The sequence below is a fragment of the Asterias rubens genome, chromosome 6, assembly GCF_902459465.1.
Source record: "Asterias rubens chromosome 6, eAstRub1.3, whole genome shotgun sequence".
Lineage (NCBI taxonomy): Eukaryota > Metazoa > Echinodermata > Asteroidea > Forcipulatida > Asteriidae > Asterias > Asterias rubens.
The window spans coordinates 14,902,127-15,026,336 of record NC_047067.1 but is presented as its reverse complement, the minus strand read 5'-3'; the positions used below and the strand labels follow the sequence as shown (position 1 = coordinate 15,026,336).

General features: G+C 36.8%; 1 protein-coding gene across 2 annotated transcripts; it reads left to right on the top strand.

Annotated features, from left to right (window-relative positions):
* Positions 1-5,320: 5,320 nt before the first annotated feature.
* On the top strand, positions 5,321-105,689 carry LOC117291215. Of its 2 annotated transcripts, XM_033772815.1 has the most exons (14): positions 5,321-5,473; positions 21,809-22,483; positions 30,464-30,634; positions 32,023-32,149; positions 33,172-33,306; positions 44,340-44,527; positions 57,639-58,450; positions 61,941-62,010; positions 81,055-82,871; positions 84,870-85,115; positions 90,040-90,099; positions 90,556-90,834; positions 97,177-97,251; positions 100,663-105,689. In XM_033772815.1, exons 2-14 carry the CDS (start codon positions 22,069-22,071, stop codon positions 100,729-100,731), a joined length of 4,464 nt encoding a protein of 1,487 aa, XP_033628706.1. In that variant the 5' UTR covers positions 5,321-5,473; positions 21,809-22,068; the 3' UTR covers positions 100,732-105,689. The 2 variants fall into 2 exon arrangements, with proteins under 2 accessions (XP_033628706.1, XP_033628707.1); XM_033772816.1 differs by lacking the exon at positions 97,177-97,251.
* Positions 105,690-124,210: the final 18,521 nt, after the last annotated feature.

Genomic DNA, 124,210 nt, shown 5'->3' with positions numbered 1-124,210 from the left:
AAGTGAGAATACCGGTCTTTTACATTTACCAAAGGTGTCTAGTGCCTTTAATAGAAACCTTTTACTCTTTCTTTGAGACGTAAATTTGCCACCTTCATTTCTCATGAAGTTGTGGAATGATTTATCTGAAAGTTTATCTGAAAGTTTGATTTATTTATTCATTATAATGCTTTACATGATTCATTACCCAGAGCCAGAGGCAATTGTGTCCAGGTTGGGTTTATCAAAGCTATGAGGCAACTTACAGACAACATGTTAAAAGACAATCTCCAACAAAAACAGACATTTGTATTTGGTTTCTTGGGGATAGTGTCTTTTATGCTGTCATAGTGTTCCATTTGCATTCAATGCAACCTGTTGCCTTGTATTAGTTGCCTGTAAGAACATGTTATGTGTGACAAGGCCCTGAAAGGGAATTAATGTACAAATATTAGATGCATAATTTGAGTACAGTACGGCTAAATATAATCATGAAAGAGAACCAGGGCCCAATTTCATAGAGCTGCTAAGCACACAAATTTGCTTAGCATAAAATTTCTTCCTTGATAAAAACAGGATTATCAACCAAATTTGGTAATCCTGTTTTATCAAGGCAAAAATTCTGTGCTAAGCAAATTTTTTTGCTTAGCAGCTCTATGAAATTTGGCCCTGGACTGCTCCATTTCATGGTGCAGCTGAGTGAAATGGAACAAATCAGATTTCAAAGAGTGATTATCTCTGCTATATTTTGTTAATTAAATGCATCCTACATTTGTTGTGTACACCTCACACATAGATCCCTGTAATTTTACATTTTTCATTTAAATTATAAATTATATTTAAAAAAACAAAAAATGTATGAACAACTTATTATTTACTTCAACAACAAGGTGTTAAACTGTGAAAATAAAGAAATAGACCGGTTGGCTAAAGTGCATTCAGCATTCGTAGCCATATGAGTGTTGGCACACAATCAATACATCCAAGCAGTAATCAATGTCAAATTTTGATATGTGCAAAGCCAAAGCGTAGCGTCTTGAACATCCTATATTTATTAATATATGACTCCTACAGGGAACGATTTCATCCAGCAGTTTTGCATAGCTGAACATTATTTTGTACACAGTGAATGGTATCAATAAATCAATACAGAACTCGTATATTTATCAATATATCAATATAAGATTCCTATATTTATCAATATAGGACTCGATGTCAGAACAGTATAAATGGCTAAATATAGCTTGACACTTGATGTGTGTTCACAGTGTTCCACCAATCAAATGACATCTAGTATATAATCAATCTTGTTTGAATTGATTGGGAATCGATGCTCAGTCTAAAATGAAGTCGGCTTCAGTAATGTGCATTTCAATCCTAACAAATAAGCATATTTATTATAAAACACTTACAAAGAAAAAAGGACCAGCCATGTTAAATCTTATTTTTGTTTTTGCTCCACACCAATAACAGATATAAAGCCTTGTATACTTGGAGATTTTCAGGAAATGCCAAAGAAAATAATGAATGTTTTAGTTCGGAATCAAACTCACTATACCAGCTGCATTAACAGTTCCTGGCCATGGCACTTACTGTAAAAAGATGTACCCATGCTCGTACTTAACACCCAATATTTTCAAGAATTTCCGATCCAAAATTACTTCTTTTGTGAAAATCCTACAACAAATACTGAGAATCCAGCCAAACTCGGCTAAATCTAGCTAAAATCTCTCTTTTTAGCCTTTGAAAACAAGGAACTCTGCTAGGATAGAAACGTCAGGCCATCAACTATTTTTTGCTTTTATACCATAGGTCATTTTGGATGGTAAGCAGTTTGCAACAGCCAATTCTATTTTCTCTCGAACATCTGGAGAAAAAATATTTGTGGTTTCATGTTGGGCATTCTGTGAAGCCTCTTTGACTGCACTTTGCGAAATAAGCATGCAATTTAGTAGATCTAGTTTTCATTTTGTTGAACTAAACAAATTGTAAATATTATTGAATAAAACTTAATTATTGAAGTCTTAAAATATTGAAGTCTGTAACTTTGTTTCCTCTGGACCTTTTAAAGCCAAACAATAAAATACAACTGACATGTTAAGTATTTAAGTAGGATTTTTGTAACCTATTTTGCAAAGTTTTTGTTTGTTTGGTGGGTGATTTAAAAAGAAACTTACATCTTTTTGGGGTTAATTTTGTGTGGCTAATAATGGGCATGCGCATTTTAGCTGATTTTGTTCGATATGATAGAAACAAAATGCCATTGCAACACAGTGACATAGGGGGGTGTGTGCGGGTTCAAATCCACCCCAACAAAAAATTGAGATCTTTGTTAGAAAAGGTGAATCTGAGAACATGTGGGGAAGGGCCTCATGATGAACTGAACCATATATTTGTGCTTTTTGTGAAAGGGAGGATTGCTCACGACCCCTGCCCCTTATAGATAAGCTAGCTTACTTTGTTGACAACATGTTTATGGTTGGTGGTATAAAACAATGTGAGAAACAGCTCCCTCTGAAGCGCCATAGTTTTGGAGAAAGCAGTAATTTTCCACGAATTTGATTTCGAGACCTCCAGTTAACAACTGGAGGTCTCGAAATCAACCATCTAAACGCACACAACTTCGTGTGACAAGGGTGTTTTCTTCTTTCATTATTATCTTGCAACTTTGATGACCGATTGAGCTCAAATTTTCACAGGTTTGTTATTTTATGCATATGTTGAGATACACCAGCTGTGAAGGCTAGTCTTTGACAATTACCAATAGTGTCCACTGCCTTTAAGACAGAATAGAGAAAAATACATCTGACAATGGTAATTATCAAAGACCAGTGTATCCCAACATGCATGGAATTACTTTTTTATTTTATTTTTTATTTTTTTTAATTTGACTCAATTGGTCATCGAAGTTGCAAGAGAATAATAACAAAAACACGATTTTTATTTGAGTGAGAAACTACCTCTTTCCAAAGACTACGACTTTTACGTTACTCCAGAGGCAGGCCGCTTATCACATTGCTTCAAACAATAATTATATCGGCTCTCCATAACTCGTTCCCAAGTAGGTTTTTATGCTAACAATTATTTTGAGTAATTACCAACAAGTGCCTTTAAAGGCAGTGGACACTATCGGTAATTACTCAAAATAACCTTACTTGGTAACGAGTGATGGGTAGAAGTTGGTAGTATAACATTGTGGGAAACGGCTCCCTCTGAAGTAAAGTAGTTGTCGAGAAAGAAGTAATTTTCCACGAATTTGATTTCGAGACCTCAGGTTTAGAATTTGAGGTCTCGAAATCAATCATCTGAAAGCACACAACTTCGTGTGACAAGGGTGTTTTTTCTTTTATTATTATCTCGCAACTTCGATGACCGATTGAGCTCAAATTTTCACAGTTTTCTTATTGTATGCATATGTTGAGATACAGCAAGTGAGAAGACTGGTCTTTGACAATTACCAATAGTGTCCAGTGTCTTTAAGTGAAAGTTGTGTGTCATGAAAAAGCTTCGTAGTGCAAAACTTAGTTGAAACACATAATTGTTGTAACAATTTATTTCGGCAAAAATCGGGCCATGCACTTAAACAAAGTTTAGGACCTATTTTTCTGACTCTAAAATAAATTCAAAAAATAGTTAATGGCCTGACGTTTCGACCCTAGCAGAGTCTTTCTCGAAGGCTAAATGACAACACAACAAACATGAACAGGTAACTAAGTGAAACATAAGCAGTGAAGTGGAAATACATGAATGGGGTTAGAAAGCATACATAAAAAAGCAGGGGGTAAACAATGAATAGGGGGACAAACAAGGGGGGGTGAAGGGAAGGGGCTGGCTTGACCACAAGCAAGAATATGGAAACACAAAGGACAAAGGAAAATAAATTGTTACGAGTGTATAGTTTGATCAACGCGTGCTGTTTGATTTTGCATGAACGTCGCGAGAATACGAAAATTGTCACATGAATGTTTTGATGTTTAGTAACACTCACTGAAATATTTCAATCTTGCAGAGAAAACTGCAGAGGAAAATGTTAAATCTCACGGTGTTTTAGTGTATCCAACGGGTAATCATTCCTAAACTCAATGGCAAAAAGGTACAACAGCCTTCGATATTTGAAAATCATTTCCGAATGTAGTTGTGGAATGAAAAAGTTGTTTTTCAAAAAATTTGAATTTGAGAAACTTACTCGTCAAAAACGTTTCTCATATTGCTTTTTACAAATTACGACCTACTCCGGCACAAAACGCTACAAACTTGTTTATATTATTTTTATATTGTATATTGTACAAAAAGGATTAAAACAAACGGTTCCAAAAGCAACGACATCTTTCAAGTTAATAGTGAAAACAATTATTCTGTCTGCTGCGTGTAGGTAAATGAAAAAAAGGTTAAATACGAGAATTTAAAACGATGGAAATGAACAATCCAAAAGTGACTTTTCATATGGGGGGGGGGCATGGGCATCAATTGCAGGGCGAACACAAATGACGGTAATTGTTATTAGCCCGTTGTAAACAACGCAACAATTTGCGTTGGGTTGCACCACAGTGCCATGTAAAAAAAAAACCTGGAATTTATGACAAATTCTTGAATCGAGTTTGACTGATACATCTACTTCACAATGTGTGCTGGGGAGCTTACAGCTGAAAACGATATTATGAATATTTCGCCCGAACGGCAATGAAGGAATTATATATTTGTTTTTTCCACCTAAGTTGCCACGACACAGACGCACTACACGCACCCTTGTGTGCGGTGGTCCGTGGAAAATTCACTGATGCGGTTGATTGTCCACAAATTGTTTCCACATCATAAATTCATTAATATTTATATCAAATACATGTACGGAATTATTAAATACTGGTAGTAGTATATTTAGCCCAAAAAATTCTTTCAGAAGATAAATCCCGCAAATTTCTCAAAATTCGGACTCTTTTTTTTAGAGAAACATTGTCTCCACATCACACACACACAAAATTACTGTATAAAACAATATACAGTAGGAACACTACCCATTTTTCCTTTTTAATCCTTTCTTTCCTTGACAAGCATTGGGTGTCAGATACAGAAGTGTCTAAAAAACAAAAAAATTGAATACTTTTATTAAGTCTTTTAATAACTGCTTCGCAAAAAAACGCAAAGTTGCAACGCACTTGGACTGCCCTATGCACAGCCATGGGGCCCACTGAAAGTTGTTGAAGTCAAGGTCACATGACTAAACACTTCCAGTGGTTTTACTCCCGACTCGGAGTGTCAATGCAAATACAGGAGTTGGGGCACAGACTACTTTGTACACGCCACACACTGCACATAGTTTGAGTGCTTTTACGTTTCACGAACGCTGTGCAGACGATACTCAACACAAACAGTAACAGGTGTTAAAATCTTGAAACGTGGAGTAAAGACTTCTTCAGAAACCTGAATATCTTCAGGACAGTTTGTGGATATTTATGGTTGTGTACGGTCCTCATATGTGATGACTGCGGTTATTAAGGTGAGTGTTTTGTTAAAGCATTGACTTATTGAAGTTGTCCTTTGCCTGCTGCAGTCGGTCGGCGGACGTCGTGCTACCGTGGTATTGAATACACACCACGAATAATGGTTTCATCCGTGTGTCGTGTATATTTTACGAGTGTGACCACAGGATTATGCCACATAGGCCTACAGTGCACATAATATCCGGGTATGTGACCATGTTGACATGTGTAAACCATGGAGGAATGAGTGTAAACCATGGTTGTTTTCTTGCACATTAATTATAAAGGATGTCTAAATCATTATGTATGATGATAAAAGTTTATAAAACTTGCTCAACTCAAACAAGGACTGACCGAAGGACAACCTCAAGTTCCACATTAATCATCATGCTGCTAAAAAACTGGATAACTTTCCGTATGGCGCCACCACTTTTTCACTCATTTTTAGAAAAAGGGATATCTCATTGAGGTAAATTAGATACTATATTATTTCATATCAAATGAAAAAGTGGTGGCGCCATACGGAAACTTTTCCAAAAAACTACCCAACTGTTATTGACCAACGAATCAATGACCAAGCAGATCAACTGTTATTGATATTGAACCTATGTACAGCTAGCAGCTGCATACATTAACCATGTTATTATTTACTTTGATTGATAATTAGTTTTTTTTATTGCAATTATCTATTGTTAAATAATGATTTTTGTTCAGGATTGATTTTAGTTGCTGACAGGAGGGGGGTTACATGTGTATGTTATTGCAACTAGTTTAGTAGTTGACAGCCACATGACCAAGTTATGATAAAGTTTGATTAATTGGTTGGCTTTTAATTAAAGGCATTGTATTTGTATCTTTGTTTTTTTTAGGACTGTTGGATTTTTAAAATATTGTAGGGGTTTATTTTATAGAATTTTTACTTTAATACAATAAAACTTATCTGTTTGACAGTGTGAGAATTTCAATTCATAAGGTGGTAGCATTTTCAGATATCACCAACAATCAGAGAGAGGTTGATGTCCATGTACGACAATCCTTGTAACTGGAATACAATCTTAGGATACTTTCATGTAGTTTATATCTCAGATTGAAGTGTTCTTAAATCCTTCTCTGTATATCCACTTTCTTTCGAATGGAATTGCTTCTCAAAATATAATACATTATCACTATCACTTATCAGTGCTTCTTCCAGAGTAAGGGCTTCAGTGCTTCTTTTTAATGACCAGGTTTTTTTAGTCATTTAATTTAGGAAGTAATCACCAAATAAGTACCTCTCCCTTTAAAAATTTGAGGCTCTTTTTTTGTTCTTGAAGTTAGTCAAATTTTGTAAAGCGAGACTTAAATCTTCTGATTGTAGTTTTAATACTGTGAATCGTAGAGAAAAGACCATTCTCTATGAGTTTAAAAATAATTCCACAGAACAATGTGTGACCTTGAGTTCATGGTACCATTTATGCTCCATGTTTATACGAAGTAGAATGGGGCATGGAGTAGCTACAGGAATGGGGGTATTGCAATTTGTCTAATGAAAACTGGAAGGTGAAATGTTTCCAATTGTTTAGCCAGTCTGCACTCCTGCAGGGCCAATCACTGTGCATGGTTGACTACAACCATTCTCTGCTTCATTGGCTGGATGAGTCCAATGATGCCAGAAGTTCACAACATTCATTTGCAATTGATAGTCCCTAGCTGCCCTTGTATACTGGTTGTAAACACAACCATCATGGCCATAGAGGAAGTAAACAAACAAACTGTGGACAGTTTTGGCTTTGATAACAATTTGATAAAAATTATGGAGGGTGGGATTGGGAGGGGAAAAGGTGATTAGAATTGGTGTTTGGACTTTGAATCTTTGACCACAGTCCTATTTATTGTAACATTTGACCTTGAGGATACATTTTTATTAGGTTGTTTGTAAGAATTGGTTCTTATCTTATCTTTTGCATGCACTATATAATTTTAATAATGTTTAGCCTTGATGTCATGAATTTGTCCCAGTTGAACTGTGGCTAATCTAAGCAAGTATTTTGCACCTATTCATCGTTTTGGATTCGTTCTAAAGCACTCATAAATAAGAACAACATTCTAAGTTTGTTTAGTTGTTCATCGCCCAAATCCTGAATGTCGTTCCGAACCGAACAATAAACAGACTGAGCAGCTCGCACGGAGTTTAAAATACACTTTTTACAAATCTTTTACTTTGGTTGTAATGTAATGTGCATGTTGGCCCTAACTCTTTTAAATTCAGGTGATGAAAACATTGTAAGTATTCATCATGAAATCATTCAAAGTATAGTTATTACAAATTTTTAATATTTCCTGAATCCTAGTGACATTTAACTTCAAGGAAATATGTGATGGTCCACACCCAGTAATTGCATCTAGTTGCAGGGACAAACCCAACAAACAATATCGATGATAACAAATACCCAAGGGCCATCGACACTAGCCCTAATCAGTCAGCTTAACGGGCGTGTTAAAATGTTTTGTGTATTTTGTTCTTCTGCGTTACCATGGCTTGAAGCAGATGTGCTGGGATACCTATTGTTAGCGCAGTCCCATACCAGACTACATTTATTTACCTATGGGTGCATTATTCAGCATTAAATAGTTCCACCCCAGTTAAGATTACACAACATGCAAGAAGGACAAATGGTCACAAGTTTCGGTTAAAGTATTTCCGTAAAAAATCTAAATGCTAAGTGCGAGAGCAAACAATATGCTGCACCCAGTACCAATAAGTGCCTGGTACGCACATTTATGCATGAATTCATTTCAAGGTAAACTTTGTGAATGTGTACAGCACTGTATTATAAGCATAGAGCAAGGACTTTAAGTAACATTCTAACTGTGTAACCAACACTCTCAACCACTGCATCAAACAAATAATTTTGTTTTTTAAAGATATCATGTAAAAGGTTGATTAAAAGAATATGTATATACATGTAGATGCAGGATTTTTGTTAATGCAGTCATCACAGCTTGTGTTAAACACAGTCAGCGTAAATTTAAACTTTTACATTTCAAGCAGGATGTTGGAGGTCAAGCAGTATCTCTTCATTCTCTCATAAATTTCCAGATTTTATTTTAAATGTAGTCATTCCACCTATATAGGCCTCATTTTGGGCCAGATTTGAGGGGATTTAAAAAGTGATGTGACATTAAATAAAAATCTTAAGTCAGATAAAAAACATAATAATATGATGATTGCCTATAAGATCAGCCCCCGATTTCACGAAACTCATCGCAAGTAGCGACGCATCGTAGGGTTTGCGATGCGTCGCAGACCTAAGACATGTCGCGGCTGCGACGAGTTCCACAGTCCATTTCACCAAACACGTCGTAAGCGCGACGAGTCGCAATACAAACTATTTTCACTCTTAATAAAAACAACCCTTTGGACGAGGATGAACTGCTAAAGTTCTGCGGCTGTTTTATGTTGTGTACAACTTGGTCATGAAACAGTCATGTATTATAGTTCATTCAAGATGGCAGACACTCAACCGTTTCGGACTAGTTGTTTAGGTTTTTGGTTTATAATTATTTATTTGTTTAGTTGTTTTAGTTTGTGTGTGTTCGTTTGTTATGCGTGTGTTTGTTTTCTTTTCTTTTACCCGTCCTTTTTTTTTTTTTTTGGGGGGGGGGTAAATTTCCATTTGTTGTCTAGTGTCTTCCCGATTGGTTCACGGAAGTTACGTGTGGTAATTGTTATGTCCTTTCATGCATTTTGTGCGTAAACAAATGAAACATAGCATTCTTACGACGACCCTATGGGTAGTCGTAACTTACGACGTGTTCTTCCTCGTTGTCAAGGAACTTGCGACGTATCCGACGCATCGTAACTTTGATGAAATCGATTTATACGCATCGCAACTTACGACGTGTAACCGGTCGCAACTTGCACTTGCGACGCGTCGCAGCGCTTCGTGAAATCGGGGGCAGGTCTATCAAGTAAATATCAAGTAAATAAAACTTTGGAGGCTTCTACATGATGTATTCATGAAATGGTTGATAGAATACCTGTACAATAAGGCAATAAAAGGGTAGCGACGAGTTTTTTAACGGCCATTTAAAACCAGCAGGGTTGTTGCCGTGTGACTCGAACGGCAACGACCCTGCAAGGTTTTGTAACTCTTATGGCACAAGCCATACTGAACACGGATTATGACCAAAATTTACCTTACCAATGTACACAGTAGGCTCTACTCTTGCTCTAACTGAAAGGTATTTTGAATGCTTGGTAATTGAGTCTTAACATTTTGTAAGTTTGAATATGTTGAAAGGAGCTTTAGGTTTTTATAGGCCTATTTAACCACTTTTTATGATAACAAAATAAGACAAGGTTAGACGGACAATAGTAATAATGTGTACAGTTTACATGTTTAAGTACAATGTAGGCCAATTGCAAAGGGTTAATTTCAGACGATGGCCATTTTTCTACCAGCACAAATTTCACTCGTACATGTAGGTTTTCAAGATAAACTATGCAGCACTCGCACTAATAAAGCACATTGTGACTGCTCTACTCTGTGTATGAATTCTATATGGTTTCATTCCATTTAATAAAGACAATGCTTTCCTGAACTTTGAAGGGCTGAGTGGATGACATTGATCGATCAGGCCATTGCTAAACATAGGATCTTCTGCATGGTCAAGGTTGATAACTTACTGCTTATGCTAGCTTTATCTGTTAAGTGTGAGCAAACAGGTGTTTGTTGATGAGTAATTATACTATTTTTTCCTTTTCAAAGATAATGTACGTAGTTTCCAAATGTCTGCACTCAGCACTTGTAAGTTGGACTTGGATATTAAAGGCACCGGACTCTATTGATACATGTAATAATTACTCAAAAATAATTGTTAGCATAAAAACTTACTTGGTAAATGAGCAAAGAAGAGCTGTTGATAGTATGAAACATTGTGAGGAACGGCTCCCTCTGAAGTAAAGTAGTTTTTGAGAAAGAGGTAATTTAGCACTCAAATTTTAAAAGACTTTAGGCCTGATTTTAGGCATCTGAAAGCACACAAACTTACAAGTGCAGCAAGGGTGTATTTTCTTTCATTCTTCTTCGCAACTTGGATGACCAATTGAGTCCAATGCATGTTTGGATACACCAAGTGAGAATACTGGTCTTTGAAAATTACCAAAGGTGTCCAGTGCCTTTAAATCATAAGAGTCTTCTGTTCATATTAGGCAAGCAACTTTTACAGGCAACTTGGAGGCTGAGGCAACCAACTGCAGTGCATGCTCCAGGACCACTTTGGTACACTGTTTGTAGCACACACATGTAGCCTACAATGAGTCATTTTTCAAATATTGTCTTACAATCCTTAAGAAAATTATGTGAACATTGAACAGTGAATGGCTTTCCTTCTTGCAGATTGCCTGGAACTTGTTGCGTGTAAATTGCCTCATGCGACATGGCCCTTAAAGCTGGACAGTTTGAACATGATACAAAGACAATGCTTTAAAAGTAGAATTTGTTGGCTTAGAAACTTGGGATTAACACTACCCTACAGCTTCCTGCTGCATTTGATTTTTTTTCATGAGCAGATATTGAAGGAAGGAACTCTCTAACTTCACCAGGGTGCAAACCGGAAGGTATACCCTGGTAAAAGTTACTTGCCTTTGTGTCAACGCTCAAAACTTTCAGATGATGCTAAGTTCCTGAAGTAGTGATTATGTTTGGCATGGCAATAACTCTTTCTGGAATCACAATAAAGGAGGCTGTATCTCTAATCAAGAGTTATTAACTTAAATACAACATGTCTCTTTTGCATGTGTAGGAAGATTCCATGGCTGCTTACCACTGAATTCTGTGCTTACAATTCACCATTCTTTGCTTATACATGTACATGGCAATTTCTGCACTACATAGCTGTGTAAGCGAAGAAAGTTCTCTAAAATTTCCCGCCAACCTGTGAAATATGTTTGCCATAAGCGCAGAATTTTCTGCTTAGCTGTAAACGCTGATTCTTTGCTTACTGTTAGCAGAGCCATGAAATTGGGCCCAGATCAGCTTTAGAGTGGTGGAGGTTGTGTGATCGATCCAACGTGATTGGTGGCTATTCATTTTTTTTACTACAATTTTCTAACCCTGATGCAATTTTTTATCACAAAAATTGTTTCTAAGTTAATTGTGTGTACTTAGACACTTGGTCTGAATGTTTTTGTGAAACTGAAAGAGCCATGAAATTGGGCCCAGATCAGCTTTAGAGTGGTGGAGGTTGTGTGATCGAATCCCACGCACGTGATTGGTGCCTATTCATTTTTTTTCAAATAGGACCCTTGAAAGCATCAAAGAAGTACGTGTAATAGGCCTAGGTGTAGAATAAATTTCAACCAAACTACAATTCTCTAACCCTGATGCAATTTTTTATCACACAAATTATTTCTAAGTTAATTAGGTTAGACACTTGGTCTGAATGTTTTTGTGAAACTGAAAGAACCAGACCAGGTACATTGCACACCTCGTAACAAGTGTGTGTAAGGTACCGTGTGTGTAATGTATGACTCAATGCATGCTGAAAACTTTGACAGGCCTGGATGTAATAAATGTACACCAAGGCCACATTGGCCATGGCTTATAGCCATGGCCAATGTGGCCCCTGGTCTTGGCCTCAGGTACTCCTGCAAAAGCTTTCCATAGACTTTAAGATTTTGCGTGTGCTTTTTGCAAAAGGAAAATGGCCTTGCCCTCTCAAAGGTGAAATTCCAGGCCTGCTTTGACTTGTTTGAAAACACTTTTAACAGAGTATTCTTAATAAACATTCCTGGTGGGAATTTGAGAAATAAGAGTGCAATATTAGTGATTTTGTTGTAAATTTGGTAATTTACATCTTGGTGTTGTTCATACTGAGATTGAAACTACAACATTGTTGTGGAAAATGTACAATAAGTAAATTTCTACAGTATGTGCATGCATTGTGAATTTCTACAGTGTGTGCATGCATTGTTTGATACACGTACTTTCCTTGTTCCACACACATATTTTTGTCACACAAAACACATCCGGATATTTCCATTGGACCATCTGCTCACACTTGGAGAGAAGTTGTGTGTCTCAGAGAACAGGAAATTATCATCATGATTATGGTTAATAGTGAGGATTGTGTCTTGGCCTTTGATATGAGGTCTTTGATGAGGAAAAATTGTGTTGACAACGGCAGGAAGGTGGGTGAACCTCCTTGTTTGGGGAAATTGTTGACCACAACCTTGAGAACTTGTGATACTGATGATGCATTCATGGGAAAATCAAAGAAATTGTGTAAATAATTGACATCAAAAAAGAAAAGGCCTTGGCATTCAATTTTTAATGGCAGTGTACCATTTCACATATTACTGAGATTACAGGTTACTTCATGTACAATGTATATGGAGAAAAATTTATTTTTTGAAATTCCATATTGTTGCCTGATAATTTGCAAAGTGCAGGACCTCATGTACACTTTAGTTCTTCTAGCAGCATGGAGGCATTTGCCACCCTGTGTTTTGAGTTAAATTCATAGAAATCTGCACCAGTCCCAGTTTGCATGGGCACTTCCAATAGTCTATTGCAAACTTTTGAAAGGGCACCAAGGCCAAGACAAGTGGCCTCTGTGACCTCAGTGTAACTCAGAATGTTTCTTAGTTTTTTACTCGGTTTAGTCATGGATTCATTTTGACAACAGTATTCTCAACACTGAAAATTAGTTTTTGAGTCCCGGTCGGGAGTTTATTATTAATAACTTTTAAAATCATGTATATTACACGTGTACATGAATGCATTTAGTCAGTCAAACAATAAGTGTATAAAAATACATAGAAAAGAAAACATGTGTAAGACAACTTATTTTGTTGTGTGCCAGCAAGGCTCTTGCATTCCCATAACCTCCAACATTTTTCAACTTGCCCCTAGGGAAGAAAAATTAATCAAGGAATATAACATTTGATTCAGGCGAATACTCAATATTATAATCAATGATTTGAAGGTTGTTTCTAATGTAGATGGCACAGAGTAGACACAAGAAAACTAATTGCAATGAGGACTGGTAGAAAGTGGCCTAAGGGCAGAAGTTTTAATGCATATAAACAGGATCCATTTATTTATTTGGTTTGCAACTGGAATGAAATGCCAATCTCTGGACCAAAGTGTCACATCAAACATTAAAATGACAGTAATCTGCAATAAACAGATTTCTAGTGTTATTATTGAAGGGTTCTAAAATGATCTAAAATGAACAATTTTGCTATTGTACAGAACAAGTTATTTGGTCTGCATTCCTATCAAAACAATGTACGGTACAAAGCTTATTTTAATTCAATTTCTTCAACCTGTTCTGACAAGGTTAACACATTGAAATAAATGGAATTTCTCTCAAATGGCTATTTACTTTGATATTTCATGTTTTTGGTGTGTTGGGTTGTTATGATTTCAGTAGTTCCTGGCCTCAAAGAGTACAAAAGGAGAAACCCCCACACCATGTGTACATTACTAGATGTAGAATGCCTCTCTAACCAATTTTCTTTACCTTGTTTTTTATTCATTTTGTTCTCCAAGTTTGAAAAGAGTAAAAAATACACATTCTCCATAGGTTAGGGTCTCACGTTCAATGTTTAAATTGGTAAAATTAAATCAGTTTCTGTGCCGTAAACATTTTTATTTACAGTAACTTGCTTCAGGTAGGCTTTGGAGCACGATTTTTACGGTAATTTTGTTACATGTAGTTTACTCTTTCCTGTTACATTCCGATGATCAGCGCTATTCGAGAAAAGTCATGAAAGGTAATAACATTTTAAACAAATGACCTGTTTCTTGCAGTTTTCAGTTTGTGAAGATTAGATTGCCCAAGGCATGGAAACATGGGTCCAAACAGGTAAGATGAGTTTATTGTGTGGTTGTATCATCCACTGTGAGTGTGAACACACACCAGGCTGCTCCTGCTGCTGTCTGGCTGGATCTTTCTTCATTCTATCACCCTTCTCATCACGATGAGTTTAACATCTAGTCCTTTCATTCCTTCAACATTTTCTCTGATGATTGGCGTGTGCATAGAAAACTAGAAATCACATTCATTCATTGTAGTGATTTTCATTGCAGTAGATGAGTCATATATTTTACATTTACAGAGTATATACATGTCATTAAAAATCCTTGCTGTCTGGATTTGCTGTCCATTTTCTTATTGGATTATTTAATAGTAACAATCTAAATTCTTTTGAATAATCTCTTTGTAATGTGTGAAACAATTGATGCCCATTTTTATGTTTTCCTTGCAAATGTCTTGGTCAATGACTGCATGTGTAGTCTACAGTGTATATTCATGTATGTACTTTAATCCTGTACATTTAACTTCTTAGTTCACTTACAAGTTTTCCTTTACCTTTTTGGTATTGTATTGTTGACTTTTCGTGTAATGTATGGTTCCTCTAACTTCTTGGTATGAAGTCATTGACTGTGTAATGTAACATTTGTTTCTCTAGCTTTTTGGTTTGGAATAATTTTACTGACTGTATGTGTAATGGCTTGGGACTAAACATTGGGAATTCAAGTAAAGTAAGCAACCATTTTACAAGCTTTTATCATAGAAAACTGGTTCAGCCTATGATTAATATTATATCAGGTTCGACTGATTCCCTGCCTAGCAGTGCATACATTGTACATGTACATTATGTACATGTAGCATTAGTAGATGTGCACATATTTTTACATAGGAAAAACTTTCAATGAACCATCGTGAGGGTGCAGGAGTGTTGTGGCTGATTAGTCGAGTGCACTGAAACTTCTGGTGGTCCGGTCATCAGAGTGTGGGTTCGAGTCCCGGTTATTTATGATACTTTGTCCTTGAGCAAGACACATCGCTTTTTGTTACCCAGGAGTAAATGCATACTTCTACCATTATGAGGGTAGAGTGTTGCGAGTGATAAGCAACCTGTGCACCCATTTGTTACTGGTGCTGCATACTCCTAAGGAGTTAAGATGGCCTCAAGAATGCTTAGTAAGTTTAAAGGTGTAAAGAACAGGAGTATAAATGTGGCGAGGCGCCTTGAGGGGCCTACTTGGCTTGAAATTTAGATCCCGCATTTAATATTATTCTAATAAAAATTATGACATACCCTGTAAAAACACCTATCACATCTTCAATACAATCATAGTGCAAGAGTTCTGCTTTATGCCATAAACTGAATACACACTGATCATATAGAGACAATGTTCTTTTGAAGAGGTCTTGGTTAATAACAGAACAATTCATTTTAAAGCCATTGGACACTTTCGGTATTGTCCAAGGCCCACACTTCATGTATCACAACTTGAATATAAAAAAATAAAAAAAACTGTAAAATTTAGGCTCAATCAGTCATCGGAGTCGGGAGAAAATAACGGGAAAACCCACCCTTGTTTCCGCATGTTTCTCCGTGTCATGACATACTGTATGTGTTTAAAATAGATCCGTAGTTCTCGATATAGAGAATTGATATTGTTTTATTGTTTTCTCAAAAAGCAAAGCATTTCATGGAATAATATTTCAAGAGAAGTCTTTCACCATTACCTTCTGTAAACCCTGTAAATTATTTGTAAATCTGTGAACTTTAAAAAGAATTTCTGTATCGAAAGTGTCCAATGGCTTTAAAGGCACTGGACACTATTGGTAATTACTCAAAATAATTGTAAGCATAAAAACTTACTTGGTAACAAGCGATGGTGCTGTTGATAGTATAAATTATTGTGAGAAACAGCTCCCTCTGAAGTAGCGTAGTTTTCAAGAAAGAAGTAGTTTTCCACTAAAATATTTTAATTTGATTTCGAGACCTCAGAATTAGATTTTGAAGTCCCGAAATCAAGTATCTGAAAGCACACAACTTAATGTGAAAATGGTGTTTTTCTTCCATTAATATCTTGCTACTTCGACGACCAATTGAGTTCAAATTTTCACAGGTTTGTTATTTTGTGCATATTATGTTGAGACACACCAAGTGAGGAGACTGGTCTTTGACAATAACCAATAGTGTCCAGTGTCTTTAAGTGGGTTGAGTTGAGAGGTTTTTCATACATTAAGATCATATGGCTGATTGCACTATGAATACCAGACTTGTTTGTACTCATGCATTGTCATGTGGCTTTATCTCATGTGGCTTAATGTGAGCGTTCATGTGAGCGTTCATTCAGCCATTCAGTAATAAAACAGATCAAAACAAATTATTCTTCACTTGGGGAAATTTGCGTCATTATGGTAGTGAATGAATCTGTATGAATGAATGATTTGTGCTCTATACCCACTGTACACGTAGGCAAGTTTCCTGGAAAACCTGGTGGAACTTTTCTGTCGGCCTTGAACACTGAAAAGCATTGCTTGTTTTTTATTCATGTGTAGTGTGTGTTAAACAAAACTGATCAGTATACATCACATTTATAAGATATTGTGGTTATGGTTGCCAACACACACATGCACGAAGATAGGCCTACCAGTACTCTGTATTGCATTCGTTGGTTGGATCCAAGGCTATCTAAAGTGTTGTTCACACAACAGCAATCTAACAGTGGTTCCTTGCTTTTAAAATTTTAGCATGGTTGTGAAATATAGGAATTGTTTGACAAGATTTTACAAGAGACCTTTGACAGAAGAACAATTTTCCTTTCACACAGGGCACATTTGATACAGTTTTACAACCATGTTACAATTTAGCAACCCCTTGCTAAATTGCCCCTGGGGAATTTACTCCTTATTTCCCTCTCACCAACTATGATGGGCACCCAGATGACTTTGCAACCAGGGCCAAATTTCGTAAAGCTGTTTTTAAAGCATAACAAACTGCGTAGCAAATTTTTTGTTAGAATAAAATGAGTGGGGCACCCGTTGCAACAATGTTAACTTTTTGGAATTTTGTCTGGTAAGCAGCTTCTGGTTAAGCAAGATTTGTTTTGTGGTTAGCACTAGCAAGTTAACATGCTTATCTTGAATCATGTGTGTACCATTTTAGCCCATCAGCAAAAAAGATCCACAACTACTATGTACTTATCCACAACCCATGCACTTTTAAATCCACAACCCATGCTTTGCAGTCCTTTGATACTCACTTCAGCTTCTACATGTCCCACTACTCCCTCACCTTTATGCCATGCAAGAACTCTGCGCTCTTCATCTACATACTTTGCACTTAAAATTCTACATTTTAGAGTTTGAATTGCAGGATGCGTTTACGACACTGTGTACTCAACTGATGTAGATTGACATGTGAAAAGTTGGGTAATAAAGTTGCGCCCAAGTTGTTGCAATTCACATAAACATGGCAGAACAATTAAATAAGCCATTTGCTATTTAGAATTGATGATAGGGGTGTCATGTATTATGACTTGCTTAGTCACAAACTATCGCTTTTAAATTTTGATCATCAGGCTATAGAGATGTTTGCTACAATACATGTACATTGTCAAATGGCTCGGGATAAGCTTTTGTGTAGCATTCCTCCAGATGAACCAACCCAGGTACTATTGTGCTATACACATTTAGAGGTCTCTTACCAAACTACTCATCATTTTTAGGGGTGAAGAGTTTATCATAAATGATTCACACAGCCATGAAAAGACATTATATTCTACACACTCTATTATTACCAAGTGACTTAACATGTATTAATGAAAAGCACAAGATACTTCATCATGACTTCTGTAGTATGCTACTTCACAAGGCCATTATTCATTGCACGTGTAGTTCCTCTTAGTAGTGAAGTGCTTGGACCATGGACCTAGAGCGTTTCCACAAGCAGGAAGTGCCTTCTCTGATGACTCAGTCTTATTTTTTCCAACTTCATACTGGGTATTCCTAGATATCAGTCTGTTGAAGATTACAATCTGTGCTGAGATACACATTGTAATTACTCTTTGCGGTTTTCTTCCTACACAATGTATCATCTGTGAGGTAGACTACTTCCTTCATCAGAAAAAAAAAGAAAGGGAAAAAAGCTTGAATACAGAGTGTGTGGTTTTTCTTTGGGTTTTTAACGTTTATGTAGTTTGTACAGGTGCTAACCACTAAAATAAACCTTTTCATTGCACAGTTTAAAGGGTTTGTGTATGTTTGGTATTGACTCTGAAAATTAATGGTAATAAAAAACTTACTTGGTAAGAAGTACTGCACCTTGGGATAGGAAAAAGTTAGTTTAATAAAGCATTATGAGAAACTTTTCGCTTTATAGTACTGCGGTAATGAACAAAATATCACTTTTTAATTTTATCCACCCAAATTTGAGTCTGAAAATTAGGCGTTACTGACAGTAAAATTTCTCAGATTGTGTATTCCAATTGCAGATTATTCTTCCTGTGTGGACATAACCGCTCCAGATTTTTGGCAATATCTCAAAAACGCTACCACCTTTTGAAATTGAAATTTTCACAGGATGGTTTTAAGGTGTACGTGGACATGTACATGTATCTACAACTACATGTATAGGACTGAAACAAACAGGTTCAACTTACCAAACGTTTACACATACAATCCTTTTAAACCAGTGGATGTTTTAATGTGGGAGTTTCTTAATGGTTTGAAAACAACATCCCTATTATTCACTTTTATGTGTTCCTTGTCTACAATGATCAACTACATTTCAGGTGTTGAAGAAACTGATAGGTGCAATTTGTGCCAATCATGACAATGCATAAAAGTGACACACACACATTATATAAAAATATTAACACTCCAGTGCATAAAGCTTGAACGCCCATCTTACTTTTTCAAATTATTCAAACTCGAAATATTTTTGTGTACAGGGAAAAAAGTGCATTTCAGGTATATTGACTAATTTGTTTGAAATTTGGTGTTGACTTATTTTACTCAAATGTTTGACTAACTTGTCAATTTCAAGTATTTAACCAAGGGAAACAGAATGAGTAAATTTTAAATAATTTTGGTTTGAACAAAGACAAATTTGAACCATTGACCACCTGCATTAATGAAGCACTTTTCCTAATTAATTCTAACTAAATTTTCCCAAAACTGTGACTAACGAAATTGCTCTGACGTGACAAAATTGCCCTTTTTGTATGGAGGCCTTTTATTTACCTGACATTATACAAACAAAAAGTACAAATAAGGGTACACAAATACAAACAAGCTTTTATGTGAAGGGCTTCTAAAGTGCCCGTTTGAATAATGTGGGTTACATGTATGTGCATAGTTATTCTGATCCACATTTAAAGGTACATTGTATATGGTACATGTATATCAGGATCATCGATTGTTTTTTGTCAATATTGGTTTTTGTCAATATATTGAATACTTAGGCAAAACTAAAAGCAAACAAACACACTAAAAGTTTATGTAAAGTTTCAGCTGAATACAGTGTCTACTTACTGAGAACACAGAATAAAACAAATTTTCTTGCAAGAACGTCAAATTCATCCATGCCGATTAGTAACTGTAACTCTGGTCGCAACTTTCACTAATGGGAGATACATGTAACCCTCACAAACCTGACAAACGTTTCATGCATGAATTGTTTTGGGCGAAAACTGGTATTGTCTTCAAAAATAACATGTCCAAGGGAATACTTTCTCAAAACAGTTGATACTACTTGTTTAAACAGCTGCAGTGCTTCTCAGCAAGTAAGTTTTTATGGTCATTAATATTTAACACATATTAAAGACTGCTGTGTTTGCATTTGAAGTCAAGGCCTCCCGCAGGAATATATCTATAAATATATCTATACAATTTGTTGTCTTAGATGTAGTGGAAAATCTAACTAAAACAACTTCTGTTGGCATGTTTGAGTTTAGTGAAAATTTAGCCATAATGTACAAGGGGAAATGTAGCAGGTAAATGTACAGTTTACATGGACTACCTTGTACTTGGTAAATACTCAATGCGCATGCGTTAGCTGTGGAATGAGCAGGCATGTGGTATGCTTCGGTTTTAGAAAAGTCAAGGGCACCAAGGCATTTTCTCCTTGGTAAAGGGCACCCTATGAGAAAAATGTAAGTTTCTTGTGGAGCATTTCAAGGGCAACTAGAAAATTGACCAGGGGGCATGGAGGCAATTGCCTTCATTGCCTCCGTGAAGTATCAGGCCTGGATGAGGTGCATGCTGGTCCAGCTGTATGTACATGTATGTGGTTACAAATTTGTCAGTAAATATTGTAGACCAGCATGCACATCATTCCACAGCCAGCGCGCACTTACAGACAAGACAGAGTATTTGCGAGGTACCGTGTAGTCTATGGATACAATGATTTAATGTGCAATGTACTTAAAAGCAAAAACAAACAATCCGGGTTTCACTATTTTTGCTCTTTACCAGCAAGTATTTGATAAATGTGACTGATTGCTCCTAGGGTTACTGTTCAGCGTTATCAGCCCCCAGCTGAATAATATACAAATTTGTAGTAACCTTTAACCTGTGAACCCATTTTCTTGTTACCGAGATACAAACATACAACATTGTTAATACCTCATTGGGTATTTCAAAGTGTTTTAAAGCAAGGCAGCTTTCATAGCTTTTATAAAATGAAATGTTACAAGTAATGAAAAAAACGACCCAGATTAATGGTAAATTTAATTTCTCAAAAAATATTAAATTGTAGACACACAAACTTATAAAAACAAACAAATACACAAGACAATTTACAAACCATTAAATCCTCACAAAACAAACTAACATCCCAAGTACATAATCTTTGCCCATTGAAAAAAATAAAAATAAAAATTAAACAGATCCAGTTTAACCCTTCTCTCCCTACTGACCTTTCTAAGTGTATACATTACCAGATGCGTTTACAAACTTTCTGTGGCTCAATTAAACCATTTGTTCATCTTCAATGCAGATTCAATATTGGACAAATTCTGGTAATGAACGGCAATTTAATAAATTGATCAATTCAAGAACTTTATTAACTTTTTAAACCTTTTATACAATGTAATTACGGTAGAGGTAGTTTCCAATTATCGATTGGCAATCCGGTGCATCATAAAATATGTGTTGTCGTTATGAACAGTACATGTAAATGTACTATACAATGAACAATGAATAATGAATGTTTTTACATGACTCTACCAAAAAGTTGTCTTATTTCATCATTTTAGACATCACTTTTTATGTAGAAGTTTCATCTAGAAAAAAAACATTCACAGCAGGACAATGTGTATAATTAGCGCAAGTATTTACAACACAATATCTTGATATTATGCAATATTATATAATAAACAGGTTTGTGCATGAAAGGTATATTTTTTTCCCCCGGATACATACTTTGTGTGTGATGTTCCCCTTTATGTAAATAGTATAGCTGATAAAACAGCCTAATGAAATGACATCTCTACCTGATACATATGGGTGAGTTGACTACTTTAACAGCGTGTATGTATACATTTCCCTCATAACAGGTTTGGCTGGAAGCGACGCAGGCAGAAATGCTCTCCGTGTCTCGGCAACTGCCACAGCAGGGAGAAGTATAGATGAGAATCAGTGTGGTCCGACGGGTACATGTAGGAGTAGATCTCGCTCCCTACCCACGACAGCCCAAAGCCAAAGGGACTATCTGCAATCCATTCGTGCCATAGCACACGCATACAGTGAAGCCGAGAGGAACCAAACCAGGGGAGGTTATGTTCCCCCTGTGGACGTTGAAACCGACGACGGTTGTATGACGCGGCTTCGTTACGCCACTATGATCGACACTCACCATCGCGACAATCGTGGCCGCATGGACTCGGAACTCACCAGCGATTCTGACCACACCTTCGAGATGTCGCCAGGAGCTCCTCTGAGGACCGGTGACTCAAGCGATGTTTTCGCAATGCCGGCGTCGGACGACGAGAAATCGAAGATCATCAGTCGACGTCTACAGGAGTTGGATAGTGCACAGCGATCATGGAAGAAGCGGGTGGCCGACTATGTGCATGGACTCCCGAATGATAAAGAAAACCCGGCTGAAGGGGGGAAAGTACAGGATCCGAAACGACGTCGTCTTTGGTCAACTGGTTGTGATCGGTTACCATGGGAAATAAACTCCACCGATGGTGTTACGCCCCGTCAGAGAATGGCTACCGTTAGCTCAGGTGAGTCATTTTTAAAACTTGTTGTCAATATTTGCATTTAGAGTAATGTACATGTACCTTCTGCAACTTTCAAGTCGCAGTATTTTGTTTATTTTTTATTATGAAAATTTGTTGAGAGTAAACCAAAAGTTGTTTTTATTCATTAGATTAGAAATTTCTGTTGTTATAAAAAGTATTGCATTTTGTTATGTACTTTATAAAAACAAACAAAAATATGACGATCGTAAAAACCAGCCTTGCATGATTGGTTACAAAAAGAAAAACGACGCTATGTGCTAGAATTTCAGTTTATGAGAACAGAATAAAGTGCAATATTAAATTATGCTTTTGCTATTGATCACATTCTTAAGGGAATAGATTCTGAAGAAATGAAAATGAGGGCCGTAAAATTCTCATCACATATTTATGAACAGAGCTCAGTATGCGTATAATTGCAATATAATATTGAATATTTATGCCTACATCTTGATTGAGCTGTGACACATTACTTGTACGGATCTTAATAAATAGTTTTACATTATTAACTTGTTGGTTGGATGGTTGTCATAAATTTTGTAGACATAGTGTTTTCAATGTTTCTGGCAATTGTTGAACACATTTTAACATCAATCTGAGTTGAAAGGAACCTATACCTTTGGTTGTTGCAAAAATAGTTTTAAAAGGCTATCTGTCAGAATTGTTCTCAACTTTTAAAGGCTTTTGGGTGTTTTTAAAAACTGAAAGGTATTTATGGGAATATATTTTTAAAAAGAGTAGTGATTCAGTCTTAAACGGCTGTTTAAAACCTTCGGCTTGGTCCTTGTTCTCAGTGCGTCTAACCTGCCGGTATTAAACAGGCGTTTAAGACCTTTTCGCCACTCTTTTATTCCTTTTAAAAATGTAAGCTTGATTTACAAACAAATTCATTTTATAACACCCTTGACAGTTATTTGTCAGTGAAAAACTTCAGAATCTTCAATTACTCATATGAAGGTTTGTTATGAACTTTCACATTTTCAAGTCGATTTGCTTTCAGTGTTAAAGGCACTGGACACCTATAGTAATCGCAAATACCAGTATTCTCAATGGGTGTATCCCAACTTACATGTGTAGGCCTATGCATAAAATAACAAACCTGTGAAAATTTGGACTCAATTAGTCATCCAACAAGAGAATAATGAAATAAAAAGCACCCTTGCTAGACAAATTTGTGTGCTTTCAGATGCCAAACAAGGCTTCAGGCCTGAGATGAGAAATTACCTCTTTCTAAAAACAGTGTGTTTTTCAGAGGGGTCAGTTTCACACAACGTTTTATACTATAATTGGCTCTCCTTGCTCATTACCAAGTAAGTATTGGTGTAAACATTTATTTCAATTTGAGTAGTAGTGTCCAATGCCTTAAAAGGAAAATGGATGCTAGCAAAGGTCATTATATTTACCTAATCATCTGAAAGTGAAATGCGATAAATTTGTTATTCAAATTGTGTTTGAATTTTGACTTTCAACAAAACGTAATGTACCAGTCTCTGGTAAAACTATCAAGAACCAGCCGGGCCTTGTTGGGTTTAAACCACTAGTTGAAAACCTCTTCACCACACATTGATTCCCTTAATAAAATTACCTTTTCCCAGCAATTTCTAAAATCCATTTTCTGGTTTTGAGGGATTAGTGTCCATTTAGAATGGTACAGTAGACCACCAACCAGACAATCTTCAGGTCACATTTCTGTGGTTTGGGTGTCGAGTTACAAATGTTCATCTTTGCACTACAGGTCACATGCTAAAATGACCCATTGTTTCAGTAATAGGTCCCAGTTGTTTTATCTACTTCTGTTTGGTACTGTCATGATGTTTCCTTTTTCATAATTAATTCCCTTATGACCTGATAAATGACATTGTTTGTCCTGAGACACTAGCAAATTAGCAATCATACCTCCACGGTAGCCTTATGATGTTTCCTTTTTCATAATTAATTCCCTTATGACCTGATAAATGACATTGTTTGTCCTGAGACACTAGCAAATTAGCAATCATACTTCCACGGTAGCCTTCCTACATTTGTACGTACAAAGTACAATGAATCTCTCTCCATTCAGTGTGCGCATATATTTCATCAAGGATTGGACAAGTCAGCAACAATTTAGAATAACTATTTTTTTAAAGGGATCTTAAGATGTGCAGGACTTACATGTACTATGTATATTGTTTTTTAAAAGAGTAGATTAAACCTCATCCTGTTTTTAATAACATGACAATGACTGGCCTTTAAATCCTTCATCAAATTGATAGTCACATTTTAGTGAATGATTAATGGTCGCTGGTTCGTCATTGATTTGGTGCAACCAGCCCCCCCCCCAGTTTTCATAAAGCCTGGTTCAGCTTTAACGAAAAAGGGAAAGTAGTTTTTTGCTGAAATTCAATCAAATTCTGTTCAGCCAATTAGTAAATTGAGTTTACCTGAGAATAAACAGGTTACAATTTAAATTTAATATCATTCTCTGGAGCTTTTTAAGAAAGATTGGAGAAAAGCCATGTGTCATCATTCTCTCATGTTACGCCATTTGTGAAAGCTCCGTTTTGTGTACATGTGTGTAGTTTGCTTTATTGTAACATCCCACAGATGATGTTAAAGTATTGTCCTATTGACGCACGGCAACATCAGCTGAAGTGTACTTTATTTAGCTGTTTTTATTTTATTTTTGAAGTTCCGGTCCAAGTTTTTGATCAATATTTACAAAAAAACTAGTTAATTAAAAACATTAAAAATTACAATTAATTGATGAACAAACACAGTAGAAACAAAAGCATTTGTGTCATAAAAATGTTTCGCTTAAGTAGCTGTTTAAGAATTTTTAACATACAATCATGACAATCTGCAGGTAACTTGGTACGGAACAACGCAATGCATCAAAACAATTTCAGCTAACCAACAGACTTTCCTCACTTTTACAATGACAGAAAAACAGAAAACTGAAAGACACTGTTCGAATTTGTGTAATGCTTGAAGGCCATTTCCTTAAATTAGAATAATATAAAAATTAAAACAATTTAGTCATCACATCATTGAGGCCAATAGACAATATTGTAGAATTGTAGAATCTTATAAAATCTGTTTTCTCTAAGGCCATGAGATGATTGCGTCCCTATATTCACCTTCTGTCCAAGTGTTATCTACTCAACACAATGAGCCAATTCCTTTTAAGCTCTCTAGGATAAAGACAGGTTGACATCCCAATGCTTTCATCAAAGTATTAATTTATCTCTTTCCTTCTTACACCGCTAAGTGGTAAACACTTCAGACGATGCTCAGATTTACACATTCTTGAGTATTTTTCGGTTAAGAAGGGGGTTGCTCTTGATGTTTTGAAACGCATCCTTCATCACTTATGGGCCTTGTTGAATGCTACATTGTAGGCCTACTTGTGTTGTTGAGACTCTGCTCAATATGCCAGCTAATACATGTACCAGTATACATGGTATATGGATGAATGGGCGACAATGTGATTTTCTTGAAGGGTTTGGAGAGATACATTTTAATAACCATGGCAACCTGCTTACCTTTAAAAAAACTGTTGACAATATTTTGATGTAATAATTTCATTTTTATCCAAAAAGTTGTCATAAGGGCCTATACCACATGTGTTTATCTTATTCCCTTCATTAAAGAGGTTCATGTAAGACACTTAAAGGCACTGGACACTATCGGTTGTCACTGTTAGCATAAAAAGTTACTTGTTTTAAAATGATCAATGGAGAGCTGTTGATACATTACATGTATGTAGTATAACACATTGTGAGAAACGGCTCCCTCTGAAGTAATGTAATTTTCAAGAAAGAAGTAATTTTCCACTAAAGTATTTGAATTTGATTTTGAGACCTCAGAATTAGATTTTCAAGAATCTGAAAGCACACAACTTTGTGTGACAAGGGTGTTTTTTCGTCCATTATTATCTCGCAATGTCAATGCCCAATTGAGTTCAAACTTTCACAGGTTTGTTATTTTGTGCATATGTTGAGATACACCAAGTGAGAAGACTGGTCTTTGACAATTACTGAAGGTGTCCAGTAGTGCTGGGCGAATAGTGAAATTTTGTTATTCGGATACCGCTAGCCAACTATCCGAAATTAACCGGATATTCGAATAGTTTTTTCGCCGCTAGAGGGCGCTATTAAAAAAAAAAAAAAAAGTTTTAGACAGTGTCACTCGGTTCATTCATAAAAATGACCGGATCTAATTTAAAGATGGCGATATGCTTTTTCTTTTGATCGTGATTGACTCTACGTGAAGGAAAACTTTTGTAATCTTCGAACAAAATACGTCGGAAATGTCATTGTTTTAACTCTTCACGGAGGTGAGCAATTTTTGTTGTTGAGAATACATGTACATTGTGACTCCCCAAATGCCGATCTGAAATTTACATGCGTATATTTTAACCTGTATGCTCTGGATCCATATTAGCTGACTGTATTCATGCAGTACATCAGTGCAACATTAGTGACTTTAACATGTTTGATGCGTTGAAAGTTTTTGCCTGAGTGCCTCTTATTGCGAATCCAAGCAATACCATTAACCTGTACATTCTGGACTTTACTTTGTATAGTCCACTCACCTTCCCGCCGATTTCCAAGTTCATGGGGTGCTTTTCTACCCCACATCCGGGAGGCTGCTGTAATTTCTCCTCAAACATTACTCTTTCATCTGAGTATAATTACCTAAACGCTAACTAATGTAGACTGCTGTACTTGTTCTTTTGTAGTGAACTTCAAGTCATTCTTGCGCTTTGATTATTCCTGAATCCATCATGTTCCAGCTTTGAACTCAACACTCAGACCTCAACATTCAAATCTCAAAACTCTTTCTTACCATTTCTCACTATTTTGCCTTTTTTTATGTTCTGCATACGTACATGTTATGTACAGTGTAAATTTGTTATGTACAGTGACATATTCTATTTATGGATACAATACAATTTAGAGGACCTTGTTACGCCACTATCTCTGAACTTTCAGGCCCACCATTGGATTGATAAAACCATGGATAAGAGTAATGCATATCTGCTGTAAGACCTCAACATTCAAATCTTGAAACTCTTTCTAATCATTTCTCACTATTTTGCATTTTTGTAACGTTCTGCATACGTACGTGTACATGTACTGTGTACATTTGTGTGTACAGTGACATATTTTTCTGCAACAAAAGGCTACAAGCAATAAAATGGCTCCCGACAAAAAAATGATTGCAATACATTTGTTATGCTAAATTTACCCAAAAGACATGTTTTCCGATTCCCATGCAGAATTTTACCTTCCTACAATGACTTAGGAATTGCAGAAAACCTATCAAACTTGTGTGCTCAGTTTCCTGGAAATACAATTTTGCACATTAATTGCAAATTATTATTTTTTGTGTGTGTAACTTTTTGTTTGTTTTGTATGTCCTTCTTGTGTTCTGGCACACAATGACACTTTTAAAACCTCTATTTATAGTTAAAATTAAGGAGTTTTTGAACTACGCATTATCACATAAACATAGTATAGTGGTGTGCCTGGAATTCTATTTATGGATACAATATACTTTTTACAGGCCCTTGTTACGCCTTTATCTCTGAACTTTCAGGCCCACCATTGGATTGATAAAAACATTGATAACAGTAATTCATTTCTGCTCTAAGACGTGACTCCTAACTTTCTAAAAGAGCATCGACTCTTCGTAATGTTTGCCTGACCCCTGTTATCAGTGGTTCAAACATGATGTGTAGTATCATCTAGCAGGGATGAGAGAAGAGATACAATCGCTGACCCGCTCAAAGTGTCTTCTGTGATCTGCAGGACTTTTATCATGGAAATGCAGTCTGGGGGATGGTTAGAGATGGCACGTGTTGATGGAACACGTTGAAGGAGACTGACTCTGTAGTTCTTAAATAAACTTAATGGTTACCAATTTCCTTCATACATTAACTGCATGAGTGAACAATTCTAAGGCTTAATGGTGAAGCTAAACAAATGTACAAAATCACTCCACACTAACTTCCTTCGGGCAGTTACATATCGAAGACTGACATGTACTCATAGATGTTGTAAGAGAATAGTACTTTTTTTTAAAATTTACAGAGAAAATAACAAACTGCCTACCAACCAAAATGATCTACTGCTGTATAAATGCAAAAATAGTTAATGGTATGACCCTAGAAGGCTCTTTCTTGAAGGCTTTTAAAACAAAACAAAAAACAAAAATATAAGTGTAATCTGAAAATACTTATCAATTAAAACTTACAAAAAAAAAATTGAGCAAACAGGTAGGATTTGAGATTTTTGAGAAATTCAGGGTTTGTCTGAGAACGGAGGTTATGAGGGAAGAGAGTTCCAAAGATTAGGTGCACTGAAGGCAAAGGTTCTTTGACCATAAGTCTTGGTTTTGTATGGGGGAACTTGTACAGTGTAGCAGGTAAGGCCTAATACTTCACAAAGGCAATGAAAGTGATTGGTCAGTGCCTTGGTGCCCTTGACATGATCTGAAAGTAGAAATTTACAATTTCCTAATAGGGTGCCTTTTACCAAGGAGAAAATGCCTTTGTGCCCTTAACCTTTTAAAAACAAAGCATATAGGCCTGGGAGATGTTGGGAAGATTTGTAGCTTTAGGATGCCTGTGCAGTAACAAGCATGACTGGGATTCGAACTCAAGTCCAGACATGTCTAATGGCTCAACCTTTAGAAACTGAATACTGTGTTAGCAAATAAAAATATCACTTTCAATCACCTCCAGCATACGAGACATACAGTATCTCCTTAATCTGACAATCAGAGCACACAACGGGCTAGACTTGTGGACAAGTCTTTAAATGTCTGTCGCGGTGGTAACGAAACGGCTCTCCTGCAATCTATCTCGCGAGACTGCTGCTCTGCACAATACTACAGCTCTGCACAAGACTACAGCTCTCGCGAATGCAGTCCCATTTACTGACTTGTACAATCTGATAGCGGTTTGTGCGTGGCATATTACATGTATGTTGTCTTTTAAATTTAATCCCAAACCCCTGGACTATGTTCAAATAAAATTTTCCGTGTGTAAATATTTCTGTTTGCCAGTGCCGCTGCCTAAAAGGTTTTTACTGTCATACCCATTATTCTCCTCAGATTATTATATTTTTTTGGGACACATCATTACACAATATGTTTAGGTCATATCTTAAGGCTTTATCTTAAAGAAAAACTGCACATATTATTAAAAACAAAAAATTGGTAATAAAAATAATAATAGTAGCAGCGAGGATAAAACAGATTTTGATTCTGCATCCGGGATAAAAAATATGTACATTGTATGTAGTTTTTTTTTACCAGTACCAGCACTGTGTACTCAGTACTGTATACTCGGTTGGGATTCGAATCCTTGACTGTTGCGTTGCTAGAGCAGAAGTTTTACCACTTGACCACTGAGCTAGCTCGGTGGCTCGAGGCAGTTTAAATCCTATGAGTTTTGTGTTAGCAGCGGGTACTGCAAAGATTTAATAGATGATAGTTTTGCATCGGGGATAAAGCGAGGATTCTGACAAAGACCTTTGAGATCTAAGGCTACAGTACATTTACATACATGTAGCCTGACGAGAGAAGTGACCGAAACATAGAAAAATGTGATTTGTCTTATGCATAATGTGATAAAGTAAAAAGTTAAGTTTTAGTACCTTTGACAGTACTATCAGGGCTTGACAGGCCTGTACACTGTATGCTTCGTTTTTGAAAGGGCAAGGGCACCAAGGCATTTTCTCCTTGGTAAAAAGCACTCTTTGAAGAAATTGTAAATTTCTATTGGAGCATTTTAAGGGTACCAGGGGGCATGGAGGCAATTGCCTTTGTTGCCCCCCTGTGAAGTATCACTAATCAGGCCTGGCTTCATGAACTCTGGACCAGAAATATTTTTAACAAGACCTAAAATATTTCTTTCTGTGTTCTGGTTTCAAGGTTTATATTAACTATACTTTTTGGGTTATTTGTTTCCATGTTCAGATTCCACCTTCTCCTGCTCTCAGCTGTCCACATCTTCCAGCAGGGACAGCATCCAACACTGGGTGGACTCCATCGATGGTCAGGAGGATCTGGACGCTACGTTGACCGCTGGAGATACACAGAGGAGAAGCAGTAACCCCCTCGTTGGAAGGAAGACATCCAATGGAAGCGGTAAGATGGTTTCTTTTATAATAGCTAGAGAAATAGTCCTGAGTAACAATGAATATTCAGTATAAAGTAGGGTTAATTAACAATAAGTATTTTATAATGGGATTTGAGGCATTGAATGGTGAGGTGTCATGTACTTGGTTTGGTTTGCGGTAACACCATGTGCGTATCCACTTGCTGGGTAGATTATGTTCTTTTGAGAACTTGTCCTACTTTATATTCTACTACTACAGAGTGTATTTTGTAATTCGGGAGACTTCCTTTTCAGTTCTGAAAATAACTGTCCTGCTTTTTAACTACAACATTACCTGGGCGGAAGGTAGAAAATTGGCCGGAAATGCTACAAGAAGTATTCTTGTTAATTAACCATACCAACTAAATACTCATCCTAAGCCAGTTACAAGTACTGCTTGAATTTGGTGGAATCATTACTGTATTGCCAAGGTAACTGTATGCAACATAATACCAGGGCCCAATTTTAAAGATCTGCTTTAAAAGCATGACAAAATTATGCTTACCCGAATGGGATCTGTGAACTATCCTAACCTGCGGTGACCAAACCTAATGTAATATCTACTTTCATAACTTTTATTCAAAGGTGCTAGGTGTGATGTTTGGCCAATTTGACTTGAAAATTTATACTTGCATTTTAAATGACATTCACATACATGATGTATGCAAATTTGTTTGTATGCTTTTCGTTTTGAAACATCAACTGTAAAAAAAGAAAACAAACTTTTTCTAAAGAATTCTTTTTTGGGCAAAACTAAGCCATTCAATTTTAATAACTAGTTGTCATCCATCTGAAGCTAATGCAAAATGCTGTTTTCAAAGTATGCACCCATTAGTGCATACAATCGCAATTGCAACGGCAAGACAAATCGTTTCTTTTCCAAGAAGCTTAAAACTTGACCTACGTATGTCCATCGAGTATGTGGGTAGTGCACATAATCTACCACTTAATGCCCCCATCTTTCTGTTTTATAGTGATTTGCCTTCACTCAGGGACACAAGTGGGAACTAAACCCATCATATTTAAATAAAAGAGCGAGATATATAAATATTTAGTGCAAGACCCACACAAAATAAAAACCTCAGAGATGATTTTCACTTCCTTTAGATACATAATGCACTCCAAGTTATCTTCACGCTGAAAGTGAAAGACCTATTTATTTAGACAGCATTTTGGAGTTTACATTATCCATCATGAAAAATAACTCCCTGGATGACAGGTTAAAATAGAGAGAGCGCTGTGAAGAAACGAAATAAATAAAATCTGAAGATGATGAATGGTTGAATGGTACAAGCAAGTTCACATCTCAATTGGTCTTCTTTGTCCACCATCCTCTGAAGACTGACTCCCGCATCGTTGTTGCATTCTTCCTTCATAGGTGTCCATCCTAAGGTTCGCTCCCAGAGTTTGGATGATGATCTGGGGCTTGGTGCCGATGCGGAATCCGTCTCAGACTCTGGCAAGGGTGAGGACCTCGTCAAGACAAAACAAGTTATTGGCCCACGGTAAGAGAAATACTGGCTCTTGTGATCTTTGGGGGGACGGAGAACATAAATATAACAGTGATGCACATTGATCTAATAAAGGCTAACTAGGATTGGAAACTTTGGGAGTATTCATGGTGGGAGTATTACTAGGTGAGATTTGCAGTAGCACCATTTGAAAATCGTTCTTTTGAGTAGTGGTGGTTCTGACATTAAATAGTGGGACTTAAAAATATTCTTCATTGTTAATGTGCACTTTTTCGTTTATGGTACAACAAAACTTTACCCATGGATACAGCATTGCGATAAAAAGATAAATGGTTTTAAAGTAAAGCTTGAATACAATTTAGGGGGAAAAAACATAACAGTGAGATGAAAAGTTTTAACACACTCCAGACTGCAAATCGTTATTGATGTGAACTTTTTATATAAGAGTCTTCATCAATCTCACTGTAGGTTTGGGAAATTTTGTCAAACAATTTGTTCAGGAAATCCTTTCACTAGTACTTTCTGTAATCCTGACCATCTATCATTTTACAGTACAGGCTGATTCATAATACACTCAGTCTGTATTTAGAAGGATACAGGAATGGTTTCTAACAATCCATTTTTTTCTGAATTCCAGGTGATTCATACACATGTACATGAACTAACCAATCAACATCACCCATTTAATATTGACAACATTTCTGCTCCATTTTATGATTTCCAAAAACCTACATGTAATTTCCTTCTCTTTATTAACTACTAGAATAATTGTTCTATCTCTATTTTTGTGAGCTTTTTTGACAGGTCATAAAAGTGATTTGTCCAATGAAATATGATTCATTTAAGCCCCTAAATTTATTCAACCCGATACTACGATGTTGTCTTACAACTGCTTAAAAATGTTTAGATAATGCTTTCAGTTACCAGGTAAAAAGGTTTTTATCAATATCACTTTTATAAGTGTTTGACTAAGACTCTGCAAGGACCAAGGGAGACATTTTATGTTCACCGTCGATGTTTAAAACCCCATAAAGCATTTCATCTTCACTCCTCAGAGATAAAATGCTCAAGCGAAGACTGACCAATTCTGAGATTATTTCATTGGCCGGTCAAACCAAGGCGCTTCAGAGTCGTAGGAAGCAGCTGCAACGCATGGGAAGTAGTGCGTTGTCCGATAACTCCGTTGCAAGGTAAGCGGGGGAAAGCTTTCTCTCCTAACTCCGGCTCCATCACCTCTGCTTTGGATAGTCAACGGCATGCCGCCACCGTACCTCCCTGCACAACCTGCACAACGCAACATGGCTGCTTGATGTACACAAACCCCCCCCCCCTCCCACTTTTTGCTTTTTGCTTTTTGCTTTTGTTTCTGACTAATCATTCAATATGCACTTAGTTTTTCATCTTTTGAAAGGTGAAATAACTGTACAAAGAATATCATAACAGGCCTCGACCTTCACTCTTAAAGGGACCCAGCAATTTTCTTCTTGTAAGAGGCACTTGAGGAAAATATATTTGTATTAAAACCTTGCAAAGGGCACCACAATGCAACATGGCTGCTTGATGTGCACAAACCCCTCCCCCTTTTTTAAACCAATTTGTAGTTTCAGACTGATCATTTAACACTTATCTGGTTTGCCTTTAACCTTTTTTAGTCACTGGCCAGCAGAGTCAGTAAATGTGCTAATAACACTAGTGCATCATCTTTTCACTTGCACCTAGATTTCTGTTTGCAGCACATTTTGTTGATATTTGTTCCCGTGACCGAGCACATTTGCACCCAAGTACACAACTAATATCTGGAGGGATGTACTGATTGGAAGATAGATAGCTATTTCACTTGTCCCTGTTTAAAATGAACCAGGGATGTTTTCTAACACTGAACTAGTCAGCTAGACCACTGGTGACTGGTCCTGGGGTGTTTTAGTGGCCAGTGGACCTTTGTGATGGGAGAACACTGACTTAGTTTTTGAAAGACGAAATAACTTTTTTGAGAATATCATACTTGTGTGTGTCATTTAAAAACCCATAAAACCAGGTTTTGAATTGCAGAGTGACTCTCACAGAATGAATTTTAATGATTCATGGACTGATCAAATTCTGTGGATTTTTATAAATGTGGAATATTCGAAGAATCAGGCTTGCAACTTTTCAGCTAATTAGCTGATTTCCTTTTTGTTATTAAAAAAATGTTGAGTAATAAACCACAAAGGAAACTGACTGGGTAAATCTTAATTTGTGGTTGAACAGAGAAACATTTTCTAGAGCGGAGCTGGAACCAACAAACTCCGGATTAACCTGCTGGCGCTCTACCAACTGAGCTATCTAGCATTAATTTTGCGATCTTCCTAATCGTTAATATTGTTGTTCGGGTGGCAGTTAGAGCCTCTTTTCAACCCTCAATGGAAGGCTTCTTTAAAAACTGAAGTACAGCAAGAAGTATTTTTGTAGATAATACGCTTTTGAGTGACTTGTGGTTCCGAGAAGAACCGGAGGACTCAACTTTTCAGACAGTGTCTGCCATCCGGAGACTGCTCATCATCTCTTAACCAGTCTTTGCACTTGGTGTATCTCAACATATGCATTAAATAACCAAACCTGTGAAAATGTGAGCTCAATTGGTTGTCGGAGTTACCAGATAATAATGAAAGAAAAAACACCCTGGTTACACAAAGTTGTGTGCTTTCAGATGCTTGATTTCAAGACCTCAATATCTAAATCTGAGGTCTCGAAATCAAATTCGTGGAAAATTACTTCTTTCTCGACAACTACTTTATGTCAGAGGGAGCCGTTTCCCACAATGTTATACTACCAACTTCTACCCATCACTCGTTACCAAGTAAGGTTTTATGCTAATAATTATTTTTAGTAATTACATGTACCAATAGTGTCCACTGCCTTTAAAGATATTTACCTACATGGTGTCACTGCAAAATGTTTCTTTTTATCCTCCCACCATGCAAACCTACAAAGCTGAACCAAACTTCGCAAAGTTGTTGAGTTGGTGGCGATTTTGTTGTTGTTGCAGTTTTAATAGTTGCATCTGTGAAGCCTGTTGGGAGTGGCTTGCCTACAATTGTTCATACTGTAGTCATAAGTATATCAAATGATCAGTCTGTATGATGGATAACAGAGTACATACCACTAGCATGCTCCATTATTTGTTTTAAGTAGATTGCTTGCCTCATCAAATGCTCTCTAATAGTAAAATGCTTTCAAAGCTTTCCCTTTAATTAGTTTGTAATCATGTTCATTCATGTTAAAACTCATCAAGGTTTCTTGCACGCTTTAGTGGTTTGCAGTGTGGATAATGTTTGCTTTTGCAGCCATTGGTAGAGTTTACCTGTATGGACTTTCTTTCACAAAGTGCAACACCATAAAATTGTCATATAACTGGGCCTTTACAAAAGGTGCCTCGTTGCAGGCCACCTTTAAAATAACATCAATGTTTCATTTTGCACATTGTGACATCAACCTTGTGAGTGTACCCACCCTGTAATACAGTATATAAATGAGCGATGTTTAAGGGTAGTTCAACAAAGAAATCAGTGGAATTTATCCACACACTTCGTAGTTATTTTAAAAAGTATGAAGCTGGTCCTTCTGTTCGTGTCCCTCGGCTGATCAGAGGGTTTATAAAAATATGTGTAAATTTTTCCCCCTAACCTGAAGCATTACTTCTGTATTTGTAAATAATCTGACTGTCATTCCAAATGACAGATGGTTACCTTGAATACACTGAAGGCCTCTTCAACACAATACCAAACACCTACTACAGAAGTCATTGAAGAAGACGCCTACTTCGGTTTCACTGTTATCCACCCATGTGTGATCCAGCCATCCTGATGTATTGAAATCATTCATTGTATAGGGCAATGATTGGCATTTCTAGGTCATTAGTTAGAAATAGGATTACAATGGATAATCCTTTTTCAGTCTTTCCTCTTGAGTTAGCATTCAGATTTGACCACCAGATTTTGACACCATGTTAAAAGATAACATAACTGTCTTTTTACTGTATATTTTATTTCCTTGTTGATGTTTTATTTGATTGTTTTTAAACTCTTGAAGTGCCATGGTCGTACATGGTCAGAAAGCATAATTATCGTACATGTGCGATCTGTTTTATGTACTCAAAAAGTGTCACTGATCTTGCATGTACGACCCATAATATACATGTCATCTATGAGAGGGCATTATCACTCAAGAAATACTTTTTCTTTTTGACTTTTTTGACAGACTTTTAAAAACCTAAAAATGCTGTGCATTTGAGGTTCTAAATGCCAATCAAAAAAGGTTGAGGAATTATAATCCCTGTTACTTGATATTTTCCTTAAAAAAAAGGCCTTTTCGTTTAGGGAAGGAATTGATTGACCAAGTATTTTATATTTTAGTTAATGATGGGCGTGGCTTATTCAACCTACTTCAAATATTCAGACAAAGTTAACTAACAATAGTCTAAACAACGACGGAGCCAATTTTACACCGGCTGTAGTTGCATATTGTTCAACACAATAACAGAACTTTTGTGCTTGGGTTAGTCTTGTCAAACAGTTCCGCTTGTTAGAGTTCTTGATTTTGTTGTCGTCCGTGTGTACCAGGTTTTGTCCTTTCTTCTTTCGCTGATTGTGTGGGAGAGTTGTTGATCAGCTGTATTATTTTGGACTTGGATATGAAACTGTGACTAATAGTTTTTGATTGCAGATTTCGGGAGACACCCATAAGCTTGAAGCAGATGGTTAATAATGCAATATAATTGTGATGCCTGATAGAATTGCATGTTGTTTTATAGTCTCGGCCTCTGGGTGGTTCTGCCACTTTGGGATAAGATTACCGGTACTGATATGCGTACTCAATATCACAATCTTGTGACTGCTGTTTCAACTTGTGCAACAACTAGAACAGATGAATAGAGTTGCATCCTGGAGTCATTTGTGGATAAATACTTGGCCTGAAATATTGTAAACATTCGGGCGGATACTCACACCATAACACACAAACATTCAAGAGTAGAATTTGTGTGATATATGACGATATTACAAGGTTGGTTCCTGGTATTGGGTGTGTGGACCTTAGAGTGACAGCAACTCCAGATAGTCATTGTATAGGCAGTGCTGACACAGTTCCTCTGCTCTTTAGACCGATAGTTGGTTCATGTTGGTGTCCTCCACCAGTTTAATCCTGATGGTATGAGGAAATACTTCTACTATTCATGTTACACTGAAACGCTGACCGGCTGAAGATAGCGTGAGAATAGTGAACTTATAGAATGGGAATAAAACCGCAGTGATAATGTTAAAATACAGGCTACACTTCTGGTATTTTGGACGGCTGTGCGTCTTCTCCCTACGGTGTCCACATACATGACATAGGCTAGAGGCTGTGTTTTAGCCAGAAATACGGACAGTCGTTGGCTGTGCTTCAAACAGTACATGCGGACAGGCTGAAGAGAGCGTGAGAATATTGAACTTATAAAAGGGAATGAAAGCCCAGTGATTGGTATCAGACCAACGGCAAGCTACACATCTTTTGCCAAGAAAACACATGGTGATAGTTTGGACAGGTGAGCTTCTTCCTTCAATCGTGGCCACATATATGTATGCTAAATGCTGCCTTCAGCCAGAACTGAGCACAGTCGATGGCTGTGCTTCAAACAGTACATTGACTGAATCACCTGATGTTCACCACAGCCATCTTTGATGATGTCATACATGTGTATGTTTCTATACAGCCCAAAGTGAGGAAGTGGTCTCAATGGCAGCTTGACTGCTCATCTTCTACACTTGTGTTTACTGTGAGTTTAAGCTGAGGCATCTGTGCTGCACATCTGAAACTATACTTCAAATGAAAATATAAACAAATGTTAGGAACTTTTAAGAGGAAGATCATTTAGTTGAAGAGAACTCAGCCTTCGAGAAAGACTCTGATTGGATTGAAACGACAGCCCATTAACTTTTTTTTTTTTTACTTTTAAGATCATAATGAATTCTGAAGATCTTCTTCCAATGGAAAACTTTGCAAATAAGTTCTTGAATTTGTCTTCACATCAAGTCGTCTAACTACCACACTTTAACTCATCAGAATGTTGTAGATAATCACCAAAGATCTCATACAAGATGCTTCTAATCACCACGCCCTCTGTTATTAAAAAGTGGTGAACACGATCAAGTTATCAATCAAAATCCACTTTGCTAAAAGATGTTTGATTCAACAACAACATGGATGTGTCATTCATTTGAGTGTAATGAAGAAAGCATGACTGTTATTATCTGTGAGATATCCCCGAGGGGTTGACATATAAAGATGGTTGGGGTATGAACTGTCTCGCTGTCAACACTGGTTAGGCTTGGTTGTTCCGCTCCCTCAGTGCATCTCTGAATGACAAGGTTATCACCAGATACCTCACTATCCGGCAGACTGGCGACCAGGAGGCAAGACGTATTTCTTTTTTTCTCATCGTTATAATTCATAAAGAACTTTTTATATTAACAATTTGATTGAAGATCATGTTCATGTTCTGTTTGGTCTTCGCCCCGCCCCCTATTTTTTCAAACTGCTGATTAGTTTTATTTTAATTTCCTCTTCTTAACCTCTACACTCCAGTGAACCTAATCAATGTCAACCTCAAAGGAACTTTTTAACAATAACCTGAAACTTAAAGGCACATTACTATACAGAAAAAATACAGGAAAAAGTCAGAAATTTTGTGACAATCCTGTCTCCGCCTCCACCCCCACATTTTTAGCCCTCACCTTAAGTGGTTTGATTGGCACATTCTCATAGAATGACATATAAACAAAATATAGCAATCTCATGATTGAAAGAAGAGTACTTAATTCTGTTAATATTTTCCACTACCTAAAGAATAATACAGAAAAATCGCCCCCACATTAAAAGCCCTAAAACACAGAAAAACAATAACTATACTAGAAATAAACAACTGGACAGGAAAAGTAGTGAACAAATCACAATCCCATTGATGTTTTAACATTTAGATTAATACATGTACATCAATTTTAAGGGCGACCAAAATTAAGAGGCTGTGCTTGTATATCTAATTTTTTGCATGAATGAGTGCAGTTGACTTTTTAATTAGTTTTAATTCAAAAATTAGTTCAAGTAGAAGTACTCAAACATGTTTTTTATTTTGTAATTTAGTGCTTGACTTGGTTGGTTGCCCTTTCCAGAGTGAATAACAAACAACTTTCTCCATCTGAAATCATCCTGGCTCACATTTTTGGGTTTAATCTTTCAAATGGAAATATTTCCTCCCTAGAATGCAAGTATTTATTGTGTTTTGTGTAGCGCATACGAAAGTGAGGTATTTTGCATTATTAGCACCTTCCATAATGATGGTTAAAACCCCTCAGTTAGTTAATGAGCACTCAAGGATTAACCATACACAATAGTATCATCAGACTCCTGACCCCCTGTAGTTCTCATTAATTTATACTTGGGTGTGAAGAAAAGAAAGTTCTATCTGAAGAATGATATCCTAATGAACCATCACAATATCACCATTACGTACATGTAGAGCTGTTACGTAAAAAAACAATGGTCTCCATCAGTGTCCTGTCTCCTGACGATGACTAGAGCAAGCTAGTCGAAACGTTGAGACCAATTAGAACTCACTCCGTGGTAGTGAAGTTAAAACGTGAAGTCCTCTCGATCCACTAAAGCTAAGGTAGTAATCCCAGCTGATTTCCTACCCTCCGCCCAGGCCCCAGGTAGTAGTTAAAAAACTAGACAGTTCTTTTCAGAATTGAGAAGTCTCCAGAATTCCGAAAATATACTCTGGGGTAGTAGAAAATAAAGCAAGACAAGTTCTCAAAAAAAACATAATCTACCTGGCAAGTAGATACACACATAGTGTTACCGCAAACCAAATATATAGTGATACCTCACCATGCAATGCCTCAAATCCAATAGAAGAAACATGTGAGCAGACATATTGCGCTAGTATGTAATAGTGCCAATCTCTGCTCACCATAAGCAAAGAAAAAAGCACACCAAGTTACCGCCTAATGACTTGGCAATTCAAGTACATGTGTACTGGCACATGTGTGAAATCTTTTAGATCCTTTTGTGAAATACACTTGAATGCTTTTTGCAAATTTTGTTACTTGATAAGCACAGAATTAATGTTACTAACTTTATTAATTAGACTGTTATTTGTTTTACCCTTCCACCTTACACCAACTTGTATTAAGCACTGTATACTCAGTACTTTCCCAAATCACTTTGGTTGGGTTCGAACTAACAACCTTTGCATTGCTAGAGGCAGCTCAAAACTTGATGTACATGTACATGTATATGTTTTAGCAGTGGGTGTCCTAAGGATTAAATAAGGGAATCAATGTGTGGTGAAGAGGTTTTCAACTAGCGGTTTAATCCTAAAGAGGCCTGGTTCTTGATAATTTTACTGAGGCAAAGTCAAGGTAAATTGTCAAGAACCAGGCCTCGGCGGGTTTAAACCACTAGTTGAAAAAAAGTAAAATAAATACAAAAATTATAATTTTTAAATGATTTCTTTCAACACAACACTCCTCCAGCTATGAAATGGTAGAGCCCTCTGCCGCCCTCGCGTAAACAACTCCTTATAAGGGAATGCTGTGGGTGTTGCACGTATCGTGTGATGTGGCGCAACTGTTTCAGCCGTTGCTCTCGACCAATAGGAATGAAGAAACTGTCTTAAAAGAACAGGTGCAAGGTCGCGTGTCACGCCCATGAATTAACACTTTTTACCGGTCATAAACAAAGGTTTATACACACCCACGTGACGCGCTCTCTACCAATAGGAATAGCGAAACTGTCTGAGGTATTTATGGATAGTGCTTTAAGAACCTTAGCTGCATGAAGTAGGGTTCCAGTACTTTATTTACTTTATCTCTAGGTTGAGAATCTTTACTTACATGTATAATAGGGATAAACAACACCTAGTTTTACACTGGCCATGATCCATTTGGTAAAGTTAATTAATGGTTTGTTTAATTGTGTTTATCAAGCCATTAGCTATTAATGTTAATTGACTGTATTTGTCAAGGTAGCTTGCTCAAGGCTCAAGACTTAATCATGCAATATCTCCAGTTAACATGGGTAATAGAAGAGGACGCACTCTAATTAACATGATTAAAGGCAGGGTATACCTTGGGTAACTGCTCCAAAAATAATGGCCATAAAAACTTACTTGGTAAAAAGCACTGAAGCTGTTAATAATATATAACAGTAGTTGAGAAACAATTTCCTTCTAAGGAATGAGGTTTGAGAGCGGAGATGCAAACAAAATGTCAATTTTAGAAACTTTTCTCAGTTTGTGTATTCCACTTACGGATTATTCTTCCTGCATGGACATCAATGTCCAGAATTTTGGTGATAACTTATCTCAAAAACACTAACAAATTCAGAAATTAAATCTTCACGGGTTATGTTCACTGTATTCTTTCACTGCCATTAACGTGCATGAACCTGAGCAGAGTGGACTGTTTGGAGTTAGAAAGTTTTCATTTTCCCCCAGTGTTATTGTTGATATTCCATTGACTGATTGCAAACCCGGTTATTGTTTGTACGATTGCAATAAATGAAGCATGAAGTATATGAAAGACGCCTTTTTTTGTTGCAATGTTAGTATCAAATCAAACAATTGCAATTGTATCTTGTTAGTTCAGTCATGGTTCAATTGTTAACCTAGCCTTGGGGAAAGTCATAACATTTGAACACCAATAACCTCTTTGAAGTGTATTCCCTTGGTCATTGTTATTATTCAACATGTTGTAGGGGTTTTTCACCTGCCAACATACTGTCTGACAGTTTGATTTATAATGTGTTGAAAAGAACATTCTTCATATCCTCTTCAATTAACGGCAAAAAAAAACATTTGTTATTTCTATCCTGAAGCGCCTTGCTTCGTTGCACATAAATGACAAATTTAAGGATCATCGTTAGCTCACTGATTGTAAAGTTTATACCCATACCAAATCTCCGAGAAATATTCGTGTTTGTAGTACCATCAAAGTTGGGGAAATAGCATTTGAAGGTACCAGAAATCTACTGTTGCTTATTCGGAATGCTGCAATTGAAATAAGTGAGATTTTCATTATTTTCCCCAACACATTGCCTCCGAATTCAATGAAATTTGTTGTTTACGTTCTGTGCTTATTGAAAACTGTTGGATAGGAATTGATTAAATCTTCCAAAAAGCAATGACGTACTTTTCCTTAAGTGCACGATTGCTTTCACCCGTGGTACAATTCAATTCATCAGCTGCAAGAGATCGTTATTATGCATTCGCTTTTGCTTCAGTTACCATGATTACGTATTGGCCAATTTTTAATTCATTTGTTTACTTATTTCATTTTAAATATTAAGTTATATACCACAAGGAAAACTGACTGGGTAAAGTTTAAATGTTTTTGAGCAAAGAAAAATTTACTATAGACGATGTGACCTATGTTGACATTCAAACCGCCCTCTGTTGACAAAACACTGTATACGTCATGTTTCGCCGGGCAAAAATACGCGTATTCATGGATTGCATACACTTTCTAGCTGGCTGCCCAAACACAAAGGTTTTGCCCGGCGGTATGCGCGCGAATGGTGTTAGGGTTTTTGAGTGACGTCAGAGGTCACATCGTCTATAGATTAGGATTTGAACCAACGATCTCTGGTTTATTGCGCTGACAACTGAGCTATCAAGCCCTATAATGGTGGTCTCCATATTTGTTAGTATCTTTATTCGGGGGTGCCTGTCAGAAGCCATGCCATGGTTAGTTGCTGTGTAGCCAGGGAGACTACCAACATAGTGCTATAGATAGCTCATTTGGTGGAGCCTGTTAAAGGAACACGTTGCCTTGATCGGACTTTAAAAAGCGTTTCATAACCGTTTGTTATAAAATGCATATTGTTAGAAAGATGTTTTAAAAAGAAGAATACAATGATCCACAGTCCACACAGGTATTACTCGAAATTTCATGATTTTCCTCTTATGTCGCGAACTAACACGGTCTGCCATTTATGTGAGCCAAAAATCTGACTCCCATAATTGCCCGACCGTGGTAGTCGACGAGGTAAAAGGAAAACCGCGTAATTTCGAGTGATACTTGTGTGGATCATTGTATTCTACTTTTAAAACCTCCTTCTAACCATTTGCATTTTATAACAAATGCTTTTCAAAAGCCAACTCGCCCGAACCTGGGCAATGTGTTCCTTTAAACTGGAGGTTGTTGGTTCAAATCCTGCTCTTGTCAATTTGTCTTTTTTTCAACCATAAATGAATTGATGTTATGTTATTTATTTGTTTATTGTTGTTTTGATTTTTTTGATTTTATTTTTTTTAGTGTGGGGGGATGGGAACAAAGTAGATATATTTAATTCCTGCATAGATACATTGTAAGTTGATAATCTGCTATGCCTGTTGCTGTGGTCTTTGGCATCACAAAGAATCCTCCTTCCCTGGCCTCCACACTCATGCTTGTTCAGTGGTGCTTTGACTTCACATAAAAATGTTCCTTTGTGCTTGAACTTTTCTATTCTCACAGCATGTTTTTTAGGATAAAACTTGCTTGATAAAGTTACAAATATCTATTGTATGTACAGTCGTATACTAGTTATGAAACAGAAGTTTGCATTTTTGTGCTGAGCTTGTTTAGACCATTGTACTTTATAAACAATGTTTTTATTTAACCTTTCATCTCTGTGATCTCTTGCAACCTTCTATCCCTAGGTGGAGTTTGAAATGTTGTTTAGTGTGCCTTTTGACCTTCCATCTCACAGCATGTCCACTTCATGTTCTACTTCATCTTACCAATCCTCACTCTGATCTAACTTTAATGTGACCTTTCAACTCAACTGACTGTGATTTGACATTTGACCTTTCCATTTCAACTGACTTTACATGTATTTCATCTTACCAATCCACACTCTGATCTAACTTAGCATGACCTTTCAACTCAACTGACTGTGATTTGACATTTGACCTTTCCATTTCAAGTGACTTTACATGTATTTCATCTTACCAATCCACACTCTGATCTAACTTAGCATGACCTTTCAACTCTACTGTGTATCCAGCACACAACTTGTCCAATCCACACTCTGATCTAACTTAGCATGACCTTTCAACTTTTCTGTGTATCCAGCACACAACTTGTCCAATCCACACTCTGATCTAACTTAACATGACCTTTCAACTGTACTGTGATTTGACATTTGACCTTTTTTCATCTTACAGTGTGTCTGACCTGTTATTTGCCCGTAATGACCCTGAGGAGTTGTTGCTGAGTCTAGGCTTCGGAGGTCAAAAGGAGCCAGACCCTCTGGCTCGCATCCCGTCACGCTTCATGAAGCGACCCTCGATAGCAAGAGGAATTAGCATTCAGAACTTCCTCATGGTATCCGAAACACCAGACCAAAAGCTTGGTATGTTTTTAAACAAATATTTTTTCTTTTATTATTTGTGTGAATTGAAGGCACTGGACACTATTGGTAATTACTCTAAATTTTCGTTAGCATAAAACTTAATTGGTAACAAGTAATGGAGAGCTGTAGGTAGTATAAAACATTGTCTCCTGACAATGATTAGAGCAAGCTAGTCGAAACGTTGAGACCAATTCAGAACTGAATCCTCGGCAGTACAGTTAATTACGATTACTAAAGTAGTAGTCCAGTCTATTTTCTATACCATCCGCCCTGGTAATAGTTAAAAAGCAGGACAGTTCTTTTCAGAACTGAGAAGTCTCCCAAACCTCCGATTATCTACTCCACGGCAGTAGAATAAAGCAAGACAGTTCTCTAAGAACAACTCTACCTGGCAAGTAGATACACACATGGTGTTACTGCAAACCAAATATACGAGAAAAGGCTCCCTCGAATTTAATGTAGGTTTTGAGGAAGAGCTAATTTCTCACTCAAACAATGAAACACTGAGTGCCCAAATTTGTACTGGTTTATTAATTCATGCATAACTGTATGTTGGGATACATTGGGTGCGTTCGTTTAGCTTCCCCGGGTCAACCCCGGAGTGGGCCGGTTTTTTGTTCCAGGACGAACGTGGGTAATTATCTGCACGACGAACGTGTACGACGAACGCACCCATTTTGTGAGAATACTGTTCCTTGACAATTACCAAAGGTGTCCAGTGCCTTCAATGTACTTTTTATTAAAGATCAGTCGTATTGAAAAATTTTCATTCACAGGATGTGGTGTGCACGCGGCAGCCTTTAAGCAATGTTGTTTCAGGTGAAGGGCGCCTGTCCTTCATGTGTACAGTTTAAAACTCCAGTACAGGTTGACACCTGTTTGTTTCAATTAATTAATTGATCAAGAGGTATAGGGAACATCTCAAACTGCATGAAACATTTCAGTGCGAAAGATAACTGATAAAGTTTGAGGGATGTAATAGTTTCAACAGGGATTGACTGCTTCTAGTGCTACGGTTAAAACTACGACTCATGTGAGTTGATCCCTGGCACACTCTTTTTTTCCCAAGGCAAGATCGCTCTGGGGATCACTGAGAGAGTCATAGTTAAAACCATGTCATGAGTAAAAACAGTTACTATATGTTTTATATCGGCCCAAACATATATTGTGCATTATGCTAGGTAACAAGAAGCTGCTGTTTCTATGGGTATTGTTTACTGGTTGATGTGGGATAGTGTTTGCTGTGTGTAGGGTGTCATAGGTTAGAGACTTGTAACTTTTCCCAATTTCACAAAGCCTGTAAGCCAAAAATATTGCTTAGCAGACACAGGTTACCTGCCAAAATTGTATTAAGTTTGAATTTTTGTGGCAAAGAAATTTGCCATGCAGTATTTCCTGCTACAGCTTTATAAAAATGGGTCCCATTGTCTTGTCTGTAAACCTTTAAAATAGAGCATCTTGTGTGTTCAATGAGCCTCGTCTCAAGATTAAGAAAACTCTGCTCCCCATTTTGTGATGAATGTTTTCGTTTGTGTAGACCCCTATGCCTCACCTTTTTACCCTCATGACAAATTGCCAAGTATACAGGCATCAGGTGGTTATGAATGGTGCAATTATTCCATGGCAAAGTTCCAGACATTTCTTTGAAATCTGAGTCACTTCAATGGGTGACTTCAATTGTCTTTAGTTTCTAAAGCATGTACAGGATACGTTTAGGAAAAAAAAAAAGAGTTGTAGAACTTAAAGTTAATCATGTGATAATTTAGCTTCAGTTGTGACTGTCTACTCCTTCATAATGTTTAAAGGCGCTGGACAACTTTGGTGTAACCCAAGATATGCATCAAACAACAGCTGTGAAAATTTGGACACCCTTGTTGCACAAATGTGTGTGCTTTTAACGCACAATTAAAGGCTTCAGGCTTGAAGTACATTGTGTATTTTATTATTTGAGTGAGAAATTACCTCTTTCTCAAAAACAACATTGTACTTCAGAGGGAGCTGTTTTTAACAAGGCTTTGTACTATTATCAACAGTTATCCATTGCTCATTACCAAGTAAGCTATATGCTAACAATTATTTTGAATAATTTCAAATAGTGTCCAATGCCTTATCATAATGAGAAATAGTGATCTTGCTGTTTCAATAGCCAGAGCTATTTGATCATACCTGGGATTTTATTTGATACTTCATGTGGACTTTATAAGACTATCTGAGTTGGGATGCATTCTATGTATGCATTGTCATAGGAAAGTTTTGCTTTACTGGTGATTTTAAAGTCATACTTTATAGGTACACAAAAAGCAATAGCTTCTTACTGGTGACATTCAAATCACGGAGCTCTGAAAAAAAGAAGAAAAAAAACGCCCCCATAAAAACAGAGTCTCCTATCTAAAACTCTGTATCTGTGTACAGCAAAAATATGAGGAAGATAAGAGGAAGAGCCCTACATTGTACACTGGGCTAAGAACATACGTAATGTATAAAGCAAGCAACTTAGGACTTGGCAGATCAGCTTACACTTGCCCCACTCAAGTATCTGTGGTTAAATTTATTTGAATATTACCCCTCCATTGTCTAATGGCATTATAAATAAAGATGCTGCATTGTTTAAAGATTAACAGCATGTAGCACACATCCATTGACCCAATTTTGACAAAGTTAAAAGGAGGTGAAAAATAGTGTTTGTTGTGGGGACTCCATTGCTCCTGTTCTGTGTTGTCTCAAAACCATTTTAATGATCGTTAAATGATTTGGTGGTTCTGGGATGTTTTTATCACTCATAAATTCCTGGGACAGTTTATCTATTCGGATTGGTCGAGAGGAGATCACTCGACTATACTTTAAACACAATGGACCCTTCTCATGAAATATGCTAATTACATTCATGCATGCGCACAGACCCTGTTGGTTGGCAAACGCCATAGAGTTGTGCACTGGGCAGACGCGTCACGCAGCCATTAGTCATGTACAAAACAGCGCGATGTTCCCTCATTTTGCCACTGCACGCGCTATGTGCAATTTACATATTTCATGGGAAGGGTCTATTAGAAGTGGTTGAACATGACCTGAACTTAGTCAAAAGAGGGCGCTATCAGGTGATTGAGCATATCATTTATGCTTAGGAGACAGTTGTTGATCAATTCTGCTTAAGCAGCCCTGACAAATTGGGCACAGGCTCACCATATCTCTTCACTGCTGCATGTTGGCTTTTATATGTACAATGTCCCATGTAATTGTTTTGCTTAATGAATACATGTACTTACTTTACTGGTTGAGCCTTGATTTGGTCACAAGCTGATCTGTTTTCCCCTACCCTGGATTTCTGGATGACCTCTTCTCTCTTAATGTAAAAGAGTGAAAAGGCACTCTTTGAAGAGCCATATGAAGGACAACTCTTCTTTGAGTGGTCTTCCACTCTTTTAGATTAAAGTTTGCATATTTTTGAGTGATTTTTCGCTCTGTCCTGGAGTGAAACCCCTCAAAAAGAGTGAAATAACCACCACTCTTTTTGAAGAGCCATATGAGGGACAGCTCGAAATGTAAAGAGTGGTGTTTTTCACTCTTTTACATTTAGAGAGTACCCACAAACGAGTTGCAAATAAGGGATCCAATAAAGGCAGTTAACTTTCCTGGAAAATGTTCAGAAATTCAAAATGAAGAGGATTTACACAGCTAACACGCACCTTCTACTAGTATGTTTGTTTGTATAGAAAGTGGTTCTTGATTGCATTGTCATTGTGATTGATGAATGTTAGTTCCACGCACCTGAGGACCACTCTTAGGTTTCAATTTATAGTAATTTGACAATTCCACTGTCTTCCGCTCTCGGACTATTTGTTACAGTTGATATTGGCTGAGTTAATAATAGGGATATGCAATTCAGTTTCTAGAGACAGGAGTTTTCTAATCTACCGAGGCCGAACTCTCTCATCAGTGTTTTTTAATCAGACACATTTTGAGCTGCTGAAACAGAAAATGTCAGTGACCCACATTTATACGAAACACTGTATACAAACCGCTTTTTTCAGTTTTTAATTTTTTTTTACACGAAATAATATATTCTTAATCCACAATTTCAACTTTGGAAATGACCTTCGGCAAAAGATGAAATGTAAGCTCAAATGTATTTGATCATTTGCTTATAAACCAGCTTGAATACCAAACCAAACTACTCTGATATAAATAGTATTCTTTCAGAATCTATGAAAAAGAAAATTCAGTTGAATGAGTAAAGCAACTTTGCACACAGTATATTGGCTCAACCCAGATGTAGAGATGTCTAACTGGGGCAGGCCCTGTGAGTAGAATACAAACAAGTATGGACCAAGTTCATTGAGCTGCTCGAGAAGCCAAAAAATACTGCTGAGCAATAATGAGCAGGATTCCTAGTCGTAGACAGTTATGGGACACAAGATATTTTGGCTGGTCATCTTATTCATGTAAACATGGTTTTGTTGGGCTAGCCTACTTATGCTGAAGGAGCTGGGTGAAATTGGACCCTGGTCATCAAAGAATGTTCAGGCTGTCAATTGATATATCAATCAATCAACCAGCCAATCAATCAATCAATCAATCTATCAATTAACTGTTCCCATCAATTGACGTTCAGGGTTGTCTATCGGTGTTCATCTATTTTATCAATGCAAGTCAGCCATTGCCAAAATTAATTACACATTATTGCCCATTAAAATTTCCTGTGACTCTAGAGTTTTTTTGTTTCTGCCATTACATATGGTGGTTTGTTTAGCTAAGTTCAGTGGCTGCCTCACTCATTTTCAACAATAACTCCTACCACATTGCTAAAGATTTGAAGAGAAATTATTGCAAGGAAGACTTGTTATATGGATTTGAAGGTTTCTTAATGACTTTTTAAAACCTTTATTAATCAATAACTTAAAAGTTTACATTCTGAGGCAGCCTGCTGTTTAAAGTATGGTTCATTCACCTGATTTGTTTTTGCATCTTAGCCATGCGGTTCACCTGCTAGTGTAAAAAAACGAATGGCGTCATCTGAATTATGACCTTGTTTTCAAGCATTATGCCATACATTAATCATCTATACATCTAACCTGCCCGGAGGATAGTTTCATCATGCAGGATACAAAACAAATGAAAGACACGCTTTGAGTTGCCCATCAGAAACGCTATTTTTTTTATAAACTGTCAGCAGTGATGTACCTTCGTACCATGATAGTTTGTTTTGTAGGTCGTGAGTTACCAGGGTGACTTTTGAATTTGGACTATAAGTGGTCGTATTCTTCCAGTAACCTCTTCTGAATGATGAAACTATTTGCCTTGTTATCTGTCTGTGCCCCACTTTTTGATTTCCTGCATAAGCTATGACAAAATCTAAATATGAAAAGAGGAGCTGGGGATGTTCTGTTTCTTAGGCTATTTATTTATTTCTCATTGCTTTATATTGTAAATTTTTAATTGCTTGTTATTATTGTTGTAAAACGTTGTGGTACCTTTTTTGTGTAAGAACGCTATATTAATGCTTATTATTATTATTATTATTATTCTCCTTGCTAGTAGCCTAGTTGTTTTATAGGTCGTGAGTTACCAGGGAAACTTCTGAATTTGGACTATAAGTACCGTAGTCTTATTCTGCCAGTACCCCTTTCTAAATGATAAACTTACTTGCTTCGTTATCTGTTTTTGATTTCCACATCACTGGTAGCTATGACCACATCTAAGTTTGAAAGATAAACTGGACGTGGACTGACTCTCCTTGCAAGTAGCCTAGTTGTTTTATAGGTAGTGCGCTACCAGGGAAACTTATGAATTTGTATTCCAAGTGGTCTTATTCTGTAAGTTATTGATAAAACTATTTGCTTCGTCTGTCGGTACCCTCCTTTTTGATTTCTGCATCACTGGTAGCTATGACAACATCTAAATTTGAAAGAGAAACTGGACGTGGACTGACTCTCCTTGCAAGTAGCTTAGTTGTTTTATAGGTTTTGAGTTACCAGGGAAACTTTTGAATTCGTGCTCCAAGTGGTCTTATTCTGCCTGTTATTGATAAAACTATTTGCTTCATCTGTCCGTGCCCTCCTTTTTGATTTCCGCATCATTGGTAGCTATGACAACATCTAAATGTGAAAGATGAGCTGGCGATGGTCTGTTTCTCCTTGAGTAGTCATGTGAAACCATGAGAAACTGAAATTACGCCTGGTAAAACTGTTTGCCGTTGAAATAGTAGTCCATTATGACATGAGCAGGACTGGCTCACGAGCCTTTCAATCAAACTGATGGGTGTTGACAGTGTGCCTACTATGGGCAGGGAGGTATTTATTGACTGGTTAGGGTGGTTTAGTGTTTGAGAGACTAGTGTGCAATAAACAACCCCCATGTGTTGAGTGCAGTGAGATGGTAAGAATAGGTTATTTTTAGTCAAGCATCTGAAGATATTGATTAAGTTTATTTGCTCTGATGCATAAATGAAGACTTAGTTGTTGGGGGGGGGGGTGACAATACAAAAAACAAACAAAACGGTGCAGTGAGACTGTTTTGAAAGCTGTATGTAAAACATGATCTGTGGTTAATAAAAATAATAAGTAAAAATAATGGACATTTGTGGCACATCATGTCTGTCAGAAGGGCATGCCTTGGCGCATAGAAAAAGGAACGCTGCTATTAACAGGCATGCAACTCTTCTGCGTTTCCGCGGAATTCCGCGATTTGTTTTCCGCGATGTTGGTTGAAAATGCCTTGAAAACAGACTAAAACGAAGCTGTTTATAGGAGAATAAAAAAATAAAATATCCCATTCAACTACTGACCAGGCCCGATTTTGCTTAACTTCAGTGATCAGACGGGAACCGGTGTTATCAACGCAGTAAGGTCGTAGATAAACCACAAAATGTACGTTTGAAGCAAATATACAATAAATTCGATTTGAACCAGAAGACAAGGTCAAAAAGGGGTCATGTCTGCGAGGCGTTTACGAAGTTTTTAATGACCTTCCCGATGATGTATTGATTGTAAAAATCCCTCATGTATATCAAAAGTTATGATTTTTTGAAATAATAAACTTTGAATTAGTGTATCTCGTCAACTGATGACGTCATCGTGACTTAACAACTTTAGTATAATCTACTGGTCGTTGTCTACCTGCATGCAAAGTTTCAACTCTATGCAACCTTCGCAACTTTGCTTTATCTTGCGGACAATCGACTCTGAGAAGAAGACGAAAAAAAAAAAAAAAAAAAAAAAAAAAAGAACAACAACAAAGAGTTGTTCGGGCAACAGCTCGAACACCTAATTACTTATTTCTTGAAAACTACATTTCTTGAGAGGGAGCCATTTCTCACAATGTTTTATACTATCAACCTCTCCCCATTACTCATTACCAAGTAAGGTTTTATGCTAATAATTATTTTGAGTAATTACCAATAGTGTCCACTGCCTTTAAGCTAAGACTGACCAAGTGTCTTTTAAAAGTTAGTTTTGAAGCTGGAGAGAGTTCTAATAGTCTTAGGATTAACGTGAGAGATGGTCCAGCGTGTGACAAAAGAACGCTCTCTCAAAGCGTGCTTAGAACACATATATTCATGTAGTCATTGCAAAGCCAAGATAGATTTTGCTTCACATCATCTTATTTTTAGGGATCTGTTTAACCAGACAAAGTCGGCTAAGCATTTAAAAGAAGAAAGAGAAAAAAAAGAAGAGCAAAACTGGTTTTATGGCTCAAACTTCATTTAAGTGTTTCCCTGCAACAGTACCTTCTGTCTTTCTAAGCTACATTGGGCATAGAGCTGCTAGTATTACTCACAAGGCATTGCCTTCAAAATGATTGATATTGAAAATATCAAGCTACATGAACCGGTAATAAAAAAATTGAAAAATAAAAACAAACAGTATCAATGCATGCTGTATTTAGATTGCCACAGTTCTTCCGTTGGTTTTAGGGTTGTAACCGATCCAGGATGTTAGTTTTGCATTAATTCCAAACGTGCCAAAGTAAGATTCCTTAAAATGAGTCCGAAGGCACGCTTGTCATACTTTGACTCTGAACTGTCACGAAGCCAATCAAGTTGATACTTTGTAGTTTGAGTTTGCAAACTTTAACTTTGGATCTTTGGAGAAGAGGTCTGAATAAAAAGAGCATTAATTAGAGTAAGAAGAATATCTTAAGAAGTTGACACTATTGGTAATTACTCAAAATAATTATTAGCATAAAACCCTACTTGGGAATGATTAATGGGGAGAGGTTGGTAGTATAAAACATTGTGGGAAACGGCTCCCTCTGAAGTGGCGTAAATTTTGAGAAAGAAGTAATTTTCCATGAATTTGATTTCGAGACCTCAGATTTAGAACTTGAGGATTGAGCGATTGAGCCTAAATTTTACAGGTTTGTTATTTTATATATAAGTTGTGATACACAAAGTGTGGGCCTTTGGACAATACTGTTTATGTTGTGCGATTGCTTTAAGCACCAAAAATAGCTTAGAAGCACAACAAAATTATGTTTACTGGAGTAAGGATACCAGTTAAAATACCATATTGTTAGTGAACGTGAGCAAACCTTGGCAACGTTTTATGCAAGTGGAAGAATTCCCTGAACACTAGTGTTTCAAGTGTCTCTTTTCACTTTTTAACACTCCATAATTGAGCCTGTACTTCTAAGCTGTGGGTGTGAGAGCAAAAATTATCAGTATTAGCATGCAGCTATTTAAAACCAACGGGGTCCAAAGTACATGTAGTACAGTTTATTCACTGTTAGGACACTAAAAAGTGCCCTGCACTGTAGACCATGGTAGGCATACAGAAGAGAATACACCAACAATACTGTCACTTCAAATTTCCAAACCTCCCATGAACGATTCTTTTAATCTTCATAATTGGAGATTTGTATTGTGGCACACGTAGACAATTTCCTAATGAATTGGATTATGAGTAATTTAGTATGTAAAGATAGAAAGATGAAGTCCAAGTTGAAATCGTTCTGGGCAATGTCAGTTATAAAGTGCAATTTGATGTGACTTGCCTTTTGGGCAAGAGGTCTTTGGTTTGTGATGTTAATCAACGTGCTATCTTAGTATAGCTTGGTATAGAGATATATCTTAGCTTGATATAGCTTGATATAGCTTGTTATATACGTCATTGCTCTGCGCTATCACCTGCCTTATTTTACCCTTGGTCGTCTAGTTATTAATTATGTATGGACTGTCAATTGCATCGTCAATAGTCAATTTATTGTTTGTCAAAAGACAAACAATTTGGGGGTGATTGCAAATTGTTGGTTAATTCCTTGCTCTATGGTTCATTCAACTCTAAAATTAAAATAGATTTTTGACAGTTTAAAAGCAAAATATACCACTATTTTTTTTTTAAAGTTTTTTTTATTGGTTTAATCCTATCTAAAAGCAAATAATATGTGCAATAATTTCACATATGAAAAATGTCTCCTTAAAAATGAGTAGCATTTTGGAGATATCGCCGAAAATCCGGAGTGATTATGTCCAAGCAGGAAAAAGAATCCTAATTGGAATACACATTCTCAACAATCTGAGACAGAAACTTTTCTCAGATTCTGATTTCGGAAAAAAGCTGATCTTTATCCATAACTTCATTACTTTAAAGTGAAATGTTTCTCAAAGTACTTTGTACTACCGAAAGCTGCTGCACTTCTAGCCAAGTAAGGTTTCATTGCAATTAGTTTTAAGAGTGATTACCGAACGTATACCTTCCCAGGTCTTTCTCTGTTTGTTATTTTGTTGAATAGACTCGTGGTTTATCCTCTTACCATATACCGAAGATTTGTAACCTCTGGTGTTGTGTGTGACAGGGCTCATAAGACCATGGAGGTAGAAAGACCCACTTAATCACTAGCCGGAGTACACTAATTTATAAAAATTTGCTAATAACCTCACAACCGAATAAGTGCTGCAGTCTCATGTTTTTTCCAAACCTTTCTGTCCAGGATTGATTGATTACCTCTCAGGGATTTTTGTAATTATAAACCTCCTAAGTTCAGCGACGATAAAATAACAGATAAAGGTCTGCCAGTTTGGTTCCCAACTAAAAATTCTTGTCCCGTTACCTGTACAGGAACGTAGTAAAGAGTCTTTCATAAGGACACAAGACTGGGATTCGAACCCTCACTCTGCTGATCAGAAACACCAGAGCTTGAGTCTGGTGCTCTTAACCGCTCAGCAACGGCATGCCAGATCGAGAAAACTGTATGTGTTCATGTATCTGCGCTTATCTCTTTTGAGGCAGTTTGTGTGCCCTGCCATAGCTGAATGGCAAATTCTGGCCCCTCCCTTTGGTTGATTCGGTTAATTGTCCCATACAACAGGTCTATCACATGGTATTGATCCTTAAAGTCCACAGCTGACATAGAGGGCGTACACAGCAGACACAGACGACAATTTGAGATCTGCTTTCTCTGTGTCTGATTCCCATTGTAATTAAGCAGAAACATGTGCTTCCCGAGTTCAGGTAATGCTAATTACTGCACATAAAGTCTCCTGGTGGAATGAATGAAGGGTAACTGTGTGTATGGATTATGCCTTGAAGGCAATTTTGTTTCTTCATATCATCCCAGTCAATACTGTGGTAATAAAAACTGCAGATCAAATAATGTTATGTCATCAGAAGATCACCTGCGACGCTAGCTGTGTATTTATTTTACACTTACCTCCAACAAGCCTTCAGAAGCGAACGTTGTTAGCGGCCATTCAGAATTGTCTATGTTTGAAAATGTTGATGTGTGGGAGGAAACAGCACCATTGGGCAAGGATATGTTATTAATAAACGAAAAATAAGACAAAATACCCAGCTGGCCAAGATTGTCAATGTCATTCCTGGTTAAACCACGTAGTACAAATTGTTTGTTTAAGCCAGGAAAAGCTGTTGATAACTAACTGATGTTGGAAACCTTTGATCTGAAAAAAATGGTTCATTTGAGGCTTTGGGGTGGTCGAGTGGGTCAAAACAACTAAGGAAAAGGAAAACAATTGTTTTTCTTCTTTCTACATTTACTATTCTTGAGTGGCCCCTTTGAATGATTTGGGGGTATGGGAGTAGGTTGTGGGAGAGGGATTCCCATCAGTTTTGAAATAACAGTTGGACACTGAGGTCAATTAGGGATTTCTGCAACTTGTGAAAACAATTTAGATTTATGCTTTCAGTGAAAACAATTGCAAACATGTACATCATCAGTTCAATAGGGTTGTTACGCTGTATTACATCTTGTATGATTTCCATAACACAGGTTAAGCATAGATAATTTCAAGTCTTTCATAAATTGAGTTTATTGACGATAATCTTCTCAACAGTAATTTTGGACAAATAAAGTTTAGTTCGTTTGTTAGGAAAACATTTGTACGTGATCTTTGATTATTTTGCACGTGTTTACTTAAATTGTAAATAAGACCCTTAGAGCTCTAAGCCTACAATAAAATAAACATTTCTGTAAAACTGGACTTCAAATAATGTCAAACGAAGATTATGTTTAGGATTTAGAACTTCCACTTGTGTTGATTTAAATCTGCATTATGCTTTGACATTCTTTAATATGCAATCTGACACTATTTGGAAGTCCAATTGTGTCAAGTTTGTCTTAAATATTTATAAATTGAAGGGGTCTACAGGCGAGATTTAAGTACAAAAAGTACCACAGTGCGGTAGTCTTCAAATTTTCTGAAGCAGCACTTTAAAGGAAGACGAAGAAGGAGAAGTATGTTTTATATTAGTGGTTTACCAAGGTGGGGTGGGCGAATTGGAGTTTAAAACCCATGCATATAGTGGCTTGATGCCAGGAAAGACTCAATCAGCCCTGTATGTTGAGAGATCCTACATATACTACTAAGACTAACTATTTACTTGAAGAAGAAGAAAAAAAAAAAAAAAACCCTGGATGAGCTTTTTATTGTCATTTTTTTAGTTACTTTTTAGTTTCAATTGAAAAAAAAATAACAGAAAAGATAGGGAATCTTTACTGTCTTTTTTTGATGGAAAATTTAGGGTGATTTAAAGAAAAAAAATAAAGATAAAAATAAAAAATACAATGAAGTGTATAAGCCTGCATGTCCATTCACATGTTGAAACACTTTTTGGATAATTTCAGGTACAAAGCTAAAAATTACAATCATTTGACAAACTACTGTAATAGTGGTCACCTGCAAAGTGGTCACCTGTATTTTTTGTTGTTTTCATATGATCAAAAATTTAGTTTTAAATTACAACCGGCTTGAGTGCCTTCTAGAAACAATCCATCTCAGAGGTAAGACGGGGTTCAGTTTTCTCGCTCTGTGAAGTTACTACACACATACAGGGTTTTGATTGCATCTTCTTTTTAAATCCAGCGCTCTAGGCGGGTTTTAATTCTTAAATGTGTTTTCCTCAAACTTGATCTACCATGGCCTTTGATATGATTTGGGCCGTCATCAACGTGGGGGTTTTCTCTTTTGCATTTGCCGTCCTTCCATCTATATAAGGGTCTAATGAACATCTCTAAGAGATTGTTGACTTCAAACAAACACAAATGCCTTCACAGGAGTTTACGTGAGGGACGTTCAATTGGATTTTAGGCAGAGGAAAGAGCCTGTGGTTTGACTTTGCAGCTTGTCAACATTGACGCAGTATTCTGACTTTGATCTCTTGCAGGATTCATCAGCATTTTTTGTATTTTTAGAGGTTTTTTTTTACTCGGGACTTGCTATGTTAAGTTTAACCATAATCCTATGGTGGACCTTTACATGGCCAATGATTTGAAGGTACATGTATACTTACATGCCATAACATTATGTGTACAGTAGCAAAATGTACACACACTGCCAAGTGCTGTAAAATCAAATATGGATGTTATATTTTCAGTGTACATGTCGCTGACTTAAACAGAATATTTAAATGACGTTATATTTCTTTTCTCAATAACAGGATTGTAGATGTCTATGACAAATCTGAGAGCATTTAAAGTGACATTATAATAATATAATGTTTGTAACCCATTCTTATTTAGTGGTATATTTTATTGTTGCATTGTTTTTGTTTTTTGTATTTCAATATTTTTTATATATGTGCAAACCGAGGTAATGATTTTCATGCTTGCAAGATGAATAAAGAATAATTGAAATGAATAGAATTTCTTTTCTTGATTACAGGATTCAGTTTACATGGAGGTCTGAGAGGCCTTGGAGCTATCCTTCAAAGCTCCCATTATGACATGGGAGGATCTGTTCAACTACAGGGATGCGGTATGGATGGAGTCGAGGGCGATCTAGGAGCAAGAATACAATCATCTAAGGAGGGTAATGAGGTGCATGATACAGCCACCGGCAAGGACAGTTTAGAAGATAGAGTACAAGAAATACACAGGTCTGGCTGGTCAGATCGTAACTCTAAAACAAATGATGACACTCGCCAGAAAAATAACTTCAATTTGTCCACCGAGTCTGATCATAGGAGCAAAGATGTCCCAGACAGCCATGAGTCAATAACCTCATCAAGTAAGAACGCATCGGAACATTTGCTGCGAAGCATAAGTAACGTGTCATCTGTTGAATCAGTGACGAGCACAGGGAGTGACTTCTACATCAGTGACTCGTCGGACTCGGATTGGGATTATGAGGAGGTGGATCCAGGCTTAGGGAGCTCTCGCTCATCTGAAGACCATCGGAGGTCCAGGATTTCACGGATGGTGATGCCGGAGCCGTTACTCCCACCTGTACACGAGGAGCTTGAAGTAACCACGACACCTCAGTCGAAGAAATCCCTTCCAATCCCAGCTCAGGACCTTAGCCAAGAACTCGTTTATATTGAGACATTGGGAAAAGGATCTCAAGTGCCTTCAGAAAGTCTCTTGGTAAGCAAAGGAAGAGACGCAACGCATGTCGAGAAGAAGGCAGCTTCTTCGACTCTAGATTCCGTACCTCATCGTCTTATTCACACTCAGGAATCCTTTGAAATTGAAGAGGTAAGCCAATCAAAATCATTTTCATTCATTTCAGGTTTTTATTTATTTAAAACATTAAGTGACAGAAGTTAAGATGTCTGAGATTGAAATGTTTAAATTATTTAGATACTACGCAAGTTTGTCAAGTTAAAAGAAAAAGAAAAAAAACCTGTAAAGTGACAAAACCTTGGAAAAAAACACCAAGCAAATAACAAAAAATAGAGATCAAAAACAGTGGAGCGCTAGATACTAGATGTACAAAATGCATCAGACAAATAAGTTGGTGGTGGCTAAAATAAGGCAAGCAAAAACCTAAATTGAAATTGGACCTCGCAATCATAGCAGTGCAAACAGTTAAAAGGTAAAACAGTTGAAAATCACACTCATATTTAAACAAACTGATGTGCTGTTCAACATTTACCATACAAGTGACCCAAATGCGTAAAACTCAATGTACATGTATAGACCGCTGTATATACTATTCTGAAAATTAGGGAACTTTTTGGTCAGCTTCAACTTTAAATTGTTTACTATGTCTGGTTTATATAAAGCGGACAATGTTTTTGTTTTTGGACAATGGTCTTATTCCTTGCTTATTTGATAAACTTGAATGGTCTGAGATGCAGCTGAGTCAAAGGTCAGGTCTCAAAGTCACCAGGCTTTTCATGGTTAGTGAAATGAGATGTCACCTTTAACAGACCGAAGATACACAATGTAGCGTATGCACAAATTGGCAAGAGAGCACTTCAGATCGACATCATATCTAGGAATGTCTTTTATTCATTTTCTGCTCAACAAATCCCAGCTGGATGGTTGTTTTTCACATTTTTGCCTTGGAACCTTCTGAATTGTATGTATTTTACTGGTATAACCTTTCAGCCGACTACCCTTACCCTATCCTAGAGTCTCAAGGGTATTGGAATCTGAAACAAACAGGTTTTTGTAAGCCATTAACACATATATGTTGGCATAGAAACTTCTGTTTTTTTGATCTGAGGGCATGAGGGAAGCACAAGAAGGAGAAAGGCATTTAGGATCCCGGGAGTCAGCCTCGGGATCCCAGGATACCCAAAGGATCCCGGGCTAGAATATAATCCCATATTATCATGCATTCCTCCTGAGAGCACCATCCAAGAGAAATGATGAATGGTTAGCATTCACAATGACATGGATATGTTTATGCACACAACTGAGATCTTCAATTGTATTGTCAATTGTAATGCAACAGCTTGTGATAGCTTTTAAATCAAAATAAGTACATTATACAAGTTATTGGTTTGGTTCACTGACATATAGGTTACAACTTTTTAAATTTAAATCGGAAATTCAACTTGATTTTTTAACTCCAAAGTAAGAATTTTTTATCCGGACCCCTTATATCAGTTTGTTTCCTTGATTCGTATCCTAAAATTATATGATTAACTCTGAAAAATTCAGAAAATGCATTTTCTAACCAATTATAATCTGTCTGTATGGATGCTCATGCATCAGTTATGTACTTTAATAGTTATCAGTTCGCACTCTCTTTGCTAAATGCACCATTTTCATCATAGAATTAAAGTATTAACGGCTTGAGATGCATTGACCCGAAGACACTTCTGTGAAGAGTAAATCTGTGATCGGCGCACGTGTGGAGAATTTAACTTATTAGCGCTAGATCTCAGATTATTTTCTCGATATTTTGTTACCGAAATGCTGTGGTTTGTCAAGGAGGTAAAATTGTTTGAAAAACAGATTTCAACGGCCAAAAGGTGGCAACACAGTCATTCAAGAAAAACATACAACATTTCTCATGATTACTATTTTTATTAATTTTAAGGATGATATGTCTAGCATTTTTACAATTTAATAATTTTTGTCTATAACTTCAAAGACATCTATGGAATTATTCTCAGTTAATAATGTGTGCTGGATCATACTACGGTCTATAAGGTTTATAGAAGTTGAACAATCCAAAAATGAAGCCCCCCTCCCCCCGCACTAAAAACAAAAACATAAAATTAACAAAGAACAACAACATAACAACAAAACATTTTATAATAATAAATTATTAATAATAATAATAATACATAAATAAAAACATAAATAAAAAAATATATAACAAAATAAAAATAAATGAATAAAAAATAAACAAACAACCACAAAATCAAAATTTTGTGTGTAATTTTTCAATCAGTTTTGTTTGCCTCATTTAAAAGCCCATTGGGATGGACTCAATAAGTAACCCTCACACTGTGAAACAGGAAACAAACCACACTTGGGTTACCATAGCTACAGGATGGTTTTTCATGGTTAACCTTTCTCCGTACATTAAGAGCAAGTTTGTGCTAGTGTGTGTGACCGGCATGGCGTTGAAATGGCAGTTCCATTAAGCGATCACTCAAGTCATTGGCTGATGTCACACACTGCTCCAGACTATTGATTCATTGCATCATAGCTAAACCTCTCTTGGTAAACCACTACACATGTCTTCCTGACTACTGCCCAAGAAAGTATGCCAGCTACAGACTCGTGTCTTACCTAGAATCTAAAGTCACCTTACTAGCTGTTTATGAAGGTCTGGTCTCAACGGTAAGTTCAGGTCACAGCAAGGGAAACTGACGTCATATACAAGAAAGTCTTACAATGCACTGTATTTCTGAGGGCGCCCTCAATAGTATTTTTCGGGGATATACGTGATTTGTCCTGCGCACGTTTGTTTGGCGTTGTGTCACTTTTGTTGCGCCGCAGTTTTAAGTTGCTTTAGAGGTGGGTTGTAACGGCACCTTTAAAGGTCTTATTGTCTGTGATGGATTAGTTGTCTGTGGTGGTAATGTGTTCCAGTTTTAAATAACTGTTTTGGGTATGAGTGTACCCCCAACATTGATACAAATATGTTTGAGAGCACCTCACGTGGTAACAAAAACGGCATATTGTAACAGCGTCCAGTGGTACAATGTAGAACAAGTGACTACCATGTGACGTCTCCATCAGAAGTTGTGTTCGGATGTTATTATAGCCATGCACATGGGAAGACCGGGTTTGAATCCCTATTAGGTTTTCTTCAGTTCTTTAGTTTCTTATCTCAAAAGATAAGATTTAAGTTTTTGCTATAATCTTGTTTTACATTGTATACTTTCAATGATGGAGAATCTTCTGACTGCTAAACAAAATCTTATTTCTGGAAAACTGTTGTTGTGTCATTTAGAAAAATCACATTGAAAAGTTTTCTAGGGACACAAGAACTTGTTTCTTGATATAATATTTTTTCTGGAATACAATTTTTAGCATTGCTTGTGTAATATTTCCCCATCCAAACTACACTTGCAAACAAACAAAAACAAACATTTGAATTGGGGGTTGCACCATAATGTGTATCTACTTGCCAGGTAGATTATGTTCTTGTCTTGCGTTATTTTCTACTACCGCAAAGTATATTTTTCGGAATTCAGGGGACCTCTCGGTTCTAAATTAAGCGTTGTCCTTTAAACAAAAATTAGACTGTGACCACTTTATCCTTTCTTATTTTTAGATTTCCAGTACTGAGAACCAAGAGGAGGGAAGTCCAGTCAACAAAAGCGCAGACAAGGTCACAGAAAAAGGTATTTCCACAATCTTTGTTGTCTTCTTAGTTATGTAGTACGTATGTGATGGCCCTTGCCAAATAAGGCAGTTCTTGGAAATAGTTTAAAGGTGTTTAAAGAAAAGACATCAGGCTTGATATCAATGCAATGTGTCGTTTGAACATTCTTTATGATGGGTTGATAATTCTGAAAGTTTTAGTTTTAAAACTTACTAAAAGAACCCATCTCTTGAAGGAAAGGTCTATGTTTGGTAGTCACTCTTATAATTAATGGCAATGAAAACCTTGGATTAGAAGCCTGCATGTACAGCTACTTTCAACAGTATACAGTTATAAAGCATTTTGAAAAACACTTCACTTTGATGTAATGTGGTTATGTAAAAAGATATAAGTTTGTATGCCCCCAAAATTTGAATCTGAGAAGCATTACTGTCATTGAAACTTCACAGATTGTGTTCCTATTATGAATGATTCTTCCTGCATGGACTTATTTGCTGCGGATTTTGGGCTTTATCTCATAACAATCTGAACATTTTCAAACACCAAAGGTGTACTCCTCTTTAAGATGTTCGGCAATAATATCTCAAAACACTTGAGCGATTCCAATAAACCAAAGGTATACTTTGCCTTCAAGAGTCTTTTATACGCTCTACAATGCTGTTTTTCTTTCCTTGTTTTCACTGGGGAATGTCGCTATTATTAAATGTCAGTGAGGTTGATTTCTTTCTTATCTTATTCATCACATGTTATCGTAGGCATCCCTTCAACAATGCTGAAATATTTAATTGTGATTCCTCTTCATGTATGTGGAACAGGGAAGGTCGAGCCAAAATTCATAGAGCTGCCTAAGCAAACAAAAATGGTCATTAATGTTTTGCTTAGCAGAAATGAGCAGGACATCATTCACAAATTGTGCATGAGACATGGTATTTAGGCCAGTAACCTTGTTCTAGTAAGCATAATTTTGATGTGCTTAGCTACTTTTTGTGCTTAAGCATACTCAATTAAATTGGGCCTCTTATTCAATGAGATTGTTATCCAAAATGTAGATGTCGCTTATTTGTCAACAGTGCTCAAAAACTTTGTGAATATTTGGTATGATTTGCATAGTGATACATTGTCTAAAAAAAATGTAATACTAACTTGCAGTCACAGAATGTTGAGAACTGTGCTCTTTCGTCGTCATGCCAACAATAGAGAGAGAGAAAAAAAGGTATATTTTTTCCCCCCGACTGTTTCCTGCATCATCTTAGAGAAACTGATTTGACAGTGACATGTTCAAATGTTGCATTCATAAATAATGCAAGTCTGTCGCCAAAACCATGAATTGGAAGTGTATTGTAGATTCTGATTGTGTACAGTGTAGTTCAGATGATACTAACGAATTTACCATTATACTATTGTTGCACGCTGTGACAGGATCCATGGTGTTTTGTACAACCGAGGGGGCAAATGTTTTGTTATACCTTGGTAACATTATTATTCCTATTCTCAAAGTTCTGTTGTCATCTTCAAACATTATTACGATGGAGTATGCAGTTGTTTAATAAAGCAGATGAACAGTTGTTCAAATAAGAAACAATTCTTCACTGTTCCCTCGAACCCACGGTTGTTTCGCACAAAGCGCTGGAAATCGGGCGGTAAACAAAACTGATGTTACCCTCTGCGCTGTGCGTTATGCATAGCGCGCATCCTTAGCCATGGTACATGCGTTTTTGTATCACATCACGTGGTTGGTTCTCGACCAATAAAACTTCACAATTTGTTATTGAGGTATAACAGTGGCGTTTGTTTCTTTCCCCTTGAAATAATTCTCACGTGAATGACATAACCAAATACTGACAACATTTGTGTGTGTGTACGTAGTTCTTACAATTTGAGGGCAGGTGTACATGTATACAAAGTAAACATCTTTATTTTAGAGAAGTGGTCGAATGCTTTTATTCAGCATGTTTTGGGATACTGTGTTAAAGGATAGCATGATTACATGATTACACAATGCAATGGTTGCCAGTTAAACATAAAGAGATTCTTGAATGTATTGTCTATCTCCTGTGCCTGCTAACCCCCCCCCCCAACTGTGTTAAATCTTCAACTGAAACTTTCAAAGATAAGCTGTTTTTGTTAAAATTTGTTATGTAATGTTTTTGTGTGTTTCTATGTTGTTATGAAAATTTGTTAGGGATATGTTGATTGGGTCTTGTGCGAAAGACAAGGTGGGCATTTTTTTTCTTCTTCACATTTACTGATTCTCATTTACTTAAGTAGCAAAACTTAACAGCAAGTGAAAATTTAGTTTCCCCCTTCCCCTCCCTACCTCCCACCTCCCAAATTAAAATGTGATGGAGTTGCGCGCTGGCCTCTTTTGAGAGGAAAAAAAATATCACCATCGATAGTCTCAAACAGTTTTACTGTTTTTCTAAACTTGGATATTGAGACTTGCTTGTAAGGAATAATATGAGATGTCAAGACGATGACTATCTTAAAGGCACTGGACACTATTGGTAATTACTCAAAATCATTTTTAGCACACAAACTTACTTGGTAACGAGCAATGCATGGGGAGCTGTTGAAAGTGTAATACAATGTGACAAACGGCTCCCTCAGAAGTAACATAGATTTTGAGAAAGAGGTAATTTCTCACTCAAAAAGACTTCAGGCCTGAAGCCTTTTATCTGAGAGCTCACAAATTTGTGCATCAAGAGTGTTTTTTCTTTCATTGTTCTCTTGCAACTTCTATGACCAATTGAGTCTTAATTTTCACAGACTTATTATTTTATGCATCTGTTGGGACAAACAGTTTTAAGGGAGAATACTGGTCTTCAACAACTTACCATTAAAAGCTGTCCAGTGCCTTTAAGGGTAAATGGTATACTACAGCTTGTTTTGGGTGCACTCTTTTTTATTACATTTTGGTGTGATGTCCAAAGTACTTCAGGATTTGTAAGATCTGTACAAGACGTATCCTTGTCTCGTGTAATTACTTTACAATGGATTTAATTTGGACTGAGATTGCTTCCCCATAGTAACCTCTGAGGGAAGCCCATCAAGTTAACGACAGGGGTTTATTAATATATTTGGTTTGCGGTTATACGATGTGTGTTTTTTTTAATGCCAGGTAAATTTTGTTTCTGTTTAGAACTTCTCTTGCTTTATTCTACTACCGCGGTGTACATTTTCAGAACTTGGTGTAGGTTTTTTTTGTCCTGCCTTTTAACTACATTGTACTATGTACCTGGGCGAAAGGTAGAAAATGGCCAGGGACTGCATGTACTTCTTAGCTTCAAGTGGATCGTTTTTAACTTCACTACCACAGAGTGGGTTCTTAATTGGTCTCAAAGTTTTGACTAGCTTGCTCTATTCTTAGTCAGGGATTTATTAGTTTGAGATATGTGTTCTCTAGACACGGAAGAATGCAGCATTTGCTTTTTGTTCAGTACATGCAACCCTACAAAGATTTCTGTTGTCAGAATACCATTTCTTGGCATAGAGTCAGTTGCTTCCTTGAAAGGTATTGCCTATAATTCAGACTGTGGTGTTTCTGATCAGCAGAGTGTGGGGTCAAATCCCGAGCCATGACACTTGTGTCCTTAAGAGTCCCTGCCTGTAAGAATGTACCAAGTGGTGATTCATGGGTTCTCAGATCTTCTTCTAAAAAATTAGAGTGATACATTATCATACCAAACGAATAAATCCAAAATTTTAGTGTGCTGACGCTTTCGGTTTGGGAGTTATCACTTATCAAAGTTTCGGCCTAAAAGCCTTCGTGAAACGAATAGTATATTCCCTGTAAACACAAAAATGTGCGCCAAGGTCATCCCAACAAAAGTACAACTTTTTTTTATACTTTTGTTATAAGCCCAACTGGAGGTTTCAAAAAATGTTTAACTTTTGTTGGGACGAGCTTGGCGCACATTTTTGTGTTTACAGGGAATGTACTATTCGTTTCTCGGGGGTCTTTTGGCCCAAACTTTAAAAACTGGTAACTCCAAAACCGAAAGCGTCAGCAAACTAAAATTTTGGATTTATTCATTTGGTATGATGTTGTATCACTCTAATTTTTTAGAAGAAGATCTGCGAACCCATGAATCACACCCCCCCCCCCCTAATTTGGTACATTCTTAAAGGCAGGGACTCTTAAGCAAGACACCTAACCATTGCATAAAATATGTTGGTCCCATGTGTTGTATAGCACATGTAAAAGAACCCAGTGCACTTATTGAAAAGAGAAGTTGTTCGCCTCTGTGTTCCTGAATTTGGCAGCTAAATGCGCCGTAGCACCATGTGAACCCCTAGGTGCTACATAATTTGGTCTCAGAACTCAAAACTTTCAATAACCTCTCTTTCTGTATACATGTACGTGCGCCATGAGTACCTTGTTGGTAGATATGTGCGCTATATAAGACTTTGATATTATTATTACTACAGTAAAGTGACAAACCAAATTGTCAGAAAATATTGCTTAACAACTTTCACCTCGTCAAAAATTAGCAGGATACCAGTCACATGAAATTTTGGGGCAGCAGGCCTATTGCTTCTTTGAGGTAACAAAGGCAATCACCTCTATGCCCGGTAATTGCCTTGGTGCCCCTTAAAACGTTTCAATACGGAAACTGTTTATTGGAAGCAAACAATACCAGAAACCATGTAAAAGATTGATTAAAGCTTCACTATAAATGGTCTTGTGTTAAGTTCCTTTGCACTCATTCCTTGATCTATTGATGGCCTGGATATAGAGCTACCAACTCTCCCTAATTCTGCAGAAAGTTACTTGAAAAAAAAAAAACAAAAAACATTCATTGCATGTTTGGTAGTCTGGTGAACAAGTTTGACAATTTCCCTGATATTGGACACATTGTCCTTGTGTGTTGAATGTAATTTTAAATATCTCCCCGGATTCTTTTGAAGTACAAAATCTCCCTGCTTGCAAGATGCAAATAGTGGCAGTGTACAATGTGAGCTTGAGACTTTCCAAGATTTTATAAGGAGATGTACCTCTTAATCAGACTACATATACCACTCATATGGGATTTGTATAAAGTATAGACGATGTGACCTATGTTTACATTCAAACCGCCCTCTGTTGACAAAACACTATATACGGCATGTTTCGCCGGGCACTGAGTTGCGCAGTCATAGTAAGATTGCATACACTTTCCAGCTGGCTGCCAAAACACAAAGGTTTTGCCCGGCGGTATGCGCGCGAATCATGTTATGGTTTTCGTGTGACGTCATAGGTCACATCGACTATTGCCGGTCACAAACTGTGTTGGAAAACGTCATATAGGACACACGATTATGATATCTTGTACATCAAATAACAATTCATGCAACTCTCTTTCCATATGGTTGTTTAAAACCCTGCCAGAAACTCCTAGGAATGAGTATTCAAATCTCAAGAAAGACAATCGGCCACTGAACATTTTTCTCCAATCATTTACAGAAGATTGAGTTATTGTAAATGTTTGCGATTTGTCTTAGGACAAAAGGTGTGGATTCGTTTCCTCGATCACTTTTTTCACAATTCACTCATTGTATATATTTTGATTGTTCTCTTCATGCGCTTAGAGACTTTAGGCTCTTTACAAATGTCTTTATTATTAATAATATTATTTCTTCTTCGAAGCAATTTTTCTATTGTAAATGATATGCACTTATATTAGCCTTGCGCATATTATTATCTGGCAAATTGCCAGGAAGCCATCTAGTAGATGAATACTAATTCCCTGATAGCATTTTCTCTGTCATAGAATAGTCATTGACTCGTGAACATAATACTATTGTGTCAGTCACGTTGAAGTTTTATACATCAGGTTGTCATTACTTTCGCCAACATAAAGGCCAAAATGTCTTCTTTCTGATCATTATGGTTGTGTGTAATTAATCCCTCCACTTTTTTAAATAAGGTTAAGCAAAACAAAAAACAAACAAAAAAGAAGAAAAAAGTGGTGTTTTGTTTTCATCACAAAAACTACTTTGTACAATAAAAAGAACTACAGTAATACATACATTAGATGCACCTGCTAATCAACTATTGCAAAGACTAGTTACAATGACATTTGTGACAAGAAAACACCAAGAAAGAAAGAAAGAAATACAAATTATACTCTTGGTGAAAAGTTAAAAAATAAGTTATTAAAATATACTCTTCCATTTAGAATTTAAAGGGCTTTTTGAGCCTCGGCATTTTATGGCCTGTTTTACTTTGATATGCTGTGCAACCTTGAGCATAATGTTTAAAGGCAGTAGATTATTTGCTTCTGGTTATTTCCTGGAAATATGACTTTCTTAGCAATTCTTGGTAAATTCAGCACTTACGCGTCAAGTCATGTTTTATGATCTGAAATTTGCAGGCCTGTAGAAGTTTGCAATCACCTCATAGTGTGCCCTTTACCAAGGAAAAAATGCCTGGGTGCCCTTGCCCTTTCAAAAACGAAGCATACAGGCATGATTAGATGAAATTTCTGAGAATCTCTATCACCAAATTGGTGATAGAAAACTATTTGAGATGACGTCATCTGATTCCATAATGTTGATTGGGAGGGCGTTATTACTACAAGTAGGATGCTGCGAGCTTTCTTCCTCCTAATTGTCTTCCCTACAATCCACGTCCTCCTGGGATGCTCTTCTCCCTGGGCGGTGTCCTCTCAAGGTCACATGGTGAGAAGATTTGTTCATCACTAACGGTGGGATGATATCGATTGAAAAAACACTGGCTGCTTATTGAATTGCTAGCATGTTTTATTAGGTGTGCTTAATTTAGTTAGGCTGGAGATGTTACTCAAGCAAAAAGATTGTTATGATAATCTGAAGAACACAGTTTGCATTGTTAAGCTTTTGATTTCTACTTGTGTTTTTTTATTCTTTTGTTTTGATTCTTGGGTTTAGTTTGAACATTGTGACATGTTTTCCAAGGATGGGGGAATGATTTAAGAATGTTTCTTTAACGTGCATTTTTCTGGGGCGTTTCAAGCATATTTTTCATTTTATTAGGTTGGCTTAATTTAGTTAGGCTGGAAGTTTTACTCAACCAAGACTATTGTTATGATAATCTGTAGAACCCAGGATTGATTGTTAAGCTTTCGATTTCTACTTGGGGTTTTTCTTAGATAAGGTTCTTTTGTATTGATTCTTGTGTTTAGATTGAATATTGTGACATGTTTTCCAGAATGGGGAAAAATAATTGAAAAATAGTGCATATGATAAGGTTCTTTTGTATTGATTCTTGGGTTTAGATTGAACATTGGGACATGTATTCCCAGAGTGGGGAAAAAGAATGTCGTTTATAGTGCATTTCTCTGGAGAGATACTGTTTTTTCATACATGATAAGGTTCTTTTGTTTTGACACTTGTGCTTTATATAGAACATTGTGACATGTATTGGGTGCGTTCGATTAGTTTCCCCGGGTCGACCCCGGTTTGCTCGTCCGGGCGGCGTATTTTATTTTTTCCATGACGAACAAGGGCAGATAATTACCCCACGTTTCTTCCTGAAAAGTCACCTATTTTGTTTCCAGGACGAACATCTGCAGATATTTACCCTTGTTCCACCTGGGAAAAAAATGCATCATCACGTGACCCTTCTCGTGGTGACGTCAGTGCACCTCGGGCCAGCCCCAAGTTCCCCGCTTGTGGATAGGGTCCACAAAAACTCTGTAAAACATGCAGCCTGTTTATTCTACCAATATTTTGTTGGACTGTCATTTCTCATGTTCCCTTTCCTTGTATTTATTTCTTCTCACGTTTCCTTCTCTGATGGAAGTTGGAAATAATGAAATCAAAATAGCATGACCAACAGAATCTTGAGTCAGCAATATGACTTATGCTTCCTTTTACAAACCATACAATCTTAGTTTATATCCGGGTCCATGAAAATAGGAAAACGCAATATCAACATCTTTGGTATTATTCTCTTGAGGCTGTACATCTAAAATACACAAATCTGTTTTGTGGATACAATATTTCGCTTAGCTGAAACAGGTTACCGGCCAATAATGCAGTTAATGTATAAATTATTAATTTGACCAAGACAAACAAAACAACATTACAAAGGAGCAAGTACAAGAAGATTAAAGACATTGGACACTATTGGTAATTGTCAAAGACCAGTCTTCTCACTTGGTGTATCTCAACATATGAAAAAATAACAAACCTGTGAAAATTTGAACTCCATTGGTCGTTGAAGTTTCGAGATAATAATGGAAGACACGAAGTTGTGTGCTTTCAGATGCTTGATTTCGAGACCTCAAAATCAAATTCAAAATTTTAGTGTAAAATTACATCTTTCTTGAAAACTATGTTACTTCAGAGGGAGCCGTTTCTCACAATGTTTTATACTATCAACAGCTCTCCATTGCTTGTTACCAAGTAAGTTTCATGCTAACAGTGATTACCTATAGTACATATAGTATTATAATAATAATAGTAATAATAATAATAATAATAATAATAATAATAGTAATAATAATAATAATAGTAATAATATAGGTATTTATATAGCGCCTTTAACAAAGATCAAAGCGCTGAACAGTGAATAAAACAAGAACAAAGCGAGAAAGGAGAGAAAAACAGAACAACACACAAAAAACTAGGAAACAAAACACAGACAAAACACTGTTTCCCTGCTAAGTCTTGCTTTAGCAAGAACGTATATTGCCAGCTCCTCCGAAACTACCCTGCCATTTGTAATTCATTCCGCCCATAAATAATCTACAAGCATCAGATTCCTGATTCGTGTTATACCATTAATTCATTACCAAGTCTGGAAGATTGACCCTTTTTTTTATTACAGGTGATGCCATTAGTATCAACATCAATTAGTGTTTGCAATTTATTCAGGCAGTGTAACCAAAGAACTGTTCATATCCGGTGACTATGAATTAAGCGCACGATGCTGCAATAAAGGCTCGTATTAAATGGAAGGCAATCACGTTGGCTGCTGTGACAGCTTTGCTGCACTTTTTCTTGCATCAAATCATGTTTTGCTTTACTCCGTAATACATGTAACTGTTGTTATTCTTTTATGAGAGTATGGAAATAAATGTATTCTTGAATTGAATTTAACAACTGACGCATTTTTCATGTAGTTTTTTTTAGATATAGCCTCATATTGAACCGATTTAACAATTTATGGTGTTTTTATTTCAGGTAGTTTTTTTAAATAAATAATGATAATATAATGATAATATCAAAGTCTTACATAGCACACATATCTACCAACAAGGTACTCAAGGTGCTTAGTATGTTTACATTTTTTACAGAAAGATTAAAGATTGAAGTTATGCATTCTGAGACCTTATTACATGTATGTACATTGTGTTGCAGCTTATAAGGGTTTACAAGGTGCTACGGCCCATACAGCAGCCACAGCCAGGAACACCGGGGCGAACCCCTTCTCTTTTCGATAAGTGCACTGGGTCCTTTACGTGCATTACACAACACATGGTACCAATGGCTTTATGTCCCATCAGAAGACAAAGCAATGGTTAAGTGTCTTGCTTAAGGACACAAGTGTCATGGCTTGGAATTCAAACCCATACTCTGTTGACCAGAAACACCAGAGTTTGAATTTGTTGCTCTTATCCGCGCGGCCATGACACTTCCATATATCCTCATATTGAAACAATTAAACACTTTATGTTGTAACATGATTTGTATTTCAGAAAAAGTACCTCGTTGTTGTACTGAAGAGTGGGGTAGTTTCTAGTCTCTATTAGAAAAAAAATCCATAAAGCCAGAGTTCTCCCTAGGACTTTTCAAAACTGGGGTGCATTCTGGACCCAAATTTGTGAAGGTTTGCCAAAGGATGCTGAATTGAGGTATTTTGTATGTTTTCTACTTGGTTTTGAATGATCAATTAATGTGAATTCTGGAGCTTGGGAATTGGTTTTATCTTGATAATATTTTGTGAACTAAGTAATAAAAAGATTACAACAATTATTTTCATATCTGCCAAGATGTGTGTGTATCAACATAGAATTCAAGTGAATTATCTCATAACGCTAGCTTGTGGATGGGGAAAACCCTGACAGCCATATGGACAGATTATAAAATTCACATTTTAAAAAGGAGAAAGAAAAACAAAGCTTTTAAAATAAAGGCAAACACAAACATGACATGTTTTTCCAATGGATTTTGTGCAGTTCACAAATCATAATACGCTGTTTCAGTTGCAGCGATTGAAATATAAGATAAGCAACAGTGAACCTGTGGGAGCAATAATGCTGTATATTCAACTTATTTCAGAGGGAATCATTTCTCTGGGGATGGAACTGGTATGGACTTAGTAAGCAGAGAGCTTTCTGATTGAAACTTATGTTATTATTTTAAAATCAATTCTTTACTCTGTCTGCTTGACAGGAGAGCGTAGCTATCTTTTACAAAAATGGAACAAAATGCAATGTAAGTAACTTCCCATTGTTGTCTCATTTCTAGGGAAAGATGCTAAGACATTAAATTTATTGGTAATATTATTAAATAGGATTGAATGGTTCCAAAGACCAAATTAGTACATTCCATTTAATATTTTGGGGGCTGATCTGAAAGATAAAACCAAAGCATACTCTTTGAAATGCCAACAATTTTTCTTGCCTCTTCCAGAGATTTAAAGTAATAAGTATGGTAAAGTCCTGCTGAACAAAATTTGTCAACCAGCTAGATTACTGTGTGCTTTACATTCCCCTGGATGGTCCCCTGTACATTTATGCTTAGCACATTAATTATCGAGCAATATTTCCCACAGAACAGCTTCATGAAATGGCACTCCCATTACCGTTTCAATATATTTTGCTTATTGACGTCAGACTCCCTTGTTATTACTTTATGGATACCCCATGAAAAGCTCAATTAACTTGTTTTCATTCCATCTTTGCCAAATAAAAAAAAACTCAAGAAGCAAATAACCGAAAAGTATACTCAGTAACGATAGACCATAATAGTCTGTGTTGGAGATAAAATGATGATGGATATCTGGAGATTATGGTGTTTTGGGTTTTTTTTTTTTTTTTTTTTTGGTGGGGGGGGGGCTGTTTCGTTGACATTTGGCAAAGCAGGCTGTAAGATTTATATTAGCAAGGCTAAGCAGGTGTTCTCCGTGTGATTATGGTGTAATCAATGTCAACTAAATTACAACACATTGATTTATGCATTAAACAATGCATGGTCTTACTGAAAATAGATTTAGCTGTAGCCTGTTGCGAACTACTCACCTACCAAAAGGACCTATGGTACAATAAATGCAAAATGCAGAACCTAATGGCCTGGCATTTGAACATTACTACAATCTTTCTTGAAGGCTAAAAGCTATTTGTTTTCTATGATTAGTGAATATTTGTGAACTTACATGCTCTAAGAAAGTCTAGGCCGATTTCAAAGAGCTCCTATAAAGCACAAAAAGTAGCCAAGGTGAGCAACATTATGCTTTCCATAATAAGGTTATCAGCCCAAATGCCATGTAATACATGTGTGTAGAATGGTTACATGTTATCCTGCAAAGTTTTGTCAAGCAATCTTTTCTACAGCTGGCCAAATTGCATAGAAGTGCTTTCAAGCAGACAATACAGCTTTAACAATTTGATAGCTTGACTTGAACAATTTTGAGGGGCTATGAATTTTGAATTAATCATAGAGATGCTATTTTTAGACCAAATACTCCGTTTTTGATTCAGCTGGCTTGTGAATTGTTAATTCTGTCTGTCTGTATGTCTGTCTGCGTGAAATGTAATTATATTTTCCAAATTGATGGAACATGACTTATGCTATCTTGAGTTAGCGTCCTGAAGGCTGATTTTGACAGAATCTTTGTAGCTCCATCATATTGAGTTCCAACAGTTAACCCTTATGCCCAGTTCAAATAATAAAGTTCTCTTCAAATGTAGAGATAAAGGGGGAAACACATTAGACGTAAAAATAATATTTGATGTGCCATTGACTATGTTTGAACTGTTTGACTGCTAAAAATAAAATCCCCTATCCAAAATGGCCTGCAACCCTGAGTGATGTTCAAGACTGCTGGCTATCTACATATAAGAGCCCAGCCTAGACTTTAATTATACAAATTTATTAAATTTACTAAATTTCTCAATTTAATTTTTTGTCTGCTGAGATCAGCTTGTTTTGTTCACTATAAAGTGAGTTTTTTTTGTATTATGAAGTGTACATATCATTGAGAGTATTTGCAGACAAACACAACCACCGAGGGTTTCCGCTTATTGTATCAGCATCCCAATCGTCTTAGGGATGCAGAGTGACATGCATCCTCCAGGGAAGACTGTAACGTAGAGGGGCTGGTAGGAGCAGATCATATACCTTGAACAAACACACTCAAGTACAGCTCTCAGAGAGAACCTGATTTCTGCTCTGCTTTGGTCGAGCCTCGGCAGCAGGGTTCTTGAGCCGTATCTTCTGACCCATCAGTATCCGAATCGTCTTAGGGATGCGATGTAAGATGCATCCTCCAGGGAAGACTGTAACGTAGAGGGGCTGGTAGGAGCTGATGATACAGTTGAACAAACACACTCAAGTACAGCTTTTAAAAAGAAACTGATTTCTGTAGCTGCTTTAGTCGAGACTCCGCAAAGGATTTTTGAGCTATATCTTCTGACCTATCAGAATCCAAATCGTCTTAGGGATGCGGTGTAAGATGCATCCTCCAGGGAAGACTGTAATGTAGAGATGATGGTGGGAGCTGATGATGCCTTTGAATGAACAAAAACTCAAGTACAGCTTTTAAAAAGAAACTGAGTTCTGTAGCTGCTTTGGTCGAGACTCGGCAGTAGGATTCTTGAGCTGTATCTTCTGACCCATCTGGGAGTCGATATCTTATCATGAGGCTGGGTGAAGGTTTTCCTTGCAGTCTGTACTTGAGGGAGGGATACATCAGGAAAGTGAAGTCGTTGCTTCCATGAGATTGCTTGGTCTAGTTGATGTGAGTGTTATCTGGTTGAATGGAGAATGAAGAGGTTACCTGTGCCGGTCCACTTCTTATTTTTGTCTTTGTGGAGGAATCTTAATGAATACTTGATATCACCTGGGGCCAATTTCATAAAGCTAGAAAACTTCATAAAAAAAAAATAATAATGAGCGGGGCACCAGTTGCAGCAACGTAAACCTTATAGAATAATGTTGTGATCCCCTAGCTGCCGCTTCCCAGGTTGTATCGTAATTTGGGTGTGATCCCTGGCTACACGGCAGTTAACTGTTGTATGGCTTCTGACTGGCACCCCCGAACAAAGATATTGACAAAATAGGGACACCGCCAATATAGGGCTAGATAGCTCAGTTGGTAGAGCGCCGGCACGTTAATCCGGAGGTCGTTGGTTCGAATCCCACTCTAGTCAATTCTTTGTTCAACCCCAAAAATCATTTACAAATTTACCCCGTCAGTTTCCCTTGTGGTTTATATTGATATCTGAAACAAAAAGTCGCATCCCCTTAAGGTGATCCCCTAGCTGCCGCTTCCCAGGTTGTATCGTAATTTGGGTGTGATCCCTGGCTACACGGCAGTTAACGGTTGTATGGCTTCTGACTGCCACCCCCGAACAAAGATATTGACAAAACAGGGACACCGCCAATATAGGGCTAGATAGCTCAGTTGGTAGAGCGCCGGCACGTTAATCCGGAGGTCGTTGGTTCGAATCCCACTCTAGTCAATTCTTTGTTCAACCCCAAAAATCAGAATGTTGTTTGGTAATCTCTTTTTGCTATTAAACCAAATGTTTTGTTGAGCTTAGCAGGTTTTTGTGCTTACATGCTTTATGAAATTCAGTGCTTAGAATAACTTTAAAGCATGACATGGTATTTTGGCTGGTAAGCATAATTTGTTTATACTTAGCTTCTTATTGTGCATAAGCAACTCTATGCTCAAATGGTCATCAAATTTGTGTGCTGTCTATAGCAGACAAATTTGCTCTGCACTGGACACTATTGGTAATTGTCAAAGACCAGTCTTTTCATTTGGTGTACATGTTTTTCAACATATGCATAAAATAACAAACCTGTGAAAATTTGAGCTCAATTGGTCGTTGAAGTTGCAAGATAACTATAAAATAAAAAACACCTTTGTCAAACAAAGTTGTGTGCTTTCAGATGCTTCATTTCTAGACCTCAAATTCTAAATCTGAGGTCTCAAAATCAAATTTGTGGTAAATTACTTCTTTCTCACTTATACGTCACTTCAGAGGGAGCCGTTTCTCACAATTTTATATATACTATCAACCTCTATCCATTACTCGTTACCAAGTAAGGTTTTATGCTAATTATTATTTTGAGTAATATCCAATAGTGTCCACTGCCTTTAAGAAAAGAACATCAGTGTTACAACTAACTAAAGTCACTATCAAGCTCTGACTATCTCAGTAACACCTTGTCATTATGGAGTGTCATAATTACAAGGTGTTACTCCAAATGTTTTCTTCTGCTGACCATGTAAAGTGTCAAGTTCCCACTTAGATCTTTTGGGACATTATCATCTCGCCACGGAGGATTATGACACAAATACTCACATAATTACATCACTGGTTTGAGTTTGTGAAAATGTTCATGGATTTGATTAATGATAATAATAATGGGTTCTTAAATAGCGCTCTTTCATACCCCTGGGGGCTTATCAAAGTGCTTATTAGTTGTTATTCTATTTGTAGAGTGTCATGGCCGAGTGGTTAAGAGCATCGAATTCAAGTATTGGTGCGAATTCACCGGAGTGTGGGTTCGAATCCCGGTCGTGACACTTGTGTCTTTGAGCAAGATACTTTACTATAATTGCTTCTCTTCACCCAGGGGAATAAATGGGTACCTGCGAGGGTTAAGGTTGATATTGTGAATGAAAAAACCTTTGGAGCGATATAAACTGTTGCCCAGGTTGTATACTCCCAAGGGAGCTGAGAAACATTATTAAAAAAAGGGATGTTATTGACCAGGGCACTAATGTAAAGCGCATGGGTACGGTTATTGTGAAATGCGCTATATAAGAATTTGTTTAAGCGCTTAGAGAATTAAGTGTTAGTTATTAGGCGCTATATAAATCGAAAGTTATTATTATTATTATTCAATGTATTGAGTCCAGTGAACTTTACTGCTCAGCCACAACACGCCATTATTAAGAAATACCCTAAATATAAATATCAGCACGCTCAATTTACATGTATCTCACTATGGAGAAACAAGCATTACTTCTGCTGTACTGCATGCCTTTCTGACATTATAGGAGAGCGTTTCTCCACCTTGAGTTGGGCTAATTTATTTGGTTTGTCTGTCTTTCCATTACCTGGTTCATTAACGACGTTCCCAAGAGTCATTACAGTGGAAGAAAGATGAGCAGTGGTCAAAGGAACATTGCAGAATTGGTGTTTGCTTGCAAAACATTTACTTGTTGTGTAAGCACTCTGTAATCCACCATATGCATATACATGTACTGACAAACCTGTACAAGTTTGAGATCGATAGGCAATCTGGGTCACGAGAAAATAGTGAAAAACTCTAAACGGGAGTTTAGTTATGTTTATTTCTCATCAAATATGACATTTCAGACAGAAACATTTCAAGCAATGTTAGCTACTATCATCATCATGTAAGTTTTTATGTAATTCTTTGATTTTAGACAATTTTTTTTCTGACAAATTCTGTAATGTTCCTTTAAATCATGTCCGTGTATCTCTGTGTTTGGTGAAGACTCAAAGTATGTTTGTTAAACGTCTCAGAATTAGGTCTCTCTCAATATTTCCCGTTGTTGAAACTGCTAGTCATTTAAACCATTTATCAAAATGCTAAGACATGAAGCAGTTAAGCTTTGTTGAGTTTTAACTCGAGAGAGAAATTTATCTTTCAGAATACGAAGCTTTTCAGTTGTTAAGTGGTTTAGCGGTACAAACCTTTCACAGTGAGGAGGATGGATATGAGCACTTTGTTAATTAGTACACAAGTATGTTTCCAGAAGATGACAGGTTTTATCTAATGGCCTTCTGAGCTAAAATTAAAATGTCCAACCCACTTTTTAAAATTCAGGTATCTTTTTGTTTTCTCTTTCATTGAAGGATGTGTGCCAATTATGCTTTGTCAAAGTTTATCCAATGATAATCAATGCTTTGGATTGAGCTCATCAACTAAGTGCTATTACTCTACAGCTTTTGCGTTTAAATTGTTAAGTAGGATTTGAAACTTTGCATGGTGGAAGTAAGATATAGAAAAGTTTGCGGTAACACCATGTAATAACAATCTCTAAATGAGTTGGGGTGGTTCTGAAAAGAACCGTTGGATTAACTCGACGTTTTGATCAGTATGCTCGACGTTTCGATCAGTATCCATCCTCCTCACTGTGAAAGGTTTGTACCGCTAAACCACTTAACAACTGAAAAGCTTCGTATTCTGAAAGATAAATTTCTCTCTCGAGTTAAAACTCAACAAAGCTTAACTGCTTCATGTCTTAGCATTTTGATAAATGGTTTAAATTGTTGTTTTGGCTTTGTCTGCCACACCATATAAGCTCACCAATAACATATGGAAACATTCTAATTCTGTTGTCAAGGTTGTGGGAACTTGTATCATATTCTTGCCTTTAAGATGTAACTTATTTGAAAAGCCACCAAGTGCTATTGTTTCAATTTCCCATGCACTACACGAATCGTTACCGTAACTAGATACAATACCAATACCTCCTTCCTCCCTATCAGTGTCTATTGTTTCTTTTGTGTAACTGAAGTATTGCGTGTGAACTTGAAAACTGACAAGGTCAAACAAAACATGTTTAAACACACAATGCTATCTGCAGCTATTTTTTTTTTTAAAGATGTTTTGTTTAACACTTCATTTTGCCTTTTGGAGCGTTTTTCCCCCCTTTTTTTTTTCTTTTTTTTTCTAAATTGGATATCGGTAAATTTGTTGATAAAAAAATTATGTGATTGTACCGTAGTATTTAGCACCAATCCCAGTGATTCATAACTTTAACATCTGCATAACAGTATACCCTGATGCTCCCATCCATATCTGGGCATTTAGGCCAGTTGGTGGTCATGCTACAGCTATGGCCAGATCACTGCATGTGCTGAGGGTAAAGGAGGCCCTTGACAACACCGTCAGCAACACCCTCAGCAACAGCCGTAGAAGCTAATACAGATACAGCTAATTGCACAAACAAAAAGAAAACCACCGAACTTTAAAGGGTTTGGGTACTTTTAATACAGCACAAAACAAAAATGTCCACAGATAAATATTAAACTGACGCAGTTTAAAGATAATGATGGTAGAAAGCTTTAAAATATTACTTGCTGAAGTGCTGTAGCTTTCGAGAAATGAGTTAAAACAATTTCACTAAAACAATTTTTGTCTCAGTGAGACAAAAATTATTGTAGCATTTACAACAGATTTACGCGACTCTCCTGAAAACATGTGATTTTCACCTTTTTCGTAAAAACTTGACGACCAATAAAGCTGAAACTTCTACAGGTAAATTATATCGCATACACCTTCATTCACAGTGAGTAGGGACTCATGTCATGGCCAAAAAACTTAGACTACAGAAGGTACCAAAACCCTTTAAAACATTAAACGTTGGGGTTGGAACATTAAAGTCAATGAGGTTTTCATTTCACTTAATGAGGGGAGTGTGTTAGCGTAGACATGCACTGCACACGTTTTACCAAACTAAAGAACTTTAGTTTGAACTGCGGAAGAGACATGTCATTAATGATTGCCTCAAAAAACAAAGTTTGCGCTAGGAACTCATGTTTCAGTTACAGTCAAAAGCTATATGAATATTAATTACAAATATAAAATCGACAGAAAATTCAGTCGAGTCTCATGTACAGTGTACATGTCTTGTGTGTTGATTACTTTAAAGCATTAGACATGTTAGATGCAATTCCTTCAATGTTGACTTAACCTTTTTCAAACCTCTTGGAATCGTGTTTGACTAATCCTAGCTTTGTGATTACTTAACTAACCCAACTGATAAAACTGAAATATAACACACTTAAAAGAGCGGACCTAGTCTGAAAGTAATACACAAACATTTGTTAGAAAATTACCGAAGATCTTGTCTGATAAATTGGAAACCTCCCCTCGTAGTTCTACTTTCTAATCAAATTAACTGCTGACTTTGGACTCTTCTTTCTTCCAGAGTTAATGTTGATCAGATAATTCCTTTCCGTATTTGTAAACCCTGTTCTGGTTTTCTGAAGGCCAGTAACATAAAGCAATTTTATGCGGCTATCTTTCTGACAACAAGATTGAAACATAGCAAACCACTCAATCCACTTTGTTCAGTGTATTAAGATCTCCTGTGTATGCTCTACGGGATGGTTCCGTCTGAATTGAAATGCTACGTGTTCCACTCCAGTGTGTTGTTGTAGACCACAAGACAAGCCGTGTTTGTTATTTGAAGTGGCCGATACAAATCCAGTTGATTTCTTATTAGACTTTTGGCTGTACTAAGGGAGCTGTTTCAGTCAGCTTGAGTTAGTGTTTGAGTGTTGTGCAAAGACCTTCTTGGGCAGCATCACTTCCATGGCAACGCGCCGTACTGTACCTCTAGTCACTAACCCATGGAAGGGAAGTGATGAAAATCAACGCTGATTAGCTGCTCTACGCGCACGCTTGTTTAAAACTTTCAAGCACTTATAGGGCGCTTGTCGTGCACTTAGTTCGCACAAAATGCATGTGTTTTGATGCAATACACTTCAAATGAATCAAGTTTTGATATGGTCACCCTAAACTGCATAAAGTGTATCACAAGAATGAGAGGGGACCAGTTGCTCTATGACTTAATGCCTCTTTCGACAGCGCGTTCTGCGTAGTTTTGTAACACAGAATGGATCAACCGAGGACTAATTGAAATATCCAATATATTTGGATGTTTCAAAGTCACCCTTCCAGGGGTTATGATCGGGCAAAGCATTTTGGTAGAGATAAAAAAAATTGCACGGGGATATTGACACCGCTAGAACGAGGTTGCTTCTTGGGGTCTTGTGCATCTTGAAGACTTTTTACAAATCCATCAAATTAACAACGTGGTGAAAATCCCTTGACTGTTTGTGTTTTTAACAAATTCATAATGTATTTGTTCTGTTTCCAGGTCCTCTTGTACGAACTGACAGTGCGCAATCAGACAGCAGTGGATTTGCCGATGAAGTCATGGAGTCCACAATCATCTCCACTTCACCGTGTTTTGAGGATTGTAACGGACACGGATCAACAGGGAGGGACAGCTGTGATGAGACTATGCCTGAAATGGGTAACAAACTTATCCAGACAAGCTTTGATGGATTTGGCCTTCTGGAAAGTTTTGATCGGGACGACTGGTTAGAGGAAGGTTCGGATGCCGTATCGGGGAGAAATATCGTGACAGCAGAGGATGAGAAAATTTCCAATTCGTCGCCTTTATCAAGCAATGAGCGGATTGCCCGCTCTCGAAAATCATTCCGTGAGTCGAGGAGTAGCTATGATCACATTGGGAGTACTATGAGTGGTCTCAGTGTTTCCAGCATGGATGATTCCCCGTTCGATGTAGAATGCGATATCGTCATGCCTAGGACGGTTCCTATACCACGTCAGCGTTCAGAGACGTACCCAACAGCTGCGGACAAACAGGAGATACCCCCAGGTCCTAAGACAGTTGTGGAGATTTTGACAACACTTCAGGAGAACATCAAACAGGCCTCGGAGGCAAAGACCTTCATGGAAGCCAAAGACTCAGGAAAACCAGGCCGAAGACGCCCACTTTTGTCCAAAATGAAGACCGTTGACTTAGACAACTTTCCTGCGGATGATATCCCAAGTTTAATGGAATCTGTAGAAGCAATTATTGGTCGCACAAAACAAGCTTCAAAGTCAACTCACAATAAGCAAGATCAAGATCGGGAGTTGCCGTCTCAAGTGGAATCAGTCCAGGAAGTCAGACACCCTCCAGCTGAAATTGTAGAAGTTTTAGACGACACCATCAAACTGTCTCCCAAACTCGCTAAGCGGAAGTCTAGTCAGATTCTACGGGTGCCCACCCTCCCTTGTTTGGATGAGGAAAACACGCCTGTGAACTCCAGACATTCTAGTGTATCGGATCTTTTGCCAAAGCTGACTTCAACACATTCTACGGATGACCATGCGGTCCCTGAAAGTGTAACAATCCCAGATACAGCTTCATCTATTCCCTCATCTACTCATGGAGACTTTGAGTCTCCAAAACTGGATTGTGCAGACTTCAAGAGTGATAGTGAAACAGGCGAGAGCATGCTGGCTAATGCTGACAGCATCGGGGATTTGGGAGACCTAGAAGAAGAGATGAAATATCTAGAGCACGTTGAGAGCCTTCTGCGACATGAAGGAAAGCTTCTTGAAGAAGCATCTCCACCGCGTTCGCAATTCAAGACATCTAACAATGAACCTCATCAACCTCAAGTTGAGGAAACCATAGTGCCAGTAACTGAATTCACAGAAGAGTCATGCCTACCGAATATACCCTCCGATTCTTTTAACCAACGAGTAAATAATAATAATATAAGTTCTTCATTTGAAGTTGACACAATGTTCCCTAATCACTCAGGAGATTGTCTGAATATACCCGATATTGATAATGATAATAGTGATATAGCTGCTTCCCAAATCATTCCAACTGCTTCTTCTTCTTCCTCCGCGGAACCCGGTTCTCCTGAAGAAACCAAACTTGTCGAATCTTCCATGTGCCTTTACTTGTCACCGACGCCGTTTGTCATTGACGTTACCCAAATGACAATCTCCAATAACATTGAAACGGAACATCTATGCAAAACTCCAGATGCTGAAATTGTGCCAAAGCGTTATAGAACAAGTGTGGAAGTAGATCTGGATGGGAGTCCATCAGATGAAAAAAGCAGAAAGCCATCGGAAATGGAGAGTATCAGTAGAGTGAAATCAGAGGTATGTAGGAAACGTTGAATTATTCTGTCAGCTCTTCTCTTATTTACTGACTGTTCAGCAAAGCATGGGTACGGGTCCTGATCCAGACACTTGTGTCCTTACAAACAAGACACTTAACCAAAATTGCTGTGTCTTTGGGATAGGACATAAAGCCATTAGTCCCCTTTGTTGTGTAATGCACATACATGTAAAAGAACCCAGTGCACTTAAAAAAAAAGAAGGGGGGTTTGCCTTGTGTTCCTGAGGTTTGATTGGCAGAAGGTTTCATCATAGCACTTTGCAAACCATTACAGTGTGTATGTAAAGGAATATGTCTCTCATACTTAAAAAACCTAGCTCCAAAATACCTTACAGGTAAATACTGAATGTTGAAGCGCCTTGAGTGTCACTGAGTGAGGAATAGGAGTGCACTATAAGAAGCCATTTATATTATTATTAATGTTTAGGTGAACTGAGAACTGCCCTAGTAAACTGTTCATGCTCCACATGGGATCGGACATACCTCCATAATCATTGTCTCATTATATAAATGTGCAGAGGAACGTCGAAGATCATTGGGAAAATTTCACGTAAAAACTACAGCAATCAACTGCAATATACCAAGAATAAATATGCTACAAATCCTAAATGAATCCTCAAATCTTATCATGGATCTCCTGCTTATTTGACTGTAGCTATTAAATTTCTTTGAATGTCTTGAAGCTTTTGTTAAAGTTATTATTTTCATGTTCCGGCAATGGATGATCATATATTTGCTTTTAATTTCACTACTCAAATCCTCTGTTCATCCGCTTCACTCGTTGAATTTACAAATTTATTGGGAGTCACTTGATTAAACTGCTGTGGGTGGTTTTGGGGCAATACTTGTTGATTATCGTTTTTTCTTGCAAGGATCGTCCTTTGCTGTAAGTACTACATTGTTTGGCGTGTAGGGAGTTCCTCAACAATCTCAGATATTTTGTTTCTGTAGCCATGAACAGTACAGGAGCCCTTTTCTATGTTTCCTACAATGTATGTCCTATGTAGGCTTTTGCTTTCAATATATTTTCACAGTCGTTCATGGTGGTCTGTTTCTGTTCCTTATTTTATTTTATTTAATCTTCAAAGTATGCTTTATTTTTCTTTCCTAAGATGATTCTATTTAATTGTTAACTTTGTACATATTAGATTGTTTTTATATTAGCTATTTATGAATATTTCCAATTATTTTTTATCCAACTGTAATTGGCGGCTCGTCCACTGTTGGTTTGGTCAATAAATATATATATATATATGAAACTGCATTTAAGTGTGTATGATGCGGCCAGAATTCCAAATTTAAAATGTGGAAACTATAGGCCCAAACTTAAAAAGAATCTATGTTTTAAAGGCAGTGAACACTATTGGTTATTACTCAAAATAATTATTTGCATAAAACCTTTCTTGGTGACAAGTAATGGGGAGAGGTTGGTGGTATAAAACATTGTGAGAAACAGCTCCCTCTGAAGTGCCATAGTTTTTGAGAAAGAAGTAATTTTCCACGAATTTGATTTCGAGAACTTGAGGTCTCGAAATCAACCATCTAAACGCATACAACTTCGTGTGACAAGGGTGTTTTCTTCTTTCATTATTATCTTGCAACTTCGATGACCGATTGAGCTCAAATTTTCACAGGTTTGTTATTTTATGCATATGTTGAGATACACCAACTGTGAAGGCTAGTCTTTGACAACTGGAAATTAATTGTAAATTGTCTGCTTATAAAATGAATGTTATCAATGACTTTTTTTAAGGTGAATCAAACAATTGCACAATTTGCAAAAAGAAAAATAAATATTTTTGAGATTTTGAAAAAGCACAAAGCCTTGATAATTTTCAATAGAAAGAAAAAGAAAAAAAAAAAAAAACCTTGAGAAGACCTTCAATTGTTTTTTATAAATAATTTGAAACTAAAACACTAATTTGAAAAACTTTTCAATAAAGGTTATTCAAAATTGCTGTTTTCTGATTGGGTCACAGGACAACTTTCATGATATGAAGCTGATCCAGAGGGCGCTGTTCAAGTACAAGAATGACCTCTTTGAGTTGGAGAGTCTGTCAGAGCGAGTACATTCCCGTCGTTCTCATGACAACGAGGAGGATGGAGGAGCGATGGAGCTAGATTCAGTGCGAGGTTTGAGAAGACAAATCATGGACGAGGTAGAGATCATGGAAGGACAGCTCGCTATGAAGGCCAGGCAAGCTGGTGCTCGCAATAACTTCTCTGTAAGTTTTATAAAAATTGTTAATTTGTAACCCCACGGGGTCGAATTTCACAAAGAGTTTGGTTAGGACAAGTAAATCGTCCTTATTTGAGATAAGACTAATCTCTTTGTAAAACCCACCCTAGACCATTTCCCCTATGTATACCCCACTCAACCCAACCCTCGAAATGAAGAAACGAACACAGAAAGAAGTGTCATGGCCGAGCCGCTTAGAGCATCAACTCGAGCTACGTGTATCTGTTCAGCATGAGTTTGGGTTGGAGTCCTGGTCGTGACACTCATATCCTAACAGCAAGACTCTCAAGCATTGCTTTGGCCTTAGGATGGGACATAAAACTGTTGGTCCCATGTGTTATAAAGGCACATAAATGACCCCAGTACACGCCCTAGTGTATCTGGCAGTTCAACTACATGTATCTATCTTCAATCATGAATGCTGCACTAAAAAGGAAGAAGAAGAAGAAGAAGAAGAAAGACTATTTCAAATATTGAAGAGTGAAAATCACAGATGTCAGAATATAGGGATGTGAATCTATTACAAATGAGACTTGCATAAAATTACAACACTGCAACAGTGGTTGCTTAACTCTTTCATACGCTGAGTGTCACTAGCGATCAGTTTAAACCATTCAGACAAATAGTTGTAAAATGAAAAGTTATGACTCCATGAGCAGACAGTTTTCAGAATTGGAAACAGAATTCTTGAGGGTGCTTATATGACCTGTTTTCGGGAGTCGCCATTTTTAAAAGAAACAAGTACAAAATATGATCAATTTATCACTAAATCAAGTAGTGCATGAAAGGGTTAAAGATATTTTTTGGACTTGGGTTGAAGCATCTTGAATATCAACAAAATTCATGACTGGAAATGATGAGCAATCTGTTTTCACAAAACTTGATTGATTAATTTCAACTGTTACAAAAGGAGGGTCATCCCTCGAACCTGGGCACGGCACCTTTAAAAAGTAATCCAATGTTTAACATAAGCTTCATGTATGCATGACTCACGCTTTGATAAAACCAATACAGGCAAGTGTTTTAGATTCATTAGTCATGATCAGGCACCCAGATTCTTTCTAAAAGCCCTTCACTAATTCCAGGCTGATTAATAAAAAGGTTTTCGCTGATTCAGATCTGGAAACCGAGCCAACTCAGCTCTTGGTCTTTATAAAAACCACGATTTGATATCAGATGGTAATCGTATTCTGTAACACTAGCAGTCTTTGCAGTGGACCTGTCCTGGGCCAAATTGTACAGAGCTGCTTAAAAAGCATAACAAAGGTGCTAAGCACAACAAAGTTATGCATACCAGAATAAGGTACCAGCTAAAATGCCATTTTAAATGTACAACATTTTGCGGATATCCTCCTTAGTTTCGTTTAGCAGAATATGTTAATCAATATTTTCTTCTGAATATGAAATTTTGCCCTGGTACTCGGTGAACATTTACAAATGTATGTTACAAGTGACCAGGGATGGATTTCAAGAAGCACGAAGGTTCATCTTAACGAGACTGGACACTATTGGTAATTACTCAAAATAATTGTTAGCGTAAAAACTTACTTGGAAACGAGCAATGGAGAGCTGTTGATAGTTTAAAACATTGTGAGAAACGGCTCCCTCTGAAGTAACAAGGTTTTTGAGAAAATCATTAGAATATTTGAATTGAATTTGAGACCTCGGCTGAGGTCTCGAATTCAAGGCATCTGAAACTAGCACACAACTTGTGCAAAAAGGGTGTTTTTTCTTTCATTATTTTCTTGCAACTTGGACGACCAATTAAGTTAAAATTTTTACAGGTATGTTATTTTTTGCATATGTTGAGATACACCAAGTGAGAAGACTGGTCTTTGTCAATATTACAAAAGGTGTCCAGTGTCTTTAAGATGAGTTGTCAATATTATCCCCATAGTTTAATATTGTTACATCACACTCCAGAAGTAAAGATTGATACACAGCGAAGATTAATCTAATCTTTGTGCATTTAGGGCAAGGATATGCAGGTAGAAATGTAGTGTTGATTCATATGTTTACACTGTGACTTTAGTAATAAGACAAAATGTATGATCAAATTGGTGCTATTGTATTCTGGTCACTGCTGGTAAAGGATAGACTCCTAACCAGGTGCCCTGTTTATTACATCAATATAGTAGATAAGGCACACTATAAAGAATTGATAATATTTGCATAACTTTTACTGGGTGCAGAACCGCTCACAAACTGAATAAAACACACAAGAAAAACCCTTAGACACATAAGCCCGGTTTATACTTCCTATAGATGCGATGCGAATTTTGACTTTACAGATTCTCAACGCATAATTCACACAACAAATAATTTGCAACAAATATTTCGCAAAGAATAATTTGATTCAGCTTAAATTTGCTCACGAAAACAGCCCTGTGACGTCAAAATTGGCTTCGCATTCGCAGGAAGTTTGAACCGGGCTATTGGCTTTTAATGTTCTGGTTTTTTTTTAAGGGATGAGCAAAATTTAGTTTTATTTTTGTTCAACCCTTCACATTTTTTGAACGTAACATAGTTCATACATTTATATATATTTCTGGTAATGAAACCAAGGGTGCCCTCATAAGTGAGGTTAATCACTGTAGCTCGCAACCTTGAGGAACCCTTAGGAAAGCTGTTAAACAACAGTGCCGATGTGAACAAGACACACCCGGGTTAACCACTACTCTCCCATGATAAGTGTTGTGAGTTCTTTTACTTGCACTACCAATCATAGTACACAGGACCTTCGGCTTAATGTCCCATCTGAAGGAAAACAACAATTATGGTAAAGTATCTTGCTCAGGTATCCGACCTGGACTCGAGCCGACACTCTTAAACACCAGAGCTTGAGAGTATGGTGCTCTGAACCGCTCGGCCACGACACGCCACAGTCCTATCAGTCGTATGTACATAGTGCAAGTTTGTTTCTAGTGTTAAACCCTGGACTGTCACTGTCTGATTTGATTTGAAAAGGCAATCTCTGACCTTGACCTTGACCTCTGCCAGCGGGTTCAGGTATAAATGTTAAATGACAGCACGTTATTAATTTCTCACTAAAATAATAAAAGACTTCTTGCTAGAAATCTTTTATTCCTATCTGAAAGCACACAAATTCGTCCAACAAGGGTGTTTTTTCTTTCATCATTTCCTCCCAACTTCGATGACCGATTGAGCCCAAATTTTCACAGGCTTGTTATTTTATGCTTATGATGGGATACACCAAGTGAGAAGACTGGTCTTTGACAATTCCGAAACGTGTACCTTCCCTTTAAGCTAAAAAACTAAGGACCATAGTTAGTAATTGAAAATGAAAGCAAATTTATCCCTGACATTTTGGAAGCAATGATAAATGATTACAAGTTGTCTCAAACCTCAAATGATAAAGTTCACACTAATCGAAATGTTACCTGCAAAGAATAATCCTTGAAATAAAGTGTGAAAAGCTTTTAAGTGCAATTGTGTCTTAAATGCTCGCCACAGGGTCCTTGTAGCTTGATAAAAGATCTACAATGCTTAGACGTCACTTTTGTTCTGGTCAAGATTGTTGTCCAGGAGTTGCTATTTTGCTCGGAGCAAGTTGGCTTTGTAATGGATTGATAATAACAAGTGATGAACAATTCTAGTAGCTTTTCTCTGCCAAGTATCCTCAGATCTGCCTGGGGAGGGGGGGGGGCTGTGTGGAAGAGGGGGGGGGGGGACTGATGGCAGTTAATGGTCATCTGTTGTGTGGAGAGATGCACTGCTTATCAAACTCAATCATGGAATAATTTGTCCTTTACTATAATCATTAAGTCAGATCAGTCATTGAACTTTAGAATGGCTGCATTTTGAACTAACTTGTAATCTTGACCGAGTAGTACAGTGTATGTACACGTATGTATTGTTTTTTCCATGACTCTGGGAAAGCGCTGAGTATTTAGTGCTTATAACACATTAATGTGTGTTAAAAAAACACATGGTTGTATTTAGTCTTATTTACATTGTCATGGCCGAGTGGTTTAGAGCATCAAATCATTCATTCATTCATTCATTCATTCATTTTTATTAAAAAACCAACTGGCAGCACGAAGCTGAATAATGTGGCATTACAAGATAACAATATTGATAAAAATAGCATAGATAAAACACACAAAAATTGCACCACCGCAGGGTACAAAATAACATTACATCAGAAGACGACAATAAGTAAAAATAAATATTAGATAAACCACTAAAAGACCCTTAAAAAATGCACAGGGTGTTGGGGAACCCTCTTATACATTAAAACCCCACTATGGAATAAACCAGCTAAAGAGAGAAACCCTAGCAGTTAAAAACTGAACATATGACAAAAACAATGATAGCAAAAAAGGGAAAACAAATTTGATAAAACAGAAAAGATTAACAAACAATTACAGGATGTGGGAGACCCTCATTTATGAGGGCATACTAAAGCATTGAAAATAAAATTTACAGCCCACACGCACACCAATAAAACAAAGTTCTTGTGGTGTAGTCTTCGGAGTGTGGGTTGGAATCCCAATCATGACAATTGTGTTCTTGAGCAAGATACTTTACTATATTTTATAATTTCTTCTCTTCACCCAGGGGTATAAATGTGTACCTGCGAGGGTGGAGGTTGATAATGTGTATGAAAAAGCCAGTCTTCAGCGCCACACCTTGGCTGTATATACTCCCCTGAGCCGAGAAAGATTAAAGGAATGTTATTGGCCCAATGACCAGGGCACTAATGTAAAGCGCCTTGAGATGTTATTGTAAAAAGCACTATAAAAGAACCAGTCATTGTTTTGGTCTGTTGTTTAATTTGGAATGAATTTGAGGCTGACCCGTAGATGTCAAATAATCAGATATTTATTAACAATTAATCATATGTTATAAGTTATTTGTTGACTTTGTTTTGTTTTCTCTCAATGTAGAGTGAATTTGACAATGACGTTGTGATGGCAACAGACTGTAATACAGAAATAATACAAGAGGTAAGAAAACCTTGTATCCTATCTTCACAATTTTCCAAGCTTGATGGATTCTTTAAAAAACGGTCTGATTCACTTCTTTTGTCTTCTGGCCAATATTTTTTTGGCCATTGTAGTAAACAGTAATTGTTATAGTGATCTTGCTTGTCATGAAACAAGTTAATCTGGAAGTTTCCTAACTTGGGTTAGAGGATAGAGAAAGGTCACACAAATTTAAAAAAATAATAGGTAAAATTGTAAATAATGTGGGGTTCAACAAAGAGTCCGGAGGTTGTAGCTCCAAATCCCACTTTAATAAACTTTTCTTTGTTTAACCCAGAAGTGTTTTACCAAGTAAGGTTCCTTTGAGTTTTGTACTTGACAAAAATAATAATTAACATCGAACCTAGATTGAAACGTATACTCAACCATGTTTTTAATTGTTATGCCAAAACTATTTATGCATTTCTCTTTACCCAGATGGTGAAGTTACTTGATGAGCAACGTTCCCTGAGACGGATTCTCAATGATGTCGAGACAACCCACCCTCTCTCATCACCCTCTGAGGCATCTACCATACCAGATCTCTCCGCTGTGGGTAGTGGGGAATGGGCGGAGTCTGTCTGTGAGGAGGGGGTGGCAGATCAAGATGGCGGCGATGATAAGACAGAGATGATGGATGCGTTGAGATCATTGAGGTTGGAGGTCCAGCAGCAGCGAGAGGCAGCGAGACGAGAAATGAACTGTGCTGTGAAAGAGGTGAGTACTAACAAACTGCGTGATAAGCATTCTCCATTATCAGTGGTCCACTGGCCAAATGCCAGTTAAAACACCTGAGGACCCGTCCAAGAGCAAGTTTGACTGCGCACATTTAGTTGACTACTGACCAGCATTGTGCATGCACAGTGACGTTACTTACTCAAACGACTCATTTGAAAGTCTAGTCAACCATCGGTACCACAGTATTCAACACTTCCATTGCCTTTCGCTAGTGTCACTGGTTCCCCTCTGCGCTTTACCCGTGTTAGCATGGAACAGGCTATTGGGGCCAGTGAAGAAACCATGGTCATTAGGCTGGTTCCAAATGGTCGGACACAGTGGTCAACCAATGGTCGAGTCAAAATAGTCGACCTTTAGTCAACCACGGTGCGCACTCGAACTTGCTCCAAGTTGTCCTGCTGGCTAGTTCAGTGTTGGTAAAGCATCCCTATTTCATTTGAAATATGGATTAATGAAAAAAACCAAGAGTCTATTTAAAGGACAAGCTGACTGGTTTTGCTGGCTAGTCACTGAAAGGTTATGGGCAAACCCTGGTTGCATCTGAAAGGGTCCATCAAGGTAAAAGGGTGCATGACAAACAACAAGCTGAAATTTCTGTATCTGTAACATACATGAATGCTGTTGGTGGGGAAATGATATCATTGGCATTTCTGTTGCAACTAACCTCTTTTGCTAATACATGAAGCACCCTGCTTTGTAACTGTTTGGCTGTACTTTTAATTCACATTGCTAATCACAATTTGTTCAGGGAATTCTTGATGCTTAATTTTCTTCTAAAGCCTGAAATGTTAAGTTTTATTGGACTCAGACCTGAGGATGTTGGGCTTGTTCACATAAACATCTTGTTATTGATGCTTTGTCTTGTCTTGGAGGTAAAAAACAACCCCTGCTTTACTTCATTGGAACCTACACCCCCCTCTCCCCCCTCCCCCTCCCATGAAGCCAAGTGTGTAAAACATCAAACCTTTATTTACTTTTCCAGAATTCATTTTCTGAACTAGAGTATGTAAATTTTAAAATTAACAAGGCAATAGGAAAAACAAGGCGACAAAATTGAAAAGGGAAAACACAAGGAAATATAAATTTGACATTAAACCAGGGAGCAAGCAGTTGGAGAAGAAAAAAATTAAAGACGGCGCTGCTTAAAAGAAACAAAAAAAGTTAAATAAAACCAATGGGGTGCTTCACTCTGATGATATCAACTTATGTAGACTAGAAGAAATAGTTAAGAATCATTTGCACTTTTGTTATGAAAGTGACCCACAGATGAAGTGAATAAGTTTGTTGTTTTGAGCTGCAGTTCTGGAGTGATCTGTGTTGGATGATGCCATACTAAAAGAACTCTGTACAAAACAATTTGTACGCATGCTTTTTGGCACACTTCCAAAAAAAACATTATCCTTAAGGGAACATTACAGAATTGGTAAGGAAAAACTCATTTAAGATCACAGATTTTTATATAAACCTTACGCGGTCTAATGATGATGAAAGTAGAAAACATCCCTTGAAATATTTTTCGTCTGAAATGTCATATTTTGATGATAAATAAATAAACCTACGAGACATGTTGATGAGAAATAAATAAACCAAATTTTCCGTTTGGAGTTAAGCGCTCAGTGAGCGTTTTTTGTTTTTGTTTTTTTTACCAAATATGGTAATCAATTTCTCATTTTTTTTCTCTTGACCCAGATGGCTGATCGATCTCAAACCTCTACAGGTTTGTCAGTTTTTGTGTATGGTGGATCACATAAACCGATTACACTGCCAGCAACTGTTTTGTTAGCAAAAAAAATTCTTTAATGTTCATTTCAGTTTCCTTTAATAACTAAAAATGTTTGGAATACAGTAAGCATCTCTGAAATTTAATATGTGCTTCATTTTGGCCCTCTGCCATGTTTTTCATTATATATTATTTGTCTTATTATTGTTGAATGAGACCAGTACATTATCTATCCTCCTTAGCACTTCAAAGTATGACTAAAAGCTTTCAAGATAAAATCCTATCCTTGCCTGTTGAGGATTTTTGATTCTAAGAATCAATTAAGAAAATTAAATTAGTGTTTAAAAACACACCGCAGGAACAAAGGAAAATAGGTTAAAGGATAAAGACTTTTTGATGGTATGGAAGTGTGTCACACGTGAAAACAAAGTAGTCATGAAGAGATCGCAGCAAAAGGAATTCTCAACTCAGTCAAGGTTAGCTTGATTCAATTAACGAGCAATTACAGGTTTTTAATTCGATGCTAACAGCCCGGCTTCCAAGTGAACAATACAAATTTAAAGCATTTTATGTCTCGCTAAATAGTTGTAGGAAGTCCGCGGATATTCTTATTGGATTTTGTATTTGATGCTAACGGTCAGAACATTTGATCTTAGCCAGCCGCCATGTGTGCAAAACAAATTCAGCATTTTCTGTCTCGCTTAGTAATCAATGGGAAGTCCTTGTGTACTTGAAGAGTTCTTTTGTATTGTTGGTTCAGTCCGTCACTTACCGAACGCAAGACGTCTTTGAAGACTAACTGGCACAGTTGGTTGCCTAGAGACCGTATCGATGCACACACTGACACCCTTGAAATGTGTCGAGAAATATTCTGTATTGAGACTGTCAACCAAGCTGATCACCAATGTATAACTTGAAATATCCTTCTAGTATATTTATGAAGATATTTGTTTGACTTGATGAGCATTTGGATTTAGATAAATTGTTTTTTAAATGAACATGTAGATGTACTATATAACAAAGTGTGAAAACTTTCATTTCAAAAGTTGCATTTTTTGACATATTGCCGAAATTTTTAGCTGATTTGTCATAGTAAAAGAACAATAGGAATTCACAATCTGAGAAGCATTCCTGCGGTAATGCTTTCCAGATTCAAATTTGGTGCATAAAACTGATATCTTTTGACTTCAATTTTGTTTGGATAAAACCACAAAACTTTGAAGTGTTTCTCAAGATGTTTTATACTATGAAAAGCTGTAGTAGGCTTCTAACCCAAAGTTTCTATTGCCATTCATTTGAAGAGTGATAACCAAACCTACACCTTCCCTTTAAAGGCGGTGGAAACTATTGGTAATTACTCAAAATAATAATATTAGCATAAAACCTTTCTTGATTACGAGTAATGGGGAGAGGTTGATGGTTTAAAACATTGTGAGAAACGGCTCCCTCTGAAGTGACATAGTTTTTGAGAAAGAAGTAATTTTACACGAATTTGATTTCGAGGCCTCAGATTTAGAACTTGAGGTCTCAAAATCAACCGTCTTAACGCACACAACTTCGTGTGACAAGGGAGTTTTTTCTTTCATTATTATCTCGCAAGTTCGATGACCGATTAAGCTCAAATTTTCACAGGTTTGTTATTTTATGCATATGTTGAGATACACCAACTGTGAAGGCTGGTTTTTGACAATAACCAATAGTGTCATCTGCCTTTAATACAAAGAATAAAAAAAAAATGAAGACACTGTAAATGTAGTGGGGCAGAAATTTTAACTTTGATCTACCCTTTATTTTACAGCCACTTAAAATAAGTGTAACATAAGATAAAATAAGATAGGTTGCACAAATTTTGATACAATTTTATTTGTGAAGTTGGAATTCAACGCAGGTATCAATCTATGAAATATGAAATTGCTTTTTTTGTTCAAAATAATACAAGTCTCCTCAAATTACGGATTTGCGGACTGTGGAAGCTAGCGTTGAGTAGTAACAAAGCCTCTTATTACCCTTCAAATGTCCTTCCTCAGATCCTCTGAGAGAAGGGCGTAATTTCACAGCTTTTTCCACTCGTTTAGGTCTTAGATTTTACTGAACAGCCAAGAAATATTTTGACTTAAAGGAACACGTTGCCTTGGATCTGTCGAGTTGGTCTTTGAAAATCGTTCTGTATCGTTTGTTGTAAAATGTATATGGTTAGAAAGATATTGTAAAAGTAGAATACAATAATCTACACAAATATGCCTCGAAATTGCACTGTTTTCTTTTTACCCTGTCGACTAACACAGTCGGCCATTTATGGGAGTCAAAATTTTGACTCCCATAAATGGCCGACCGTGATAGTTCGCGACGTAAAAGGAAAACCGTGCAATTTCGAGTGATACTTGTGTGGATCATTATATTCTACTTTTAAAACATCTTTCTAACCATATGCGTTTCATAACAAACGGTTTCAAACGTTTTTAATAGACCAACTCGTCCGATCCAAGGCAACGTGTTCCTTTAAGGAGAATGTCACAATACAGACACTCTCATCGGATTAAAATCCTGCAGGAACTATCTCAAGGTTTTGAGTTGGGGGGAAAAGAAGAATAAAAAAAGGGGAAAACGAAGAAAGAAAAAATGAGCACAGACATTTTTAAAGTGGATCTCGTGGGATACTACAAGGACAGGCTTTTTAGAAAAGTCAGAGTTTATTTTATTGTCAAATAATAAACCACAAGGAAAACTGACCAGGTAATTTAAAGTATTGTGTCATTTAGAGTTTGAGTGAACCAGTTTTGTGGTTCATGTTCTGTTTTGTTTAATTATATTTGTTTATCAATCTTCGATACAGAACAGAGTTCAGTGGGTTGTTGTATTGGCAAAGAACAAAAACGATCTTTGGAAATGCAAAAACTAGGGGGTGGTTGGTTGAGGGAGAGGCTGCACCATTACATCACATTTAAATGCTGGCAAATTGTGAAGTCATGCCGGTGTGTGTATATTAAGTGATGTACTATCCCGAGATAAGTGAAAAATATTCACAGGCAATTGTTTGGGAGGGATTCGAACCCACAACCTATGAATTGCTAGAGCAGATGTCTTGCCACTATTCCACAGACCTCGCCCAATGCCAGTTTGAATGGTTAGGAGTAGGTACTCAAACGATTGAGATGTAACAACAGATAACTAAAAAATAGTAAACGGCCTCCTATTAGACCCTAACATAGTCTATCTCGATGAACAGGTATTTGAGTGTAACATAAGCACCGAAGTGGAAATACATGAATAACGAGAGATACAGAATCAGAAAGCACACATAAAAAACAACGGGTAAACAGTGAACAGGGAGACAAAGGGTGGGGGGGGGGGGGTTGGAAAATAGAAACAATTGAACTGGTAGTACAAAATATACACAAAATTAGTCAGCAAATGTTTTTGTTTTTGTTTTGTTTTCATGGAATGTATCTCAGTTCATCAATCTAGTTTCCAGATGTGTAATTATCTAAATTAGAGTTGTCTCTATTCATCTGCATTACAGATGCCCCCTGGTCTTTATAATTATGGTGTCGTTTCCATAGTAACGATAGTGCAACTCTGTCAATCAAAAACTTCCAGTTATTTTCAGAATTTTTTTTTTTTATGAAAGCAATACAATGAGTACCAATTAATATTTGTTGTTTTTTGGTTTGAAATCTTGTTTGTACAAAAGCCTTAAGGCAAAACAAAAACCGCACCTCTGCTCTAATGAATGAAGAGGATATTAAATAAAAGGCAAGTAGTTGAGGTGTAATTTGTCCATTCATACTCGAGCTTGCAGACTCACACACAAATATGTATAGTATGTAAGTGAAGGTAAAGGAGCCATGTTTAAGACTCCATTACATTTCAGTTTGTTTAAATTCTGATGATGAATAGAGCAAGCTAGTCGCAACGTTGAGACCATTTTACATGTAAAAACTCACTCCGCAATAGTGAAGTTTAAAATGAGTCCCCTTGAATCCACTAAAGGTAAATTAGGTGCTTAAGCAGTAGTCCCAGCCGATTTTCCCCCTTCCATCCTGGTAAAAGTTATTAAGCAGGACAGTTTTTCAGAACTGAGAAGTCTCTTGAATTTAGAAAATTTACTCAGTGGTATAGTTGAATATAAAGCAAGATAAGCAACAAAGTCTAACTGGCAATTAGAAACACACATGGTGTTACCCCAAACCAAGTATATATTAAAATCTATCTATCACACAGATATATTTCTATCTTCTGCCAACAGATTTTTCTTCCAGAGTAGTTGAGGTAAAAGGTTTATTTTCCTCAATTTCTGCTAATGTAACATTTGTGGCTCCATTGTAGATGGTGAATAAACAAACGTTAGCCATTTTAGTAGCAACCCAACCCAAAGCCATGGTCATGACATTCCAGGAGATTCTGTCCCCCAAATGGGAAACTTACATAGGCTGAAGGAGGATGTTTCAATAGAGGGCGCTATCAGAAGTAGTTTGTACATAGTTCGACGTACGAGGGGGGGGGGGGGAGACACACACAGAATCTCTGGGGGTACAGAATCTCCTGCCACATCGGTTTGTTTTTGTTATTCCTTCATCCCTCCAATGATTTTTTACAATCAGATGAAACAAGCTATCATATCCGAGCTCAGACAGGAGTTACAGCTGGACACTCAACTCTTCCAACGACAACTCCAGGTGGGCTTTGCCAACATCGTTGTTTGCTTCCATTTTGTGCCGTTATGTCGTAGGCACTTCTAGATTGTTGTTGTGTGGTTTGCACTGTTTAGTTTTCTGTTTTCATTTGTGTTTTGTTGACAGGCTTTTTGTAGAGACATCAGTTGGCTATATTTATTCAGCATTCTGAGAGTCCGTCAGTCGATTTTCAGGCATTTCTTTTAGGTTTGTTCTGTTGAAATTTGTCATTGATGATGACAAGTTTCAACAATACCTTGAAAATTTTAACTTTTCATGGACATGTCAAGTTGTCATGAAAATTTCCACTTACCATGAAACTTAATATTGTCAGGAAATTTCAACTTGTCATAGAAATTTCAAATTTCCCGTATGCATTTTGTGGTGCGGAAACAATGTGTTTGTTTGACTCTCAGAATGTTGTACCGTAAGGTTATGCATTGATGTCAATGTGAATAGGATTGTACTCACTGCTAACATTGGTTTGTGCATTCACTACTAACTTCCAATCATCATTTGCACGCATTGTAATTCTGACATTTGTCTCCGCATGTAATCACTTCGAGATAGCAACTTTTCATGTAACAAATGATTCATTTCTAAAACTCATTATTGATGTGGAAAAATGTTGGAATTGTTTTTTGACCACGACTGGAAGGAAAGCTATGAAACAAGTGCTCATCATTCCTGCATACTGGATGAGTGCCGATGATTTTTGTGTACAAAACGAAATTTCTGTGAAGTGCAACCGTTCATATCAACCATTTTTAGCTTGTGTACGTTATTTGGACCTTTCTTTGTTATTTTGTTGTAACTGACATTCTTTAAAGGGAAGGTACACGTTAGGTAATTACTCAAATATTAACTTAAAAACTCACTTGGTAACGAGCATTGGAGAGCTGTTGATAGTATAAAACATTGTGAGAAATGGCTCCCTCTGAAGTAGCAAAGATTTTGAGAAAGAGGTAGTTTCTCACTAAAATAATAAGAAACTTCTAGCCAGAAGTCTTTTATTCCTATCTGAAAGCACACAAATTCGTCCAACAAGGGTTTTTTTCTCTCATCATTTTCTCCCAACTTGGATGACCAATTAATCTTAAATTTTCACAGGTTTGTTATTTTATGCTTATGTTGGGATACACCAAGTGAGAAGACTGGTCTTTGACAATTACCAAACGTGCACCATTCCTTTAAATCATCCCTTATTCCATACGTGATGGTTTTGTACGCTGTTTTCCCCTCAGGCAATCTATTCAATATTCTTCATTCTGAGATGAATACATTCAATTGAAAAAGCAAATTCCCTTAAGTCTTAAAAACATTTTGAATGTGTTGAAAGGCTTTGGACAATAATGGTAATTACTAAAAAAAATAATTGTTAGCAAAAAAACTTACTTGGTAACAGGCAATGGGGAGCTATTGATAGTATAAAATAAATAGTTACTCAATATTGCACAACATAAATCAAACATGAGTAATAAAAATGTTACGTTGGTGACCATTAGACTTGGTTAAAGGAACATTACAGAATTGTTTTTGCTTGCAAAAATGTTGCTGGCAGTGTAAGCACTTTATGTAATCCACCATATACATGAACTGACAAACCTGTAGAAGTTTAAGATCGTTCGGCCATCTGGGTCACGAGAGAATAGTGAAAAACCGATCACAAATTTTGCATTGCATCAATGCCAAAACAAAAATGAATAAAACGCTCCCTGAACGATAAACTCCAAACGCGAAATTAGACATTTGGTTTCTCATCAAATATGAAATTTCAGACAGAAATATTTCAAGGGATGTTTTCTACTATCATCATCATTAGACCGTGTAAGTTTTATGTAAATCTGTGATCTTCATGTTTTTTGTTTCTTACCAATTCTGTAACGTTCATTTAAATAACACACAAGTTGATCATTGTCATTTTATTAATACTCAGTTTTTATAAAGCGTTTTATTACATCTCTAAGGTGCATATCAAAGAAACAGTATTTTTCCTGCAATGTATGTGGAGCTACAATTTGAACTATGAGACCTGCTCCTTTAAAGCACCGTGTGATGGTTAACAATGTGCTGTGGCGCAACATGCAGCCAATCAAACCAGGAACACTGGGGCAGACCCCTACTCTTTTCAGTTTAAAGTGCACTGGGTTCTTGTACGTGCGTTACAAAACATCACAGGACCAATGGCTTTACATCCCATCTTAAGGACAAAGCAATGGTTAAGTGTCTTGCTTAAAGACACAAGTGTCACGACTGGGACTTGAACCCAAGATCTGGTGAACAGAAACACCAGAGTTTGAGTTTGGTGCTCTTAACGTTGGCCACGACACTTCCACAAATTGCTTGGAAGATTGTTTGATCATGGCCCATGTTTGTGCATGCACCATGAATTACTTCAAATTACCTTTTACCACAAAGACATGAAGCAAATTCATCAAACCAGGGCCCAATTTCATAGTGCTGCTAAGCACAAAAATTTGCTTAGCAAGAAATTTATTCCTTGGTAAAAACAGGATTACCAACCAAATTTTCATTTGTTGCATATTGCTTGTTAGTCTGGTATTCAGCTGTTGTTTGCTTATCCTGAAAATCACGTGAAAATTTGGATGGTAATCCTGTTTTTATCAAGGCAAACATGCTAAACAAATTTTTCTGCTTAATAGCAGCTCTATGAAATTTGGCCCTGATTTGCATGTTTACATTTTCAGTGTGTTTGTTTGCAGTTCAATGTTTACATTGGGCCATTAGTGCATTTTCAGTGAATGTATGAGTATGTATTAATGCCAATGAAACTAGGCATACTGTAGTTGACAATAGTCTGTGACTCAGTGATATGCTACTCACAATACATTTAAGTTGAGAAAGTATTTGTATTGCAAGCAATTTCTTTTGTAGTCGATAGGATTTGAAAATTGGCATGGTTAAAGTATAAATAAGAGAGGTTTGCGGTAACACCTTGTAAAAAGAAATCTGTATTGAGTAGTGTTGGTTCTGAAAAGAACCGGTGGTAACGACTCATCGTTACGATCATTGTGCCCTGAAAATGCAACATTGATTTGTTAACCACCTGTTCTTTTCACAACCAACACTACTTAAAAAAGACGTTCACATGGTGTTACCGCAAAACCTCTCTTAGTTTTGTAACTTACACATGTTACTGGCCAAAACTTCATGCCATATACATTGCTTGTAACTTGTATAAAGCTGCTGTTTACTTAGCATAACAAATGAGTGGAGTCTTTGCTGGTAATCTGGTTTTACTTGAAGCAAGGATTTTTTTGCTTCAGCAAAATGTTGTGCTTAAGCAGCTCCATGAAATTGTCCCTAATTTGGGGAACATGCCTTTTGGATGATCCTCCTTTTAAACCTGTGTACATTAGAAGTTACTTATGATCCTCTTCTTCTCTTGTACAGGCTAAAGATAAAGAGATTGAGCAGCTGAAAGATCTACTACAAGAACAGATGCTGCAAGATAAAGACTGAGGTCAAGTAAAGTTGCTTCCAGAGTCTTGAGATGTTTATTGCTTTCTTCCACTTGTTCTACAATTGCTCCCAGTCAATCGCAAGAAATATCAACCATGTACGCTAGCCAACTAGAGCTGTACTCATTCCATCTTGTGTATGCATCCCTGATACCTCATGGAGGCACTGGAGGCGATTGCCTCCATGCTCCCTGGTCATGAAATGCTCCAGTAGAAGTTTACAACTTCCTCATAGGGTGCACTTTACCAAGGAGAAAATGCCTTGGTGCCTTTGCCCTTTCAAAAACGAAGCATACAGGTCTGTGTATGTGTAGTTTACTAGCCCTTATGACAAACACTCCTCTCTGCTACTCAGGGTATAATTTTTTCAAGGAAATGCAGGAACTTTGGACTACACTCAGGACCGTGGTGGGACTTGCTCTGGTGTACTGGTTATTGGAAACATGAGTTTGAGATTATGTACAAGCCAACCATTACATGTATTTAACATGAAAATCATCATCTTCTGTGTAGAAACCTCTTTTGGAGTATACTTTCACATTGGCAGTGTTGTGACTAAGTCATGTTTTCTCAAGTTCAGTCTTTCGCAATTCATCTTTGGTTGAGTCAATTAAAGTCAAAAGTAATTTCTGCTTTTAAAGTAAAGTAACAAGTCACATAGTATCCCGAAATAAGCCCATTCCCATGATGTTGTGACAAAATTAAGTACAATCAAAAACCTGTTAAAAGACCAGTTAATAATATTAAATTCAATCCATGACACATGCAACCATTTTGTCGGCAGCGGCATCGTCATTGCCATTTGACTCGATTTTGCAACATTTGTTTTTTAACAGTAATTGAATTATTGTTGTAAAATCAATTTTGGTAAAGTCATGGTAAAGTCAAGTCAATGAAATTGGCGACTCAAGTTCAAGTCAGCGACTGGAGTCAACAACACTGCACATTGGTTGGTTGAAGTAATGTACAAACTTCTTGCAGCCAACCATGCCAGAAACACAGGGTGAGCCCTGTTGCCATGACCAATATGGCTTTACGCCCCATCAGATGTACATGTATTCGTGGCTAAGGACACAATGTTGTCAAGACCGGAACTCAATCCCACACTCTGCTGATTAGCAACACCAGATCTTGAGTCCGATGTGCTTTACCACTCCACCGCGGCCTGTACTTAGCCTTTCGAGATATTCTTCTGTCCATGTCAGCTATTGTGTTATCTCATGAGAAACTGGAAAATACCTGGTAAATACCGACTAATTACAAAGACTATTCAACTCGTTAGTACATTTTCCTGTGTTGTTAATTAATGCAGAGGTCACATTCATGTCCTGAATATTTCTTGACTGCAAATGACGGTCATTGACCATCAAAACCTCGGCATTTCTCAGTTTGAGAAGCTTCTCATTAGGATGTACTTGAAATGAAAACCTCTTAAACTATTCGGGCACACCTTCATTAATAATAATAGTGATAATATTGGGTTTGTATAAAGACGCATAACCGTCACTCAGTGACGCTGGAGGCGCTTCAACATTCAGTATTTTTCCTACAAAGTATGTGGCACTACCTTTGAGTTATGATACCTACTCCTTTAACATACATGTAGCACCATGTTTTGGTGCTGTGGCGCAATACGCAGTCAAGAGAACTAGAGAATGCTTTGATTGTTTGGATTGTCTGTTCCTCCTATATTTAATTTCTACTTTATCAATCTAGTCCCTGATTTCCCCTGGGGTGGAGCCGGGTGCTTTATAGCCTGCATTTCAACTCCTTAATGTTTGGCCAGTTTCTATCGCTAATTTATAGCTGATTTTGTGTTTGTCATTGTAATGGTTTCAAAATTAGAATTAAGTAGCAGTCATTAATACATTTCATAACCATAAACGTTAACCCAATGTTTGTATGAGAGAGATTGGCTGTTGCCAGCTTGGTGTGTCTATCCCCTAATGGGAGTTTGCCGAGTTCCCTTGACAGGAAGATCATCAAAACAAACAACAAATACAAAAACTCAAATGTTCTTAAAGAATTGCACTCGCCACCATTTCATTCTTAAGTGCTGTTGTTATTGACTGAAAAAACAATCCATGATTGCTTTGGGGGTTTTCGGTTTTAGCCTCAAACCACTAGCCCATTCATCACTGACAAATTGTTGTCAACAAAATATTGCTGTTATTAATTAAGTAAATCAACTTGTGCCTACACGAATGCAGTGAGTATGCATTAGCTAAAAAGCAACCGCTACAATTTTTGATTTTATTTTGATTGTCAAATGTGGATTGTTTGTGTTTTTGTTTGCATTAAGTGAGCATACTTATGTTTACAGTTTTCAATAGAAACTGTTTCAATTGTTTGTGATTCATAGATTTTTGTCAGAGTAGAACCTCAACTATAACCCTCTTGGTTAGAAATGTTTTGTTACGAAACTCCCACAGAATTTATGAATTTGTATAAACTAATAAGCTTATATAAATATGTGTGTATCTACTTGCCAGGTAGTATCTACTTGCCGGATAGTATATTAAAAAGCAGGACAGTTCTTTTCAGAACTAAGAAGTCTCCTTAAGTCTCAGTAAATCTACTCCGTGGTTGTACAATAAAGAAAGACAGGTCTCTAACAACTCTTCCTGGCAAGTAGATACACACATGCTGTTACCCAAAGCCAAATAAGCTCATGTCGAAAATAGAGAAATATGTTATGAAAAAGCCTTTGACTACTGATTACAAAACAAGTTATTCTACAGTAGTTGACTTGGGTTTATATTTTTGATTTTTTTTTTTTATGTTTTTCTAATAAATATTTGCAATGAATGTAGGCACCGTGGATATTTTTTTGTGGAGAAAAAAATATATATATATTTTTAAAACCTATGATCGGAAATGGCTGCTTACAACTTTTTGTTGACAGATTTAGGCGAGAGATGCTGGCTGGAACAGTATGCTTTCAGTTTTGTTTATTTTTTGTTGAAAATCATGTCTAACGATTTAAACAAATTTGTTAAATAGGGGAAGACTTGACCTCCATAAACTTTTTCCAGGTGTGTCATTTTGGGAGATAAATAATTTGCACATATTATGGCAAGGGCATAAGCCTTGTGGCTTACTATGACACTACACTGGATAACATATTGACACCCAAAATTGCGCAACCCAGATTATTGTTGCGATTACCTTTTGTTAATGGGGTCATTATGGCCAATGATTTTCTTTTAGAATTGAGAGAAAATGGAAGGAATCAAGGAACCGGTGACTCTTTAAATACAAATATTTTTGATTGTTATTCTGAACAAGTTAGATTAAATTAATTTAATTTAGTCTATCACTACAATGATCTTATTTTTGTATTACCAATCAGTACCTAAGAGTGTCAAACTATAATTTGCAGTTATGAATAAGAAAATCACTGGCCCTAAAAGAGCATATGGTGAAATCCTCTAAAACAAGGGAATCCAATTGAATCGAGTCTTACTTGTTGTTAAGAAGAATTGTTTGCAAGAAATGGTAACGTTAAATTTTGTATTTTGCAAGAAACTATAGTTGATATTTTGTAATACATAGCTATTTTATTACAAGTTAAACCAGTATTAAGATTAACTGGTTGAGTGGAGATTCAAGGGTTTTTGCATCTGTGGTATTCTATTTATTGCATTCTATTTCTGTGTGAATTTGATTTGCCTCCACCAAGCAGAATCTTTTACAAGAATCAAATTAATACCTTTTCTGAAAATGAGATTATAATCTGATTTCATGTTGGATAAAGAACCGAATTGAGTTCGTATCCGTTTTGAAGGATGCAACTGTCTTTTGAATTCTAAAGTTTGAGCATTTTTATCTGCCTGTCATAATTTGAAGAACTGATTTTATGTTGATTGATCTACTTTGAATGCAGTTAGAGGTAGACCTAGCTTTTATTAACTAATTGCACCCCAACACCATACAAGCTATTGTCTGCCAGTGCAAAGCTCACCCATTTTGACAGTCAGATTGCACTTACAAATTAATTGTTATTACATAAACACTGAGTCACCTAACATGCACACACTATAGACGATGTGACCTCTGACGTCACTGGAAAACCATAAAATGATTCGCGCACATACCGTCGGGCAAAACCTTTGTGTTTTGGCAGGTAGCTAGAAAGTTCACGCAATCTTTCCATGACTTTGTGTCTTTTTGCCCAGCCAAACTGACCTGTACAATGTTTTGTCAACAGAGGGCGGTTTGAATGTAATATAGGTCACATCGTCTATACACTGTTTAATACTGGAACATTGACTCCCAAAATTGTTCAACTAAGATTATTGTGATGATCATGTGTCGGATGAATCAGGTCAGTGAATAATTTGTTAAAATTCCATGGCACTAAATGTATTTACAGGAATTTACAGGGAAAAAAGGGTTTGTAGGAGTTATTGGAACTAATTTGGGACATACATAATTTATTTGCGTTCTGACCTTAGGAAACCTGTCTGGTGTAAGGACTAACAGCACATTGTTATTTTGCAGAAACATTGCTGTTAAATAAGCTGAACATTTCACATAATTGTTTCTTTGCACCGTCATTTGGTGCTGACTAAGAATGGATGCATTTAAATACTTGATTTTACCAAAGGTGTATGATCATGTAAAGGCCAGTTGTTTAGACTGTTGAAGAAATGGTCAGATTTTAATGCCAAACTATCTTCCCTTAAAAGTTATCTCTTAAAGTTAAGGACTAAAGCTCTCTCCTAGTTGATTGCAAATGGGAAAAAATCGTTTGCAGCTGTCACTAGTTTCAAATGATTAGAGTGAATTTTATTCTAACACTTTAATATAGTTTGTGGTTAAATGAAGACAACATTCTGAATGAAACGTTGAATTTTGAAGGCAAATTTGTTGGCGAGAAACTCTTGTTTAAAGGCAGTGGACACTATTGGTTATTACTCAAAATATTTATCATCATAAAACCTTTCTTTATTACGAGTAATGGGGAGAGATGAATGGTATAAAACATTGTGAGAAACAGCTCCCTCTGAAGTGACGTAGTTTTCGAGAAAGAGGTAATTTTCCACGAATTTGATTTTCAAGACCTCAAGTTTAGAATTTGATGTCTCGAAATCAAGCACCTGAAAGCACACAACTTCGTGTGACAAGGGTGTTTTTTTCTTTCATTATTATCTCGCAAATTCGACGACCGATTGAGCTCAGGTTTTCACAGGTTTGTTATTTTATGCATATGTTGAGATACACCAACTGTGAAGACTAGTCTTTGACAATTACCAATAGTGTCCACTGCCTTTAATAATTGTACTCACAAGAAAGATGGATACAAAACACTTTGATAAAATGAACCAATATTATTATGAAGAGTATGACCTATTAATCTGAAGGTGTTTGTGATTGATGAAACCAGTATTATTAGCTGCAATGAATTAGTTTGTAAATTCAGTTTTATAAGGTACAAAGTTTTTGTTAAAATTATTTTAGCAAAACAGCACTCATAAAACTTTCTAGTATGATACACAAGAGTTCACTTTAGTAGGATTCAAATGTGAGTACATTGTTGCATTGGCCATTGGTTTATCACTGGCAAACAACTAAAATAAGAGTTAGTGGTTAAAACCACCAAAAACGCACCCCTTAGTGTGACAACCAAAAATATGTTTGGAGACGCAACATTGCGATTAACATTATTTCAAATGTATTAGTTTTATGTGTTTCTTTTTTGTTGAGAAACTACCGAATCCAGAAACTTTTCTTTTTAACCTTTGTCTTTGAGAGACAAGTTCTGACTCAATGTGCTTACCGTCCAGAGCAGAACAGTTGATGCTTCCATAAGCGTATTTGAAAGGTTAGAAGTTAGTTACAGTGTCTGTATACTTCATGTTAAGCAGCAATCTTCGCTTACACAGATATTGTGATCAAGAACTAACTTGTTGTTTTTACTTAATTTCTCCCACTATTGAACTGATTTTCAATATAATATGCACCTCTGTTGATGAACTTACCCTTAATGATTAACTATTTTTCATTTGTGTTAATATAGGTCTTCCATTTGTACCAATGTGGAATTCCAGTCGTTAAACTGATGGCACATATCTATAACTTCTCCACAAAGCAAAACATCTAATTTAATAATATTTGTGTGGAATATGGATATTTTCTGTGGAAACTAACATATTAAATGTCTCGGTTTAGTTCTCTTTTTTGAACTAAATCTGTATTAAATAGAAGCCTTAACTATATTTGTAAATAAATCAATGTTATTTGCACTATAATTTTAAGTGAAACATTTTTGTAAAATAAATAAGAAGAGTAATGTGTCTTCACAAAACGAAACATGGATTGGTAATCTGTATCAAATAAATTTGCACTTAAATATTGATGTTATACGAAAAGGCTATAGCCTTGTACACTTTTTCAGTGAAAAGTACACATTTTCAGTGATGAGTACACAAGGCTATAGCCTTGTACACATTTTCAGTAATGAGTACACATAGCCTTGTACACATGTTCAGTGATAAATACATAAGGCTATAGCCTTGTACACATTTTCAGTGAAAAGTACACAAGGCTTTAGCCTTGTACACATTTTCAGTGAAAAGTACACATTTTCAGTGAAAAGTACACAAGGCTTTAGCCTTGTACACATTTTCAGTGAAAAGTACACAAGGCTATAGCCTTGTACACTTTTTCAGTGAAAAGTACACATTTTCAGTGATGAGTACACATAGCCTTGTACACATGTTCAGTGATAAATACATAAGGCTATAGCCTTGTACACATTTTCAGTGAAAAGTACACAAGGCTATAGCCTTGTACACATTTTCAGTGATGAGTACACATAGCCTTGTACACATGTTCAGTGATGAATACAAAAGGCTATAGCCTTGTACACATTTTCAGTGAAAAGTAGCCTTGTACACATTTTCACTGATAAGTACACATAAGGCTATAGCCTTGTACACATTTTCAGTGAAAAGTACACAAGGCTGTAGCCTTGTACACATTTTCAGTGATGAGTACACAAGGCTATAGCCTTGTACACATGTTCAGTGAAAAGTGCACAAGGCTATAAGCCTTGTACACATTTTCAGTGATGAGTACACATAGCCTTTTACACAAATGTTCAGTGATAAATACATAAGGCTATAGCCTTGTACACATTTTCAGTGAAAAGTACACGAGGCTATAGCCTTGTACACATCTTCAGTGAAAAGTACCCAAGGCTATAGCCTTGTACACATGTTTAGTGATAGATACATAAGGCTATAGCCTTGTACACATTTTCAGTGAAAAGTACACAAGCCTTGTACACATTTTCAGTGAAAAGTACACAAGGCTATAGCCTTGTACACATTTTCAGTGATGAGTACACATAGCCTTGTACACATGTTCAGTGATGAATACAAAAGGCCTTGTACACATTTTCAGTGAAAAGTACACAAGGCTGTAGCCTTGTACACATTTTCAGTGATGAGTACACAAGGCTATAGCCTTGTACACATGTTCAGTGATAAATACATAAGGCTATAGCTTTGTACACATTTTCAGTGATAAGTACACAACGCTATAGCCTTGTACACATTTTCAGTGAAAAGCAGCCTTGTACACATTTTCACTTATAAGTACACATAAGGCTATAGCCTTGTACACATTTTCAGTGAAAAGTACACAATGTTCTGCTTAGCAAGCTACAAGGCTGTAGCCAAGACTTACCCCTTAATGTTCTGCATAGTAAGCTACAAGACTTACCCCTTAATGTTCTGCTTAGCAAGCTACAGGACTTACCCCTTAATGTTCTGCTTAGTAAGCTACAAGACTTACCCCTTAATGTTCTGCTTAGGAAGCTACAGGACTTACCCCTTAATGTTCTGCTTAGTAAGCTACAAGACTTGCCCCTTAATGTTCTGCTTAGCAAGCTACAGGACTTACCCCTTAATGTTCTGCTTAGTATGCTACAAGACTTACCCCTTAATGTTCTGCTTAGTAAGCAACAAGACTTACCCCTTAATGTTCTGCTTAGTAAGCAACAAGACTTACCCATTAATGTTCTGCTTAGCAAGCTACAGGACTTACCCCTTAATGTTCTGCTCAGTAAGCAACAAGACTTACCCCTTAATGTTCTGCTCAGTAAGCAACAATAATTACCCTTTAATGTTCTGCTTAGTAAGCAACAAGACTTACCCCTTAATGTTCTGCATAGTAAGCTACAAGACTTACCCCTTAATGTTCTGCTTAGCAAGCTACAGGACTTACCCCTTAATGTTCTGCTTAGTAAGCTACAAGACTTACCCTTTAATGATCTGCTCAGTAAGCAACAAGACTTACCCCTTAATGTTCTGCTTAGTAAGCAACAAGACTTACGCCTTAATGTTCTGCTTAGTAAGCAACAAGACTTACCCCTTAATGTTCTGCTTAGCAAGCTACAGGACTTACCCCTTAATGTTCTGCTTAGTAAGCTACAAGACTTACCCCTTAATGATCTGCTCAGTAAGCAACAAGACTTACCCCTTAATGTTCTGCTTAGTAAGCAACAAGACTTACGCCTTAATGTTCTGCTTAGTAAGCAACAAGACTTACCCCTTAATGTTCTGCTTAGTAAGCTACAAGACTTACCCCTTAATGTTCTGCTTAGCAAGCTACAGGACTAACCCCTTAATGTTCTGCTTAGTAAGCAACAAGACTTACCCCTTAATGTTCTGCCTAGTAAGCTACAATACTTGCCCCTTAATGTTCTGCTTAGTAAGCTACAAGACTTACCCCTTAATGATCTGCTTAGTAAGCAACAAGACTTACCCCTTACTGATCTGCTTAGTATGCTACAAGGCTTACCCCTTGATGATCTGCTTAGTATGCTACAAGGCTTACCCCTTGATGTTCTGCTCCATTAGGGAACTGAGTTGTCTCAGATGGGTAGCAAGTAGCTTGGGCGGATCTGTTGAGGCTGATAAAGATACGAATAAATCTTTACATTTATTCTCAGGAATAAGAATTTCATTAGGTTTTACCCATACACCGATGTTAGTTCAGAACTGTATATGTGTACTCAGTACTTTCCCAGTGGCCTATGAAAAAAATTCGCAGGGTATTACTGGGGTGGGATTCCAACCCATGACCTTTGCTATTCTGGAGTGAGAGATTGCCCGGTAGCTAGAGGCAGTTTGAATCCTAAATTTTAGCAGTGGTACCGCAACGATTAGGTCGATAATGTCCACAGTTAAATTTGCATCAGGAAGGCAGACAAATTATTTGGTTTGACCCATACATCGATGTGTATAAGCACAGCTGTCGGTTAACTCCTGGGTCCTGTTAACACAGGGATCATCGGGTGGGAATCGAACCCCTGTCCTCTGCCTTTGCAAATGTCTTAATATATTGCCTTGTTGCATGGAAGCACTCTTTACAATGTTCATATTATCCTCTCCCAACTGGAACTGGTGGAATGGTCAAGAAGGTGCATGCGATAAATCAGGCAAAGTCAATAGACCCATATAAACGGTAGCAAACAAAGAAATGGACAGTAGTCACTTTACAAGTCATTCACTTTGTGTATCCCAATGTATGCATCAAATAACAAACCTGTAAAAATTTTGACTAAATTGGTCATCAAAGTTGCAAGAGAACAATGAAAAAGCAAACACCCTTGCTGCAAAAAAATTGTGTACTTTCAGATGCCTAGTAAAGTGCATCAGGCATGAAGTCTTTTAATATCTGAGTGAGAAAGCTTTTTTCTCAAAAACTACGTAACTTTAGAGGCCATTTCTCACAATGTTTTATACTACCAACAGCTCTCCATTGCTTGTTACCAAGTAAGTTTTTATGCGAACAATTGTTGTAAGTAATAACCAATAGTGTCCAGCGCCTTTAAATCCTTGACAAGTGAGACACAAATATCACTGCGACAAGTGTTGGAAGAGTAAAGCCCGGTTCATACTTCCTGCGATTGGTTCATGCGAAGCGAATTTTACATCACAGCTTTGTTTGTGCAGTGAATGTTTCACATGAGTTCAGCACAGTGCATCTATTCCAAACTGTTCATTGCAAATTAATGACTTCTAAAATTTGCATCTCATTCGCATTCAAAGGAAGTATCATCTGGGCCAATACAAATAAGGAACCATTACGGAGAATGAATAACCCTTACTAGCAAACATGAACTGATGGTCAGACATTTATTCTCATTGAACAGATATAAAGTGCACATTTTCCATAATTATTAACACAACATAGTTTCACTGAAAACATTTTGTGGTTTTACATATCCAAATAAGTGCATCATGCACTTTAACTGGTTACCTTACTGGTAAGCATAGTTTTGTTGTGCTTAGCTGCTTCATGTGCTTATTTAAGCAGCTCTTTGAAATTGGGCAGGATGTGTTTCTCATGTCCGCTGCTTCTTATTTCACAAAATGAAGATTCTTTCAAAACCTTTTTTTATCCCTTTCTTCCCCGTTTGATTTTCCCTATTGTGTGCGTGTGTGTGTGTGTATTTACAGGGACAAATTTCAATCTCGGTGAATTTGAAGCTTTCATGAAAAGCTAGTGTTGGATAACAACAAAACAGCGCTAACTCTCAAATGTCATCATAACATGTTTTTGTTTAATAGAGTGCCTTTGTATAGAGTCCGTTAACAAACACAGAAAGTCTTGATATAAGAGTGGTGTTTTAATCCATTATGATAAATGCAGAATTGTCTTTTATTATGGGTGCGTTCGATTAGCTTCCCTGGGTCGACCCCGTGGTGCTCACTCGGGTGAGCCCCTGACGAGAACTAATCGAACGATCGTGCTCGCCCTCTCGTGGTGAAGCCATGCACCTCGGGTCACCCCCAAGTGAACCATTCCACAAGCAGGACACTGGGGGCTGACCCGGGTGAGCCCCTGGAATGACGTCAAAGCTATTCGAACGTACCGGGGGCAGACCGGGGTCGACCCAGGGAAGCTAAACGAACGCACCCAATGTACTCAAATGTGAATGCTGTTTGAAGGATAATACTATTTGGAGTGAGTGTTTGAAGTTCATTCTTCATGTCGATGAAGGAATTATATTTTTAAAATGCAATTAGAGAATGAAATGTGTATTATAGCAGAAAGAAAAAGTATAGAAAAATAATATTCACGTGATTATTCAGAGTAAAGCTTTTAGAGATAGATTTTACGAATTAAGTTTTGATAAATTTTTACCGAGGAAAACAAGATTTGCATTTAAGACAAACAAATCTTTACTAACAGGAATTTTCCCGAGACAGAAAGTAGTTTTTGAAATCATGCGAAGCTTCTAAAATTGTTTATCCAATCCAACTCTTTGTACGCGAGTATTTTAGCCAATAATTTCACATGTTTGTGCCGATATATTTATGACCTACATTTTGATCGTTGGTTGAGGGATTACTGTACATAATCATCTTGAGATGGGATACTTAATTTTTTTTTATCATAAAAATTTTGAGCTTTCTCGAAACTGCTTAAAATGAAATGCCTTGTATCATACAATTTGGTAGGTACGTTTAATCAAATCAAGGATCTATGGAATCAGTAATAAATCAAATGCCTTTTTTCTATCAAGGAATGCTGATATGTTTTATACCAACTGTTCAGGAAAAAATGTACATGTGAAAATGCTGTGAGACTTATACTTAAAAAAAAACATAATCATCTGGAACATTTAAATGAACTAGTTGTATTTTATGAACTTGCCTTTTTCAAAAACTTTCTTGTTTGAATGGTGGTAACGTTTGGCATCTTTATTACAGTTAAAGTCTGTTTTTTCGATTATTCCGTTTTAGTTAAGTGTTTGCTCTATAGTATCAATAAGTTTTTATTTTGGAAAATTTCGAATTAGTTTTGTTTTGGTTTGTATATTTGGTGAAATGTTTATAGATAGATAGGGGCCTACTTTAATACTTGCTAGGCCTATAAAGCCCTATGGGATACTTGAGCAGAGATGTTTTACATGGTGATGGTAATAGAAAAAGGTAAACATTGAAACCAAAATATTTGTGAGTGGAGTATAATTGTGCACTCAAATAACATATTTCTGTGCTGCTGTCAAATATTTTTCAAATCCATAGTTTATTACTACCGATTATGAATACATCATATTACATGAGGTTCTCCAGAAAATCTAATCTGATAATCTCTTAAAAGCCACTCTCATGAAATTTTAATTGGTTTATGTCTTTGTGACAATCCAGTTTTTCAATTCAAAATTCTTGCCACAAATTCTTAAAATTGTGCTGGACACTTATTTCATCCCCAGAATTGAGACCTTTCTAAGATGGCGTCACTATTTCATCACAGCCATGCTGGAGTATTTACACATAACAATATAAATGTACACGATATACTGAGCTATGAAACGCAACTCCACATGGCGATGCTAGAAAAAAATGACATCAGTTGGCTGGTTCTACAGAATACACAACTTATAACCGGAAAATGTATTTTCATTGAATCCAAAATATAGTAGAGAAAAGTAGCTACCTGACTTAAGCTAAGATTTGGCTGCTTGTTCCCCCCCATGTATTGTATCTTTAACTCTTCTCGTTTGTTTGAGAGATTATTACTGCATGTGTTTTGGTTCTGCAATGCCGTATAGATATAAAGTTAGTTATGCCATGCCATGGAAAAGTTCCTTGAAATAAACCAACTAAGAGTATGCATTATTGTATTGACAATCTCAGATTCATTATTTTGGGTTTTTGCTTGGAAACTAAAAACTAGACATTATGTGCTCGTCTTTAAAGACACTGGACACTATTGGTAATGACTCAAAATTATTACCATAAAACCTTTACTTGTATGTGGAGAGGTTGATAGTATAAAACATTGTGGGAAATGGCTCCCTCTGAAGTAACGTAGTTTTCGAGAAAGAAGTAATTTTTCACGAACTTGATTTCGAGACCTCATCAGAATTAGATTTTGAGGTCTCGAAATCAAGCATCTGAAAGTACACAACTTCGTGTGACAAGAGTGTTCTTTCATTATTATCTCGCAACTTCGACGGCCAATTGAGCTCAAATTGTCACTGGTTTGTTGTTTTATGCGTATGCTGAGATACACTGGTGAGGAGACTGGTCTTTGTTTGACAATAACCAATAGTGTCCAGTTTCTTTAAGTCAAATACAAAGCTTTCCCTTTGAAGTTTTCCGGCTTTAGTTATAAGACCATTCGCCTTTGACTGGCCCTTATTTGACTTTAAGTGTTCCCCAAAACCTAAACCTGATCAACATTCTGACTGAATCGAAAACTTATTTTAAACCCGACCCTAACCTTTACCTTCATTCTAGCTTAGGACCCTTATTCGTGCCCCAACCCCACCTGGTTCGGTTCAGAAGTTGACATTTTTAAATATGAACTTCCTGTTTGGACCGGAAGGAAGGTCAGAAAGGGGGCACGTTTTTGCTAAATTGCTAAATGTGCCATAAGCTACAATATGGCACACAAATTATGACTTGATGACAAGTTAAATTACATTTAAAGTTCCTGTTTTGGACCGGAAGGCAGGGTCATGGGGTCACGTTTTTATTAAATGTCGAATATGTCATAAGCTACAATATGGTTTTTTTTAATATTCAAAATGGAAAAGGGGGAAAACCTTTACCCTTTACCGTTTTTGTTTTTTTAATCTTCAAAAGGAAAAACGAAAAACAAATCCTTTACCCGTTACCCTTTTTTAATCTTCAAAAAGGAAAAAGGGAAAAATAAACCCTTTACCCATTACCTTTTTTATAATCTTCAAAAGGAAAACGAAAAACAAACCCTTTACCCGTTACCCTTTTTTAATCTTCAAAAAAGAAAAAGGGAAAACGAAAAACAAACCCTCTAACCGTTACCCTTTTTTAATCTTCACAATGGAAATTGGGGGAAAAAACTTGTACCCATAACCCTTTTTTTAACCTTCAAAAGGAAAAACGAGAAACAAACCCTCTACCCGCTACCTTTTTTAATCTTCAAAAAGGAAAAAGGGAAAACAAACCCTTCACCCATTACCCTTTTTTAATCTTCAAAAGGAAAAACGAAAAACAAACCCTCAACCCGTTACCCTTTTGTAATCTTCAAAAAGGAAACAGGGAAACACAAGCCCTTAACCCATTACCCTTTTTTTTTATCTTCAAGAGAAAAAACAAAAAACAAACCCGTTACCCTTTACCGTTTGTTTATCTTCAAAAAGGAAAAAGGGAAAAACAAACCCATTACCCGTTACCCTTTTTTAATCTTCAAAATGGAAAAAGGGAAAAACAAACCCTTTACCCTTTACCGTTTTTTTTTTATCTTCAAAAGAAAAAACGAAATACAAACCCGGTAAACCCTTTACCGTTTTTTAATTGCCTCTTTGGCGTTCCATGACATGATCACTGGTAAAGGGTTTCGTTTGCGTTTTTCCTTTCCGTGGATTCCAAAACGGTAAAAGGAAAAGGGTTTGCTTTTTCCTTTTCCTGCTCGAAAATTTTCAAAATGAAAAGGGCAAAGGGAATCGGTTTGTTACGATTTCCTTACAAACATTTCGGAGAGGGGAAAGGGAACAAGGTTCGTTTTTCCAAGTTATTTACATTTTAAAAGGTTTTTTTTTGTGGAGGGGGTTCACATCCCAGGCTCCGCCCCCTGAGGATACAACCGTGGTTGGCATCTTGACGTCGCTCAGAAGATGTGCAGCCTGAAACACTGAAAGACATGCGGGCCGTCAGGCACCAGTTTAGTCGCCATTTTACTTCAAGAAACGTGGTTGAGTGAAGACATCACCGAACACATTCAATCGATTTCTGGTCAGACATTTCTTTAACTTTTGGCGGACAGTTCCGTCGCTATAATTCTGGCAAAACTAACACAGGTGAGTTGATGTATCTTTGTGAAAAATTGAATTGTTAGGCCTATTGAATGTATTTGTTTGTGCTTTTATTTTATTTTTCACGGGGCGCAACATTTGAAAACCAAAGTGTCAACTCGCCGTCAAATCGCCGTCTATTGGTGGCTATGAACCAATAGGAGTGGAGTGGCGAGGACAAAGGATGTTTAGTATGAAAGGATGGGTTACTGGACCATAAAAGTGGTAAATGTATTTAAGACCTATATTTATATACCCATGCTTACCAAACTTTAATGTCTTAATGTTTAAGACCTATATTTAAATACCCATGCATACCAAACTTTAATGTCTTAATGTTTCACCTCAAGCAATTTGTGAACATTGCAACAACAACAAAGTGAATGTTTTAATATAATGTAGATCTGTAAAATTAAAATTAACCTTTTTTGTGTGTAAACTTTTGAATTTACTTAAAGGCAGTGGACACTATTGGTACTTACTCAAAAGAATTATCATCATAAAACCTTACTTGATTACGAGTAGTGGGGAGAGGTTGATGGTATAAAACATTGTGAGAAACAGCTCCCTCTGAAGTGACGTAGTTTTTGAGAAAGAAGTTATTTTCCACGAATTTGATTTCGAGACCTCAAGTTTAGAATTTGAGGTCACGAAATCAAGCATCAGAAAGCACACTTTTTCTTCTTTCATTATTATCTCGCAAATTCGACGACCGATTGAGCTCAAATTTTCACAGGTTTGTTATTTTATGCATATGTTGAGATACACCAACTGTGAAGACTAGTCTTTGACAATTACCAATAGTGTCCACTGTCTTTAAATGGTTTTGGTTTTGATTTTAATTTGTATTTCTCTAATTTTTCCCGTTGAAATGTTATTATATAGCCGTGTGTGTTTATCCCTTTTGCTCTAAAATGCACAAGACCTTGTGTATTTATCAAACTTTTGCTCTAAAAATGTACAATCTGCAGCCTTGTGTATTAATTGGCTAATTTTGCTCTAAAATGCGCAAGGCTATTATAGCCTTTTTCAAGCACCATTTTGACAAGTTCACAAGGCTAAAGCCCCATAGATTTTTTCAAGCAAAATTTGACAAGATCACATGGCCTTACAGCCTTGCAAACCTTTTCAAGCAAAATTTGACAAGTTCACAAGGCTATATATAGCCTTATAAAAAAATCAAGCAAAGTTTGACAAGTTCACAAGCCTTGTAAATCTTTTCGCTCGAAAAAAATCACAAGGCTATAGCTTATGAACTTTTCGCTTTTGGAAAAAAAAATCATAAGGCTAGCCGTGTGGACTTTTCGCTCCAAAAAATCATACGGCTCTATATAATAAAAATGCTGGACCTTACCCCTAATAGTTTTTTAAGTTTCGCCCCAACTTTCAATACAAAAAGGCTTCAGAAAAGCATACTGCATCATGAAGAGCACAACATCGCACCTTAACAACAAAATAGGCAAAAGTTGAGATAAGTGCTGGCCTCACCCCCAATGCTTCTTTCAAATTTCGGCCAAATAAAAGGATGCCGTTCGTACTACGTCACGCGCATGCACATCGAGCAAGGCATGCTGGGGGAAAATGGCGCGGCGAGATCATAGAGCTAGAGTGCGTTTTGGCGACCCCAACCAAAAACTGTTTCGGTTGTTGGTCGTTGGTTCTACTGTTTAGACTGATCGCTAACCGAGTTGTGAGCTCGGTTACCGTTTTGGTTATGACGTCAGAAACAGTTTTTGGTTGGGGTCGCCAACAAAACGCACTCCTATATAGCTCTATGGGCGAGATCGATCACCCCTGAGAACGAGTTTGGTGCACCCCTTTACTCCCGCGGCCATTTTCTTTTTTGAGCACGGGCAAGGTGTGTTCAGCTCAACGTGTGTGGTGAAAAAGCAGATTTTCTGCGACATTTTACATCGCAAACCGATCAAAATTCAACTACTTCCACGATGATAACTGCACGGATGTTCATAGAATCTTCTAAACCAGGTAAGTGATTCATGTGTTGATGCAAAATAGGAAATTTGAGGGGGTTTCTTAGACGAGATTGTCTTGGCAATACATACACTCAAATTTATTATTGTCAGCTAATGATATAACCCAAGACAAATCTAAGAAGTATAGATAGTGTTACAATTTATTCAACCACTGAATTCTCGCTCAATACAAGTGAGGAAAATATTGTTGTTGAAACATTTACCCCGCGACATCGATTTTGCTGATGATGAATTCTAACGCTATGCACTATACGTTTTTTGTTTCTTCAATTCCTTCAATGCAAGGAAGTGGTAAGACTCAGAGTAAAATCACAGGGCGTACATATTTTTCTTTAAATTGTTTTCTTGTGTGTTGGGAATTAGATTTGACGACATGAAGTACTGTACATGTCTAGCCCTGGTAGGACGTCATCAGTCAGTGCCACTGTAAATTTGTTCGCATTGGTACGGGACCTTAATTATACCCTGGACTCCGTCGCGTTGCCTGCATCGGAGGAGTCCAACCTGGGCATGTACATGTCATGTATATGTGGAGACAATTGAAAGTCCCCTGAACATGCTGTCCTGAAGTAATTTTCCCAATGCCTTATGCTTTCTATATCCCCTCATTTGTATGGACACTAATTTACATCCATACTCTAAATATAATTTTGTTCTTTTTCAGAGTTCGTGGAATCTGATGTTTCCCTTTCATCAAGTGTATGCTGCCTTTCCCCGCATCTTAGCAGTCTTTCCAGCCTCAACAGCAGTCACTGAGGTACAAAGCCTCAACCATTCTGTAAGGCAACCAAAATGTATCATTTTCTATTACTAGCTGTAGGGCCAGAATAATTTATACCAACACATTTGCCAAAATTTCTCTCATACTTTTTTTTCTCCTAAGACCCACATTATTTATGACTTTTTTTTTTGTGGGGCCTCCGAAGAATCAGTTAAATTTCTAATAACAACTTTCATTTAGGTCAGCCCCCTAGGATTTTGAGAGAAAAAAATTAGCTTAATAATAAAGCATTCTATTAAATAGCAGTACAGTTTATATGATACATGGTAATTACTCCAAAAATTAATTACCATGAAAACGTTAGAGCACTGGTCATGTTACAAAAATGTTGTTGGAAAAACACCCTTTGAACCAAAATGTAGTTGTAGGGAAAGTGGTAATTCTTTTTCACACCCAAAAATTTGAATCTGAGGAAGGCTTCAGGCATAAAGCCTTTCTCATGCATCTGAAAGCACACAATTTCATGCATGGAATATTGGGTTTTCTTTCATAATTTGTTTTCAACTTTGATGACCATTTATTGAGGCACACCAAGTGAGGAGACTGTTGTTTGATAATTACCAAAAGTATCCCCAACCTTAATTATTTTCTAAGGGTTATTTTTAATTAATTCATCAACACCAAGAAGGCATCAAAGTTATAAGCTATTCATAGAACCAATAATTGTCAAAATACTAGGATTCATCAGAAAATAATAAGCAAACCAGACTAGATTGTTTATTTGAATTTTCAAGACTTTATTTGAACAACCTTTAAATGTCTTCCAAAGAAAGAACACAATAACACTCAATTAGTGCATCCACACTGTTAGACATTACCCCCACCCACCCCAACCTCAAGAACTTGATTATGACTATGCTGTATGTTATGTTTCCTTAATGTTTTAATTAAAACAAATTTTGTTTTTTGTGGGTGCTTTGGCACTCCTATTGCTTCCTTACTTTTCATTTTGAGTTGCTTAAATTTATGGTTGGAAATATGCCAGTTGATGTTTAATTTCTTTTTGAAAACCCCATTGAAATTATTTCAAAATGTCTTCTCTTTTTTAATGCACTTGTCAAGTGCCACAATTCAAAAATTGTGTTTGTAAAATCAAATACAGCTTTCAATTCATACGTGTTTTTTATTAAAAGTATTGAAAATGTGTAGTTTCAAAATTCAACTTAAACCCCCAAAATATCAGCTGGCAAATGACAACCATAGCTAAGAAATATAAATGATCAACCAAGGAAGAAATGTAACCTGTTTTATCCAAAAGGAGTCCACATGGCTAACAAAAAAACTAGTCTCATGAATTAACTATTTGGTTTCTGCAAACTTGCAAAATATTTTGTGTGTGCTTTTTTTTCATCTTACAAGAACTCAGAATATTTACAGAATCAAAGCGTTTTTTGTTTCTTTTCAAACAAATCTAATTAAATTTGACTCCTTTATGGTTTACAGGTTGCATTTCTTACTTATAAAGAAGGTACAACATTGGTATTCATATACTGCATATAGAGTGCACAAATTTTGACACAAAAAACTTTATCTCAAACTTGCAGCGTTTTCAAAACAAATTTCTTTATTTATTGTTTTAACTCCATCAGTTTTTACATCAAGCGGACATTTAGATGAATGTTTACTTGCATGCTTACCAAAATTGAAGGTAATGCGTGTTCACTAAATTCCCGCATTAAACTTATAAGTTCAATTCACAATAGCGTAACTACCAATGTTGTATCTTCTGAAAAGGCCGCATCTTATAGCTTGTTCTGTGACTTTATAATCTCAATCTTGGAAAGTATTTGAAGTCCACAAAGGGACACAGGGAGTCAAAAATGACTAAGTCCAAAAAAGACTAAGTACAAACAATGGATAGTGTTTTGGTCAAAAAATGACTAAGTCCACAATAGGACACAGAAAGTCAATAATTACTAAGTGTTTTTGTCCAAAAATTACTAAGTTCAAAAAAAGACTAAGTACAAACATCGACTATAAGTTTCTGCTCAAAAGAATGACTAAGTCCACAATAGGACTCCATTTTATTGTTATTTAAAGTCACAACAAGCTATAGGACGATACCTTTATTAAGGGGCTGCATTCCATTTTGATGTACCTAGCTATATAATCTAATGGTAATTTGAATTTGACGCATTGTATAAGTGTCATGTGCAAATTTCTATTTTATTACATTGTTGGTGTACATTACTATGGGATACAGTCTCTTCTGCACCCCTATAGGGGGTGCACTTGGTTGATCAAGATTTTAATAATAGGGGGGGTAGGGCCAAAGTTTTTACGCAGTTAATTTCGAACCGTACAACGGCACGAGAAATATTTTTGGCTGACTTAGTCTATATAAAAAAGGCATTTTTTAAGGGATTATTTCGATTTTTTTAAGCACCACTGAACTGTAGAAGCAGCAGAGTTGCGCAAACGTGTGTGCCAATCGGTGTGGCCAACTACTATCTAGAAAGTGAAGCGACTTCATGATCTAAGTATTAATGGAAGGAAAGCATTTTATTAAGTTAAATCAAGTTAATGTTTCATTGATAGTCTGTTTTACTCAAGTCCTGCTTTACATGATTGACAAACTAAAAAGATTGTTTTTTAAAAGTCCGAAGCCAAAAACAAACTAAAGATTTTTTTTTTCAAAGTCCAAAACAAAAGTCGGAAAGGATTCTGTTGCCCGTTAAAATGTTTGATGAATCTGTATCAAGTGTACCATCGGACGTCTCCCCCTGTTCGGGCAAACACGTCGCTAAGTTCTTGGAGTAAAGTTTCAAGTTTGAATTTTGGTTGAAGTGTAAAAGGGCGCTTCCACTCCGTCACCGATTGAGTCCTGTACCATCAGAATAACGAAGACTTCAACCCAGATGATGATGCGCTGATCAGAGAAACAAGATTCCAACATTGCGGCTGAACTTGAAAAATGTTGTGAATTTTTGTGACAAGCACAAAATACAGAACAGCATACTCAGGAATGTATTGGTTTCACTTGCATTAGAAGTACTACAATTTTTCATAAATTTGTTTCAAATCAATCATAAGTTTTGGATTTGTAAAAACATCGCAACATTTTAACAGTGTGTGTGATTACACGTTCAAACGATGAAAGTCAAATTTCAAAGTCAAAAGTGAGGTTGTACACATTCATCAGATTTGCATTGAGTATCATTGCAGGAGATATTGTAGATGACATTGGGTTTATGGAGGATAACTAGACTGAGAAAAAAAAACTCAACCTATCTCTAAACAAATTCTAAACTCCTAAGTACAACTTTCAAATCCTACGGAACTACAAATTGCTAATGAAGTCCCAATAAAGTATTGAACATCTAGGATCAACAACTACTCCTACTGATAAACTTAATGTAAACATGCAAACCGACAACTGCATGCTAATGATTTTCGCACCAATTTTAAATTACAATGTTTTTTGCATAAAAATGAGTCCGACGTCGATGTCAGAAAATTGAGGTTTTATCAGTGACGATAAGATCTTAAGTACTACAAAGTTCCAAATCCTACAGAACTACAAATTGCTGATGAAGTCCCAATAAAGTATTGAACATCTAGGATCAGCAACTACTCCTACTGATTAACTTCATGTAAATCTGCAAACCAACCACTGCATACTAATGATTTCGTACCAATTATAAACTACAATGTTTTTGCATAAAAATGAGTCTGACGTTGATGTCGGAAAATTAAGGTTTTATCAGTGACGATAAGATCGCTGATAACTTGGTGTATTTTCCATCTAGAAAGACACCTGTGATTCTGCAAACAGTGCATGACTAAAGTAACAAAGTGACGTCTTATTTAGAATACCTATTCCTGCTGTGTCTAAGCAAATTGAGAAATAACTAATTTAGTTATTCGTTTAATAATTCTACACTAATACTGGACTAGTGTTTATGCTTCCTATAAATACCTAGCCATGTGACAAATTGCTATGTCTGTTCTGAGGTCATTTAACTGAACAAGTCTACACTAATACTGCTAATACGCTAATAAGCACCTAGTTTGATCCATTGTACATTTCGCTGTTGTAAATGTTGAGACATTCTCATGTTAACCATAAAAGAATTAAAATAATTGATGGACACGGCACAAAATTTGTTTTGTTTCAAAGAGATCTTATAAAATAAAATAAAATACAATTGTTATACTGACAAAAAACTAGTAGGTTGCATTTGTTCCCAACAGTTCTACGGGTTTAATATCTTAAACTTGTCAAAATATTAATGACCAAGTGTCTTTGTCACTTTAACAGCCTAAATAACTAGAGAAACAAGATTCAAACATTGCGGCTGAACAAAGTGTGAGTGTTCGTAAACCGCCCGAGTGTCGTCACCATGTTCAGCTGGAAAAGGGTTAACCAGTTGTAAAAACTGTTCACAATTATCAATAATTAATACCCTGAAGGATTGAAAACACCTACTGCAGCTAAATTACTATGTTTGTGAAAAATGTATACAAATCATGCACACCACAGTGGCAGTATTTGTTAAAAAAGCAATGTCTATTGGTCAACATCATTTGTAAATCATTTCCTCAACCGATTGTCATTAACATACCTACTGTAGAATCTGTCATAAAGCTGACCACTCAAAACCTACGATGAACAACCAAGTTAATTGGTCACTGAAATAGACCAATAGTTAACGTCATAGACTGAATATTGTCAACCAGTTCAACAGGGGTTTTAACTAAATCTAAAATCTAAACACTATTTTAACTGACGAAGGAGTGTACATACAACCTACTGTGGCTGAGAATTGAACCGGTCACAATTACCTAATGCACAACGGCATCTATCTAAGCGACGATGTTTCTTCTGTAAAGGACCCTGTTAACTTCCTACACAATCCCAATGTCATCTTTGATATCTCCTTTTGATACAGTCAAAACTTCTTAACACAAGTGAAACCAATGTAAAAGCCTGAGTACCTGATTGAAATGTGAATAGCCATGTTCAGAATCTCTTTTCTCCGACCCTCACACCAACATCTGGGTAGAAGTCTCCGTCATCCGTCAAGTTCAGAGGCTCCCTCAGATCAGAAGAGGATGTCCAGTGTAGAGAAGTTGGTCAAAAAGTAGACCCGTTTACACAGGAACAGTATAGAGAGACGGGTACCAACTTAGGTTAACAAAATGATCAGGTAAAAAATGTGCAAAAAAGTGCAATGGTCCTCAGTCCTTGACACTATTGATACAGGCAACTAAATCCTTTCTTTCTTAGGTTTCGTTTTTTTGTCGGAGATCGAGAAAGTTTAAATAGTTTGTCAATCATGTAAGGTAGGACACCAGTAAGACAGACTACCAGCGCCACATTAACAAGATTTCACTTAATAAAATGCTTACCCAACCATTAACTCTTGGATCATTAGGTCGTCACACTTTCCAGATAGTAGTTGGCCACACCGACCGGCACACACGTTTGCACAACTCTGCTGCTTCTACAGTTCAGTGGTGCTTTCTATAGCATTTAATGAATGGTAACCAATTAATTTACAACATAACTTTTCAAATTATAAAAACAGCCAAGTACAACATTTACAATCCTTGAGTTGAAATAAAGTTATCTCTGAAATTAGATTTTTTTTTTGTATCAGCTGATGCAAAAAAAACTCAATAAAATTTAGAACTGTTAATTATTACTGTCGCAGCAATGCAAAGAAGAAAAAAACAACATTTTCAAATGAAGTTTGTGACTTTTTCGTAAAAAATATTGTACTTTTTTAATCAATTTTATTTTGAATTTGGACAGGTGTAAAGCACACTCATCCAAACATGTCATGCCTAAAATGATTAAATTTGGTTAAATTGATGACGTACTCGTATTTCATTTTGAGTTTGGACAGGTGTGCATCACACTTATCCAAACATGTCGTGCCAAAATAGAATAAATTTA

Bases quoted from the DNA above. Each gene is read 5' to 3' on its own strand.
- LOC117291215 (XM_033772815.1), top strand. From the start codon at position 22,069: ATGACGCGGCTTCGTTACGCCACTATGATCGACACTCACCATCGCGAC. The intron at 44,528-57,638 runs GTATGTTTTTAA...TCTTGATTACAG, and splicing joins AACACCAGACCAAAAGCTTG to GATTCAGTTTACATGGAGGT. The intron at 97,252-100,662 runs GTGGGCTTTGCC...TCTCTTGTACAG, and splicing joins TCTTCCAACGACAACTCCAG to GCTAAAGATAAAGAGATTGA.